Raw genomic sequence first — 144179 nt, forward strand, 5'->3', positions numbered from 1 at the left:
AGCCACATGTCATGTTTGTGTGCTCACATATCCCTAGCCTTGCCTATATAAGTAGGCTCATCTACATTTTTTGTACGGGCAATCAATCAACATCTTGTAATGATCTAGTTGATCATATTTTGCATCTTGATAGAATACAATTTATTCCTATCATCTATTTTGTTCTCTTTTATTTGTGTTTTCCATTGCCTCTAGATCTTGGCAAAATCTCACACATTCTAAAGCATGATTACAAATATATATATATATATATATATATATATATATATATATATATCAATCCAAAGGATCCAATCGGCCCAAAAGGGATCAAAACCCGAAGAACAAGACCTAACGTACAAAATGAACAAGGTCGGCCTTCGCCAAGAGATTCCTCCAAAAAATCCAAAGGATGAAACATAGACCGCGGGAAAAGGTTGGCCACACACCAAGGAACATCGAAATCAATGCTCAAGGCTCCGCAAGCTTCAGAGTGGGTTATGGTAGATCACTAGAATATGTCTCAAGCAACCGGTAACAAAGGAACAACCGGTAACAAGAAACTGTCATGGAAACCGGTAGCGATATCTTTCCGGTAAGTGATCCAAATGCGATGCGGTTTGAAAGCAAGAAAGATGATCAAGTCTTCAAGTAGAATCTAACTCCACAGGATCCGGTGAGCCAAAATCGGGACACACAGAAAGGAAAACTGAAACTGGAAAAAGAAAACAAAATAGAAAGGAAAATGTTTTTGGTTGATGCAAGATTGTTGTGAACCGGGGATGCTCCTGCATCACCTTCCAAACCTTAAATCCAACAACTTTGGTCCATTCAAGGAATGCCACGTTTCTTGAATCTTCCCATGCCCCCTCTTCCCAAGGAATTTTTAATTCCTATCTCCATTTATTCTCCCCACACAACCTATTACCTTGTAATTTTTTATTCCTTTGTCCTCTCCCAAGGAATTTTATATTCCTTTTTCTCTTCCCAATGTACTTGGGGAACTCTTCCCCATGTACTTGAGAAGTGTGGAGACAAGAAATATTTTTATTGAAAATCTCTTGGATCTCCCACTTTGTCCTCTCAATCCTCTCCCACCTTCTTTCAATCCTATCCCATCATTCATCTTCAATCTTGACCCTCCATTTTGGGCCCCTCCAATCTATAAATTGGAGTCTCCCCTCCTCACAAATCATCCATCTTTCAAGTAATTTTATGTTGTCCATTTGAGTCCCAAAATCATTCATAGCACCCTCATAATGCCAAATTAATAGCTCATCCAAGCCATATCTTATCTCATATAATCATCCAATCCTAATCCTTTTGTTGTGTAGTGGAGAGAAATCCGCAATCCACCATCTCAAAGAGAAAATCAAGTGGAGCAATTGGGTGCACATCCACTTCAAGCTCAATCAGAGGAAGAAGAGAAGACAAGGTATAAGGTTATTTGCTTTTCTTTGGATGCTTGTTTGTTTTTCATTGTTTTGGTTTATGCAATTAACCTCTAACCTAGTTTTTCCCCTCTTCAAGATGTACAAATACTAAAATGTTCATTTTGTTCCTCTTGCACCGAAGTATCTTTGTGAGAAGAGGATGGTTCAATGTTACTCATCAACGTTGTATCTCCATTGGAGATATCATTGATAGGAGTATTGATTCTTTTCTCATAAACAAAAGATACCCTAGGAGAGGTATCCACAATCTACCATCTCAAAGAGAAAATCAAGTGGAGCAATTGGGTGCACATCCACTTCAAGCTCAACTGGAGGAACAATAGAAGACAATATATAATGTTATTTGATTTGCTTTGAATGCTTGTTTGTGTTTCATTGTTTTGGTTTATGCAATTAATAGGAGAGTGATCCGCAATCCACCATCTCAAAGAGAAAATCAAGTGGAGCAATTGGGTGCACATCTACTTCAAGCTCAATCGGAGGAAGAAGAGAAGACAAGGTATAAGGTTATTTTCTTTTCTTTGAATGTTTGTTTGTGTTTCATTGTTTTGGTTTATGCAATTGATAGGAGAGCAATATGCAATCCACCATCTCAAAGAGAAAATCAAGTGGAGCAATTGGGTGCACATCCACATCAAACTCAATAAGAGGAAGAAGAGAAGACAAGGTATAAGGTTATTTTCTTTGCTTTGAATGCTTGTTTGTGTTTCATTTTTTTGGTTTATACAATTAACCTCTAACCTGGTTTTTCCCCTCTTCAAGATGTACTAATATTAACATGTTTATTTTGTTCCTCTTGCACCAAAGTATCTTTGTGAGAAGAGGATGCTTCAATGTTACTCATCAATGTTGTATCTCCATTGGAGATATCATTGATAGGAGTATTGATTCTTTTCTCATAAACAAAAGATACCCTAGGAGAGCTATGATTCATTTCAATATCATCTATAAGATTAGCTAGAGTTTCATTTGAAACATCTACCAAATCTTTTATGAAATATAAATATTACATTAATTTCTTTAAATATATCATCATGTAGCAACATGAAATATGAATGAAATATTTGATGGAGTAATTTAAATGAAGGAAAAATATTTGAAACCCTCATAATGCAATACATTAAAGTTGTTTGAAAAAATGCAAGTAACATGAATTGAAAGAAGCTATTATCCAACACATGATTTTGATAAAAAAAAACTAATGAGTAATGTAATCACATGTGAAATAGAAAACCAATAAAATTTTGTGAATTTCATTATGAAAAATTAGATTCGAAAACACCAAAATAGAAATATGAAAACTGCTAAAAACATTAGGTTCACCAAAATGTAAGGCGATGAAATAGGGCTTCACTAGTTTGGCTATGTAAACAAGGAATAAACCTATTTCATGCAATCCTTACATGAAAAGGAGATGAAAGCCAATAGATTCACCTTCAAAGGAGTGGATGTTGTTTGACTTTAGGTGGATCCTTTTGTGGGGTTGAATAAGATACTGAAAATAAGAAAATGAATGCTAGACTTAGGGCTAAAGATTGAAAATTGATATAAATAGGTAACTGCAAATCAGATATGAAGCTGTAATCATAGAGTAGATATGAGGAAGATGGATGGAACTTGTGGTTGGAAAAAGGGCCTAATAATCAGGACAAAGTATCTCTGAGCAAATATGTCCCCCAAATGTAGGATGTTGACACAATAAATTATTTCATAACTAGAATGTTGCTCAAAATCTTCCCCAGAAGTCTCATGAGAAATTCATTGAACACTGTAATGCATGCCAAATATTTCCTCCATTTTTTGTGCCTACAAAAGTTGAATCTGATTGTTTATGTCTATTTTGTTTGATTCCATATTTATAGCTCCTAAACTTGCCACCTACAGACATAAAGAGAAGAAAGACATTGGGAATAGAGTTTTGCCTATGTCAAACCTTGGGCTTGGAATTAACCCTTGAAATGAATTGAAATACTAAAGTAAATATTGAATGTTATACCTCAGATCTTTTGTAGATGATTGTAGGTTGATGATGCAATGCTCATTGAATGTGATCACCAGTGTTGATGCAATAACATGACATAACATGACAACACATGAATGACCTAATCAAACACAAATGCTTGCATGAAGATTGATGTAATTTACTTGCTCCATCAATGTGTAGATCTTGAAGAATGTGGTGGAATGAAATGTCGCCTTGATGCTCAATAAATGCTTGATGATAGTACTTGATAACAATTTTGTGTGATGATAAATTATGGGATATTTATGAAAATGAATTAGAAGAATGCTCTTGCATAAGGTTCTCAAGGTATTTTCACGATTAGGCTGACCTCTAATAGTCAAATTGAGATATTGTGATCTGAAACTGATGGGTAAGAAATGTGCATCAACCTAATCAAAATTGGGCCTATTTTGGGAGGACAAGGGTGGTCCAGGCATCATTGTCCTAGGACAAGGGTGCTCCAACTGCCATTGTCCTAGGAAAATGGTTCCCTAGGCACCATTGCCCACCCAAAACCAATTTTGAACAAGCTAGAGATGGGTTGCACATAGCCCAAGACAGAGGTTTGAATCACCATGTGAATAGATGACATCAGTTTTGAGGTGAAAGACCAAAAATAGGCTTGGATGAGAGATAAAATGGGTCACACTAAGGTAAGGGCACAAAAAGTGGTGTAAATTGTACAAAGTTACAATTTATGATGCTACACTATGTAGCCCCCTCATAATGAATATTATCTTAAAAAAAATAGTAAATGTCTGAAGACATAACATGATCCAATGTCTATAAACAACTTGTCTCCCTTTAGGAAGAAACAAAACCAAGTACAAATGCAAGAACACTTCCCTTTCAAGATAGGAATTGAAAGATGGATGCATGAAGAAGGATGACGGTGTCTCTAAAACTCTCAAGTGTCTCCTTATCTATAAAATATAATAATGTCAAAATCCAATCAAGTACATACCCAATCAAAGAAGAAGGTCACAAGGAAGGACTCTATAGAAACTAATGTTGAACAAGCTTCAAATATTAATATGGTTTGACAACAAGAGTGAAATGGCCACCATTAAAGAGGAGAGTTAACCCCTCAAATGTGTCCTCCAAATTTGAAAGATAATGATGGTCTTGATGAAAAAGAATAATGGAAGTCTTAATCAGTGACTCTACACAAGGAATAACTGAAGGTGAAGGTACATCAACTATCTATGAAGATGGATTAGGAACCTCTAAAGCAACCTTGTCCTCATCTTTTGAAGTTTCAAAGTGCTCCAAATAATCAAACTTGTGAATAGAATTATAATCATAGTGTATCCTTTCAAAAAGTGAAGAGGCACATAACAATCTAAAACAAGATCACTTCGAAATGGTTGGGTATAAAGATCTCTACATAACTCCCAACTTTTAGTCCACATAGCATGATGAAGCTCAAAATCAATAATAGATATGAATACGTCATCAACATGCATTACTATAACTCCGAAGACATGATCTCTTTTACAATTCCAAGAAAATTTCTTACTAGGTGTGTTAGGAAAGGAACAAGATTATACAAATTTAGCAACAAATTAAGCCATCTATGATGTTTTATGATGCCATATCTCCATTGTTTATAGTTTCCCCTTTTTTTTTAAGATGATCAAAGAGGGATGAAATTAAAAACCCTTCACAAACCATGATATTTCTTCAAAATTACAAAGATAGAAACATTCAACATGACATAGAAACTCCCAAGTATGATATATATTACAAATGAAGCCATTCTGAAAAAATAGAAACTCTCTAGGAGTTAGGATGTCCAAGTAATCAATCACAATGTCATGTGGTTAAAAAATTGAATAAATGATACATAGGGATGAATCTGGAAAAATGCAAGGGCACAATGATAGAGCTCCTCAACACCTTTCCAATATCGTAAAAATCATAAAAAATAGAGATTGACAAAAAAATTATGAGCATGAAGGTCCAAAATAAAAAAATCAACTTTAGCGAGCAATAAAAATTTTGAACTACAAAATTTGCAAAAATCACATGCACAACTACAAAGTAAGCAGAGCTTTTCAACAATATCTCATTTGTAAAAAAATTGATTCCATTAGCCCAAGTTTATGCATTATCAAAAAAATTCCTAGTTAGGCCGACTATATGGAAGCCAAGTGTAAGCTCTCTAGGGTTGGAACATAGTAACACGTATGAGTGACCCACAATATATTCAAAAAATTGCACTCCATCGAAGCGTCACCGATAGAGTTGGGGAGATGTAGCAGTGGTGTCATTCACATGTCCTGCCACAAAAAAGAGTCCATAGTCTAAGTGATATGACCTCACATAGAAGAAATAAGCCCCCAAACCTAGAAAATAATAATAAAATATTATTTTTAAAAAAATGTTGATGACATATCAGGTTGATGTAAAAATAATGCAAGCTATACTTCAAACTAGTGTAGAGGGAGTATAAATGCTTGCATAGGCAAGAATATTCGTAGAATTTGCTAAATAAATTTATAATTTGACAAATCTTAGTAGAATTTCCTCGATGCCCCAAGTGTTAGTGGAAAAAATTGTTAATTTGACAAATCTTACTAGTAATGCTATCAAATTTCCACAATCCACATTATAATTCTCTTTAAGCTTCTGGATTAGATTGTGTGCCAATTTTTTTTACCATCAACGTTTCGAATCACACTCTGTGATTCATCATCGGGATGAGAAAGAGTTCAAAGGAGATGATGAATCACTGAGTGTGATTCGAAACATTGATGGTAAAAAAATTTGGCACACAATCTAATCCAAAAACTTAAAGAGAATTAAATCTTACTAGTGCTTTTAGGCCTTTTGAATGTAATGATAGGATTTGTTTTGGCCCAATTTTCTTTGAAAAATTAGCTACCTCCCAGGTCTAATATAACAACTTCCAACTTGAAACCCTTGTAACTTTGGCAAAAAATATTAGATTCAAATGAAATGAAAGTCGATATTAACTTTCTGAGCTATCTTTCACTCAATGGTGAACTCATATATACTCAACATGCACAAAAAATAACTTACATTGAAACCCACAAATGATCTCTCATTTGGCAATAGCTCTACCCTTAGATTTGAGAAGAGTTTTACATGACCATGACTTTAATACTATGTTAGAGTTGTAGACTCCAAGGTCACTTGCAAAAATAATGATGATTGATGAACTTTCTTGAATATTGAGATATGAGGTTACAAATGTACACGAGTCTTACTTATATAAGAAAAGTGAGATGTAGTATGACAAACTAACTCGATACACACATTAGATGCCTAATGCAAATATTAAATTTCTAACTAAAAGTAAATGAGATGAACATGGCCCCATTATAACTAACTTCTAGAATGACACATACAACCTAAGTTAACTTAACATGTGAATATGTCCCCTCAGTAAGTGATTACAAGGTACATGACCTTGAGTAGGTACTATACAATATTCGCTCTAACAGTAATAAAGTCAATTTAATGCCTTAGTAGAATGGTCACTATCATGTCTACAAATTTTCCTAAGATTACTCGAGGAGAGGACCCAGTAGTTGTGCACCCTAACTTCGTGCTTCTCAAAATCCTACATGAAAATTTTAAATCACTACCAATTTTTTACAACAGCTTACTTGGCAAGTCCCTTGCTTATAACTAAGATTTTAGGGTCACATCATCAAGTATGGTGCCACATCGTTTCGCCAAGATGTCCAAAACAACCCCCCAAAAAGTGAGACCAATAGTCATGCAAAAGAGACCCCTATACTTGTGCAGCTGATGTGGCATCACATGATTGGTTGCTTTTCACAACTAATGGTATATTTCATAGCAATAACAACTTTAAAGTCACAACTATTGGTACAATGTATTGTAATTATTAATATATAAACATACAAAAATCGATATTTTATGTTTCAAACAATAGTTTTTATTTGTACTATTATTGAGACAAAAAGTATCAACAACCTTTACAACTATTCATACATGCTCAACTATTGGTGCTCTTCCCCTAAGTGATTTTTGTCCCAAAATATTGCATGCTCCCACAACTAGTCTTGTTAAAGTAATAGACTAATTTTGCATACCTTAGATGTACTACTAGACATAATTTTGTCATTTATGTTTTCCTTGCAAATGAATATTTCTAATGAAAATTTATAGAAATCTAGCTTAGAACTAGATGTTGATTTTGATTAACACTACAACATGCTTTGATCTAGCTATTTTCCACAAAATGTCAAATGAATTTTATAAAAAAAGAAAAGTTTACAAAATTTGAGCATTAAAGGCACTTAAGATCTAGACATTTTAAAATATTCCAAACTTAAATACTCCTATTCCATTTTCTTTCAAATAAACCATCTTATTCCTTTTTCCCTAAAAAGTAATATCATATTCCATTTTTTCTAAAAAATCCCACCTTATTCCATTTTCCCTTAAAAATCTTGTCTTACACCATTTTCTTTCAAAAATCTCATCTTATTCCATTTTCCCCAAAATATCCTATTATATTCATTTTTCCCACAAGATTTCCTTTGTCTTGTTTAAATTCAATGTCAAAATTTGCATAACTTTTTAGAGGTTAAGATGTGGACATTTTAAGTATCCAAAATTTATATCTCGTTATGCTCTATTTTCCTCAAATACCTAGTCCTATTCCATTTTCTCTCAAATATCCCATCTTGTTCCATATCCTAAAATATCCTAGCATATTCCCTTTTCCAACAAGAGTTCCATTGCCTTATTTTGATTCCATGTCAAAGTTTGTGAAACTTTGTCGAAAATTAAGATATAGAAATTTTAAATATCAAAACTCATCCCATCCTAATCCATTTCTCCTAATTTTTTTTTGTCTTGTTCCATTTTTCATCAAATATTCTATCCTTCCATTTTATCTCAAATATCTTGTCTTACTTCATTTTCCCTTAACAATCCTCTCATGCTCCATTTTCCCCAAAATGCCATATCCTATTCCAAAGGTCAAAAAAATCATATCATATTCCATGTCAATTTTTTTTTTCATACCACAAACTATTACATCTAGTTAAATATTTATATTCACATAGTTTATTGTTTTACTTTTGCAAGGTTTGTAAATTTGATTCAAATATGAAATTTTCAATTTTAAGTTTTATTGACAAAAAATCAATCTTAAATGATAATAAATAATAAAAATGCTAATTTCAACACATGAACACATGCATAAAAATGAGTGCAAAAATCAAATATGTACAAACAAAGATGCAGCAGATAGGGAAGGGTAAAATTCCAACAAAATTGGCCCAAAACAAATTAGGAATTGGCAGTAGTAAGCAAATTGCACCATTACAAATATTTACTTGTTTTTACAGGTTTACTATTGTGGAAATTAGATCCAGCATAGGGTTAAACGCATAATACGTAATCAGTGGGGTAATGAATGGACCCATCTTGTCTCTGCTAATCGCAAAACTTCCCCCCCAGCCCCCCTAAAAGCAGGGTGACATTGAAAAAGTTTATTCCCGCGCTGACTGGTGAATGAATCCTAAGAAGGAGAATGATTAACGAAAATTGCGGTGAGTGTAATTATTATGATTTCTCAGTGGGTTGGTCATGTCGAGCTCAATCTTACTACATTGGATTCTTGGAAGGGTTGTCATGGCTTTTTGGGTGCTTTAATCCATTGAATAGCTTATTGCATTCTTCTGTCGGAAGAACTCGTTTCAGCGCAGAGTGGAAGCATCAAAGCAAGCTTAGTAAGCATCAGTATCAAATTCACCCATTCCATTCTATTAAGCATTTGATGGTTGCATTCAATTTAGGCTAATTTAGTGTCAATTACAGTTTTATAGATGAACTCAGTAACTAAGTAGTCGTGTTATTTGCAATTATTGTATTGTAAGCAATGAAACGTTGCTTTCTCTTAACTGCGAGTGAAAGCTCAACTCTATCTGTCTTCATTATTTGTTGAAGTACTGAACCGTAGCGATAATATTATCGACCATCTTCAATACAATTTCTGAAACTGATGCTATTTTAATTTGTCAAATTGCATAGAATACCTGAAGAGCTACTAAATTCTTCTCGCTCCTGCATCCTAGGCCTTACATGAAATGAAATGGTCATGCTATACCAAGTTAGAATTCTTTCACTTTTAATGCTGTGTGGAGCTAGGTGTGAACTGCATTCTTAACATTTGTAAACATGGTTTACAGTAGAATGTATGATATGTTGGAAATGAGCCTCATTGTGGGACCAATAGTCGGTAGAACATTAGACCAGCAAATGGAAGGTCCTAGATTTGAGTCCTAGCTGGTTTATATGAGATGTATCAGAGCCAGGCTAGGAGTCTCAATACATGCAGTGTGGCTTAAGGGGGTGTTGGAAGTAAGCCACACCTAAACCAACTATGGGCTGATCATAGTGTCAGTAGCCAGTAGCTAGCTCAGTTGGTAGAACATTCTAACAGTAAATGAAAATTCTTAGGTTTGAGTCCTAGCGAGTTCATATGAACTGTAGCTCAACATGATATACATTAGACATCACACCACAACCTTGTCAAATTGTCTTCTGGAGTTGTGGGTCACTGTATTGTGGGCGGGGAGATTAAACTTTGGTCACCAGTAGAATTTTGGGACAGCTTATTTGGGTGAGTAGGATTTGAATATGGATCACCCCTCTAATTTTGGGTCACTTAGGGGCACTTGAATTTTGATGGCCCCTGGATTTATGTGACAGCTTACTGCAGCGAGAGGGATTTGAACTTAGATCAGCACAGGGACTATGGCACATCTTATTGAGTTCGGGGATTTGAACTTGGATCGTCATTAGAGTTTAGCATTGTAGGCTATAGTATTTCAGTGAGGGGGATTTAACTGTGGTCGCCGCTGAAACCATGAGCCATCATGGTGCTGGAAGGGGAATTTGAACTTGGGTCAAAGTATTGTGCCTGTGCGCAAATCGCTCCTACACAGCAACCATTTTACACCGGCAATTCAATTCATTGCTTATTTGTTTAAACTAAACCTGTAATGGGCCTTGACCTTTTGCTGAGAGAGGGGCTAGATAGTTATGTCGAGGGAGCAGCCCGATTCTGTCTCCAATGTGGAGGGTTCCCTAGGCTGTTGGGGTTCAATGCAAATGTGACCATTAATTGAGTACAATAAAGGAATGATGGACTATTGTGGCAGCTTATAGTGTGTCCGTAGACGTCAAGGTAGTAACCTATCAAAAAATAAGAAATGTATGTGTTTGAGCCTTCAGTTCCACCAGCTCTAATAAAAAATCAAATTGGAATTACATAGAATTTATGTCAAAGACCAGCCAAAAAAATCCACAGTACTTCAAACTGTGTTTCATCTTCACTTGACTCAACCAGTTGATTTTGGACCTAGAATCGGTATCTACGTGTTTTTTTTCAATATGCATAAATGGCAGGAGAATTGTGTGAGTGGGCCGTCTTTTCAATATAACATTCCTTATTGGATTGTTGATTCATGAGAAGTCAGCTTTTGTGCTTTCTTATGCAAATTGCATTAGCAGGGTGTCATGCTCACTGAGTTTTGAACCGCGGTCGTTCTGGCAATAAGTTTTTTAACATACTGCTCACCGCAAGCCAATTGACTGATAGTTACATTATTGTAGACCTATCATCTTAACTGTAAAACGAGGATAATCTTTTCTTTTTTAATGAAAAGAGTGCCTCCCATGCTTCACTCTCAAATTCCTCTTAGAGACTCCACCAAGCTTAGTTTATGAGAAAGTTTCTTCTTTCACTTCTAGGTTATTCAGTTCTAATTCCTAATATATCTGCTGTCTCATCCTTGATGATGCAAGAAACAATGTTCTTGATAATGATGATAACAAATTAAGTGCAAGAATAAGTAAAACTGTAGGTCTGGCTGTTTTAAATTGTCTTATCTGCAATTGAGAAGGTAAGAATTGGCCTGAGACTAAATCCTTCTGCATCCTCTAACCATAAAGGTGGTTGACTACACATTATGGATTCCATTTAAATTGGATAGTCAAAAACATAAGTTTTCTAGTAAACGTCAGGACTAGATTACTTGTAGAGGCCCAGAGAACTCCCTTGTGAATACATGGGAAAGTTTCTTCAAACATAGAAATCTTCTGAATTGTATGACAAGGCATTGCATAGAGATTTTCTTTCCCCCATCTTTTGATGGACTGGGTGAGTCTCCTTTTTGGAAGATTAAAGGGAAAACCTATACCTTTCTTCTTTCTTTAATATACCTATGATGCTGACCTGTGGTCCATTTATGTTAAGTTTTGATTTCAGGGATCGTTTGGCTTCTTGTCATTTTCTTGTAGCAAGCAAGGCCATTGAATACATGTTCAATGTTCTCAATCAATAGTGATAAAGAAAAGTACAACCCAATCATTTATTTTGTGTTAAGCTGAAGTTTTTTACATGCATTGCTGTATAATTGTGTTATTTTTTCCACATCTAATTCAAGTTGGCTTTTTCCTTTGATGAGAACTTTATTTTTTGATTAAAGTTAAAAGAAGGATTTTGAAAAGGTCCACCCTTAACAAGTCAACAGAGCAAAACAGCAATATAAAAGTTAGAAAACAGCCCAGCTACAGCATAACGGTCCAAAGACAGCCCAAGCATCAGTTATGAGGCCAAATGGAAACAGCATCACAACAACCTGTGATGTCCCCTTCTAGTTGACATCTGTCAGCTGAGTAGATTAGCCTATCATTGACCCTTGTAGATTGATGAGGTTGGTTAGAGGGTCTCCTGGAGATTGATTCTTCATCTTCAGAGTAAGCATTACAGGACTGGATTTCATTTGAGGTCTCCAGGACTCCGTTTGAGACACTTTCTATTTTTAGCCAATGGGTTGGGTAGTGGCAGAGTATGGCTTGGCAGTCTCCAGTTCTGACGGCAGGCAATTCTGATGGATACTTAGAGAGATATTAATGTTTAATTACTTTAATTAAATATTAAATGGCAAACTTTAATGTTTTAATATTTTAAAGTCACTTTAAGTTATAACTTAAGTGAGGGTCTGTTTCTCATCGGATGGGGCCACTTTTATATTAAATTGAAAAGAGATTTATTTTTGAAGCTTCAATAGTCAAAAATAAATATTAAAAGTTAAAAAACATCATTTAATGCCAAATCGTACTTTTCTTGGGAATAGCGCCAAACCCTAAAGGGAAGAGATAAAAGAAGTTTTTAGGTCTTCTTTTCATTATGTGAAGATTTGATATTGAGTTTGCTCTGAGGAGACTTTGGCTTGAGGGTTTCAGCAGGGGTTTCTTCCTGTAGATGATTTGAAGGTAGGTATCGGTACAGGAAAACGGTGGATTTCTGTGCAGCAGCATTAGAGGCTGTGAAATATCAGTTGATTTTGCTTTCAGTTGGTTTTATCTAGAAACCAAGATTGGGCAGATTAGAAAGGGTTTTATTAATTTTTATGCAAAGGATTGATTGCAGCCACAGGGTCAGAACAGAGGCAGAAATAAGTGTGTTTATATTTGGGGTTTTTGTGCATGTACAGCCTGCAGATTTGCCGTACCTTTCTTCCTTGAAAGGGTACAATTTTGTTGAAGGAGGAGTCCAAAAATTCTGAAATAAATCCTAAAGGAGACGCCTAGCTGGTAGCTTCAGTTTGAGCTGCTAAACTCACCATTCCGGGTAGTTTGGATTGATAAATAATTTTGCTGTTATTAATTGCTATTGTACGGCAGCAAGGATAAATCAGGGGTTTCTTAAATCTGAGTTATTTGACAATAAATCTTCCTGGTCTTGTCAATTGGATGTAATAAGGGTTTGATAATCCTAATTTTATGAAGTTCAATTAATTTCCAGCTCTTTCCAATGTTGCTTTTTGCATACTATTTGTTCAAAACTAGCCTTGTTGTTAGAAATTGCAAAATACAAAACATAAAACGCAACAGGTTCAACTAAACCCCCATTGTCTGAGTTGAGAACCCTTGGTAGGTTCTTACAGTGGTATCAGAGCTAAATCCTGCCATCCTAAAACCCTTGGTAGGTTCTTACAGTGGTATCAGAGCTAAATCCTGCCATCCTAAGGGTTTAGAAGTTACATGCAGTCATAGGAAGTGGGTTCACACAAGTATTACACACGCAGAAGAGCCCTCCTTGAAGGAGAACAAAGTCTTAATAGGCAGTCAGACACTATGGGTGATAGGCATACAGGCAGCCCACCCAGAGGCCACAGAGTTGAGAATGAGGAGACAAGAGAATTTTTTAGGACTATGGCTACGGGGCAGCAGTAGGTTGCTCAGGCTTTACAGGCACTCACCACCATGATGGAGCGTATGAATCCTCCAAACCGACACAATCAGGAACCAGAGGATAATAGGAGTGTAGCCAATATTCCTAGACCTCACAGGGCAGCTACACGCACAGTTTACAGGCCTTCAAGGCCTAATTTCTTGGTAGAGGAACTTGAGGATGTTGCTAGAGCTGAGGCAGAGCCTGTCTTTGTTGATAATGTCATGATGGTACATGATGAGTGGAGTCTTCTTCCACCTGATGTTAGGCAGAATCTGAATTTTGATCAGTTCATGAGGCAAAAACGGGAGATAGAGAGAGACAGGCAAGAGAGGAGGCCTCGTTTCCAACATAGAGATCTTGAGTTTGCCATAAGCAAGCTCACTCTACCTTATTATGATGGCAGCGGTGCAATTACAGCTAGGTCCTGGATCCATAAACTGGATACATACTTCACACTGAGACCCATGATTGAAAGGGATGCAATTAAGTTTGCAACCTTACATTTGGATGGTACTGCACATGAGTGGTGGCATAATGGACTCATCACTCTCCAACATGATGAGATTACCACCTATCAGGAGTTTGCTGATTTGTTAGTGGAGAGGTTTGATAAGAAAGATCCAGAGTCTTACTTCCGTGAGTTAGCACAGTTGAAACAAACAGGGAACTTGGAGGTGTATGTTTTAGAGTTTTTGAAATTGTCATGCATGGTAAATAACATGTCAAATCAACGGTTAGTAGTCTTGTTTATAGAAGGACTCATGGAGCCTTTGAGAGGTTAGGTCAAAGCATTTGATCCCCCAACACTTCTACTTGCCATTAAAAAGGCACGAAGTATGGATGTGATAGCCACACAGAATAAATTTGGGTCAAAAGGATCAACGTCTTTCAAAGATAATAAGAATTACAGCAAAGGGAAGGAAAAATCAGACTTTAGAAATGATTACAAAGGGAAGATGGCAGCTCCCCCCTTAGATCGTGAGACACTTAACGATTTGAGGCAGAAAAAACTATGTTTTTATTGCAAAGGTCCTTATGATGCCAACCATGACTGTCCTTTGAGGCCTAAGGGCAAGGCAAACAAAGTAATGTGGGCATATTATGAAGATTCAAAATCTGATCAAGACGGTCAGCCTGCTTGTTATGATGATTTAGAGGCTGAAAATGACACACAGGGTCCTCTGAGGCTTGACAAGATGGATGCAGAAGGTGATGAACACCTTAAGGAGGCACTTCTCACTAGTATTCAGCAGGAAGGGTCATTCAGAATGAGAGGAGTACTTGCTGGTCAGAAAGTTATTACACTACTGGATATCGGAGCCACACATAACTTTATTGATGCCAGGTTAGTTGAGAAGAGAGGAATCCAAACGGAGGAGTTTGAGGGCATCCGTGTGAGGGTGGCAGATGGTTACACTTTAAAGTGTAACAGGATGATTACACAACTCCCATTGCGTGTAAACAATTATGAGTTCAAAACTGATTTCTATGTGGTTCAGATGGGTGATACAGATTTGGTGCTTGGTATGAGGTGGTTGCATGAACTAGGCAAGTTTACACTTGACTTGCAGGAGATGGAGATGTCTTTCACTGTTGATGAAAAGACACATGTGCTGAAAGCTATTAAGGACAACAACTTTAGGATGATTACACTCAGGCGGATGGAGAGGCTTGTATGCCACGATCAGACTGAGTGGGCAGCAGAGTGTATGATTATGCCTATACAGCAGGATGCTCAGAAAGTTGAATATCATCCTGACATTCAGATATTGAGAACCAAACATAACAAGGTTTTCAGTGACATACCATCAGGGAGGCCACCAGATAGGGGTTTTGAGCACATCATTGAGCTAGAGGAGGGTACGAAGCCAGTAATGATTACTCCATATAGACATCCGAAGCGCCTGAAAGATGAAATAGAGAAAACCATACAAGAGCTTCTGGCTATGGGACATATTCGGCCTAGTAAGTCCCCCTTTGCTTCTTCAGTTGTTTTGGTGAAGAAGGAGGATGGCACATTGCGGATGTGTATTGATTACAGGGTCCTTAATAAGCGAACGATCAAAAACAGATATCCCATTCCGCGTATTGATGAGCTCATAGATGAGTTACATGGTGCCTGCTATTTTTCAAAGATTGATCTGAGATCAGGCTATCATCAGATTAGTGTTCGTGAGCAGGATATTGAGAAGACTGCTTTTCATTGTCATTATGGACATTTTGAGTTTGTGGTTATGCCATTTGGGCTAAACAATGCACCTGCTACTTTCCAGTCCACAATGAACAAAGTCTTCAGACATCAGTTGAGGAAATCAGTATTGGTGTTCTTTGATGATATATTGGTTTACAGTCATACTTGGGAGGAGCACCTCAGTCACTTAGATACAGTTTTGAGCATTCTGGGTAGGGAGTCCTTTTATGTCAAGGAATCCAAATGTGACCTTGGAATGACTGAGTTACTGTACTTGGGCCATATTATCAGTGCAGAGGGAGTGTGGATGGATCCAGAGAAGATCTGTGCTATTGTAGATTGGCCTACTCCAGTGAACCTTACTCAGTTGCGTGGGTTCTTGGGCCTATGTGGTTTCTATCGCCGTTTTGTTAACGGTTATTCACGCCATGCAGCACCTTTGACAGACTTGATGAAGAAGGGTGCCTTCTTATGGACTCCTGAGGCCCAGGAGTGTTTTGATAGGTTCAAGGAGCTCATGACTTCATGTCCAATACTTGCTACACCTGACTTCTCGAAGTCATTTGAGTTACAATGTGATGCCTCTGGTGAGGGCATTGGGGCGGTGCTTATGCAGGACAAGCACCCTATTGCATATGAGAGTAGGAAACTCCGTGGACCTGAGAGGATTTACAACATTTATGATAAGGAAATTTTGGCCATAATGCATGCACTGGCCAAGTTTAGACAATACTTAGTGGGCAACAAGTTCTGCATTAAGACTGACCACAATAGTTTGAGACATTTCCTTGGGCAACGTGACAAATGACAGACAACAAAAGTGGGTCAACAAACTTCAGGCTTATAACTTTGATATTTCCTATATCAAAGGCACACATAATGTAGTTGCAGACGCCTTGTCACGTCGTCCCCACCTGAGTTCTATGGTCCAGATAGCAGAGGATTGGCAGCATATTATATTGGCAGAGTATGCCAAAGATAGCTGGGCTGCAGGTGTGATAGAGGGATCAGTAGTGGACAACAGGTATACAGTTGTAAATGACTTGATTATTTACAAGGGGAGAGTGTACTTGATCCTAGGATCAGAGTTGAGGAGTAGGGTACTGCGGTTCTTTCATGATGAACTGATGGTAGGACATCCCGGGTTTTTCAAAACCTATAGACAGGTTCGTGAGCGCTTCACTTGGAAAGGGCTCAAGGCAGATGTTCTACAGTATGTTAGAGAGTGCCCTGTTTGTCAGCAGAATAAACAGGAGCATACATACCCTGCTGGTTTACTTCAGCCACTTCCAATTCCTGACATGAAGTGGGAATGTCTATCTATGGATTTCATCACAGGGTTGCCAAGAGCACAGGGACATGATTGCATATTTGTGGTTGTGGATCGTTTGACGAAGTATGCCCACTTCTATCCGATTACCACCACTTATTCAGCTATTCAGGTAGCAGAGTTGTTCTTCAGAGAGGTATTCAGACTACATGGCTTGCCTCGGACTATTGTCAGTGATAGGGATACTCGGTTTTTGAGCCACTTTTGGCAAGAGCTTTTCAGACTCTGTGGGACCGAGCTTACTCCAAGCACCAGTTACCACCCTCAGACCGATGGTCAGATTGAGATAGTTAATAAATGGGTAGAGGGATACCTCAGGAACTATATTTCAGGGCAGCAAAAGGCGTGGGTGAAGTGGATTTACCTCTATGAGTATTGTTACAATACCACTCACCACATGTCCATTTAGATGACACCATTTACAGCACTGTACGGGTATGAGCCTCCTAGTTTCATGGACTTATTGTTGAGTGACAGTAGGGTGCCTAGTGCGGGAGACATGCTATAGGAGAGCCAGGACATTGTGAAGACTCTTAAGGAGAATATTGCCAAGGCACAGAATCAGCAAAAACAATATGCTGATCAGAAGAGGACAGAGAGGTCATTTGAGGTAGGAGACATGGTGTATTTGATGTTGCAGCCATATCGGCAATCTACTCTCAGGAGGAGTGGAGCAGAGAAGCTCAATCCATGATATTATGGCCCTTTCAGAGTGACCAGGCGTATAGGTGAGGTGGCTTATGAGTTGGATTTACCGACAAATAGCAAAGTACACAATGTGTTTCACATGTCACGTCTCAAAAAGGCGTCGGGACACCGAATTGTTCCGTCTACAGTTTTACCATCCTTGGATGATGAGGGGAAGTTGATACTTGTACCTGAGGCTATCATTGAGTTCAGGGAGAGGAATTTCAGAAGACGTACTATCATAGAGTACTTGGTGAAATGAAAGGATTTGCCGATAGAGGATGCTACTTGGGAGAGCGAGGAGATTTTACAGCATCTGGAGTTGAGATTGCTTGAGGACAAGCAATTTCAGGAGGGGCAAACTGTGATGTCCCCTTCTAGTTGACATCTGTCAGCTGAGTAGATTAGCCTATCACTGACCCTCGTAGGTTGATGAGGTTGGTTAGAGGGTCTCCCAAAGATTGATTCTTCATCTTCAGAGTAAGCATTATAGGACTGGCTTTCATTTGAGTTCTCCAGGACTCCGTTTGAGACACTTTCTATTTTTAGCAGTCCTGCTATTTTTAGCCAGTGGGTTGGGCAGTGGCAGAGTATGGCTTGGCAGTCTCCAGTTCTGACGGCAGACAATTCTGATGGATACTTAGAGAGATATTAATATTTAATTACTTTAATTAAATATTAAATGGCAAACTTTAATGTTTTAATATTTTAAAGTCACTTTAAGTTATAACTTAAGTGAGGGTCTATTTCTCATCGGATGGGGCCACTTTTATATTAAATTGAAAAGAGATTTATTTTTGAAGCTTCAATAGTCAAAAATAAATATTAAAAGTTAAAAAATATCATTTAATGCCAAATCGTACTTTTCTTGGGAATAGTGCCAAACCCTAAAGGGAAGAGATAAAAGAAGTTTTTAGGTCTTCTTTTCATTATGTGAAGATTTGATATTGAGTTTGCTCTGAGGAGACTTTGGCTTGAGGGTTTCAGCAGGGGTTTCTTCCTGCAGATGATCTGAAGGTTGGTATCGGTACAGGAAAACGGTGGATTTCTGTGCAGCAGCATTAGAGGCTGTGAAATATCAGTTTATTTTGCTTTCAGTTGGTTTTATCCAGAAACCAAGATTGGGCAGATTAGAAAGGGTTTTATTAATTTTTATGCAAAGGATTGATTGTAGCCACAGAGTCAGAACAGAGGTAGAAATAAGTGTGTTTACAGCTGGGGTTTTTGTGCATGTACAACCTGCAGATCTGCCGTACCTTTCTTCCTTGAAAGGGTACGATTTTGTTGAAGGAGTCGTCCAAAAATTCTGAAATAAATCCTAAAGGAGACGCCTAGCTGGTAGCTTTAGTTTGAGCTGCTAAACTCACCATTCCGGGTAGTTTGGACTGATAAATAATTTTGCTGTATGGCAGCGTTGACGTGTATTTTATACACAATCATACACAGAATAAAATACCAATAGGCATCTTATCCTCTCTTGAGAAAATAGTCTCTAACTGCTGAAGATCTGCAAAAAGGATCAGTTAGGTAGACTCCAAGGTTCTTTTAGTAGGGTCTCTACGTGTGGACAAGCTTTTTTAGTGGTATGATGTGATTTGCTGTTTCCTCCAAGGGGTCTTACGCATTCTAAAGCTCGAAGATTTTACTAAACTAAAAGGAACTTTCAAAAAATAGCAAAAAGATAGGGTTTAAAGAGGTCTAATCTAGCCTAACCCTATGAATGACTTAGTATGGACGAGATTTGGCAAGACTCAACCAACTTCAATTTTGCCATAAGATAACAACTCAATTGAAATTAGTGCGATCTTCTAAGGTAATATAATGGTATTCAATGCATCAAAGATCAAGGGCACTACCACGAAGGTACATATCCAAGACACAATAATGATTGAAGATTAGGGGATTCAAAGTATTTTCCAGTCGACCACGCAAGGCGTTCCTACAATCAGCAAGAAGCTAGTGGTTTGGATTACGAATCCTACCAAATATCAAATCTCACACTTAGTCTTTCAAATTAACAAACTACTTCGATTGAGCACGATTCAAGTGTATCAAACAACCATGAAGATAACTCAAGAAATTTGCAACAAAACACCATAACTTCAATATTTTATTGATTTCCAAGTCATCATGTACAACAATTGCTTGAATTTCTCTCTTCAAGACTCAATCTTGCTACAAAATAAAATTGCTTCTAACTCTAATCTCTCTTACATCAACTATTGACTATTATCTGACTATTACTCTATTATCTATTACCCATTGAAATGAAAAATGGGGGTATAAATAGCATCCCCAGTTACAATGAAAGGTCCAGATTGAAAGTAAATCAACGGACAAGATCATGACACCTAAACCCTAATTAGGGTTTGTTACAAATGACCTCCTTTTTACTGAACAATATTAAATACATAGCCAAATATTAAATTCGGCACAAAAACCTAGGAGGTATCAACCAATGAGAAATAAGATGTCATGTCATCTGTAACAACCTTTCATCTAGAATCTTATTCCCTTTCCAATTCTCTTTCTTAGCATATGCAATGAATTTTGTCACGATTCCTTCGATTTCTGTGATTGGAATCTCGGGAAGATTCTTGATACTCTCTTCTAAGTGGATGACCTGATCGAATGCATCTAGAAGAGCTGCGTCCCAAGTAGGTTCAAGTTCCTTCGTTCTATCAATCAAGAGCATGGTGGCATACATCTGATCATACTGTTCATCTGTAACATCTGCGTCCTTGCAAAAGATGATCTTGATTCTATCCTCAAATTCCTGCATATCCACATCTGTCTCGACCTCGATCCTTCTGCCAAGAATGGTACGAAGTACCTCAAATACTCTGTCCTGGATCGGATTGATCACCTCCTCAACCTGACCACATCTAACACTGATGTCCTCGAAGAGAACACTCTTTATATGGAGTAAGGTTGACCACTGAAATAAACTGTGAGAATCACCTTCCAAGATCCTCTCCTGCGCTAAAATTCTTCTGGATGTATGTCTTATTACTTTCAAGACAGGGATGATAACGTCCTTGGTATGGGCAAATGCAGCTACTGTTACCATCAATCTGTGGATTATCTCAAGAACTTGGATAGCCTGATGAATAATCTTCGTCATCCTTGTAACAAACTCTATGGCCACTGTATGAGATCTATCCATCCAACTACATGTACGCTGGACCAGGTTCCTGAATCTTTCTGCTTCATTGATCGATTGAAGGGGCAATGCCTGCACTGGTGATCTAACTGGATCCTGACGTCCCAAAGGTTCATTGATGTGACTGAAATATGTCCTCCATGCACCGACCTCTCTCTCAAGCTTTCTATTCTTTTCCACTTCTTCTCTAAGCTTGTCCTTCAATGCCTCAAATGTGTCGGTAGCATCATCCATTGCCTGCTCTGCTGTGGATGGTCCTAACTCAATAGTCTGTATATCATAATCCTCTGCTAGGATCTCACCCTCATATTTGTCTGCTGTCGGTGTAGCTATCTGCAGTTTTCTGGATCCAGTCTCATCTCGAATCATCTTGGACATCTTTGTAGCCTTCTTCTTCTCTGTTATCACATGTGAACGTCCAACAAGGCTCTCTAAATCAATTGCACTGTCCTCGTCCTCTACTACGATCACCTTGGTTAATCTTTCCTTCAACCAATCTGGAATATTCGATCTTGTCTCTTGAACTTGAATCTCTTTATGCACCATTTCTTCTTCTCTGGGAGGAGATGTCATTTCATTATCTTCATCTAACTCATAGTCTTGGAGAGATCCATCTGATGAAACATGCTGTGCCTGTCCTTCCTCCTGCCTGTCATTCTGTACCATAGACTCCATGGACTCTTCCACTCGAATTGTTCTATTCTCTGATCTAGAAGAAGTACCTGGTACTTGATCTTTGTTGGCCCCTTGCTTTCTCTTGGAAGACTCTTTCTTTTCTGACCTTTCTTTTCTCTTCGAACCTCTTGGATGGAGATTGCCCTCACTGGCACATCGAAGGTTACCTTCACCTGAATTCCTAGGATTAGGATTGCCTTCACTCACACTTGCTCCACCTTCGGCTGGTTTCTCTTCCAAAGTAAAAGACATAGCTATGCCTTGTTCTCTCAACTTCTGATGCTGAACGTCTACCCATCTGCGAGTACAAGACAAGACTGGTGCCATCAAAGCATCTAAATCCACGACCTCGGGCTCATTCCAATCCAACCTTATTGTTTTGCTTTCTCTATCATAGGAAGACTGGATATGCCTGCCATTGTCCTGAGCTTGGTCGGCCACTCTGTAAATCCTGCATTTCCTGATGAAATCCAAAGGCAATCTAGAATGTATCTTTCCGTTTCACCTCAAGATCATCTAGGAGGTTCATCATAAAATCTTCAATCTGGTACTCATGTCTAAATCTTCTGCCGACTGTCTCCTCTAAATGTCCATGTGGATCAAAGCTATTTCTCCAAGCAAAAGATGAAAAAGAATACAAGGCTAACTCCTTCTCTGCGTCATCCATGGCTAAAACATTAGGACATACCTCAACTGAATTACCCAAAATAATAGGTACTTGGACTCCATTCTGATGTCTGTGCCTGAATGCCTTTGCATATGCTGCCAACTGTCTTGTTACTTCAAGTAACACAATTCTGTCTGTCGGATACCTCGGCAACATGTATGGAGGTAAAGGACATCCATGCACTCTAATGTAAGTGAATTTGGGAAACTGAATGAACCAAGCACCGTACCTCTTGATGAATTCCTGGGCATCCTGAGATAATCTGTTGTGAATCCCACCTTGCAACGTCCTCGTGATGTTCATCGTGAAGGTGTCATTAACTAACTTGTAGTTTTTCCCTGGCGGATGATGCAAGTAGGTATAGGATTCACAAGCTCTGACCTCGCCGGGTCCTCTTCCAATCACTCCTCTGTGAGGTAGTCCTGCGTACTCAACACTCCTGATCAAAGCATAGATGACGTATGAACTCATGTGGAAGGACTTAGTAGCCCTGAGTCTCCTCAACTGTACGTCTAAGCAATGGCTAATTATCCTAGCCCAATGTATTGTACCCTTTCCTTGAACAATCACCTGGATGAAGTAAAACATCCACTTCTCAAAATAGAAGGCATGAGGTGCTCCTGTAACTCTGTTGAGCATAGTAATCAAATCTCTGTACTCCTCCTGGAAATCAATCCGGTGCGGTGTGTTCGGTACCTTGCTTAGACGGGGACGACTCTTGAGTAGCCAGTTCTTGTTGATTATGCTTAGGCAAGCATCTGGATCATCATCGTACACTGATCTGGCTCCTTCAATGCTCTTATATATCATGTCCCTGTGCTCTGGAAGATGGAAAGCTTCACTTATAGCTTCCTCTGAAAGGTACGCCAAAGTGTTTCCCTCATTGGACACAATTGTCCTGGACTGTGGATTGTAGTGACGGGCACACTCGATCATCAACTCGTGGCACTGAATAGCTGGAGAAAAACCGGCCGCCTTGATGATGCCACTCTCTATTATTCTCCGGGCGACAGGTGATGGCTTGCCAATGTAGGGGACCTCTCGAAACTTCTTCGTGCTAAAGTTCCCCAAGTTTGTATCTCCAATGTTGCTCCACTTCGACACGATCTTGGTCTCCACTTCTTCGGTCTTCTGATCTTCTTTCATGAGAGCTGAGCGACTGGTGGATGCTCCCGCCTTCGGGGTCGCCATACCTACACAACATTTCATTATGAGAACTATATTTTGCAATAAATAACATAGGTTAGAGAGAGAATTTTTTAGGAAACGTCATGATAAGTCTCTAGAGTTATCATTTCCTAAAAAAACAACGATGATTGAGCTAAGAGATTCAAAATTCAAAACTTCAAAATTTAAAATATGACGATGAATAGATAAAGCAATAAAAAATCAAATCGCCATACCTCAATAGAGAGCTAACTCTAGAATGCAAAAAGACAAAAGATCGCCTAGGCAAAATTGATGTATAAATGATCTTCAAAGTTATCTCCTCAAAAGATCAACTTCGCCACCTTTGGATTGAACGTGATCTTCAAATATCGCCTCTGGTGTGGTCTTCAAATTCGCTCAAATGAAGTATCGCACCACCTTTGATGTAATAGCGCCACCTTGGATTTGAATGGAATTCGCACCCCACACTTCGCACTTCCTTCCTTCTCCTTAATTCGCATGTAGAGGGATAAAAATAATGATGTGAAAACAATAGTTTTCACCCTCCATATATAGCGCTTGCACCTCTCCATGCCCTTAGGCCGACTTGGAGATAAAACAATTTTTTAAAATGATTTTTTTAATTAAATAGCAAGGCCGACCTCCATATATGAGCGCTCCAACTCGATTTTTTATTAATTAATTAATGATTAATTAAATGCCTTTCGTTTTAATTTATAAATTTCGATTTTTTAATAAAGGCAAAATAATTAATAAATGATCAACGCCATATTAAATGCTAATTTAAATAGGATTTTCAATTTTATTGAACTTAGCATTTAAGGAAAATTTGAAATGTTTATTTGGCGCCAAAATTATGAAAATGAAAGGGACGTACCTCATCGCCCTGGTCCCTTGGAGAGGGATAGGAGCGATCCCTGATTTTGTCATGTTTTCAACGTTCATCTCCTTCCTTTCCACGTTCAATATCGATCATTTTGATGGGTCCTTCGAATTTGATTGCCTTGCATGTGCGCATAAGTGCCTTTGGGTGTTCATCGCCCTGGTCCTTGCCCAAAGGACAGGAGCGATCTCCATGTTTTCACGTAGACCTCGCATTTTTGATCTTCGATCCTTCTTTGTAGAGCGAATAACATCTTTGTTCGTTCCTTCTATGCTCGTTCCATTTGTTTGCATGTGGTGTTTGGACATTTAGAGGGATCATCGCCCTTGTCCCTTGGAGAGGGATAGGAGCGATCCATGTCTTTCTCCATAATCTTAGCAACTTTAAACTTCAATCTTCGTTGTGATGTCTTCCAAACGCCGTCCTTTACCTTGTTCATCCTCGCCTTGCCTTGACTGTGAAGGATTATGAGTGCTTTTGATGGGATCGCCTTGGTCCTTGTCCAAAGGACAGGAGCGATGTGAGCTTTTTAGCATGTTTGACGATGTTTGGACGTTCAAGACTCTTGCATGTGATCTTCAAACGATGTCTCGAACCTTGTATGATCTTGTGGAGTATTTGACTTGGCATGAACTCGAAACAAAACGAAGAGTCCAAGGCAAATCGCCCTGGTCCCTTGGAGAGGGACAGGAGCGATATGGTCCCTATGTACATCTTGGTGATCATTTTACGTTCAAAATCTTTGTGTATCACCTTCAAAAGGCACCATGGACCCTCTAAGACCTTGCAAACCCTTGTTCTTACGTAAATCTTGCATGAAATGGCCAATATATCCAACATCGCCCTGGTCCCTTCCTGAGGGACAGGAGCGAACTAGGTCTTAGGGTGCAAATTTCTTCATTGTGATGACCTTTAAGTGCTTGTGCTCGATGAAGATGCCTTAAGATGTTCTTGCCACCCTTCGTCTTGACTTAGATCGATTTCAAACTTAAGTAAAAGGCAATATAACCATTGTATCACCCTGGTCCCTTGGAGAGGGACAGGAGCGAACTATCTCTTGTGGCCTTCATTTCATTTTGTCAGGTTCCAAATTTATATTCAACGGATTCGTCATGCTCTACTCCATTCATCCATGCCTTGATATCGTCCGCAACTTGGCAAGAAAATTAATTATAACAAAAATCGCTCTGGTCCCTTCCTGAGGGACAGGAGCGAACTGGGCATTTTGGGACCCTTGTGGACGTTTAAAAATCTTCAATTTGTATTCAATGAGTTCATCTCACGCTCTTCCTTGCCTTTGGACGTAAACTTGTCTTGATTTTTGCCTGGATTTTGCCCAATGAAGGACATCGCTCTGGTCCCTGGGAGAGGGACGGGGGCTATAAGGTACTTCGCCCTGGTCCCTTGGAGAGCGACAGGAGCGAACTTTGCATTCTGGACCATTCTCCTTTGTGTTAGCACTTCAAATTATATTCATTTGGTAAAGCATCTTCCTTTGGACCTCTTCAAATCATCAAGTCAACGAAATCTCGCAAGGACAAGGCAAAATTTGATTTGTAGCTCCGGTCCTTCACTGAGGGACAGGAGCGATTTTCCTCCTGGAGGCGTTTCGGTGCTCATGAAAATCTTCAATTTATATTCAATGGAAAGATCTCGCCGTTCTCCATCACTTCCAATTTGAAATTCGTCTTGACTCTGCAGGAATAGTGAGATATTTGAAAATGAGCTCCCGTCCTTCACTGAGGGACAGGAGCGATTTTGCTCCTACAGGCCAAAATAACATGATTTTTCACATTTTAACACTTCACAAGGCAAAAACAAATCATTTCCAATGCCCAGGATCAAAAATAAAAAAAGTCGAAATTTAGTCAAAATATTCAATCGGACAAAAATTCACACTTCACTCTCAACACTTAGACAAATTTAAGCTCTGCATCAACATTCCAATTGAACATTAGACCATTCTGGCGAATTCATTGCATTCAAAATTTGCATCCTAGAAAAGGAAGCTCAAAAGCTCTCAAAAACGACTGGATTTTGGCCTGAAAAGACAAAAATAAAAACCCTAAGGCTTGACCCTAAATCCAGACAACTAACTGACTAACAAAATCCTAAAAACGAAAGCGAAAACGAACGAAAAACAAGCAAAAGAGAGGGGGTCCCCATTTGCGATGGGGCGATGTGTGAAATGGTCACAACAGGCAGCAAGGATAAATAAGGGGTTTCTTAAATCTGAGGTATTTGACAATAAATCTTCCTGGTCTTGTCTGATTTCTTATTTGAAGGTGTTTATGCAAATTGGATGTAATAAGGGTTTGATAATCCTAATTTTATGAAGTTCATTAATTTCCAGCTCTTTCCAATGTTGCTTTTTGCATACTATTTGTTCAAAACTAGCCTTGTTGTTAGAAATTGCAAAATACAAAACATTAAATGCAACAGGTTCAACTAAACCCCCGTTGTCTGAGTTGAGAACCCTTGGTAGGTTCTTACACAACCACCGAGCACCAACAAGACACAACAGAGACTAAATCTGATTAAGTGTCACTTCAGCTTCCCATTCCTCCTGAAGTCCAGGTTATTCCAAACAAATGTATCCTCCCCTGCCTTTGTCATTGAGTCTTTCATCTTTTTTGCCTCTGGTTTTGGAACTAGGGCCTTCATTAGCCCTATGGATAGTAGGATCTCAATCTTCCCTATAATAATTTGATGCTGCTAGCACTGTTCTTCATAGTTATTCTGCTTATGTCAACCACTTCTCTCAAGCTGGCCTTGATATCCTGGAGGTCTTTGTCCATTGATTCCAACTTTTCTCCTTGCTTTGTGTTTTCACCTTTCAATGTATCGATTTCTTCCATGGCTCCCAATGCTTAAGGTTTAGCAATTCTTCGTCACTTGGAATGAGCACCTCACCACCAAATTTCTTGATCATCAAGAAAGATTTTATATTCATTCTGTTAATTTCTAAGAATAATGTAATAACCCTTGCTAAAATATTGAATCAGATTTGAAGACTTTCTTTGGCTTCTATTACAAATTTGCAAAGAATGGGAAAACAGTGAAATCAGGTATACCGAAATGTTCATCAAAAAGACATCAAACTGGAACAGAACTTTATGCAACTGATGTAGAATGTCTATAACTGATTTTGACATGTTTTTTTACCACATATTTGCTGTTAAATACATTTGGTAACAGCAATGTTCATCTGCTGCAAACTAGCTCAAATAGAACCCTCATAGTGGAGGTCAAACACCCAAATAAACTATTTAAACTTCTCACAATTGTTCTTGTAAGAAAAATACATGAAATTACAGTCCAACAATGGCAAAACCATGGCCTCAAGGCTGCCAGTGGTTTACTTTATCTCATAAATATAAATAGCATCAAACTACTAACAAACCCACATCAAAATGCATAGAGAAAAACTGTGAAATCTGAACCTTCAGCACAATGGTAATCTCTGAGTGAGATTACACCATGATGGGCCTTTGGCTCCCATCCTTAATCCAACTGGAAACCCTCAAACATCCCGTTCTTGAGCCTCCTTCTCCACAGGTTTGACAACCTTTGAAGAACAACAAAACAATTAGCAAAATATCAAGTGAATAAATGAGAAAATGGTACCAAAACCCTCTAAATAACAACCTTTTTAAAGCCCACAACCAAAATGGAAGATTCCTTGCATTTCCAAGAATGTAACTCCACCTCCACTTGTCTTGCACCTCCTAACTCTCCCGGTTGTAACTTGCCACTTGCTTATGTTGTCAAAAGTTTCCAATTGCCACTTAACATTCCAAAATGTACTTTCCAATTTCCCACACCATCTTTTACCTCCAAAACATTTCAAATGTCATTTGTTAATTTAAAAATAAATCTGATTTAATCATTTAACCACAAAGGGCAACATTTCTGGTTTATTCATAAGGTCTTGATTTTCTATCTCTGGATAACTGGACTTACTATAAATAGTAAGTACTATTTTTGGAAAGGGGACATGACAAAGAACCGCTTCAGGATTTTATAATGGATTGTAACTGCCTTGTCCAAGCCAACAAAGAAGTATAGTATTAAGAGTATATAGTGATTCAAAGGGATAAGCAGAAGAAGGCAGGGACATCCTCATTTACAATTGGTAACGGGCTGGAAACATGTCCATCATCACAGGCTGCAGCTACCGCTGAGAAAGAACTGACTTGGTATCCCTTCTACCAATACAAGGCAAGAAAAGATTTTGATCCATTCCATAGGATAAAGAAGATCGAAGGGACAATGTTTGAGCATAGACTGGATCTGGAAGACTACTGGGCTAATGCAGTCGATAGTTTCGAGATCCGGAAGAGGTTCTGGTCAAGAATTCCTTTAAGTATGGTTAGAGCAATGGAAGTATTCAAAGTTGCCGATCAAGTAGAAGAAAGCCTAGAACTTCAGCAACCGGGTTTTGAGAAGATGAAGAATGAACCTTTAGTCTTGATAGATTGGACAGAGGGAGAAAAATCAGATCTAGCAGAACTCATGAGGTCGGTGGTTGAGTACTCAAGGTGGTGGGCGTCTGAAAAGACAAAACAGTTGAAGGCCAAAGGTGTGGTTCTAACTTATGAATTAATGGGAGTAGATGATACTCTGTCTGTCCATCCTTGTACCTCCGCCGGTGATGCTCGGAATCCAGAAAGTGTTGGATCTCGAAAGAGAAAGGAGTTGGGTGGAAGCTCCACAAAGTGCACAGGGAAAAGGGCTGTAGTTGAGAGAAGAGAATCCAGCGAAAGTCACTCCATCCTAAGTGCTGCTTCCATTGCACCTGATCAAAGTACAATTGGGGAACAAGAGATGAACATCTATGTGAGTGATAAGAGTGCTTTCCCAGCCAGTTGAGGAAGTGGTGGAGAAGGTCTTCCGAACTCCAGACAGGGGGCAGGATGAAGCCCCTACAATCTTCTTGGATGGCATACCAGCGAACCCAGGAGAAGCAGACAATGAGTTTGATCGGAACACTATAGAACAATCAACCATTCCTGATTGGCTGAGAGCAAGGATAAAGGCCAAGGTTCCCAAGGATGTCCACTCAACTGAGGAGGTTACCGCAACATTCCTGGAGAAGGTGAATGAACCCACCATAGCTAAACAGCCCAAACCAGCCAGGAAGTTCTCCCTGTTTCAGAGAGACAATGTCGGATTCAGGACAGTCCAGATAGCAATGCCCAAAGAAGGGAAGACTAGGGACAATGTCACCGCAGATGACTACAAGATTACCACCATAGAGATGGGTAAGCCTACCCAGGACCAGGAGATCCAATATTTTGATGACTCCTGTAATGTTCTAAAGACAAGGCTGGCTCATGAGAAAGAAAAGAGGAAGAAAGTGGAAGAAGAGAACCAGCAGTGGAGGAAGTATGTTCTCCATCTTACCAGCCCGCTCAACCATGAAGTCCCAGCTACTCCACCACAACCTCTTCAGTAGGGATCAATGAAGGACTATGATGAGATGAAGGGATCATACACTCAAGAAAAGGAGTGGATTTCAGACGCTGTGATATGTGCTGACACCCTAGTTGAAAACTTAGTATTAGCACATGAGGCAACTTCTTTGTTGATTGATCGTATCCAGGATCTGTCATCCAATTGGGAAGAAGTGGATGAAATTTAGAATGAAATACTCCCTCACCTGAAGGTTATCCAAGGCATGTCAAAGAAGAGCTTAGTGGATGCAGGCATCATACAGACAGGAGACAAGTACGACTTCGACACGTGGTACTATGCTCTGGTCACTCGGATTGAGGTTCTGAAGAAATCCGAGAACAAGTGTTTTGAGACAGAGGCAAGGGTTAGAGAGATCCTGGGCAAGGTATTCCGTGTGGCGTCAGAAATCTGGCAGAAGGAAAGCCTAAGGGAGAAGCATCTACAAGTAGAGAACCTGAGAGCCAGGATTCAGACAAGCTTCTTCCGAGATTCAGGGATGATTAACAAAGGCGATCTTTCGAAGATTGCAAACTTCCTCTCCATCGATGACAAATTCCTCACCCAAGCAGTGGAGTGGGAAGGCATCCTTGCCACATGCACCGACGATGTGGATCTCATCGACTTCCAGATTGGCGGTTTGCCAAGTGTCACCATGGAGGAGGTCAAGCTCGTGGTGTCCAGATACGTTGAATCTCTGAAAGAGGAAAGTGGCCACTCACCTCAGTAAAATTAGCAGCTGCGCCACTTGTCACTCTTTCATTTGCTTGAACGGATAGTATTTCGGGAAACCCTAATTAGGGTTTAGGACTTTCAATCTTGGCCCTTGATCACTGTTTGATCTCGGCCATTCATTTATTTTTGAGAAACTATATAAGGTTGCCTCCTCTCATTTGAAAAGGGTGAGGTTTTTGATGTATTGTTGCTTAAGGTCATTTCCAGATAATATATTGCATGTGCGCTGCTTTGTAATCTCTATTATTTGAATGATTTGCATGGTTTCAATTGCCTCAACACTTAGTTAAAATTAACTTAGATTTGCTTTCATTGTTGTTAATTCGAATGAAGGATTTGATAAGTGTCAATTGATGGTGTATCTCCGCTCATACTTTTGGTGTATGGATGATTTCCATCTCACTGTGCAAAGTTAGTCTGAGTCCATCCCCTATGCATCCCAACATCTCGATCATAAGCACAACCCATTGAAGATTGCACCGGCCTTGTGTAGTTGTCCCTAGTGTGGCGAAGCAAGGTTTGGTTTCTCGAGAGCACCCAGTTGATACTGTCTCCAGAATTCGTAGGATTAGATTAGCATTCCTGAACCCTATCTCTTTTTCCCTTTCTTTTGAAAGTCTAAATCCCAGAAAATCCCCCCATAAAAAAGAAAGAGGAGCCTAAATTGCTATATCCATCTAAGTCCAGCAGTTCAAGAATACTTGTCAAACGTAAGTCCCCCTTGAAAATTTCAGCATACACTACCCAAGAAACTATTCCACTAAAGTCGCTTGTTCGCACATATAGACCTTGGAATCAGTAGTGATTTTTTAGGAGAGGATAGAATACCTTCGGGTATCCTATCCTAATGTTTGGTAGATGATAAAACAGACACCAACACCTACGTAACTCTTCACCACAGCACATTAACTACTATCAATTTACCCAATCGGAAGGAGAGCAATTGTTATAGAATCGCTAATCAACCCGATAGCAAGAATGGTATTACCGTTGGTTAAATGTAACACTTTAATCTTGTTTTATTTATTACTCATTAACGTATATACTACGGTTTAATCTATTAGTGTATATGTTAATATGCAAACAGATTAATGCATCGGAATGAAATGGCACGACCGATGTTACAAAAATTAACACTTCCATGAGAAAACATATGGTGAAATATCACCCAGGCTGAATAGTTGTAAATTGGCATTGCCCCAAGAGACTAACAATAAAAGTCTTGCTAGAGACAGTGATTTCACACTTCTGTGATCTTGCATGAGATTATCATTCCTATTCAAATAAGATCCTATTGGAGAACAATTATTTTCATACATTAACATCTTCCATGACACCTAATTTAATTGCAAATAAGCTAGATAAAAATTATCTAATCCTAAATTTAAGTAAAGTAATTTCCTTTTAGTGAGAGCATGTTATTCCATTAGGAGTCACTGTAAGCACCCAAAATTGTTTCAATGCAATGCTTAATCCAGTGATGATTGCTAGATTCAGAAACATAATAGAGGTGTTTTGTTTTCACTCTCCACACCATCCATAACTCTGTTTAGCTGCTTTGATGTGACCTATTCTGCATGTCAAACCTTCTGAGCTCATAAATAAATGTTTCCATGAGTTCATAGTTCTTGGCCTTCTTTTCTAGTGACTAATATGATGAAATATTACTCTGGTTGTGTAGTCTTAGATTTGAATCCTCAGAAGAGATTGAGAATTTTTAAAGTCTTGGTAGAGACAGTTATTCCATGCTTCTATGCTATTGCATGAAATTTTCAATCTTATTAAAATAAGATCCTATTTAAAACAGTTTTTTTCATTCCATATCATCTTTTGTGATAAAAAAATTAAATGCAAATAGGCTAAATGACAATTATCTAATCCTAATTGTAAGTGAGACAATTTCATGTTGCTGAGAACATATTACCTCATTAGCAGTGACTGTAAGTACTAGGAATTGTTGTGGTACAGCACTTATTTCCAATGATGTTTGATAGTCCTCCAAACATTAAAAGTCTGTTCCATTCAGAAACTTGTTCGTTGCTTTGATATGCTGCATTCCGCACTTATCTAGCCCTCTGCGCTCATGTTTGCTTTCTCTTAGCTACTTGACAATGTTGAGGTCCTGTTGGGATCCTTTCCTTTTGTCTACTTGCATTAGTGGTGAAACCACTGCCTTACACTGGGTGTGGTTGTGTATCCACTCCATACTTAAAGAGGTGCTAATACAAGCACAGCAATGGTTACCAAACTTTTAGTCTGCTTAAACTGGAAGTTGTGCAATGGTCATTCACACAGGCAAATGAAATCTCAGGAGTCAAAGAGGTAACATTTCACCTGCCCCCACCTCATTGATTTCACTCTTCCATTCATCTCTTGTTCCTGTCATCTAGATTAGAATTTGCGATGCTTAGAATAATCCCCATCCCGTTGCGAGCTCCTCCAAGGTAGGTATGTGATAACGTCAAAGGACTTAATTGACATTATAACTCCATGTTTTGTCTTCTTGTGCTTTTTAGGTCAGGTATTTAGTTTGTTTATCTCAGTTTAATGGATATCATTATAGGTTGCGTATAGATTATATCAATTAGTTGAGTTACTTTCATTGTTTTCTTTCAAATACTTGCACAATTCTCTAGTCTATCTGTTTCTTTGGTTTAATCAAAGAAATTTGGGAGGTTCACATAAGACTCTCTCATCGTCTTCATCTCAAACTCTGTCATAATCCTCTAATTTTAGGTTATGTTGGTCCTTAATATTTACAATGTTAATTCAGGTTTGTGTTTGCTTGATTATACATTCTTCTTTACATTTCATTGAAGTTTCAGGCATCACTTTCATATGGCAATTGCCTCACACTCTTGAAATACCTTATAAACATCTTTAATTCTGTTTCCCAAGTTTGTTGGTCTTCATTTATCATTTATTTAAGTTGCATGCAACAATAGTGAAAAAATTCCATCACCTATCTTCTTGTCTCTTTGTTGTTCTGTCATTGCAGGTTTGCTAGGTCAGCTATCTACTTACATTTCACTCAATATAGTTGTTGTTCTTGCCATACAATCTTGTTGTCTCAATCCCAGTTTTTGTTCTTTCTTATACATTATGTTTTTGAATGTTTTCTTGCACATTTAAGCCTCGTCTTTACTATACTCAAATTGTTGGTTTCTTGATGATTTCAGTCATTTGCTTGCATATGTTACTTTGTCTTTGACATATTCAATCATGTTTCTTTGCTTTTATTTCTGTTCCAATATTGATATAAGAGATTTTTTTTTTCAAGTTTCCATATTTTCTGAATAGTCCCAACCTCTTGTTTTCTTTCATTGACTGATTTTTCATTCTTAAGAGTATGCAAATATTGCTCTTGCATTGTATGCATTTGTTAGCTTGCATTTAAATTAGTTCTTTATTTGATTGACATGAATTTAGAATAAACATTATCTTGTGGTTTACAAATTTGGTTTAAATCTATGTCAGCAAGCATGTTTGTTCTCTATGCATTTTTAGTTGAAGTAGTAGAAAAATATCTTTTGGTTAATTAGTTGTTTGTTAGCATTGAACTTTTCCTGAAATTTACTTTTACTGCAAACAGAGTAGAATTGGGAGGCATTGAGCTACTCTGATCACTTGCTACTCTGCCCACATCTCTTATTTAGCTCTGCCTACTCTTGCTTAGCTCGATCTTTGAGCAGGTTTAGGCTTTCACTTGCCTCCTGCCAAATTATCTTTAAATGACAAACCCAGGTCAAGATTAGCTCCATGGGGATGGAAAGAATTTTTGAGTTGAGCAATCAGGGATCCCAAACACTCATCAAAATGACGTTAGTTAACCTTTAGCTCAGTCAACTTGTTCCTGGATCCAACCTTTTTTTGCTCATTTTCGAATTTTAATCTTTAAACATTAGCTTTCAAGTTACCGAGAACGAGAGGATATACAAAGGCAATTAAAACAACCATCCAATTACCCCCATTAGATATCTCAGCATGCCCCTAGGATTTCAAGTGTGCTAGGTGAGCATGTGATTTCCCTTACATGTTGTAACCAAGTTCAACATTTAATGCAAGCAGTTTCTCCAAGGCACATTTATGCCAAGCAGCTAGTTGCCTCCACAGAATGAAGAATGATTCGCTAAAATTAAAAAGAATTAACTATTATTTAGCCCTAACTATTAGAATAAATACTCCAATATTGTGTACATTTTCAATGCAGCAGTGATTTCGATCCTCAAATTCCAAGGTTGGGTGCCTTTCCAATGCAGTGTCTCTAAATTCTTTTGGAAAGTGTCCCTGATTCTCCACTCCTAGTAAGTGTGCCATGATAGTGTTATTTCCTAATTGCTTCTCTAAAATATCATGAATAGCATCAAGTTCCACTTGCAAATTTTCTTTGAATGGAAACAACTTTGTGTCAATATTTGCTTCTTTCCCAAATGTTCTTTTGAGACTGGAAATGTTTGGCAATCCCAAAGTGTAGGTACAGTGATTCACCTTATCATGGAACTTATAGACACCATACTAATAGAGAATGTTTTTCCTTTACTTAATGCAATTATTTTAGGGTTCAAACTTGATCCATCACTTAAACACACTCACTTTGTCTTTCATTGGTTTGGGCATTTATTCAAACTTTCATCATGTCTAGGTTCTCATTTTTTAGGCCATGCACCCAATTATGTTCGTTCACAAGATTCTTGGCAGCGGCATTTACTCAAACAACAATTAACATATGTTTGAAAAGATATGTAGCATGCCCACATAGAGAATTGAAGGAATTCACACAAAAGAGTTATAATTGAGTAGATTCATATCTCTTTTAAACCAACCTTAGGCACCTTTTCCAAGTAATTTAATTTTTGCTAGCTAATTTGCAAGCATCTATTGTAGTTTTGATTGGACCATTCATAAGGAGAAGATAGCATGTTGTAAGGCAATGTAAGCATATAGTCTTTAAGGGTTCTGTCCATAATGTTGTAGTAAATATTTTGCCCCAATCACATATTAGCTTCTTTGTACACCATACAATCAAGTGTCATTGTGTTGGAAATGTATTTCACCTCGCTAGCCTCATAGTTTGGCTCAATAGCGAAACCATAAGTACATTGTGAGCCTATTTCTGCTTTCAAACTTAGTCAAAATTTTTGACAAAGTTCTTTGAGATGATTTCCCCATTTTCTAGATTGGAACTAGAAGTAGACAATTATTTGAATAAACCAGCTGTTGAATTACCCAAGTCCAATAAAAGATCAACAATTGTGGGGAGCACTAAATATGGAAGCAATCGCTGTTGCTTTTGCCAACTAGCAATATGTCATAAGAAAACTGACTGAGACATCACCTTGAAAATCTCATGCCCATATTATAACGTGAACATATAACACACACACACAACCAATCTTTTTTGTTTAGTTTATTTATGTTAGACTTCCTTAAACTTTTGATATAACTTTAATGATTACATTTAACAAAAACCTCCAACATAAATAAATTATTGTTTTGTTACTAAACAAAATTAAATATTGAAACATTAATTATTTCAATGATATATATTATCCCATTAAAATTTTAATACAGAATAACTCCATTTTTCTTAAAATTTAAAATATTTGATTTAAAAGACTTATGGAGATAATAACACCATGTTTTTACCCCTCTTAAAATAATGAACAGAATTAATAATAATAAAATTTTACCACATCCCACCTTGAAAATATGTTTCTCTGGCATAACAACAAGTGGATCAAACTAAACTACAAATCGTATATCCATAGAAATGATTTAGAAGTAGCATGGATATTATATTGTACAGATCAACAACATGAGTCTTAACAACTTGCTACCATAAGTTTCTTAAGAAATCAAATTTTATTGTCCTAAATTGAGTAGTAAAAGTGCTAAAACATTTGAGGGAAACAGTGAACATGAACAAGACTGAAACACATCACAAAGACAGCATAACAAAGAATTTGGTCTAGAGAAAACACATTGTGGGTGAAAAACTCTATGTAGAGTGAGGTATAGACCTTCTCATACCACTATTATCTCGATTTCTTTACAATTAACTTGGCACAAGGACTCTATGAACGCTTGGCAACAACAAGAGTAATCCAACACCTACAAGCAAGTTCTACAACTTGCTCAATCACACACTCCTACATGTGCCTAACTCCTTAAGAACTAGCTTAACAAAGGAAACAAGCTACACAAGTTCTTAAGGTCTGTAGATGTAATTTCCCTTTTTTGAAATGGGTTTTTTTAATAATTTATAAATAATATTAAATCTAAATATAATAAAGTTAAATGAATGGTCAAAAAGCATGAAATGAAGAGTTGTGACTCCATCAAACTTAAGATGTAAAATGGAGATCATTTCTTTGGGAGGAGATCATCAAGCAAGGGAGGAAGAAACAATGGAGCATATGAATCAAAGAAGGATTAATAAAAGGGAATGGGAAGAAAATAAGAAAGTGTTTATTTCAAAGGGCAAAGGGTGGTGATTGTGAAAGGTTGTGACTCTTGCAAAGGGCAAAAATGATGAAGAGGTGTGACTTCTCCCTCACATTGGAAGCTATAAAGGGAGGAACATTTCATTTGAGGACATGCAAAAGAGATCAATTAGGAAAATAATCTATTATTCTCCAAAGGTAGCAATGGAGGGTGGTGACCCTTTCACCAATGAAGTATAAAGGAGAAATCATTCCAAGCATTCAAGGATCACTTATCAATCATCTCTTACCAATACATCAAATCAGCACTCACTCAATCATCTCTCACCAATACATTAAATCAGCAATCACTCAATCATCACTCATGAATCCATCAAAAGTAATAATCAAGTATCAAATCAAGCAAACAATCAATCAGAAAATCATCAATTCATTCAATCAATCAAACATACAAATGTCTATCATTCCAACATCAACTATTCAAGCATCAATCATTCTAGCATCAAATCATTCAAGCATCATTTAAGAATTCACTTATCAATCCTTCAAGGAATGGCAATTAACAGAAATCAAGCAATCAGCAATACTCTAAACTCCTTGAGCTATCAGATTTGAATTTAAGGAAGTGACGAAGGATGGCCCCCCTTCCAAGTCCATGAGAAGTGAGAGGATGGCCTCCCTCTCATGCTCTTATCAAGTATGCCACCTCGAGATGGAATGGATGGCCAGCCTTCCATGTTCGTGGGCCAAGAGGTGGAATGGATGGCCCACCTTCCGTGCCCTTGGGCTTGATCAAGGAGGATGGCCCCCCTCTCATGCTCTTATCAAGTATGCCACCTTGAGATGGAATGGATGGCCAGCTTCCATGTTTGTGGGCCAAGAGGTGGAATGGATGGCCCACCTTCCGTTCTCTTGGGCTTGATCAAGGAGGATGGCCCCCTGCCAAGGTGGACTGGGAGTTGTAAGGATGGCCCCCCTTACTCTCGACAATATTGAGGATGATCCACCTTAATATGGCTATTTGCAAGTGTTTCTAAGAAATTTACAATATGATTTGCTACGAGGAATATGCTATGATGTATTGATTCTAATATTAGTGATGCTCTGATTTAGCAATCCGAGTACATTGATCTTCGACAAGACAGTCTGAAGGAAAGTTATTGCAGAAAATCAAGATAAGTTATATCCTCTGAATTATTCTTAGAATTTTAAGTTGAATATTATAATTTAATGTGTTCAGTTTTGACAAAATTATATTTACGAATATATTGCAATTCTCATCTTAAGTTGGGATTGTTGTTTTAGAGCAAAAAGTCAGGAATATACCAAGAAGGGACATTACAGTAAAAGCTTGCAAGGGGCTTTATTTATCAACAAAAGTGCAAGGATGTTTTGAAAAGAAGCCTGAGTAATAGGAACTCAAAACACTTGAATTTTAACTGCTTCAGCTCATCTTGATCCGATGGGCTCTGCTTTTTTTTTGTGATATGGAACACTTCCTGGCATATATGAGATTCATATTGACTATTTCAGCCCCAACCAAAATAGTAAGAATCTTTTTGGCCCCAGTTGAAACGATCATTGTTGATTGTTTTCCATGATGAAATCAGCCTCCTGCATGTCTAGATCTCTCAAATGATCTCTACTTCCTTTCTGCTCTATCATTTCACCCTGTAACTCTGTCTCAGATTTTATTTTGGCAAAATTGGATCTTAGAAGTATCTTTGAGCTTGTGAACCTTCAACTCAAGAGAACCAATCAATGACTGTATTAGTTGAATTAGATAACTAAAGATGTAGATAAACATTATCACAATATTTAAGGGATCTTACACAATTTAGACCTGGAATAAATGGACAAGAAAAAGTCATGTAATTGTTTGCTACTTGTATATTAAAATTAACTTCAACTTACAGACAACCAATACCAGTTGAAAAAAAATTGTCTCAAGTTTTAACAGCTAAACTACACTGGATATGAGAAGGCTCAAATTTTCTCTGAGAATCTAAGGAACATTTATCACTACAGAAAAGAAAGAGGAAATATATACACCCAAGAAAGTTTCACAGTTCACTCCTCAAAAAGGGAACTAAAGTCATTACTGTGGATTGAGATGTATGCAATGCAGATGTTGATCCAATATGTCATAGATAAACCTTTTGTGTAATGAGGAGCACATTTTTTTAAGAGGTTCTTATTTAGTTTTTAGCTTAGCTAAAAAATTATTTACGTGATTACTTTTGACTGAAAAAAATTGGAATGTGATGTAGTAGATGAATTTTTCATTTTTTCTAGATTGATTCTATTTAAATAGTAAGAAAGTGTCATTTTGAACTGATATAAACAGCAGAACTATAAATGGTTGTTTAAGAAAAATATACATTAATCAGGGCTTTGTTATTTGTCTCAGATGATTGAAAAGGAAATCTAACAAGCATCAGAACAATAAGGATCTCCATACATGGGATAGAGTGAGAGGTTGAGGAGAAGGTGCAGCTTACTTTACTCTTAACTGTGCTAGAAAACTAACTACTGCAGGCAAAGGATAGTGCATATATACATGATAGAGGCAAACTAGAGAAAATTGTTTCTTTTGAAGAAGAGTTGGCTAAAACTAAAATTGAGATTGGAGATACAATGAAAGCACAAGAAAGACCGAAGATCATGGAGATAGAAACAATACAGTTGAAAAGTGGACTGGATGACTCTCGATCCAAAATTATACAACCTGAACAGAATCTAACATTGTCAGGTAAGAAAGTAGATGATCTGACAACAAATGTTCCAGCCTGGAGAGAAAAGGAAGAAGCATTGCAGGAACAACTTGCAGCTGCTGAGTTCAGGGTAAAAATAGCAGAAGAGAAATTTAACATGCAAACTGAGCTTCTACAAAAGGAAATAAGAATGAGGGCAATGAAGGACGATGAGTTAAATGATGGAAGAGCTACATTTGATAAACAAGAAATAGATGTCACCCATTTGTCAAAGAAGTTGCAAGATCTAGAGCGTCAGTCCAAATCATCTCACGGTAAATTTGAGGATCAAGAAAAACTGGTTAAGCTAAAACCTGAAATATTTCTCAATGAAATCAAAGGAACTTCAAAATTTGATGAGAAGTTATCTGGAATAGCTGAACCAAGGACAAATCAAGTTGTACATATCATAACTACTCTCCAAGAAGATCCCTCAGGGTTTCCAGGAAGTTCTTTTCCAGGTGAGCAAACACATGATGTTGTGAAACAAGTGAAAACAAATGTGTACATGCCACAAAAAGAACTGAATCAGTCTCAAGAACAAATATCTGAGTTGGAATCGTGTTTGAACTCAGTTGAAGTTTGTATGGATTCCAAAGATAAATTGGCTGCTGTTGAATTAGAATTGAAAAGTGCTCTACTAAGAGAAATTGATCATCAGAATAAGCTGAGGGTTTATGAAGAACAATTGATGGTGAAAGAAAGTATTATAAACCAAACAACAATTAGATGCATGGAACTCGAAGAGCTACTTGAATCACAAGCCAAAGAAACAGAAATGAAGTTCCAAGAGGCAAAAGAAGCCTTTATGTCTGCAGTTACAGCAGCTAAGAGACTTCATGAGAAGTTAAGGCCACTCGAAATGCAAGGGAATCAATCTGAGAACGAAGCAGAACAAACAACTTCATCAGCTGCTGGCAATCAGGTTGGGCTGGACTTTTTGACTACTGTTTCTCAGTTTCTTCCTAGTATCTATCTGATACTTAATCTTATAATATATGCATGTGTTTTCTGATGTAATACTTGCAGACAGTTTTTATTATATGCGGTTCTTGTGCTTTCAGGGTTGTTTCCATGCTGCCAAAACCTAGATTATGAAGCTTGATCTACATCCTTTTCTCAGAACTCCCAAAATTTATTATCTAGAAAGTATTATTGATTGATAGGATCATTAACTTATAGTAAGACATCATTTTCAGAACTTGAAGCTATTGTCCTTGGAAGAAAACTGCAATCTTTGTAACCCATCCTATTAAGTAGCAGAAAACATTATTTTGTAATGCAGCAAGTAGAGATCTAGTAGTAGATAGTATTTAAACTTTTCCACAATTCCTAAAAAATAATTTCATCGTAGTTACAGGGACATTTGTACCTTGACCCTTGGCACTTGTCTCACATACTGGAAATGAATTCCAGTCTGAAATACCCTTATGGAGAAATATGGAGAAATCTCCAGACATTAGGAAACTTCAGATGAAGTTTCTTTGCCTCTCCTATATGTCTCCTATAAGAATTCCTTGAAAATCAGAAATCTTCCAAGAGAGATTTCTTAGATATTTCACATAACTTATGCTGGATTTTCTCAAGTGCTGATATGTGGTTGAAAAAAGTTAAAAGAGCTAAACAAATACACTAATAGACTAGTGATGAGTTTTTTTGGTGGTAGAAAATCTCCTTATTAAATCACAAAGAGGTGAGAAAATGAAGTGAAACAATAATAACTATAAGGCTTACAATGTGTACATGCATTGAAATTTAGTCATCTCCAAGGTCTCATGTACCATGTTTATTTAAAATAGTAACATTCCTCTCCTAGTTTGTCTATCATCTCTAGGTGATTATGATTTTTTTGTTAAATTCCATCATGGTGATGATTATCAAATATCAATATGATTATTCTATTTCAATACTTTAAAATGTTAGTTTTGTTTTAAATTATAAGCATTTTGGTATTTGACATTCTTTAAAGCATAGAAACGAGACTCGAACTTGGCGCAGACACAACAAGGCTGACCTGAATTGGGACTCAGCAAAAAACTCGACAGGACTCGGCAAAAAACCAGTTTCTAGTGAGTCTTGCCTAGAGCGAGTTCTTGGAGAGTCCCGAATTCCTAAGACTCGCGGGCTAGGGTCACTCGGCTCGAGACTTACCAGGACTTAGAGAGTCATTGAACTATGCTTTAAAGATATCCATCATGTGTGTGCATATGAATGTAGATGCACATGCATGCATGTGCATCTTTTGGTAGCTATGAATTTTATTGATTGATCTAGCCCTGGTTGCAAAAATAGGCTTGCTACTAGCCATTGGCCAATGTTGGTAGAAACATTTTGAAAGGAAATCCAAACCATCTTGATAATTGATCTCCTTTTGTGTGACCTACCCAAAGAAACGGGACTCGGACTCGGCGAGGCCGACTCGACTCGGGACTCAGACTCGGGAGTCAAAACTCGGCTCAGACTCGGCTGGACTTGGCAAAGTGAAAAACTCAAGAAATTTAGTGATTTTTAAATATTTAAAACTTGTTTCACACACCCTTTATTAAATACACCTTAAAGACACAATAACATCATCAAATAGAAGCTAATTTGATTACATTCACAAGTATACATCAATCACATAAGCATAAACGCAAATTGTAGCTAAAGGAAATAACAAACATAGATATATAAATATTGTCAAATGCATACAATATTACAAAACTCATAGAATAAAAAATCCATGTCATCATATGATCAAATGAGATGCAAACTCTTCCTTTCCAACTCTTGATGCACCAAATGAAAGTATATGTTGTTATATGGAATTGGAGCCTAATCAGACTCGAAGGTTAAAATTTCCCTACTTTTATCAGCACAATTTCCCCCCTTATTTTACGACAGGGGTTTGGGGGCACGCCCCCAAGTTGGGGCAAAAGACTTATTATTTTATACAAGCGTCGGTTGTTATTTTTCTATTGTTTCTCCTCACAACTCACCTTTCTCCTCCTATTTTGCCAAATGAATGAAATGAAGTTCACTTTTAGGCTCAAAGCATAATATAAACAAAAAAAAATCAATTCAAAACATATTAGAAGTTGTGTTTTTTTCTAATTTAAAGTTACATGTCGTCGGTTGAGTTTGGCATTCGAGACTCACCAAAGTCGGTGATTTTGGGTGAGTGCTATTTTGGGCGATTTTTTGACCCAAACTCGTCCAAGTCCGAGTCCGAGCCCACTAGAATCGGCGAGCATGACTAGACTCAAAATTGCCCAAACTCGGCGATTTTGGGCGATTCTCGTTTCTCTGGACCTACCCAACACTTAATCCCCTTGGCCAAGTTGTATTGGAAAGCATCTACACCATACCTGTCTATTTTTGGCTCTTATAAATTCTGCATCACCTTGAACCAACTATTCATCCTTGGATATAATGTAAGCCTTAAGGCTAGAAGACATCAATAATCAAGACGCTTTACTGCCATAAATCTTATGCGTCAAATGTATCACAACCTTTTGTGATGTCCCCTACCTGATTAACATAATTAATCTATTTCAAGATACGAAAATTGATTGAGAGACTAACCATGAAGCCAGTCATTGATATTCTTCAATTTATTCGTCATTAACAAGTGCTTATTTATTTTCCTCATTAGATGATTTATTTCATTATTCATAGTTCTTAATATAGATATCAGACTCTACTACTACTTCAATTTTAAGGGAGAAGGGTCTATTTATGTTACCAAAGCGCTTAGAGACCAAATACAATAGGTTCCCTCAAAGTTTACAGGACCAAGCCCTTACCTATCTTGGGTCTATACCCTCAAGGCTTATGGGTCCCTGATACCCACCCTATCTTGGGACTTAAACTATTGCTTGGATTTAGATTGCCCCTTTGGAACATCTCATTCCCATCTTCTTAAATACTGATAGTAATAACATGATTTAGACTATAAGTATACTAATTTCTTATGTATTATGAATATATATGAAATTAAGTATGGCTGTCATACATATTGCAATCCATATTAGGGTGCCTGCAAGAAGTTGAGTCCACTTTTTGGCAAAGAAGAGAAAGTGTTTTCTTTGTTTTTTAGATTTCCTCTTGTTTGACCTAAAATTTGAAGCACTTAAAGAATAAATCTTGAAAAAAGCCAGTAATAGAAAATATAGTGCTCGAAGTCTACTAAAACCTATAGTTTAAAAGTCACTTTTTAGAACCATACCATGCTTGTGTACGCCAAGCATAATTTGACCTAAATGAAAGTATTTTTCTGAATCCTTTTGGGAAAAAATCTCCAACTCACTCACATTTGATGGGGATATATTTTTTTGTAATTTATTTTTGCATCTTTTTTTTTTGTTAATTTTTTATCAGGCATAATCATTGTTTTGAAAAATCCTCGTGTACGACAAGCATAATTTGACTTAAACTTAATATTTAAAAAAAATAAAAATGTATAGAATTGTCTCTAGTTTGATGCCATATAATTTTTTTTTCAAAAAACTTAAAGACAAAACAGTTATTAAAAAACTAAAAAATTAAAAACCCCCATTATTTCAAGTTTATGGATCTCTTTCATTAGAAATTATTTTATAAATAAAAATATTTTTTTGTAATTTCTTTTTGCATCTTTTTTTTTGTTTATTTTTTATTAGGCATAATCATTGTTTTGAAAAATCCTCGTGTACGGTAAGCATAATTTGACCTAAACTTAATATTTAAAAAAAAAAACTGTATAGAATTGTCTCTATTTTGATGCCATATAATTTATTTTTTCAAAAAACTTAAAGACAAAAAAGTTATTAAAAAACTAAAAAACCCTATTATTTCAAGTTTATGGACCTCTTTCATTAGAATTTTTTTTTTATATAAAAATATTGATCCATTTTTATAAAAAAATTACATATTTGGAATCTATACAGTCTCTTCTGTAATAGGTTTTCATTGTTTAAAAAAATTCTGAAAATTTGGTGTTCAGATATATTTTTTAAGTCATTATTTTATATGAAGATTGATTTGGCCTTCAATTTGCAAGTCAAACTAGGTCCAAGCCAAAGGGTCGACACTCAAGCCATTTCCCAAGCCAAAATCCAAAGGAACAATTGGGCCAAAATTTGAAATTTTTAGAAAGGGGATCTCGTTTAGGATATGCGATCCCTTTTTGTCCTTTTACATAATTAAAAATAAAAAAAGCAAACGGGATCCCGTTTTAAAATAGAATGGAATCTCGTTTTGATTTGAAAACGGGATCCCTTTTTTTTGTTATCGTTTTATTTATTTATTAAAAGTAAGCTATATATACATGAAATATAACATTTAAGTTTAAGTCTGGGGGCCTGGCTGCTGGTGGAGGGGTTATTAGATCCCACTGGGGGCCCCTTGTTGTTGCTTATGCGGGTAACCTGAATGGGCATTCCTCTAATCTGGCTGAAGCGATGGCCTTAGCCATGGGAATCAGGATTGCCCTCTCCATGGGAATCAGGATCATGGACATTGAGGGGGACTCCAAGCTTATCATTGATGTTGTCAAAGGGCGGAATAAGCTTAATTGGACAATTGAGGGAACCATTAGGGACACCCTGAGGCTCATCTCCGGGCTTGACTCGTTCAAAATTATGCATATCTTCAGGGAAGGCAACAGTGTGGCGGACACCATGGCAACCATTGGTCTAAATCTCTCAGGTCTGAGATGTTGGAGGAGTCACAATTCCCTCCCGGACCACGTTAACTTCCTTCTCCAGGAAGAGAAATCCAAAATCTTTACTAATGATTGAGCGGCTGCCAAGTGCTTCCCTTACCCTCCTCTCTTCCCTCGGGGTTGTCTGGAGGTGGTCGTTTCATAATTCAAATATTGGAAATATCCCTCTGATCCTTTTTGATGTGGTGGTGACTCGTTCGGCCAAGTTGGCGACGACACACGTGTTGGTGTGTTGGCAATTCCCTTGGGTTTGCAGAGTCATGATGAGGTACAATTGGATTGGAAACGTGTTGGTTGCCGTCCGTATTTGCTGGCTCTTAAGAAATGCCTCGTAACCAGGAAATCATTTCTAAAAGTGACTTCATTTTTTCCTATGCGCCCAACTTCATTTTTCATTTATTGCCGTCGGGCTCGCTCACTTCCCATTATCTCTTCTTGGCTTGCTTCTCGAAGGGTCTCTGCAACTTACTCTGTGCTAATTTTTTCATGACTAAAGAAGCTCTGTTGGCGGAGGACATGGGGGGCGACATAGTTAGATATGAACTAGATAATCCAGATGATTTTAAAAGCGACCCCCTAGTCTGGAACTTTTGTGTGGAAGGTGGGGTTGCCGATTTTCTGGATTGCTTGAAGGGCCATGATGAGCAACTCTCAGCTGCTTTTGTCTCCTCCTGGTCTGGGAGGTGAGTCTTGGTTGGTGACATTGCCTTTGATGTCTCTGAGGGGACTATTGTCCAAGCCACGAAGCTGACCCTTGATGGCCGTCGCTGGAAGCGTACCAGCCATGTTGCAAACAACGAAGGTTTGAAACGGTTCTTCCGTAACCGCGAAGAACCTGTCAAGCTGCAAGGTGGGTTTGCTCAGGAGGAGCTCAAGCACCTATGGAACATGATCTAACTCATGATCATGAAGTACTTCACTCTCGAATGTAGGCATAAGGTATTCTACTACTATCATTTGCCCCTCCTCAATCACTTCCACAACAATGATTTGTTTTGTTTGTCGTTTTATTTACTGCACTCTATAGAGAGTTCTGTTAAAGACACCACAGACCCCAAGCATGGGGATAAGCCCCCCTACCTCCTCCACCAAGGCCTCATTTACAGGTTGTATAAATTCCATGAGGCTCTCTGCCGCGCCCCCCGCCCCTCCCCCCCTCCCTCCCCCCCCTGAAATATTTCGCTCTCTCAGCCTCCCATGCCGACTCCCCAGTAGCTTGCGGCCCTGTCTATAGCTTTCCCTAGATTCTTCCAATATCCCCATGAGGGCTTTGCTACGACCACCATGTCCTTGCCTGCGTATGTCTCGGTTGTTTCCTTATCGGCGGTCTCCCCTAGTTTAACTCTATCTGCCTCTCCCAGTGCTTCCCGCTCCCTGTCCAAGGGCAAAGGCAAAACCCCCGCTAAACGCAAACGCATTGTCTTTGATGACAATTCTTCCTCCGAGGATGCTGAAAACGACAATCCTTCCCCTGATTATGAGGTTAAAAGGAGATCCTCCAGACTTGCTTCCAAAAGCTGCAAAAAGAAGACCCCAGTGATCGAGAATCTGGACTCTGAGGAGGACCCCATTGGGAACAAGGAGGAAGAGGGCCCTAATACCACTATGGGGGGCCTTGATGGGGATGTTGTGGATGTGAATGCGACTGGGGACCCCATGGTTCTGACCACTGTTGGTGTCGTTGACATGAGTATCTCCGAAATACAAACCCAGGACCCCATTGATGTTAAGGATACGACCCCTATGAACACGGGCACTGAGGGTCTTATGGGCGTGGAAATCTCTGATAGCAAAGCCCTAGAATCTGGTAATTTGGACCCGGGATTAAAAATGATTGATCAGGTGATGCATTCTATCCCTTTGATGGGCCTGGTTAATGATAGTGATAACTCCCTTGCTGGTGGTGTGCCCAAAGAGACCGAAGAAACTATGGATGTCATGGCCGCTGAGAACCCCCAGGAGGTCCCTACTCTCCAACAAATGAAAAAGCTGAGCACGGATGTGCTGGACATCATGCAGAGAATTGAAAACCTCGGCCCTGTGCTTGATCTTTAGACTATCAAGGAGGATGTCAATCGGCTCAAGAACAAGATGGAGGCTTGGGAAGCCCAAATGGTGGGCCTTAACAAATTCCATGTGCAGGTTTTACATAGCTCCGCGATCACCCTCTCTCTATTGAGGGAACATTTTGCGGACACCGAGGAGGACAAGCAGGAGGCTAGGGACCTCTACAAGTTCCTGTCCAATGAATGGAACCGTGCTATGGATGCCACTGGGGTGTGCAAGGCACCCCTGTAGTTTGTTTTTTATTTTCTGCTGTTGTTTCTGATTTCTTAAGACTTGGTTCCTTTTTGCTGATAGTTGTTGTTAATTGTTGTTATAGTGATGTTTCTGCACTATGATTTTTAATAGTTTTGCTATGTAAAGGGTCAGTGTCCTTGTTCTCACTGCTTTATTAATAAAAAACATTTAAGTATAAGTCACATTTCCCTTTGTCTTTTTCCTTTCTTATACTTAAATGTTATATTTCATGTATATATAACTTATTGGCAGGATGTTTGAGAGTGGTTTCAAATCTCTAGGAGTTATAATGCAAATTCTAAATTTTAGAAGATCTTATAAATTTTCAGACTTAGTCAAATTTCAGCAATCAACAGGCTCCTATTAGCATTTTCTCGCTCTCTCTATATCACTTTTTTTTTTATCTCCCTCAAGCTCTAGACCTATCTCTCTCCATATTACTCTTCCTCTATCCCTCTTTACCTCTCTCTATCTCAATCCTCTCTCTCCCAAAATCTAGATCTATCTCTCCACCTCTCTCTCACATCCTTAACTCTCTCTCTCTCTCTCTCTCTCTCTGCACCTCCCCTCACTCCCTCCTCTACCTCTATTTCTCTCTATATACCTCTCTATCTCTCTCCCTACCTACTTAGTTAGATGTTTAAATATTTAAATTTCTTTCTGATATGTTTAAATGTTATGTATACATTCTAGATGTTTTCAATGTTATGTATAAATGCTATACATGTATAGCTAGATGTTGAAATGTTATCCTAGGACCCCTTAGTGCATCTTAGGACCTCTTAAGACACCCATGGCCCCTTAAGACACGTAGGACCTATTAAGACATTATAGGACCCCTTAGTACATGCTAGGACATATTTTGACCCCTTAAGACACCTAAGATCCCTTAGTACATCCTAGGACCTCTTAAGACATCATACGACCCCTTGGTACATCCTAGGAGCTATTAAGACTCATGCGACCCCTTAGTACATCCTAGGACATCTATTAACCTCTTAAGACACCTAGGACCCCTTAGTACATCTTGGACCTATTAAGACAAATCATATGACCCCTTAGTACATCCTGGGCCCCTTAAGACATCCTATTACATAAGACGGACCCTTAGTAGGACCTATTATGACATTATACCCCTTGGTAGGACCTGTTAAGGGGTATTATGTCATAATAGGTCCGCTTAGGGGCATTATGACCTAATGAGACCTATTATCACATAGATCACACAATAGAACCTATAATGACATAAGACGAGCCTTAAAATAACCTATTATAACATACGACCCCTTAGTACTTGACTACTATGACATAAGACCCCTTAAGAGGACCTATTATATTATAATAGGTCCTATTTTGTCATAAGACCCCTTAAGAGGACCTATTATGACATTATACCCCTTAGTAGGACTTGTTAAGGGGTATTATATGGTATAATGTCATAATAGGACCGCTTATGATATAATAGGTCTTATTATGTCATAGAAGACCTAGGTTAAGAGGACCTATCATGTCATAATAGGTCCTATTATGTCATAAGACCCCTTAAGAGGACTTATTATGACATTATACCCCTTAGTAGGACCTGTTAAGGGGTATTATGTCATAATAGGACCTATGATGACATAAGAGAACCTATTATGACATAATAGGTCATAATATGTCCATAATAGGACCTATTATGCCATAATAGGTCCTATTATATCATAAGACCCCTTAAGAATTATGACATTATAACCCTTAGTAGGACTCGTTAAGGGGTATTATGTCATAATAGGATCAATTATCACATAACAGGACCCATGATGACATAATATATCCTATTATGTCATAATGGACCTATTATGTCATAAGATCCCTTAAGAGGACGTATTATGACATTATACCCCTTAGTAGGACCCGTTAAGGGGCATTATGTCATGATAGGACCTATTATGACATAATAGGTCTGATTATCACATAATAGGATCTATGATGACATAATAGGACCTATTATGTCATAATAGTTCCTATCATGTCATAAGACCCCTTAAGAGGACCTTTTATGATTTTATATACCTTACTAGGACCTATTATGACATATGTAGAGAAAGATAAGTTGGTAGGGAGATAGAGAAGGCACAATTAGAGAGAGATAGAGAGGTATATATAGAGAAATATAGGTAGGTAGGGGGTGATGGGAGGTGTGTAGAGAGGAGATAAATAGTAGAGAGTTAAGGATGTGAGAGAGAGGTAGAGACATAGTTCTAGATTTCAAGAGATAGGGGATAGAGAGAGATAAAAGTAGAGAGAGAGAGAGAGAGAGAGAGAGAGAGAGAGAGAGAGAGAGAGAGAGAGAGAGAGAGAGAGAGAGAGAGAGAGAGAGAGAGAGAGAGAGAGGGCTCAAGAAAGGTATGGAGGGAGAGATAGGTATATGTAGAGAAATAGAGGTAGGTAGGGGGTGAGGGGATGTGTAAAGAGAGATGAGATAGAGAGTAAAGAGTTAAGGATGTGTGTGTGTGTGTGAGAGAGAGAGAGAGAGAGAGAGAGAGAGAGAGAGAGAGAGAGAGAGAGAGAGAGAGAGAGAGAGAGAGTATAGAGGGATGGAGGGAGGGGTGGAGAGGTAGAGATGGAGAGAGAGAGATCTTGAGTGGGTAGGTAGGGGGTGATGGGAGGTGTGTAGAGAGGAGATAAATAGTAGAGAGTTAAGGATGTGAGAGAGAGGTAGAGACATAGTTCTAGATTTCAAGAGATAGGGGATAGAGAGAGAGAGAGAGAGAGAGAGAGAGAGAGAGAGAGAGAGAGAGAGAGAGAGAGAGAGAGAGAGAGAGAGAGGGGGCTCAAGAAAGGTATGGAGGGAGAGATAGGTATATGTAGAGAAATAGAGGTAGGTAGGGAGTGAGGGGATGTGTAAAGAGAGATGAGATAGAGAGTAAAGAGTTAAGGATGTGTGTGTGTGTGTGTGTGTGTGTGAGAGAGACAGAGAGAGAGAGAGAGAGAGAGAGAGAGAGAGAGAGAGAGAGAGAGAGAGAGAGAGAGAGGCAGGGAGGGCTCAAGAAAGGTATGGAGGGAGAGATAGGTATATGTAGAGAAATAGAGGTAGGTAGGGAGTGAGGGGATGTGTAAAGAGAGATGAGATAGAGAGTAAAGAGTTAAGGATGTGTGTGTGTGTGTGTGTGTGTGTGAGAGAGAGAGAGAGAGAGAGAGAGAGAGAGAGAGAGAGAGAGAGAGTAAAGAGTTAAGGATGTGTGTGTGTGTGTGAGAGAGAGAGAGAGAGAGAGAGAGAGAGAGAGAGAGAGAGAGAGAGAGAGAGAGAGATAAAAGTATAGAGGGAAGGAGGGAGGGGTGGAGAGGTAGAGATGGAGAGAGAGAGAGATCTTGAGTGGGAGAGAGATGTATGTAGAGAGAGAGAGAGAGAGAGAGAGAGAGAGAGAGAGAGAGAGAGAGAGTTATATATGTATAGAAATAGAGGTAGGTAGGGAGTGAGGGGAGGTGTGTAGAGAGAGAGGAGACATAGAGTAGAGAGTTAGAGAGATAGGTCTAGATTTCGGGATAGAGAGAGAAAAGAGTGAGATATGGAGGTAGAGAGGGGATAGAGGAAGAGTGCTATGGAGAGAGATGAGTCTAGAGCTTAAAAGGAAGATAAAGAGAGCTAGAAATTGTTGATAGGAGCTTGTTGATTACTAAAATTTGACTATCTGAAAAATTTATAAGATCTTCTAAAATCTAGAATTTGCATTATAACTCCTAGAGATTTGAAACCACTTTCAAACATTTTGCCAATATAGATATGGAGAGAGATGAGTCTAGAGATCAAGGAAGATAAAAAGATTGAGATAAAGAGAGCTAGAAAATGTTGAATTACTGATTACTTAAATTTGACTAAGTCTGAAAATTTATCAGATCTTCTAAAATCTAGAATTTCCATTATAACTCATAGAGATCTGAAACCACTCTCAAACATCCTACCAATATATACATGAAATATAACTTAAATTATAAGAAAGGAAAAAGACAAAGGGAAATGTGACTTATACTTTTAATATAGGAAATGTTATATTTCATGTATATACAGGTTATTTTTATTAAATTAAAAAAATAAAAAGAAAGAAAGAAATGAGATCATGTTCTGTTTCCCATGCGCTTCGCGCAATTTGTCATTTTTTTTTAAGTGTAAGACTTAGACACTAAGTGGACTCAACTTCTTGCACTTACTCATTAATATTACTATTAATTTTGCATATTGCCTGCAACTTAATAACAGTTCGGATCTCATATATTAAGCACATCCCCATGCATACCACCAAGAAGAAGGATGCTATTGCCTGCAACTTAATAACAGTTCGGATCTCATCTAATCCATGGTGATGCCACTAGATGATTTTGATTCCTTCCCTTTATATCTCTCATTGTGAGGGAGAGGTCACGCCTCTTCATCATGTATGTCATTTGGCAAGAGACACACCCTTTCACCATTAGCACCCTTTGAAATAGTGCAAGTCTTCATTCTTTCTGCCATTTGAAAGGGACACAACCTTCCACAATCGGATCTGCACTTCTAATTTTCTAAATTCCCCCCCCTCCAAATGAGGTTCTCTTCTCCCTTTTATATCCAACGTTTGAGAAAGTCACAACTTACCATTTCATGCCTTTTAACCATCATTAACTTTAATCAAATTTTAATTATATTTAATTATATTCTTTTATATTTTAATTTAATATATATATATATATTTATTCTTTTGTATTTTAATTTTATTATTATTATTATTTATAATTAAATTATATTTCAAAGTAGGGAAATTACATCTTCTAGTACGATGAATGTTAATGGAATGACAAAGCTTAGTTTTTGCACGTTGATCATGAGGGCTTAATTGCAACCTTAAAAATCACCTTAACATTTTATATTGAGAATGATATAAACCTAACATGGCCTACTTCATTATGGTTGGGAACAATTGTTATATGATTTTTAAAATCAGTAAAATGGTTGTAAATTTAGGGCCTAGAAGAAGTTAACAATGATAACTTCTGAATGTGAATCATTGCATAACCTATAAAATCAAGGCACGGTGCCAAAATGTTGTAGAAGTTAAACAAAATATAAACACAACACTTCCATTGATATTGAAGCATGGAACTTTTAGAGTAAAAAAACTAATATGATATTCTTGTTTTCCATAAGCAACATTTCTCTCCAAAACCCAACTCAAGTTGCTATCACTATCATAAACAAAATTTGGTCCATGTTAGCCATAGTTAGGGTAAGGTCCCAGGATTATTTGGAATCTTCTCTAGAAAAATAGAAGCCCCTACATTTTAGATCTGCATATTTAAGCAAGTGCAAATGGGGTGGGGCTAGAAATTGCCCCACCAGCTTAGGAATTTAATTTGCCACTTGTCAAACATCTAAAAGTTTATATTTTTGCCAAAACAAAATTTTAGAGGGAAAATGCAAAAATTAGAGGGAAAATGAAGTCTTTTTTACCTATGTATGGCCACGAGACCACCGACTTCCTGAAATTTCGAAGCTTAACCTTCTAAGTTGATCTGCATACTAAATTCATGGGGTCATCGAGTTTAAAATATTCCTAAAAAGTCTCATCAACACCATTGAATTTATTTAGGAAGCCCCCCTCCATGGGACCTTACCCTTAGCTCTTGTTGAGTTGAGTTGTAGGTTTAGGTGGTAACCCCTAAAGAATCCATACTCCATCTAGTTGGTTGAGTGGGGCTTCTAGAATTGATATTTGTTTGTGTTTGTTATAGTAGGCTTCATCGTAAATATAGGATTAAATAGTTTAAGTCCATTTTGTTAAACCTTAATATAACAAAATCAAATAGTTTAACTAGATACTTTACTCACAAAAAAAAATCTTACCAATTAATAATTTGTGGGAGATTTTAAGCATTTTTAAAATATACTTTTGAGAATCTATATATGTAGCAGCCCCTCCCAGACAATTGAACAAAAACTACATAATCAAGAAGTACAATATAGAAAAGCTAACAGTCACATGCCTACATAGTATTACAAATGCGCAACTATATCACCTTAAGCTATTGATATAAATAAATTATAACATAAGCTAAATATCTTGACGTAAGAGTATACAATTAGGGATACAATACCTTAAAAGATATGAGTAAAGAAGAGTAAGAGAACCAATATAAACATCTACAACACCATATAGCAACATAAATGAACATAAACACTACAAATGCTCATGAGCATTACTACTCCCAAGACTTTGAAACACACTTAAATGAACCCCATTCCTACAAATCAGTAGGACTTCAAACATGGGCAAAAACACCCTAGTAGCTGACAACACACCTATAATAGTCTCTATATGCTTGGCAATCTAGTGTAGTCACAATTAGGAGGGACCTCAAGGAGATCAGTCAGGACCGTGTAGTAGGAGTAAAACACAATGGAAACAAGACAAGATGATGGAGGCAATGCAGAACTGAATGAATTATATCATGAAAATTGATTACAACATGCGAGCTGCAAGATTCGGCTCACTGGCCTGATACATACATGCTCTATTATAGTATCAGTCAACTTCAGACCTCTTAATCTCTAGATAGATCTTCTATGTTCCCCCTACCACCTACTACATGCTAGATTACATTGATTTATATGCTCCAGGATGATCCGTGTTGGCCCAAGATGGACAAACACCGATGAATCAAAATGAAACATGTAAAACCACCAGGTTGGCCTTCGCCAAAGAAAATCCTTCGAAAAATCCAAAGGATGAAGTGCTGACCAAAGGGAAGGTCGGTCACATGCCAAGGAACGTTGGAAACATCGAATTGAAGCCCTGCAAGCTATGGAAACGATCTGCAAGATTTGCCAAAGGCAAAATAGGTCCAAGCAGTTCCGGTGTTCTAAGCCAGAAAACTGTCCCAGATACCAGAATCGATAACTTGCCGGAAAAAGATCCAAACGTCTCGTGGACTTAGGATAAGGAAAATAATCACGTCCACAAGCAAAATTTAGCTCTGCAAGATCCGATGAGCAAATGCAAGAAAATGCAGAAAGAAATGCTAAATTGCAAAATAGGGAACAAACTGAAAAGGAAATGTTTTTGGTTGATGCAAGATTGCCAAGAACCAGGGATGCTCCTGCATCAAAATCCTAGTTAACGACCATTCTACAATAATGGCATTATGCAACCATTGATCAACTCCAAAGTGACATTATGAGAAGACACCACCATATGCTTCATTGTCATTCTTGGGTCCTAATAGGACTCTGAAATCTTGTTATATACTCTCAATTCATGCGCATCCCCTTACAATTGTATTAATGAAGCTTCCAACACCGAAATAGGGGGATGCCATCTTCACTTGCTTGACACATACATAGGCTAAAAAAAATATTGATCCTTTACTTCCTCACTACCCTTAACCTACACCAGTACCTCCATTATGCACTCCTTGATATCTACATTCTCTACTACCTATTATAATTTCCACTTAAATCTACTAGAATCATATCCATGTACTAAAATGACCATTATGAACCAAACCCTCCTCACCTAAAATAGCCTTAACAAGTTATAGATGAACTACATTATTACAATTAAAAATCCCTTTGAGTTGGTGGTCTAAGATTTGGTCCTTGCCTTAAGGAGTCTTTTGATGATTGACCCTTCATGGATAAATATAAATCATAATAAAATAGTAGCTAGAGCCTTGCACCTACCACCCAAGCCAATTTATAATATCCAACTGCACTTACGAGAATAACTTGCAACAAGCACTTATACATATCATGACACCACCAGATATTATTGGCTATCCCTGTTGAATATACCTATGCACAAGACAACTGAGAAGGGGGGATGGGGAGTGAATCAGTTGTATAAAATCTTAAATCAATATCCCAAATCAAATCTGCAACAATTTGACTTTAACACATTATCTACATAAAGATATGAACATCAAACATCAAACACACCATACACAATGAGACACCAAATTTTACGTAGAAAACCTTGTTGGGGGAAAAACCACATAGAAGCTATTCTCAAGATATGAACACCTATTAGGGTGACAAAGGTTGAGATGATTTTTACAAAGAAAGATTCATTGTCAGAGGGCTCACTGCCCGAGAAAAAAAAAGAAGACTCACTATCAAAGGGCTCACTACCTAAATGAAGAAGAATAAAAGAGAAAGAATCCAACACAGATGTACTTCTGTAATTGCAAGATCTGTAGATACCTCCGGCTCATTGCTTCTAGTAGCTAACACATGAATTTTCACACAACTCAACACTTTTCACCAACTCAACATCAACTATCAAACTGTCAAGAAGATAGATCCTTTTTCATACACCTTCATCACATTTCACTTTCTTTCTCCCATCTATATTCACACATCCACAATATCCAAGCATCACTATATATATCATCCTCACATATGCAAATTCTTCCAAGGTTGGCTAAGCAACTAATTGAACAGAATTCAAATTAGGTCGGCACTAAACATTTCCGTGGTGGAAAAGAATGTAAAGTGGACCACAACATATCTTAATTAGGACCAAAATAATCATCAAACACGTTATACAATGATCCATAATCTTCAGAGCAATAATATGAAGTGCAAACACCCGAGGTTGGCCAAACTTAGAGTAAAACACCGTCGAACCTGAAAATCATGATTCTAAAGCCCAAGAACATGTGCCAATTGAATAGAATGAAGCTAAGGACATTATCAACTTAACTCCAAAATTGCAACACCTGAAACCATAACGTGGAGAAATGCAGAGCATGCATTTCATACAAAAACATTGTCAAACATACTGGTAAACACAACTTCCTTATCATAGCAATCAGGAGCACCAAATATAGAATATAATATCTCCAAACATAGCTTAACAACATATCCAAACCACAAGAATAGGTATACAATATAGAAGATCTGCAAAGCAAATCACTCAGCACAACTACGTAGAGAAATCAACTTCACTTATACCAATCAATCACTAATGACAACCAAAGTATGTTGACGACAATGGCAACACATAAATAGCTCACTCTGATCAACCTTGCAACAATCTCCCCATTTGTCATTGATGGCAACACATCAACAACAACAACAACAACAACTCTCATACCAGAATCAAGAAACCAGTCCATTTCGCATTCTCTCCCACTTTAATATCAAGAACAAAGGCTCAGATACAAAAACTATTAGCTCAGCTGTTCAACTCTTCAAAAACTTACAACTGCACCAAGCTCCCCCTAAGAGGTAGCATTAAATCATTAGTCCATAATAGTAGTATTCATAAAATTCACTGGACTAATGCATCTCTATATGCATTTAATTCAAAAAAGGAGGGATAATAACCCCCAATTTATCCCGAAGATATTCAAAAGTATCTTTAGCAAGAGCTTTAGTAAATATATCAACAATTTGTTCCTTTGTAGGCACATAATCAAGTTTCACTTCATTCTCCAAAACTTTCTCCCTCAAGAAGTGGTACCGAATTGAAATGTGTTTCGTTCTTGAATGTAGTATCGGATTCTTATAAATATTTATTGCACTAGTATTGTCACAAAAGATAGAAATAGGTTCATCAAACAATATTACATACCCTTCAAAGTTTGTTTCATCCATAATACCTGAGTATAGCAAGTAGCAACAACAATATACTTAGCGTCAACAATTGATAGAGATACTGAATCCTATTTCTTGCTTGACCAATCAACCAACCAAGGTCCAAGGAAAAATGTACCTCCACTAGTACTTTTCTTGTCACACACACAACCAACCCAATCTGCATCTATATAGGCAATTAGAGTGAAATTAGACCTTTTAAGCTACAATAAACCATAGTCTTTTGTTCCTTTCAAGTATCTGAAAATTCTTTTCGCAACAACATGTGTCTCTCTGGGGTCTGTTAGAAATACTTGTCTTAGTTGTCATTGATGCCAAACCTGGTGATCTAGATTAGTCTGGATGTGATGCAGAACAATGGAAGATAGATATGTATATGATATGATGCAGAACAGTGGAAGATAGGTATGTATGATAGCAAATCCTAGTTGTTTATTGCTCAAGAAATATGTATTGTCAATATGAGGATACATTTATCTTGATATGAGAGATTTGGTGTTTGTTATGGCAATTGGTTTCATGGTTCAGTCGTTCATGCAGTCTAATAGTAATCAATTGGCTTATTTTAGAAGTGTAGTCCTCCACATTTGTGTCTTGATGCAGATATGGTAGTGCAATTCCGATATGATTGTTGTCATTGTTTGAGATTGTTGTATTCGTGGTTTTGGAGCTCCAGAAGTCATGCTCCAGATGTTGTCCTCCATAAGTGAATTTGGTTATGCAGTGTTGAGTAGTTCTACGTGCTCCGATTTCTTAATTTCTGATGATAATCCTTTGATGATTTGTCATTCATGTCTTTAACCTCGTAATGTTGAGTTGGATCGTGTTCTTTGTGCTCTGGTAGCGTGTTATTGTGGAAATTTGAGGATATGATTATTCCGGGTTAGGCCAACCTTGAAGGGTTATGTTGTTGTTTTGCGCCGGAGATTGTAGCGTGTGATTTGACCATTGAAATACATTTGGGAAAATGTTATTGAAGCCGACTTGATATATATATATATATATATATATATATATATATATATATATATATATATATATATATATATATATGATCGCATTATGCTTGAGAGATATGAGAAAAGGAAGAGAGATGAATTGCGATGAAGTGAAGAGTGAGGTAGTAAGTAATAAAGCGAGGAAGTTGATGCTGAGAAAAGAAGAAAGACAGATTTAGTGTCAGTATTTTGGAGCAGGCGGATAACGAAGTGATTTGCAGAGTTTCTTAATTGAATCTATTGCAAACAATTGATGTGTTGTTTGAGCTTAACAAGAATTGATCCCATGCATATTTAGATGCAATTTTCTCAGTTCATTTCTTTATTTTTTGGCAATGAGCCTTTCCGGTAGTGAGTCGTAATCTGGGCAATAAGCCCTCTGATAGCGAACCTGTTTTGTAATCCCATATAACTAGTTATATTATCTTGAGAGCTAACCCTCTTTGTGATTTTTCCCATTTGGGTTTTCCACGTATAAAAATCTAGTGTCTCTATTATGGTTGTGTATGTTGTGCATTTCATTTTCATTGCATACTCCATTTCTTGCTAAGGATATCTAAGATCAAATCATGTTTTAGATTATCAATGCTTTATTTTTGGAAATATTGATTCACCACCCCCCCCCTCTCTCAATATTTCAGTATGTTCAACAATTGGTATCAGAGCTTGGTCCCTTATTGCTAGCTTAACCGCTCGAGGGAGATCTTGATTTGAAAAGATGGCTCCTATGGATATGGATGGAGAATATTATTTGGATGAAGAATTGAAGACAACCCTTGAAAATCTTGAGAGTGTGGGATATGAGAATGAAGACTTAAAAGAGAATGTTAAGGTAGCAAATTAATGTGTGAAAACGCTGAGAGATCAAATCTGGAAGTTCAAAGCAAGGCATCGAGAAGTTAACAAGGAGTTGAAGCAAGTGAATGAGACTATTGTGAACTTGAAGTTGCAGATTGAAGAAAGCTTGAAGGATACAATCAATCTAAAGTCTAAAGAAAATGGGAAGCTGAAACAAGAATTATTGAAGCTGAAGTCAAGAGCAAAGTCAGTGAAAGGAGTGCATTATTGGACAAACTTTTATCCATACAAAAATTTCACAAGGATAAGGAAGGATTAGGCTTTTTCAGTGAATGTTCAAAACAAAATGACAAAAGTAAAAGGAAAGAAAAAATGGAAGTTGAGAAGAAACCTGGAGATTCAAACAAAGTTTGGAATCCTAGACTTGTTTTAAACAGACCTTTGGTTCGGTAACCTAATGCTCAAAGGCACTCATCATTTAATGGCTATTGTTTTTAGTGCAATTATTTTGAACATAAAGTTGTAGATTGCAAGCACAATGTAAATCAAAATATTCAATGCTTTACATGTAGAAGTTTTGGACACAAGGCTAATAATTGCAATAATCAAGTCATGAATAGAAGCTATAGTCAGTTTGTGAAAGCAGTAAATGGATTACTTATAAATAAGCCCTTTCAAGGTTATTGTCACATATGCTATAAATTTGGTCATAAAGCTAATCAGTGCAAATTTATAACAAATTCAGTGATTTCAGGACAAAGAAATATAAAATGTTACAATTGCAACAAGTATGGACATTTTGCTAACAAATGTATGAATGTGGATGCTCTAGTGAAATCTAATGATCTTAAAAAGAAGAATTCTATGGTATGAAGAAAGAAATAATCAGCTAAGTTGCACATGAGTTCGGTGTTGGTGCTTCTTCCTTCGGAAATTGATCTGGTAGCTTTGGCTTAGGGGGAGTTTCAAAGAAAGATCTATTTGTACCCCCTTGCATGAGAGAGATGCATGTAGTGGCTTGTGTTGGTATTTTCTTCGATGGATTGTGTATGCTAAAGTACAAACTTCGATTGACGTCACTATGATAAGACAATTTTTTTTGTGGCGAAACCCTAGGTACGTCAAACAAGTTAAATATCTGATGCTTCGATCATTTTTGTATTGTGTATTGAAGAATTTCAAGAGCAGAGCAGTTGGAGAGCAGAAGGAGATTCAAAGTGAAGTTTGCATAAAAGGTATTTTTTCGCATCTTTTATGTATGGATTCTAAGAAGTCAGTTACAAGAGAATCTAGCAATAAGATCTTTCAAAAAATTGAAAATGTGCAATTTGAGGAATATAATCATGAGAAAATAAAAAATTTGTGAAGTTCTTTGTCATATGATGATTTACAAAATATCAAAGATTTAGGGCATAAAGGTTTCGATGTTTGGAGCGAATTTTTGTGGTTCGTAGATGAGGACATGATTAAATTTCTTTTGAACTGTATTGTTGATGACCATATGATGTTGGATAAGCCTTATCAAATTTCAAAGAAAACAATTCTTGCAGTTTCTGGTTTGTGTGATAATGGACCCATTCCGATGAAGAAATCAATCGAGAACAAAGAAGTCGAAACCCTAACTGGCGTCACAAGTGATCAACGGGCATTAATAATTGATACTATCATCGACCCTGTTGTAAGGTATGTTGCATATGGAATTTTTTACAAAATCTATTTCAAAAACAAAGAAGGTTCTACTTCAACAATTCCAATATACATTACTCATCAAATGGTAAAAGAAGGCAAAACTTTGATTTTTGCGACTTGTTGCGGACACAATTAGCAGAAAATATTAAGATGACAAAAGATCAAGGATATTCATTTCAGTTTGGTTCTTTGATTGTATGCTTAACACTTTATTTCATAAGGTCTTTACCCTTGAAGGAGAATATAGTTTGGAAATCAAATATTTTTGTTGGAAAGCAAATTTACAGATATCTAGCTTGTTTGGCTGATAAAGATTAGGCATGTAAGGATCACTTCATAAACCTTCAGAAGAAGTTGTTCTCTGGTTCGGTTCCTAGCATTATCAGTGCTCCTAAGGAGAGTCCCTCCTCTGACAATAGAAGTTCGAAAAGAAGAATTGTTGTGTCTTCTCCGAAATCGATGAAGAAGATGAAAGGTGAAGAAGAAAAATAGATTATTTCCCTAGATGATCCAGAACCACCTACGGTGGCTAAGGGAAAATTGGCTCTAGTTGAAGGCAGTAAAGAGGAAGATGACCCCAGAAGTGTTGAGAGCATTTTGAGTATGCTTAAGGAAAATGATGAAATGAAGAAGATTGGAGATTTGTGGCTTGAGTGACCCTCTTATTGTCAGGATCAGATTGAAGAAGTTCTAGTTGACTACTTGGTCCAGAATAATATTTCTCTTATTTACCTTGCAGACATCTTGTTGGATGTTCTATGTGAAGTGCTTAAAGATTGCTTGAAGCAACCTCTTGAGGAATCTATTGCAAAAGATGAAGTTCGAGATGATATGGAAAAGAAGTGTTATGGTCAAAAGAGATTATCAGAAGACATTAAGGATATGAGAGACTGTGTTGCAGAAGCGGGCAAAGTATACAAATATTGTCTCCAATGGCTTGCGACTATTGAAAATTTTTAAGTTAAGATTAATTCTATTGAATTCGGATTGAATTCCATGGACAAATCATTTGACATTTTCAGTGAACAGATGGTTCCCAGAGAAAAAAAAAACTCTTTGTAGACAAATCTTATGTTCTATCAAAGACATAAAGAAGATGTGGTGAATGTTTTCTTAAAGGTAAAAGAGGTTGTTGAGGCTAGGTTAGAACATCTTTCCGGTCTCCTTATTGAAGCTGAGAAGTGTGAATGCAACCCTATTGTTCCCAGTTCTTTATCTGAAGCAGTTGATGTGATAGTTAAGAGTGACGGTTTGAGTTTGAGTCTCTATTTGACAATGAACTCTTGGAAGACTTTTTTTCCAGAATTGAAGGAGAAGCATAAGAGAATTTTTCAGAAGCGTAAGTGAATCATTCTTTCTTTTGCAGTGCAATTTTTTTTGGTAACCTTTTTGTTGTTACCCTTTGTCCTTGATGTCAAAGGGGGAGAAATATTTAAGAGAAATATTGAGTATTGGGGAGAAATCCTGAGAAATAAGGAAGCATTATCTAAGGGGGAGTTATGACAAGTTTTTGTTTTTCCATCAATGACAAAGGGAGAGACTATTAGAAATACTTACCTTAGTTGTCATTGATGTCAAACCTGGTGATCCAGATTGGTCCAGATGTGATGCAGAACAGTGGAAGATATGGATGATGATGTGATGCAAAACAATGGAAGATAGGTATGTATGATGGTAGATCCTAGTTGTTTATTGCTCCGAAAATATGTATTGTTAGTATGAGGATATGTTTATCTTGATATGAGAGATTTTGTGTTGGTTGTGGCAATTGGTTTCGTGCTCCAATCGTTCATGCAATCTAACAGTATTCAGTTGACTTATTTCAAAAGTGCAGTCCTCTGCATTTGTGTCTTGATGCAGATATGGTAGTGCAATTTTGATATGATTGTTGACATTGTTTGAGATTGTTGTATTTGTGGTTTTGGTGCTATGGAAGTTGTGCTCCGGATGTTGTGCTCCAGAAGTGAATTCGGTTATGCAGTGTTGAGCAGTTCTATGTGCTCTAATTTCCTTCGGTTTATTGATTTTTGATGATAATCCTTTGATGATTCGTCATTCATGTCTTTAACCTTGTAATGTTGAGTTGGATCGTGTTCTTTGTGCTCTGATAGCGTGTTATTGTGGAAATTCAAGGATATGCTTATTCTGGGTCAAGCCAACCTTGAAGGATTATGTTGTTGTTTTGCTTCGGAGATTGTAGCGTGTGATTTGATCGTTGAAATATCATTTGAGAAAATGTTATTGAAGTCGACTTGATGTATATTCCTATATATATATATGATCACATTATGCTCAAGAGGGATATGACAGAAGGAAGAGATAGAGGAATTGCGATGAAGTGAAGAGTGAGGTAGTAAGTGATAAAGCGAGGAAGTTGATGCTAAATGAGAAAAGAAGAAAGACATATCTAGTGTGTCAATATTTTGGAGCAGGCAGATAGCAAAATGATTTGCAGAGTTTCTTAACCATATATATTGCAAACAATTGGTGTGTTGTCCGAGCTTAACATGAACTGATCCCATGCATATGTAGATGCAATTTTCTCAGTTCATTTCTTTATTTTCTGGCAGTGAGCCTCTATTGTAATCCCATTTAACTAGTTTTATTATCTTGAAACCTGTTGACATGACTAAAATCGTATTGCTACAACTATATCTGGCCAACGCGGAATAAAATTATTTTACTGAGTATTCTATCCTCTCTTGAAATAAGGGATCCCTAATGCTGTTTTTAATTGATCAACGAGGATGACCTCAAGGTTCCAACTGTCAGTTCATGACTGCGGGATAACTCAGTTGTTTGATGTGTTTTACTGGAAACACAAAGGGGACTTACGTGGTTAGATCAAATCAGTTTTGGTTGTACGGGTTCCCTAAGACTCTACAGCCTTGACTTCATCGAATTTCTCTTTAATATGATGTTGTTTTGGACTTCAACTTTCTGATAAAAAAGGGAAAAAAGAGGGATAAAACAGTTAATTAATCTATCTAAGACGACTTATTTAGGAAAATAGACTGAAACCTTCAAAAAACCATATTTAACTTTATCAGCTAATAAGGCACAATTATGTAAAATCTGATGCAATCTTCAAGGAGAGTTAGATTTTCATGCTATTAAACATAAAATGTAGAACTTTTACATCCATCCATCTGATATTTAACAATTGAACTAAGCATATAAGTGGGTTCATATTAACCATGCAGGAGGAATGGCAATCAGTCAATCCTTAATTGTATGAACTCCAAGGATTCTATCAAATACTTAACCTGAAAATATTATCTAAAAACAAAATACTTGACATGAAAATTAAATAGTGAACAAGGAGACCATGCACTCACATGAAAATAATACAATTTTAATTTCCATTAAATCTGCATAAAATTTGCCAGAGTTTCAACAACAATCTTAGAACTTCTTACAAAAAGAGGGAAAAACAGTCCCTTATATAGATTTCCAAAACTAGATGAATGACCCAGATTTAAACTTTACAAGTGGCCCGGATTCATCCTACAAAGTATGCCTGCCCATACCCATTAATAAGGAACAAATATCCCCCACTAACTAATAACTACCTAACATAAAGTTGCTCCCCAAAAAGTGCACTTGCACGGAGCTCAAAATCTGCAATGAACGTGGGTAGTTGAAAAGACATAACTAACTCTAGAAAACTGCATTTGGAATTTAAAAGAAACAATTATTCTATGAAAGCACTTTTTACTTTCCTGAGGCAGATTCTTTCACCAAAAATTCAACTTCCCCTCGCAAGAAATCTTCCCAGATATCTCGACCTGCTTCACGTTCTACCCGAACATACTCTTGGAACCTTATGCATAACGGGAATAATTTCTTGTTGGGAGGAATAGGAGGATTATGCATTTTGTATTGAATACCCTCCCTATGGACGTCCACTACTGTCAGTGTTCGCGTCAGTACGATTGACGAGCTTCAAAACTCAGTATGTCTAAGTGCAGACTACTGGCGAACTCTATGTTCTCCATGCTCCATGGAGTATGATATTTTATCGGTCCTGTTGGTTCCCAAAACTACAGATTGGAAATCAAAAGGACTTGTCAAATCCCTAATTGATCCACCCAGCCTTGGCCAACGAACAGGAATCGTCAAAGACCAAATTCCTTTGCACTTTAGGCTCCACTAGACCTAGGTGGGTATACCCCAATCTCCAAAGTATAAAGAGATTTCTTTATAGTGAATTTAAATTATTTAATCTAGTTGTTTACAGGAATGACAAACAATTTCCTGCAACTATGCTTTTAACTTGTTTGAATCTGAAATTTGAGTATAATTGGATGTGAATAAAACTTATAATAGAATGATGTTGGAACTAAGAGTAATTATGAAAGAACAAGGCAAGTAAAAACTAGTCATGTATTTCTCTAGTGAGGACCTTATGCACACTTAATCTTCACATGAAACCAATAACAGACAAGTGCCTTATCTGACAGTCTACATGCTACTTAATGGACGAATACTTGTGATCCTTGCAGACAGTATGAAGAAACAAACTATCACTGCAATGCCATCAATGTATGCTATGAGAACAACAAAAACAATTATGCTATCTCTATACCAACAAATGATAAAACATTGCAACAAACCTTATTCAGATTTATCCAAAAGATCTTAAATCATTAACATCTTATGACATGAAACGATCTGAAGATGGAAACAACGAACCTTGTATATTAATGTCTCGGAACAATTTGTGTACAAAAACTGCAGACTCACAGATACTTCATGATTCACTTGTTTGCACAAAATGGATTTTCATTTCTACAGACCCGTCTTACACAACACTACAAGTTCCAACAAACAATCTAAAAGGGTAATAGTTTTTCTACCCCCGTTGGGATACAAAATGACTCATCATATATACATGACTTAAGAGATATAAATGAAAGGACACACCCTTTCATTAGCACAAACTAAAACTAATAGAAAACTAATTGACTACCAAATTGCTAAAAACAGAACAAATTACAAATAACATAGACTAATTATTTCCATCCAGTCGCTAACCACATTTCTGGATATGTCGAAGATATCCTTCGTCCTTGTATGTGCAGGCATTGAAGATAATATCTCTAACCGCGATCTCTGTCGTAACAAAATTTTCCACCTGTTCCCCTGTTTCATTCATGTCCAATGTATCCACACAGGCAACGCTAAGGGCTCAACTGAGTAGAGCTCTGCACTCGGTAATCCACTGGCGTGTGTCCTTCATGACCCCTGTATCATCTACTACACTTGGAAATCCATGATTGACGATCCCTTTAGACTCCTCATACTCTGTATTTAATTATGTTGTGAACCCCTGATGAGTGTCAATTAGTTTATTGACCTTATTGATCCTTTTGCTACCTAGTGTCTGATCTTGCAGGAGCATGTTTAACCTATCAAGGATCCTCTGGTGGGACACAGTGTTATCCATATTTTTCTGGTAGACGGTCCAGAATTTATCCAATATCTTTTGCAGATTTTCAAATCGTTTAGTCAATAAGACACATGCTCTGTCTGTCCTTATACTCTGCATCCTTTCCTTCAATTTTTTGTTTTCCATGTGTAGTTCTTCACACTTCTTTTTTAATTTGGACTCATCCGCTATCTGAGGTACAGGTTGTCCCCTACTTCTCAAGAGTTCCTCATATAATGCTTTATACTTTCCTGCCTCTTTCGCCAACATCTTCATTTGCGCTTTGTTTAGTTTCGAAATGTCAACTCCCATATCTGCTTTGACCATGGAATCAACCTCACCGACCTTTAACTTCATCATGTGTCCAAAAGTTTTGTCCACATCTATTATTTTCAGCCTTTTATTTGGGGGATACGGAGCCCATAGACGCATGGCCTCATCATCTGGGTCATACCTTGATCCAATAAAAACATCATCCACGCCTTGGATATCCAATTTGAAATCCTTTTTATCTTAATGCAATAAACTGTCAAAGATGAAGGATGCACTAAGGTCCCAGCTTGGAAAAAGGATTATCGTTGCTTCTATTAGGAGTTGCCTTCCCCTTTGAGGAGTCATGCCTTACTGCTCTGTATTTATGTCTGCCTTCAATTTTTGAAGCATTTCTGCCCCATTCTCTAGTGTTACATCCGGCATGGCCTCTCTTAGCCTCTTTCCTTTGAAGTGATATAGGGAGGACTTAAATTCCTTCGATTTGATGAACTTGTCATCAGATACAAAAGAGGTATGCTCCTCTATCCTGACATCTGCGTCCGCGTTTAGTCTTGCAATAGTTTGGTCGTGTGCTTTAGGCTCTTCTTCCCTTTCAGGCCTCCTAAATCTTGAAATAGCCTCATTTTCTCCTGACTCACTCTCTGCTTCTTCTTCCTCTCCCATCTCCTGCAGTCATTGTTTCTTCTCATCTAGTTTCCTGTTTAAATCTTGGATTATCTATATAGCCTCCTCAGACTCCTTGTTCTTGAAGATATCACAGGCTTCAACATACTCGTGAAAGTAATCACCCAGATTTTGCTTTTTCCTGCCCTGGCGGATATAGCCCTCAGGGTCATAGTTCTTCCGACCCGTGTGCTCATACAGGTTGTAATCTTCTATCAACCTCTTGTCGATGATCTCATATGCCTTTGTGGAAACAATTGTGAAATCACCGAAATGTAAGGTCCCATGCAAGAAAACTTGTTTGTGAGCACCTCTTAAATGTTGTGCATTTGAGACACTCATCTGCCTAACAATCTCGAGGTAGGCGATTATGTCAAGTGCAGGCTTCGGCAACACATAAAGAGCTCCTTCAAATCCAAAAACTCTTACATAGGTGAAGTCCTGACACACATACCAGTCACCCCAATTGTGGTTTACTCTAGCATTTCCATTTTCATGGGGTCTAAGGAATCTTTTGATTTCCTCTGAAAATGACCCATCAAAAGAGACTCCAAAAGCTCTGAATAAAGGTTGCACAAAAAAATCCTCAAACTTGATATAGTGGGATCTCATGAAACGTGAATCCACAGTGATCACCATAACTGTATAGACTGCTCCTCTCCATCTTTACCACAAATATTCAGCTTTAACTCCTCAGGCCACATTCCTTTGAATCGTCCATAAAACAAGACAACATGCATTAACAAAGAATAAAACTTAAACGATTTGTCAGGGTTATTATGAAGGCTTAAGAAACCCTCATGTATCTTCTCAACAATATAAGTAGCATAGTCGAATTGTCGCAGCTCATGCATCTGTGTGTCGGCAACAAGGACCAGAGGTCCTATCCGAGCTATGTATGGGACTTCAACTCCTCCTACTTGACCACACGCCATATAGGTATACTGTAGATACTGCCTGAAGATATTGATATCAAATGGGGACCCATCTTCTTCTATCAATTTTCCCTTTTCAGCCTTGTGAATGGCCAAATTCCACCTATTGTACACGGTGTCCATCTTTGTATACTCTTCTTCTAGTTTCTCAAAAGACAAGGGAACATCAGATTCAATACCTAGACCAAAAACCTCCTGGATGGTGGCCACTGAGATATGGATGAACGCATCGCCATTCGGTAATCGAATACATATCTTTGTAGCATTGTAAGCCCTAGCCAACGTTTTCATCAATTGCACATTCGCAAAGACGTTAGGGACTACAAGCTTACCCAATCCAATCGTCCATGGGTTTGAAATTGGGGTCGGCTTATTCCTCCTTGAATAATGATACAAGAACAATTCGTGACCTCTAATCCTGGTCCAGACATCACCAATTTCCTTGAAATCATCCTCTAACTGGTCACGGATAGGTAGGTTAACCTTTGATCTCTGGGATTTGGCTCCTGGTGAGCTCATTTGATAAATCATATCCTGGTTTAATTTTCGCTTCTGTGCACCCTCTCCACCTTTAGACTTCTTTGAAACACTTTCAGGAACCTCGACAACCTTTCTCTTGCCTTTTGAACTAGAGCCCTCCATAGCTGACTACCTCAAGCTTTGCTGGAATTTAAATTTATGTGGCTCAATTTCACTTCCAATTTCCCTGTTTTGTTTTGGTTCACTTGTGCCAACTCCTTATACCAGATTCTATATATAGACCTTTTACTTGATTGAAACGGTGTTGCGGCTCGTCTCGTGTGAGCATAGAGCTATTCGTTGCCTGTATTAATAATGGCGGGTGGATTCGTCAAGATCAGATCTTGCAACGGCTAGTTGTCATAACTCCTCTTGATAATTTAATTGCTTGGCACCACCCGTCCTTTTCATCGACATAAGACTCACCGATCACTTCATCAGGTATCGGCATAGTTCACTTTATGTTTCGCCGATGGTTATACTTTCCCCGATGACCCCGTCTTCTATCTAGGCTTTATCTTTATCTTTACATCTCATTGACATATGTTATTCCGATATACCCTCCTTTTCCTCTGTGGCATACTGCCCATCGGGTATCGGCATAACTCTAAATACACTTCTCCTATGTTTTAAGTTATCTCGATGAGTCCTCGTATTTGGTCCGCACCTTGCTTGTTACATCGGATCACTTTATCGAGCATCGACACTACTCACTTTATGTTTCACTGATGATCCGATATCATCACCTTCACACTTATGTGTCTTTCATTTCTCCGGTCTATCGACATACATTTCCCTGATAAGATCTCCTTGACCCCACTTCTCTTTGTTCTTTCATCGGGTGTCGGTGTAACAAAAAGTGTCTTCTCCCGATGAGGCGATGATATCCCGATGACTTGGTCTTTGATCGGTGTAACTTATCCCAATTTGGTCTCCTTCTCAGCGCCTGACTTGTCTTTCTCATCGGGTATCGGCGTAACTAAAAATACCTTTCACCGATGGTTCAAGTTATCCCGATGACTTAGTATTTTTCGCTTTTTGGTATTGCCTCATCGGAGTGAGTCATGCCGATGACACCGCCCTTGCCACTTAGCCCATCGGGTATTGGAGTAGCGTGGGATGACATTCTCTGATGACATTGCTGACCTCTACGTTTCACTCTCCTCCATCGGTATAAGATATGTCGAAAATCAAATCGGTTATCGGCATAACAATTTTCGCCTGCCCTTGATATGTGAATGTTATGCCGATAGGTTCTTTCATGGTCTATTTTAGTTGGTTTAGTCGGGGTAACTTACATCGATAGCTTAAATTTGAATATTTTAATAATCAATCTCTTCTTCTTATATCATTTGCACTTGCAACCCTCCAAGGAAACTTCATACATGCTAATAAATGACAAAGGCTATCACATAGGCCTAGAGAATGCCTTACAAGGATCTCAATATTGTTACAATGCAATTTTCTCATGTAGTCCCTATTCAGTGCCAACCCTTAGCATGCCTTAGTGTTACTTGTCCAATTCTAAAAAACAGGTCACAATAGGGTTTTCCTGGTATTTGCAGCATACTTTCTGCACATAAAATCCAGCAATAAATGCTCTTATGATGAAAATGCACATATAAAACATCAAAGAACTAGCACATAATATTTTGTAAAAATATGTGCTAACAGTGGCTCTTTCTGGGGATGTATTTTCTTTTTAGGGACATAGCAAGATCTTAGCTATCTCTGGAAAGCAGACCAAAAAATAAACATAAATAAACCATAAAGGAAAACTAAACTACTATAGTACAAGAAATACTCCTTGCTCCTTAAGAGAAAAAATGTTTGAGGTACTGAGCATGTACTGGAAATTCCCGAAATTCACCATCAACGTTTTCCAAGAAGTATGAATTTTCGCCTCTTTTTTCCATGATGACATACGGCCCTAGCCAAAGTGCTTCAAACTTTCCGTGCTTGCCCTTGTTTTGATCCTTTGCATTGCATTTGAGCACCCATTCTCCTTCCTCAAAGGTCCTAATAGAAGCTTTCTTATCATGTAATGCTTTTACCATCTTCTGCTTCTGTATATTTTGTTCCTGAGCCTCTCTTCTGTACTCATCTAATTCAACCAACTGTATCAACCTTTCTTCCATGAAATCAACATCCTCTAAATAGTTTTCTGAGACAAATTTATATACTAGGAGCAAGTTGTTCAGGGGTAATTGTGCCTCGTTACCATAAACAAGCTGATAGGGGGCAAACCCTGTGGATTTCTTGATTGTTACCCTTTATGCCCATACTGCCAAATTAACTTTGAATCCCATGCCCTTTTGTTGTCACCTGACATCCTTTTAATGTTTTTAATAAGTTTTTGTTGCTAGATTTTGCATTTCCATTCCCTTGGGGGTGATAGGGTGATGAATATGACAATGTAATTCCATAACTTTCACAAAAGTCAGCAAATTCTTTGGATCTGAAACACATCGCGTTATCTACCACAATTTTATGGGGTACCCCAAATCTTGTCAATACATTTTCCAAAAGAAACTTTGTTACCACCTTGCTTGTTGCTTGCCTTGTAGGGATTGCCTCTACCCATTTGGTAAAGTAGTCGGTAGCCACCAAAATCCATTTGTGTCCACTGGATTTGTTTGCAATTTCTCCTATGAAATCAACACCCCACATTTGAAAAGGCTTCTTAGTCTGCATGGGTCTAAGTGGAAGGGCTCCATCGTATTTAAGTTTCCTTGAAATTTTTTGGCAAGCTTCACATTTTCTAATATAGGCATGACAATCCCTAAAGACCTGCGGCCAATAATAACCAACATTGAGTATTTTATGGGCAGTAGTTTTTGCTAAAAAATGTCCCCCACATACACCTTCATGCAATTCTTTTAAAATGAATTGTGCTTGACAAACATCCAAACAAAATAAGAGTATACCATCTTTGTTTTTCCAGCATAAGTCTCCTTTAAGAAATACATACCTTGATTCCTAAAGCTTAAGGGTCCTTTTCTGACTATCATTTAGATTTTACAGACATTTCATGTGTTTTAAATAATAAACAATATTCTTGTACCAAGGACACATCTTAGTACTCATTTGAGCCTTTTCTACTCTACTTGATTTATCTGTGTCGCCTCCAAATTTGAATCTGTCATTAATTTAGCCAATCCTTGACCTCTTACCAGTTTAGTAATATGAATATCAATGTTGAACTCTTTAATTTGATTTATCCATCTGCACCTTCTCCTAGTAGTTTCAGTTTGTCTGAAAATATCTGACTGCTGCATTAGGAACATAGGCAATGACATTAGCTCCCACTAAATATGGTCTAAAAGATTTTACAGCTTTTACCAGGGCATATGCTTGTTTTTCATTTATATCATAGTTCAACTTAGAAGCTTGTAGTGTCTTGCTAAAAAATGCAACTGGTTGTTCATGGCCTTCATCATTCTTTTGTAACATTACTGCAGCAATAGTATGAAATGAAGCAAAAGAAAACACTTGAAAAGGTTTGGAAAAATCAGAAGACTTGAGTACAGGTGCTTCCTTGATGGCCCTTTTAATGTTCACAAAGGCCTCAATTGCTTCATTAGTCTATTTAATCTCTGCCCCCTTTTTTAACATCTTTGCAATAGGTTTGACAATCTCAAAAAAAATTGACACAAATCTCCTAACAAAATTAATTTGTCCAAAGAACGATTGGATAACTTTGACTGTTTTAGGGATCTCAGTTTTATCAATAGCTACAATTCTTTCAGGGTCAATCCTTACTCTGTCTTTAGATACGATGTGACCAAGCAACTTGCCCTCGATGACTCCAAAGTGACACTTTTTTGGATTTAAAGAAATACCATACTCCAATGCTCTGATGAAGATTTTCTCTGGGTCTTTACAATGGTTCTCTTCCTTTTCGGAGTATGTTGTCAAATCGTCCTGGTATACAACCAAAATGTGATCAATGAGGCCTTGAAAGGCTACATCCATGGCCCTCTGAAAAGTAGCTCCAACATTTGTAAGTCTGAATGGCATCCGGACATACACATATGTGCCCCATGGTGTAGTGAAGGTTGTTTTGTATTTGTCTGATTCTTTAACCTTCACCTAGTTGTAACCAGAGAACCCATCCATCATGGAAAGTAATTCATTCCCTGTCACCTTTTGCAAAAAAGCTTCCATGTTAGTTAAAGCATAATTATCTTTTAAAGATGATATATTTAAATTCTTGAAGCCAACACATAATCTAATATCACCATTTTTTCTTTCTAACAGGCACCAAATTTGACACCCATTTAGAATGCCTTATAGGCTCTATAATTCCTGCATTCCTCATCTTCATCAATTCTTCCTTCATTTTGGGAGCCAATGTGGGATTTATAGGCCTCTGTTTTTGCCTAAATGGTTTTGTATATGATTTTAGTGGGATTTCATGTTGGAACAAATCTTCTTTGTATGCCTTGAGATGATCATATGACCAAGCAAAAACGTGTATGTATTTTCTCAACAGATTTATCAATGCAGTCCTAATTTTTGGTGTAAGCTTCCTCCCAATGTAAACCTCTCTAGGATTGTTCTCACTTCCCAAGTTTATTTTTTCTACTTCCTCACAACCTCCAGTGTTGGGCTTGAAATTTGTCATGTCCTTATTGTCAAACATCCTTTCTAATTCCACCAACCCTTTTGGAATCTTATTTGTTTTAGCTGTAAGATATTTTTTTCCAAACAGAGATTCCTTACCATTCTCCTCTTCCACATATGCATTCTAATCCATATGTTGGCCTTCATATTGATCCTCACAAAACAAGAATTTCAGAAGATCCTTGTAATCATCAAATATCTACCAATTTTTTTATGTTATTTGGTACTGCAGGTCTATTTTTTATTTCAACTTGGATGATATTATCAAAAGGGATATCATTATGTTTAATTGCTAAGTTAGCCATAAAATCAGCCAAAATATTGTTAGATCTTTCAATCCATGTTATAGAAAATGCATCAAAAAATTCAATTGAATCCCACACCTCATTTCTGTAATTTTGAAGCCTTACATTTTTAGTGGCGAATTTTTCCCTTATTTGAGATTTAAATTAACTCTGAATCACCATAAACTGTTACTAATTTAATGTCATACTTACTTGCCATCCTAAGGCCTAACAAGAGTGCTTCATATTCAACAACATTGTTTGTACATTCAAAAGCTAACAAGAAAGAATATTTGAATGATCTTCCATTAGGAGAAATAAAAACTACACCAGCTCCATTTCCTTCTTTACTGCAAGCACCATCAAAATACATTTTCCAAATCTTATCGTCATGCAATTCAATAGTATTTTCAAACTTGTCAGTTTTGTATTGAATGGGTTTAGATATACTTACCTGAAAGTTATCTATATCTGTTTGGAGAAAACATGTTGTCTCGTTCGGATCAACTTCTTTTATTAGGTAGAATGATCTCGGTTCTCTGTCAATCCTTACATTGGCCCCTTTTACTGGGATATTCACATATGAAATATCTAGCTGGACATGCCCTCAAACCAAATTTGACCATTGCCTTGATAACAACATCCCATAATTTGGCGGAACTTGCACAACAGTGATGTCTGTTTTATATGACGTATCAAGGCATGTTGGAAATCAAAACTCCACATCCTTCATGATTCCAACGACTAGGACCGATCTGTTATCCATAGCATAGCATTTCCCATAAGGAGTATCCACATGCATCCCAAGCTCTTTCATGACATCCTCCAGCATTATGTTTACAGCTGCACCAGAATCTATCATACAATTCTTGACCATTTTATTGTTAATCATCAAGTCAAATAAAAAGGATCAACCTAGGTAAGATTCTTAGTGATAGAAGTTCCCAAATAGACAACGGGTGGATCTTCAGCTTTTGGCTTATGATCCTCTTTGTTAACTTCACCAACATTAGACAAAATCTTGATTGTTTCATGTTTGTAGTCAGGAAATTTCATTACTTCAAGCAAGGGCACAAATATTTTCACTTGTGACAAAGCTTGAGACATAAATGATCCACAATTCGAGAGTGGCTTACTTATCTGTTTCTTTTCGATTGGCTTTGTCAATTTAGGAGGTTCTGTTTGCTTGATCCTTTCAATTGCGCCCTCCTTGTCCTTGTTAGCGACGGTGTCTTCATTTTCACTATTTTTAGGAACCTTTGCAAATATCCAAGATGGCTTACCCTACTCTGGGTTCACTACTCTGTTTCTTAATTGATAATTACTTTTCGCCTGGGCTACTGCTGCCACAGTAGAAGCTCTCTTTTCTTCATCCGTTAAGTTTCTCAAGGAATGTGTTGGCTCTCCATTACGGAACAATTTCCTTAGGGATGGGATATCCACATCATCATCGGTAAAAACTTGTTGTACAATGTGTTGTTGGCTTTCTCTCCTCCATTGTGCATCTGATGATTGGTCATCCTCAGATGAATCCTCATCCCTACCCCAGAATGGATCTGACGACAGTACATTTACTGTGGGCTCATACTCACTCTCATGGTCCTTATCTTCTGCAAAACCCTAAGCAATCATACATTGTTTTGAAACATGGAGTAAACTGCAGACTTCACATCATGGATATTCTTCCACAAATTTATTTGACTTCTTCAACGGATCAGGAGTTTCTTTGCTTGGATTCACATTTACCGGCTTACCATCTTTCCAATTTGTATTGTTTGGTATGTCATGCAATCTTGGTCTATTATAACTTATAGGCTTGTTACTCATATATGGGGTGGCTTCTCATTTTGGCTTTTCTTACCCTTCATGTCTTTCAACATGTCCATGATTTGGCCAAGCTCATCCTTTTTTGTTACTTTGGGATGATATAATTTTGGATCGTCTCTCTTACAAATTCTTCCAACAACCTTTCTGTTATTTTCAATGGTAGCAATTGTTTTAAAAGCTTGTTGTAAAGTAGTGGGTTTGTGAGATAAGATCTCATAATGAGTTACTATCAAAAGCACTCAAATAGAAATCGATTAAAAATGAGTCAACAAGTCTGATGTCTATTGGTATTCTATTAAGTACTTTATTAAACCTTTTATTAAATTCAGAAATTGTTTCATTCTGATTCTTTTTTATGCTGGTCAATTCATGAGATGCAAATGAAGTATCATTATGTTCTCCAAACTCTTCCAAAAATATTGTCACAAATTCTTGCCAACTACCAATGCATATATCAGGAAGATTTCTATACCATTCTCCTGCATCCTCTGTTAGAGATTGAACAAACAATTTCATGAAGACATCTTCATGAAGGATTTCAGACTCATCAATGGTGTTTTTTACATTTATTACGTGTTGCTCTGCTGAGTCGATTCCATTTCCTGTGAATTTAAGGATAACTGACCTCAAATTATTTGCAATCTGATTAGGATATCCGACTATCCCACTGAAATCCAACTGTTTGTACGTTTCGATGGTCATAGGTGGTTTGCAACCATAGTTGTTAGCTTGGTAAATCTTGTTTCCTCCATTATTACCATTGTTTCCATTGTTACCTCCACCATTATTGTTATTTCCATTTCGACCATTCTCATTACCATTGTTGCCATGGTTTCCATTGTTACCATAATTCCCCCTATTATTGCTACCGACATTTTCCCCAATGTTAGTCCTTCTTTCATCATTATGATTATTGCATTGTCCATAATTATAGTGATTTCTATTTTCATTGTAGGGTATATTTTTCCATTTATCCTTCTTTTCATAATTATTTTCCACAACATCAAATAATGGATTATTATAAACCCTGAATGGCTCTTAAGTTTCTTAGGTGAGGAGGACTATACCTAGGAGTTGTTAATCTACTTGCCTCCCCCTTTCCCCTCTCTTCCTCCACCATGTTTAATTTAGGGCTTTGCATAGTATTTCTCTCCAATCCAAGTTTTTGCAACACCCAATTTGGTTATCTCTTAAGTGCCTTCGCCATTTTGGATTCATCTCCATTTAAATCAGCCATTCTAAGAATAATTGCATCCCACTGCCTTTCCTCATGTTCCTCAACAGTCAGGGCTTCATCATGGCCACCTCTATTATCTTTTGTATTTAAATTGTAGAAAGGATTTTCTTCTTTATTTTCAGATTTGTCACCAGATGAAGAACCGTCCTCTCTGCTAGGAAACTTCTTATAACTCTCAAATGCCATGTTTGATTTCTTTTCATTGTTTCTTTTGTTTGGACTTAACTGAACAAAGTCTTCATATCCTTTGTGCAAAGATCTTCTCCCCTGCATTAATCTTAATGACAAGTTTCTAGGGGTTTCTCATTTTTTCTCAAAGTACCAATTATTACTCATAGATTAAATGTAGAGTCGCCACCTCCTAAGAGGAATAATATTCTTATTAATTCTCCGGGATACTTCCTCCAGCAAAGTCTGAAAAACAACCACCAGAAATTCTGAACACTTCTTGTGACAACTCCCCAGCAGAGTTGCCAATTTGTTGTGTGACTTGAATGGGGAAAACAAAACTTATCAAATTTTCAATTAAAAAATACCAGAGCTTCTAGGTGAATGTCAAAGTATGTATGACAACTCCCCAGTAGAGTCACCAATATGTTGGTTCCCAAAACCACAGATTGGAAATCAAAAGGACTTGCCAAATCCCTAATTGATCCAACTAGCCTTGGCCAACGAAAAGGAATGGTCAAAGACCAAATTCCTCTGCACTTTAGGCTCCACTAGACTTAGGTGGGTATACCCCAATCTCCAAAGTATAAAGAGATTTCTTTATAGTGAATTTAAATTATTTAATGTAGTTGTGTACAGGAATGGCAAACAATTTCCTACAACTATGCTTTTAACTTGTTTGAATCTGAAATTTGAGTATAATTGGATGTGAATAAAAGCTATAACAAAATGTTGTTGGAACTAAGAGTAATTATGAAAGAACAAGGCAAGTAAAAACTAGTCATGTATTTCTCTAGTGAGGACCTTATGCACACTTAATCTTCACAGGAAAACAAAATGTTGTTGGAACTAAGAGTAATTATGAAAGAACAAGGCAAGTAAAAACTAGTCATGTATTTCTCTAGTGAGGACCTTATGCACACTTAATCTTCACATGAAACCAATAACAAACCAGTGCCTTATCTGACAGTTTACATGCCACTTAATGGACGAATACTTGTGATCCTTGGAGACAGTATGAAGAAACAAACTATCACTGCAATGTCTTCAATGTATGTTATGAGAACAACAAAAACAATTCTACTATCTCTATACCAACAAATGATAAAACATTGCAACAAACCTTATTCAGATTTATCCAAAAGATCTTAAATCATTAACATCTTATGACATGAAACGATCTGAAGATGGAAACAACGAACCTTGTCTATTAATTTCTCGGAACAATTTGTGTACAAAAACTGCAGACTCACAGATACTTCATGATTCACTTGTTTGCACAAAATTGATTTTCATTTCTATAGACCCGTCTTACACAACACTACAGGTTCCAACAGACAATCTAAAAGGGCAATAGTTTTTTTACTCCCGTTGGGATACAAAATGACTCATCATATATACATGACTTAAGAGATATAAATGAAAGGACACACCCTTTCATTAGCACAAACTAAAACTAACAGAAAACTAATTGACTAACTAATTGCTAAAAACATAACAAATTACAAATAACACAGACTAATTATTTATGTCCAGCCGCTGACCACATTTTTGGATATGTTGAAGATATCCTTCGTCCTTGTATGTGGAGGCGTTGAAGATAATATCTCTGACCGTGATCTCTGCTGTAACAAAATTTTCCACCTGTTCCTCTGTTTCATTCATGTCTAATGTATCAACACGGGCAACGCTAAGGGATGAACTGAGTAGAGCTCTGCACTCGGTAATCCACTGGTGTTTGTCCTTCATGACCCCTGTATCATCTACTACACTTGGAAATCCATGATTGATGATCCCTTTACACTCATCATACTCTGTATTTAATTCTGTTATGAACCACTGATGAGTGTCAATTAGTTTGTTGACCTTATTGATCTTTTTGCTACTTAGTGTCTGATCTTGCTGGAGCATGTTTAACCTATCAAGGATCCTCTAGTACGACATAGTGTTATCCATATTTTTCTGGTAGACGGTCCAGAATTCCTCCAATGTCTTTTGCAAACTCAAATCGTTTAGTCAATAAGACACATGTTGTGTCTGTCCTTGTACTCTGCACCCTTTCCTTCAATTTTTTGTTTTCCCTGTGCAGTTCTTCACACTTCCTTTTTAATTTGGACTCATCCACTATCTAAGGTATAGGTTGTCCCCTACTTCTCAAGAGTTCCTCATATAATGCTTTATACTTTCTTGCCTCTTTCGCCAACATCTTCATTTGCGCTTTGTTTAGTTTCGAAATGTCAACTACCATATTTGCTATGACCATGGGATCAACCTCACCGACCTTTAACTTCATCATGTGTCCAAACGCTTTGTCCACATCTATTATTTTCGGCCTTTTATTTGGGGGATACGGAGCCCATAGACGCATGGCCTCATCATATGGGTCATACCTTGATCCAAGAAAAATATCATCCATGCCTTGGATATCCAATTTGAAATCCTTTTTATCTTAATGCAATAAACTGTCAAAGATGAAGGACGCACTAAGGTCCCAGCGTGTAAAAAGGATTATCCCTGCTTCTATCAGGAGTTGCCTTTCCCTTTGAGGGTCATGCCTTCCAGCTCTGTATTTATGTTTGCGTTCAATTTTTGAAGCATTTCTGCCTCATTCTCTGGTGTTATATCCGACGTGGCCTCTCGTAGCCTCTTTCCTTTGAAGTAATATAGGAAGGACTTAAATTTCTTCGACTTGATGAACTCGTCATCAGATACAAAAGAGGTATGCTCCTCTGGCCTGACATCTACGTCCACGTTTAGTCTTGCAATAGTTTGGTCTTGTGCGTCAGGCTCTTCTTCCCTTTCAGGCCTCCTAAATCTTGAAATAGCCTCATTTTCTCCTGACTCGCTCTCTGCTTCTTCTTCCTCTCCCATCTCCTGTAGTCGTTGTTTCTTCTCATCCAATTTCCTGTTTAAATCTTGGATTATCTGCATAGCCTCCTGAGACTCCTTGTTCTTGAAGATATCCCAGGCTTTAACATACTCATGAAAGTAATCACCCAGATTTTGCTTTTTCCTGCCCTCGTGGATATAGCCCTTGGGGTCATAGTTCTTCCGACCTGTGTCCACATAGAGGTTGTAATCTTCTATCAACCTCTTGTCAATGATCTGATATGGCTTTGTGGAAACAATTGTGAAATCACCGAAATGTAAGGTCCCAGGCAAGAAAACTTGTTTGTGAGCACCTCTGAGATGTTGTGCTTTTGAGATACTCATCTGCCTTGCAATCTCCAGGTAGGTGATTCTGTCAGGTGTAGGCTTCGGCAGCACATAAGGAGCTCCTTCAAATCCAAAAACTCTTACATAGGTGAAGTCCTGGCACACATACCAGTCACCCCAATTGTGGTTTACTCTGGCATCTCCATGTTCATGGGGTCTAAGGAATCTTTTGATTTCCTCCGAAAATGACCCATCAAAACATACTCCAAAAACTCTGAATAAGGCATGCACAAAAAATTCCTCAAACTTGATGTAGTGGGATCTCATGAAAGGTGAATCCCACAGTGACCACCATAGCTGTACAGGCTACTCCTCTCCATCTTTACCACGAATATTCAACTTTAACTCCTCAGGCGACATTCCCCTGAATCGTCCATAAAACAAGACAAAATGCATTAACAAAGAATAAAACTTAAACGATTTGTCAGGGTTATTATGAAGGCTTAAGAAACCCTCATGTATCTTTTCAACAATATAAGTAGCATAGTCGAATTGTCTCGGCTCATGCATCTGTGTGTCGGCAGCAAGGACCAAAGGTCCTATCCGAGCTATGTCTGGGACTTCAACTCCTCCCACTTGACCACATGCCATATAGGTATACTGCAGATACTGCCTGAAGATATTGATATCAAATGGGGACCCATCTTCTTCTGTCAATTTTCCCTTTTCAGCCTTATGAATGGCCAAATTCCACCTATTGTACACGGTGTCCATCTTTGTATACTCTTCTTCTAGTTTCTCAAAAGACAAGGGAACATCAGATTCAATACCTAGACCAAAAACCTCCTGGATGGTGGCCACTGAGATATGGATGAACGCATCGCCATTCGGTAATCGAATACATATCTTTGTAGCATTGTAAGCCCTAGCCAACGTTTTCATCAATTGCACATTCGCAAAGACGTTAGGGACTACAAGCTTACCCAATCCAATCGTCCATGGGTTTGAAATTGGGGTCGGCTTATTCCTCCTTGAATAATGATACAAGAACAATTCGTGACCTCTAATCCTGGTCCAGACATCACCAATTTCCTTGAAATCATCCTCTAACTAGTCACAGATAGGTAGGTTAACCTTTGATGTCCGGGATTTGGCTCCTGGTGAGCTCATTTGATCAATCATATATTGGTTTAATTTTCGCTTCTATGCACCCTCTCCACCTTTAGACTTCTTTGAAACACTTTCAGGAACCTCGACAACCTTTCTCTTGCCTTTTGAACTAGAGCCCTCCATATCTGACTACCTCAAGCTTTGCTGGAATTCAAATTTATGTGGCTCAATTTGACTTCCAATCTCCCTATTTTGCTTTGGTTCACTTGTGCCAACTCCTTATACCAGATTCTATATATAGACCTTTTACTTGATTGAAATGGTGTTGAGGCTCGTCTCGTGTGAGCACAGAGCTGTCTGTTGCATGTATTAATAATGGTGGGTGGATTCGTCAAGATTAGATCCTACAACGGCTAGTCGTCATAACTCCTCTCGATAATTTAATTGCTTGGTGCCTCCCGTCCTTTTCATCGGCATAAGACTCACTGATCATTTGATTGGGTATCGACATAGTTCACTTTATGTTTCATCGATGGTTATACTTTCTCCGATGCCTCCGCCTTCTATGTAGGCTTTTTCTTTATCTTTACATCTCATCGGCGTATGTTATTCCGATATATACCCTTCTTCTTTTCCTCTGTGGTGTCTCGCGCATCAGGTATCGGCATAACTCTAAATACACTTCTTCGATGTTTTAAGTTATCCCGATGAGTCCTCGTATTTGGTCCGCACCTTTCTTGTTAGATCAGATCACTTTATCGGGCATCGACACAACTCACTTTATTTTTCACCGATGATCCGATAACATCACCTTCACACTTATGTGTCTTTTATTTCTTCGGTCTATCATCATACATTTCCCTGATAAGATCTCCTTGACCCCACCTATCTTTGTTCTTTCATCGGGTGTCGGTGTAACAAAAAGTGTCTTCTCCCGATGAGGCGATGATATCCCGATGACTTGGTCTTTGATCGATGTAACTTATCCCGATCAGGTCTCCTTCTCAGCGCCTGACTTGTCTTTCTCATCGGGTATCGGCGTAACTAAAAATACCTTTCATCGATGGTTCAAGTTATCCCGATGACTTAGTATTTTCCGCTTTTTGGTATTGCCTCATCCAAGTGAGTCATGCCGATGATACCGCCCTTGCCACTTAGCCCATCGGGTATCGAAGTAGCGTGGGATGACATTCTCCGATGACCCGATGACATCGCTGACCTCTACTTTTCGCTCTCCTTCATCGGTATAAGATATGCCGAAAATCTCATCGGTTATCGGCATAACAATTTTCACCTGCCCCCGATATGTGAATGTTATGCCAATAGGTTCTTTCATGGTCTATGCCAGTTGGTTTAGTCGGGGTAACTTACACTGATAGCTTAAATTTGAATATTTTAATAATCAAGCTCCTCTTCTTATATCATTTGCACTTGAAACCCTCCAAGGAAACTTCATACGTGCTAATAAATAACAAAAGCCATCACATAGGCCCAGAGAATGCCTTACAAGGATCTCAATATTGTTATGATGCAATTTCCTCATGTAGTCCCGATTCAGTGCCAACCCTTAGCATGCCCTAGCGGTACTTGTCCAATTCTAAAAAACAGGTCACAGTAGGGTTTTCCTGTTATTTGCAGCATACTTCCTGCACATAAAATCCAACAATAAATGCTCTTATGATGAAAATGCACATATAAAACATCAAAGAACTAGCATAGAATATTTTGTAAAAATATGTGCTAACAGGTCCTCAACTTATCATTCCATTGTGACACCACATCATCACCTCCCATGCCATCTTTCCAGCTAGTGACCAACACCCTGAGGAAATTTTCGCTGACATTCTCAATGCCAAACAAGACTCCATCGCACTCCTCCTGAGTTTTTTTTATGGTGTTTGCCATGTCATTCTTCATGTGTACAATCCAATACCATTCCTTGAAGGTGTTGATATTGTGAGGATTTAGGATTGTCTGTAGCGCCAAAATGTGAGCGCGATTCTAGAAGAGAGCTCTCATGAAGGGTAGAGCTATATCAATCATCTCCTGGATTTTGAAGTAGTCCTTCTTTACCTTCACCATCTTTGCGCGAGTTGACTGTATATTGAGTGCCACGTTGTGCACATCTTTGATGATTCTCTCTCCTCTTGTCCTAATGCTCTGGATCCACTCTCTAACTACTCTGGCGGTGTTACGCACTCCTTCGAACTCCGTTGTAGTTTTTTGTGCCAACGCCATAGGGGGAATGTTGGACTCAACAACATGATGTAATGGCCTTAGCAAGTGATCTACGTATCCCTCGACCTACTGGGCACGAACCCGATACGCATCTCGCTAAGCAGTCATCTCATCCAGCTGCCTTAGCATGTTCTGAATAGAGTCCTTGAACTCTTCTCTCTCCTGTTCCTTGGTCGCCTTCCCTAGTGGGATAGATGTGATGCTATAATCAGCCAATGCGACATGTTCTGTTGGTTTGTCCTTGGGCAGAGCAACAATATGAATCGTTTGATTCCTTTGTTCATCCTTGGTGATCCTAGAGTAAGTTCTTAGCTTCTTTTTTCCTTTGGCCTGTGATTCTCCTATCCGAGAGAATATGTCCTCCAAGTTAACGGGCGCCTTGACAGTTGCTTTTCGTTGTGCCTGGGCTCTCAACTAGTCGTGAGGGATGGTTTGTCCTGATGTAACCACCAGCTCCCCACCTTGTCCTCTAGATGTCTCAGCAGACTCACTGCTTATCTGTGGCTGATCGGACATAGAAGGTGGATTAGGCGTTGTATCTAGTCCCTTACAGTTGAGTTTTCTCCCACTTCACTGAGCAACTGATGTATAGCTTCTAATAGTGGCTCCTCCTCAGTTCTACTGGGTTCTTTGGTTCTATCTGTTGGCAATTGACACTCATTTGATTGGTTTCAATATGTTGTCATTGATGGCAACATGTTCTGGCTTTCATATTTTGGTTTGGTTGTTTACCGACATTGACACCGGCATGTATCTTCACCGATAGGAGGAATTCTATGGGTACCGGCATTGCAGGCCGACATGACTTCATCAGGATAACGGTATTGGAGGCCGACATCATTTGGGAGATCCGACAATGGGCAATTAATTTTGATATTTATGTATATATGTAATTGAGTCGACATGTATATTCATTTTTGCAATTATCTATGTAAGTCGACATAAGGCATGAAGGATTGTAAGGGTATATAGGTCAGTTGATTAGATCATTTTGTGATATGAGAGATATGTGAGGTTATGAGATATATGAGAGTGATATTTATAATGTGAGGAATGTTGATTATGGAAGAGGTTATTCTGGTAAGGGTTTAGGGTAGTAGAACCGGAACAGACAGAGCTTGAACCGAAACTCTATCAGGCATAGCAGATGCAGTTTGTGAGTTCAGTTTTATGTTTTCTTATTCAGAGTGACTGTAGTCAGTGAGACTCTTTTGTGATGAGCAATGTGCTCTAGGCTGTAAGCCTTCCTGCATGTGCAGGCCCCCATATTTTGTAATATCTTTTCATATGGTCAATGGATTGATATTGTGGGTCACAAATCCCACTGTGGTTTTTCCTCTTTGAGGTTTTCCACGCATAATTCTTTGTGTTATGGTATTCATTTGTGTGATTGGCTTATTGATTGTTTTACTTCTTTCATTTATATATGTATCGGTTTACCGATTGGTGAATGCATGTTTTAATAAGGGTAAAATTGATCATTCCGGTAGAACACTGATTCACCACCCCCTCCTCTCAGTGTTCTTGGATTCCAACAATTGGTATCAGAGCCTTGTGCCTCAGAGGAAGTTTAACAGCTTGAGGAAGATCTTGAATCCGGAATCCATGGATATGAGTTTGGAGAAGCAACTTGAGGTAGCACTTGAAGATTAGGATGATGAAAGGATGAAGAACTCGAAGTTACAAGATTAATTGAATTTTGCTCAGGAATTCATTCTTATTCTACAGGAGAGGTTGTCATCTCTTCAAGCTAGGAGGAAGGAACTTCTGCAAAATTTGGACAATGATGAGAAAGATGCCCTAAATGAAAGATGTCAGAAGCTAAGTCAACAGAACATGGTTATGAGGAATGAAATGCAAGCCCTAACTATGAGGATGTCAAAGGAGATTGAAGATCGGAAGATGAATGAAGAAAATCTTGGGAGATCTCTGAAAGATAGATCTGAAGAATGCATCCGGTTGGTTCATGAAAATGATATATTGAGAACTGATATAGTGCAATCATAGAGTAATGAACAAGAATTTGAAAGACAAATGATAATTCTGAGAGATGATCTGATTGTTGCAAGTGAGTACAAGGACCAATTCAAGGTTAGTTCAGCACAGTTTTAGGAATTATTGAAAAGTCAAAGACAGAATAAAGATTCCAGTGGACTTGGACTTGAACAAGGTTAGAGCTCTAGTATTGCTAATGAATATCAAAACCAAAAGGCACCGGTAAGGTAGCTTAATGCTTACAAATTTAATGGTAGATGCTTTGTTTGTAATAAATTTGGTCACATGGCTAGGCAATGTAGAAATAGAGCAAATCAGAACTATAACTCTGCTCTCGGACAATGTTCTAAATGCAATAAGTATGGTCATAAGACAAAAGATTGTAGAATGCATGTTAAATATTATGCATGTGGAAAATTTGGACATATGGCTAATCAGTGCAAGTCAAGCAATTATACCGGTTTTAGCCAAGCAATTCAAAATAACAATGTTACATGTTGTGCATGCAATAAGGTTGGACACATAGCTAAGTTATGTAGAAGCAGAAATCCACCGGTTAACAATGATGGATCAAATGATAAAGGAAAAGAGAAGGTCGATGAAATCATGCAAGATCATATCAAGAAATGGGTCAGGAAGTCAGATGATCAATCAGCAGATGGAAATGCATCGGTTACTCAATCGACATACGAGGTTGCTCCTGCACTGGCAGGAAGCTCATCCGGTAACTGAGGCTTATGCCTTAGGGGTAGGCAAATTTCATGAACATACTGCTTAAGCCCCGGGAAGAGGTTCTGGAAGATGTTCCAGACATTGGAAATGTTTATCCAGCATGGAGATGTTTGACCCGAGATCTGGTATCTTTCACCGGAAGTCATTCATATCAATGACGGATTAGGGTTTCTTGGAGGTTAAAAGGTTGAATCCACTTCATTTCTGATCACCTTGCATACAGAGCGATTCAAAGCGAGTCTAAGGCAATTCAGTGCGATCCGATATCTTCTTCAACGATTTCACCAGCGATTGGAAGAGTTCTTTAGTGTTTCACCTGCAACTATTTCTCAGGTACTTATCGAAATTATCTTTCATCATGGAAGTAGGATCATCCTCTGCACCTACTTTTATTGCAAATCCTACTGTTGTTGAGGTAAAGGATTGTCCTAGGCCAATTTTCAAACGATGTCTGCATATTGCCACCTTGGATGATTCGGCTGGTGCTTTTTCCCGTGTCTCGGATGGAGTTGTATATGTGGAGTTGTCAGAGCATACATTCACTGCCACGTTGAGGATTTGGGCACCAGTGATATTAAAAGTATGTATATGAACGAGTTAATGGGAGACTCTGGAAAGATCAAGCTCGAGTACAAACACATTGAGGATCTAGGGTTTACCGACATTATGGATATTCCTGAATTTGAGGATGAGATTGTCAGATATGTTTTGAGCAGAGTGCATGGAGAATTCATCTGGTTGGACAAATCTTATAAGATCTTGAAGGAGGCCATTAGGGCCATCACTGGTTTGTCGCAGATTGGTCAGCGTCCGAAGATGAAAATTCCTAATGATCGGGTTAACACACTCACCGGCGCAACTTCGGACCGACGATCGATGAGGGTTAGCACCATCACAGACAAAGATATTAGATTAGGTAGCATGATTATTGGATACAAGGTAACTCAATCCAATCGTCTTAACTCTGTTTCTATCTCTTGCATTTATGTCACACATAAGATCATGAGGGAAAATGAGAAGTTAAGTCTTTGTGGGTGGATGTTAGATGAATTGTTAATTAGCCTAGGGAAGATCAAAGGAGAGAAGAAGGGAACATTCCTGTATGGAAACCTTATTGTCTTTGATGCTATTTTTCATTAATGAAACTCCTGGTTTTGGGAAGAGACAGTGGGCATTTGATATCCCGATAGGAAGACAACTGAAACAATCTATTGCTACATTGGGTAGTCAACGAGATGACAAAGTTTGGGGTTACTTCAAGGCATTCCAGAAGTCTATGAAAACTAGAGAGAGGGTTCCAAAGCAAATTGTTGAGAAATACTCAACCGAGATATGCTTCATGTTTAAGAAGGATGAAACCTTAATGGAAGTAGTCAAACCCTGGAAGATATGGATTGAAGAGATGGGTTATGAAGTTGATGCATTGATTTTGGATGCTTATGCAAAGATGTTAATTGATGCACCTATTGATGAAGCTGATAAATCCTTTGGTACTGCAGAACAAAAGAAGCAAGAGGTTCAAACTAAGTTTAACCGGAAGAAGAGGGAGAAACAATAGGGCAAGGCAAGCAAATTTGTTGAACAGGTATCTCAAGATATCAAGGCATTAATGGATGTTGTTCTGGAAAAAGGAAGGAAGAGGAAAGAGCCTAAAGTTTTTATTGAGCCTATTCCATCAGACACCGGAACTGAGGATGACACACCCTTAGCATTCAAGAGGGTATTGAGGAAGAAAGGTGAAGAATCTAAGGAGGAAGCAAGGAAGCAATCGGTTAGAAAGGTTACAATCAAGGTACCGGCACAGAAAAGAGCTCCAAAGGATGGTGCAGAATTGGTAGATGAAATTACTAAGGATGGTATGTTGAAAAATGTACAATTTTATTATGAGCATTTAGATGATGATGAACAAAGAGAAGTTGAGGAAGCAATTTTATTATATCTGGATATATATAAGAAAGCTTTGTTAGAAATTGAGAAGCAGATACCGAAACAACCATATGACAATTTAGATGCTAGAAGATTATCAACTATGGAGGAGGATAAGCGGATAAAGATTCATGAGTTGTTAACTACCTGTGGATCCATTACTCCAAAGGAGTTGGATAGGACTTGAGGTTGTAGACAGAAAAATCTTTCACAACAAGCATAGGATAGTTAATCTTGTGTTAGGAAACGTTAATGAGATAATCACTGAGACCCAGAAGGCATGGGTTCAATTCTTTGCTAAAAACCCTAGTTTCCACACTTCACCGAAGGCTAAAACTGACACTATAGACATCTCGGTTGAAGGGAAAGGTAAAGGTATAGTGGGTACCTCATCTTCAATTTTGAAAGATATTAAGATATTGGATATAGAGCCCCCGATATAATCTAATGTACAGGACACAAAGGTGATACCGGGAAATGTTGAGATACCGACAGATTCAGAGATTCTATAGGTTACAAATGTTGAGGACAATAGTCCTCCGGATCAGAATGTACAGGTTGAGGTCACAGTTCATAAGGAGGAGCCGACAGTAACTGATATTGCACCAAGTGGTGAAGCCACCAGTGCAAAAGAGAAAGCTATAAAAGTTAATCAACCATCAAAGGAGAAGAAAGAGGAATCCGACAGGGAACCGGTAGTGAGTGCATCATTGTTGTCAATTGACACCTCATAGGTAGAGCAGAAAAGCTTAATTGAGATGAGTTATATTGAGCTCATGATGATGGTTGTACAGAAGATGAAGGAAGGATTTGTGGACAAAGGAGTTATTGATCAGTATATCCCAATTTTGCATAGACTTGTCCTGGAGTGCAAATCTGACAAACGAGAAAGCCCATCCGACAAGCTTAAAACAATCACATAGCACATTTCTAAGGACTTTCAAACTTCACAGCATATATCAAACTTGCAGGCGTTGGAGAGATTTACATAAGCCAAGAGAGCAACATTTGACCAGATGATTGAGTCGGAGAAGGAGATTAATGATAAGTTGAAGTTGATTGATAACGCCTTAAGGCAATATACTAATATTTACAGAGTATGTTGTAACATAGGTTTACTTACAACAGATTCAGATAAAAGTATTAAGGATGCTCAGGAGAAGATTGTAGGTATAGTCAATTCTTTTGATGGTTCAAATTCTTTGACTACGTCTATTGATGGTCAGATTTTGGTATTGGAAGCTCAAGTTTCAGCTCTTGAGAGGGATAAAGATAAAATTATAAGAAGAGCTAGAGGTCTCAGAGGATTGATGAGTCTTTGGTTGGACTTAATAAGTGTACATAAGAAGGAGTGTATTAATATGGTTGGTAAGCCCACATCAGCAGAACTTAAGGATAAAGAGTCATATGCTCACATGCTTAATGGACTTGTATCTGTTTCCGGCACACTCAAATCAGGTTGGGATACTTATCTAGAGCTTTTGGAGAAAGCCTATCTGGAAATTTTCAAATATATTGAGCTACGGTAAGGTGTTTTGGGACATTATTGTATAGTCTTTCATTCTTCGTCCCGGTTTTTGGTATTTTTTTGGCATTGATGTCAAAGGGGGAGGTATAGGTGAAAAATATATTCTTAACATTAGGTGATATGGAGGTATGGAGTATTTTGTTCAGATCATGATCATAGATGGATATTCAGCTCAGGGAGAGCAGTCTCAGAGTGAAACCGGTAGATGGAAACCATTATCATTTTTCACATGAGTGTTGCCATCAATGCCAAAGGGGGAGATTGTTGGCAATTGACACTCATTTGATTGGTTTCAATATGTTGTAATTGATGGCAACATGTTCCGGCTTTCATATTTTGGTTTGGTTGTTTACTGGCAGACACTGCACCGGCACCAACAGGTATCTTCACCAGTAGGAGGAATTCTATGGGTACCAACATTGCAGGCCGACATGACTTCATCAGGTTAACGGTATTGGAGGCCGACATCATTTGGGAGATCCGGAAATCGGCAATTGATTTTGATATTTATGTATATATGTAATTGAGTCGACATGTATATTCATTTTTGTAATTATCTATGTAAGCCGACATAAGGCATGAAGGATTGTAAGGGTATATAGGTCAGTTGATTAGATCATTTTGTGATATGAGAGATATGTGAGGTTATGAGATATATGAGAGTGATATTTGTAATGCGAGGAATGTTGATTATGTAAGAGGTTATTCTGGTAAGGGTTTAGGGTAGCAGAACTGGAACAGACAGAGCTTGAACCAGAACTCTATCAAGCATAGCAGATGCAATTTGTGAGTTCAATTTTTTTTTTAATTCAAAGTAACTGTAGTCAATGAGACTCTTTTGTGATGAACAGTGTGCTTTAGGCTGTAAGCCTTCCTGCATGTGCAGGCCCCCATATTTTGTAATATCTTTTCATATGGTCAGTGGATTGATATTGTGGGTCACAAATCCCACCGTGGTTTTTCCTCTTTGAGGTTTTCCACGTATAATTCTTTGTGTTATGGTATTCATTTGTGTGATTGGCTTATTGATTGCTTTACTTCTTTCATTTATATATGTACCGGTTTACCGGTTGGTGAATGCATGTTTTAATAAGGTTAAAATTGATCATTCTAATAGAACATTGATTCACATCCCCCTCTCATTGTTCTTGGATTCCAACACTATCTTCCTCCTTTTCTCCCTCAACTATGGTGTTATCTATGTTGTCACCTTCCTCCTGCTGCAACTCATGTCTGTCAATCCCCCGGTAGGCCAAAAGGGATCAAAGACCATCAAACATGTAAAACCAACAGGTCGGCCTCCGCCAAAGAGATTCCTCCAGAAAATCCAAAGGATGAAGTGCGGATCAAAGGGAAGGTCGGCCATACGCCAAGGAACATCGGAATCAACGAATTGTGCTCTGCAAGCTACGGAAATGATCCGGTAGATTCACCAATGCAATAGGTCCAAGCGGTTCTGGTGCCAGAAATTTTTCTCGGAATCTGGAATCAATAACTTGTCAGAAAATGATCCAAAGGCTCCGCAATTTAGGAATAAGGAAGATGATAGTGTCTTCAAGCAAAATCCAGATCCACAAAATCTGGTGAGCCAATGCAAGAAAAAATACATAAAGAAATGTTGAAATTGCAAAACAAAAAACAAACGCTAAATAAAATGTTTTTGGTTGATGTAGGATTGCCAAGAACTGGGGATGCTCCTGCATCAATCAACTACTTGATCCGAGACCTGGCGGTACTCGTAATCTCTCATTTGCTGAACATCTAACCTTGAGTATTCTCGTCGGCGGACCTCATAGTCATCTAGGCAGTTAGCCCAGTAGTCCTTTATGGATGCCTTAGCTCTATAATTCCTACCATAGGCCTTCTTTCCTAACCCAGCGGGGTCGAAGTATCTCCTATGGAGATGATCCTACAAGCAATATGTTGCCAATTCATCAAAGGATTCCTCGGCCTGTACAAAGTTTTTGAAATATACATCATTCTCCCCTATGGACATTGGGAATGTGAACCTTGATTGCTTTTTCTCTCTGACTATGTTGCCTGTTGGGTGCGCCTGTCTTGCAACTTCCATGAGGACCATTTTGTTTGATGGATAACGGGGAAGCCAGTACGGTGCGCCCTCAAAGCCTGAGATTCTGATGTAGGAGAAGCGAGCGAACTGAATGAACCATGCCTCGTGCTTCCATATCAAAGCAGTAGCCTGTTTTGATAGCCTTATGTGTAATCCCCCTTGCATCATCCTAACCATGTGCATTGTGAATGCATCATTCACGCGCTCATATTGACTAACTGCATAGGCAATGTTGTTCTTCTCCCTTTGATCTATGTCATAATAGTGCAGTTTGGGGTAGCAGTCATATACCTTCACTTGATTGGGCCCATTCCCAATCTCACCCCTGGCAGTTGTTGATGCCTAGCAAACATATAGACTAAGTAGGAGGTCATGGTGAAATATTTCTTCTCCTCGAGTTCAACTAGCTGCGTGTGAACGTTGTCGTTGATGATATGAGCCCAGTTAAACTTAGCCTTTCCATTAACGACCTGCTCAGTGAAATAGAACATCCAATCCTCATATAGGTTGGACTGGGGGAGCCCCATAACTCGGCTAAGCAACATGACCATTTCCCTGTAGTCATCATTAAACTCACTTTTGTAGGTCTTTTCGACATTCCTAGTGCTTGGGGGTCCTCTTACTTTAAACCATTCTTTGTTTATTAATATCTTGCACTTATTGGGATCCTTGTCAACGACGAGTTGGGCCTCATCAATGGTCACCAAGGTGGCACGTTCAGACAACGGGATGTCAAATGCTTCCCCAATGGCCTCAGGTGTGAAGTCGGCCATTACCATTCTCTTTGCCACCGCCATTCTTGTTTCTGGCTGATAGTGCCTTGCGGCCTCGACCACAATCTCATAATTTTGTATTGTCGGTGGAAAACCAGTAGCCTGCGCGATGCCACTTTCTAGCATCCGCCTGGGTTTGCCATATGCATTTGGAGCATACACTCTATCTCTGAAGTCTTGATTGTTTATATGCCCAAGGTCTATATCCCCAACATTATCCCACTCACTCTAGACCTTTGACTCTTTGATCACCCCCTGATACTGATATTTCATTTTTTCCAGCTTGCAGGGAATGTCGGCTTTGGAGGTTTGTGATGTTCCTGGTGCACTAGGTGCCTTTGAAGACTTTGTCGTCTGATGAGGCATTTATCATGCACACCCAGACACAGATTACGAGACAAGTTTTGATGCAAAAACACGGGTTAGCAGTTTCAGAAAACGGCGTTAGCATAAAAATTGTTAAACAACCAGATAATTTAGAACTTGAAAGCATGTTAAAACGGGTTATTTAAACAATTTAAATTTTGTGTTTTAAATACGATTGAGATACTAAAGATTGGTTGGTTTTTTGGTAGCTGATTCAAGCAGAATTTCAAAAAGAGTTGCTCTTGATTGTTGATGGTTTGGGAAAGATGCTACGACTATCAGTTTACGCGAATGAGCATTTTGAATTTTCAATTTTGTTTCGTGCTTAATGTTTTAAAAATGATTATGCTTGCAATTGTCTAGAAAGATGATCCTACTTATTTTGTAATTTCGGGCTAGGATTCCTAAATTTTATCCAAGTTTGAAATTTCGGCTAGGAGGCCGAATTTTGATAGCTGAGTGTTGTTGTGGGATGTTTACTTGGGCATTTAAGTTTTCAAAATTAATTTGAAACCTCACTTCGTATATTAAACCCTAGGTTAAACAACATGATCATTTTGCACAAATTTAATCATTTGAAGGAGAAATTCGAATGAACTTGGCGATTTTGTTTTCATACGACTTCGGCTAAAGAGAGACCCCTTCTGCAAACTTGGAGATTTTAACTTGTTGGCACGATTTTGAACCTATTGTTTGATTTTCGGCTTGAAAGAGGTTTAGGCGATCTGATTCTTCATTTTATTCTTATTCTCCTTATCGGCCAAATGATGTTCTTTGCACGATTTTAAGATTTTGAATGAATTTTGGCTTAAGAACACCCAATGCGTGATTTGAACCCTATGAAGATTGTCGGCTCAAAGGATTATTTTGCGTGACTTGGCTCTCTTGAAGATTTTCGGCTAAATAGAAGATAGATTGCGCGAACTAAAGTTGTATACTGTGATTTGGACTTCTCCCATTGTTGGCCTAGGAGATGATGTGTGTGACTTAGGGGTTTTAAGACTTTGTTTCAATGCCTTTATAAATCTCGGGTTTCTAGGCCGAAATGCGGGATTTTGAGCCCTCTTGTTTACCCTAAACCCTCAAATTTCGGGCTAAAAGTCTGAATGCATGATCTTGAAATGCCTTAATACGCCCTTTATTTGAAATTTGAGGTAAAAGACTGACTTGCGCGATTCTCTTTTTATGTGATATCGCACTTCGTCTCCAACTTCAGGCAAATTAGAGATTTTGCGCGATCTGGACTTTCTCGGCTTCTTAGGTGGGAATGGGCGATTGTGAATGCCCTTGCTTATTTCAAATAATGAACTATCTTGTGCGAATTAGACTTCCTTCTAGCCAATTTCGGTTTGGAAGCTGACTTTCTGAGTCTTGGCCTTTTCAACTTTTGGCTTCTCGCTTTCCTTTGCGCGACTTAGACTATTTTCTCAATTTCGGCTAAGAGACCGATTTCGCAAACTTAAGTGCCTTTAACCTTTTTCGGCTAGGTGAAGTGTTTTGTGAGATGATGGCGCGATGTGGTAGCTTTTGGCATTTTCGGCCTAAAGTGGTTATTTGCGCGTTTTAACTTCCTTCTCACTTTTTGGGCCTCTTAGACTATTTTGCGCGATTTGTAGCTTTGCCAATTTCGGCTTGGAAACCAATTTTGTGAGCTTACTCGAACTTTGTATTGGCTTTTTTCAGCTCAGGAGTCAATTTTGAAACTTTATCTTGTATTTCGGCCGTAGAGGCCGATTTTGTGCCTTTTAAGTTGAATGTCTGGCTAAGAGGCCGATTTGAAAGTCTCTTTTTTTTTAGTTGTACTTCGGCCTTAGAGACCATTTTGTGAGTTTTAGCGATTTTGAACTTTGAGTTTTAATTGCTCAACAAATGCGTTCAGCTAAATTGGCAGTTTTGCGAGAAATGTCTTGTTTACTTATTCAACTTCGCATCCTTAGTCACTTTGCAAGATTTTGCCATATACATTGCAAACTCAAAATTTAGGCCAATTCAGTCAAAAGGTGCAACTTTTGATTTGCCTTAGGCATCCTAGCTTCAAGCTTCAAACTTGCTCATGAGATTTTGATTTGACAATATTTGTGATTTCACCTCAGGTTCTTCATTCAACTTCCCTTTGCGAACAAAATCGCGATCAACTTTCAAGGTGTGAATTCTCTAGGACTTAGGACTACCACATCTTCCCTCTGCGAATTTACCAAAACTTCCTACTCGGGACCTCAACGAGGATAAGACGAGAAAGGGGGGCCCTATCGACGACGGGGAGTGTGTGCAAGCCACAACAAGACTTAACCCTCCCCGTGGTTTTTCCCATTTGGGTTTTCCACATAAAAATTTGGTGTCTCTATTATGGTTGTGTATGTCGTGCATTTCATTTCTATCGCATACTCCATTTCTTGCTAAGGATATCTAAGATCAAATCAAGTTTCAAATTATCAGTGTTTTATTAGTGTACGATAAAGGGGGTGATAAGGGAGGGGGATGGAGTGTGGTGAATTAATTAATGCTTTGACAAGTCATTTTGCTCTTCAAAGAATGCGACAAAGGAGGATATGATCAATGTCCATTATTTTGTTGAAAAGGTGTTGAAAAGGAGGACTCATTCATTCCTAAAGAGATGACCAAAATTAACAAAATAATTATTTGTATAAGTTTCAATAAACATAATATTTCTTCTATTCGTCAAAATCTATTCCTTCTACTTGTGAATGCCCTTTACATACACGTCTTACTTTATTTCTCACTACGTGACCATCCTCATCCAGTTTGTTTCAAAATACCCATTTAGTTCCTATCACATTCTTGTCAATCGGTCTTGGGACAAGTTCCCAAGTTTGATTCTTCTCAATGTGTTCTAATTCTTTTTGGATAGCTTTCATCCAATGTTGGTCACTGCAAGTGTCCTTCACTGTTTTCGGTTCTATTTCTGAAATTAAACATAAGTTTACCTATTCTTCAACAACTTTACTTCTAGTGATTACAACTTTGTTCTTGTTTCCAATAATTTGTTTCTTTGAATTATTCTTCTTCACATATCTTGGAGTCTTAGGAGCAATTTCCAGAGCATCTTCCTTATCTTCCCGTATCTATGTTTTTTCAGCCTTTTCTTCTTCTAGTTTTTTGGTAGACTCATCAGATTCATATCCTATTTTTGTAATTCTATTATTTGAAGTGCCTTCATCAACTTTCACATTTGTGCTTTCAACAATTTATAACATTTGTAAGCTTTTCTTTTAGTAGAGTACCCAAGAAAAATACCTTCATCAGCTCTCATGTCAAACTTTCCTAAATTTTCTTCATCTCTCTTGATATAACATTTGCTTCCAAATACTTTGAAATATTTCACAGATGGAGTCCTTCCATACCAAAGTTCATATAATGTCTTTTTATGATTCCTTCTAATTTGTACTCTGTTAAGAGTGTATACTGCAGTGTGTATTGCTTCGTTCCAGTAGATTTCAAGTAGACTTGATTCATTTATCATTGTTGTAGCAGCCTCTTGAATTGTTTTGTTCATCCTTTCAACTACACCATTCTGTTGAGGTGTCCTAGGAGCAAATGAGTGTCTTTTTATCCCATGGTTCTCACAAAAGTTATTGGATTCATCAGAAGTAAACTCTCCACCTCTGTCAGATCTCAAGCATTTAATTCTTCTATCTATCTTATTTTCAACTATGACCTTGAATTTCTTAAACTTTTCTAGAGCTTCAGATTTTTCTCTTAAGAAAGTAACCCAAGTCATTCTAGAATAATCATTAATTAAGAGCATGAAATTCCTGTCACCTTGTTGACTTCTAGTACTAGTCAGTCCACAAATATTAGTGTGCACTAACTCCAATAGTCCAATAGAAAATTGTTCCTTAACATTGAAAGTTCTCCTTGTTTGTTTTCCAACTTGACATTCTTTGCAAATAATATTAGCAAGTTTTGTGATCTTCGACAAATCTCTCACGGCTTGAATTGAACTAATCCTCGCTAGATTATCAAAATTAATGTGATACATCATTCGATGCCATAGCCAACTCTCGATAATCTGCACCATCAAACAATATCCACCAGTAGTCTTCAACTAATATACATTTCCATCTATCCTCTTTCTAGCTGCAATCAGGGTTTCAGACCTCTTTTTGATCTCACATCCATCATCGTGAAAAACAAGATTATATCCATTTCCACACATCTATCCAACATTCAAAAGGTTATGATTCAGGACTTTAACATATAAAACATTGTCAGTATTACTTATGCCATCAAAGCTGATTGAACTGCTTCCAACTATCCTAGTTGTTTGATCATCTTCAAATCTAACAACTCCATCAAATTTCTCAAGCTTTACAAACTTACTCTTGTCACCAGTCATATGATTTGAACATCCACTATCAATAATCCATTCATCCTTCTCTCTTCTAGCATGAAAAGCAAATACGATGGTACCTTCTCTTTTAGCAGCATCTTCTGGGGCTTTTTCTATCACAACTTTAGTAGGGTTAGCAGAACAAGAATCTTCCTTTACAACCAAGAATAAACATTCACGGTCTTCCTCATAATCAGATTCATCATTAGAAATATTTGCATCTTCTTTAACATAATAAGCCTTCTTATTGAATTTTCCTTTAAATTCCTTATTCTTTTGATTTGCAATTCTATTAGGACATTTAGAAGCATCATGGCCAATCTTTCCGCAGCTGAAACATTTAAAGCACAAATTACCTTTGTACTTTTTGGTTCCTTTCTTCATCATTCTCACAAAGTTCGCCTCAATCTCATCAAAATTCTCTTCATCAGATTCCTCATCTTTCTCTAATCTAGTAGCCTTGAATGTCATCTCTGCTCTTGCACTAGTAGTACCAAATTCTATCATCTGAAAAGTAATTAAAGAGCCATACAAGTATTCTCTTGTGTACTTATTCTGATTTTGTTATTCTTCTATTGCTGAAAATTTAGAGCTATAGGGTTTAGTAAGAGTTTTGAGTACCTTTTTCACAACTTCATCTTTCGTTAAGTTACCTCCAAGATCTCTTATCTCATTTACAACATCATCTATCTTCTGCAAGTAGTTGGTTATATTGTCTTCTTCTTCCATCCTCATGCACTCATTTAGTTTTAGCTTTCTGCAACTTAGCTTCTTTAACAGTATCATCTGCTTCATAAGCAGATCCCAAAGATACGACCTTTGTTAATTCATTCTTAAAAAGAGCACTAAAGATAGTATACCTTGCCTTTTCATTGTCTTCAAAGTTCTTGATCTCATTAGGAGTGTTCACCATAGTCTGCGGTTTAACATACTTCTTTGTAACAAACTTCCATACTCAACACTTTTCACCTACCCAACATCAACTATCAAATCGTCAGGAAGATAGATACTCTTGCATACACCTTCATCGCATTTCACTTTCTTTCACCCATCTATATTCACACATCCACAATATCTAAGCATCACTATATATATCATCTTCACATATGCAAAGTCTTCCAAGGTCAGCTAAGTAACTAACTGAACAAGTCGGCACTAAACATTCCCGTGGTGGAATGTAAAGTGGACCACAACACATCTTAACCAAGACCAAAATAATCATCAAACATGTTATACAACGATCCATAATCATTAGAGCAACAATAGGAAGTGTAAACACCTGGGGTCAAACAAACCTAGAGTAAAACACCATCGAACTTGAAAATTATGCTTGTGAAACCCAAGAACATGTGCCAACTGGATAAAATGAATCTAAGGACATTATCAACTTAACTCCAAAACCGCAACGCCAAAAACCATAACGCAGAGAAACGCAGAACATACATTTCATACAGAAACATTGTCAAACATGCTAGTAAACACAACTTCCTTATCATAGCAATCCGGAGCACTAAATCCAGAATATAACATCTCCAAGCATAGCTTAAATATCCAAACCACAAGAATAGGTATACAATATAGAAGATATGCAAAACAAATCACTCAGCGCTACTACACAGAGAAATCAGCATCTCTTATACCAATTAGTCACTAATGACAACCAGAGTATGTTGACATCAATGACAACACATAAATAGCTCATTTTGATCAACCTTGCAACAAGCCCTTGTATCTCCAATCATCTTTTGCAACATTTGAACTACCTTCACCCTTGTTATTGAGTTCCATAATTTCATAAAAAAAAACCATCCTTTCACAATGACATTGAATCAATTAACCTCCTCGTTTGGCCTCATCCTTGTATAATGATATTAAATCACATTAAATAAACTCCTCGTTTGGCTAGACCAACTCTATGATTGTGGATAAATTATCCCAATCTTTAATCTCTTTAGTTTCTAGCGAGGTAAAATCCTCTTGTTAGCACCTTGATTAGCCATTAAATATGCCACTTTGTTTTGTGATATGTACTAATGAGATACCTAAAAAGAATTGTATTTTGATTGCCACAATACCACTTATATGATTCCTCTCAATTTCCAATTTGGACATTTACCTTTTTAATTACATTAATCCCCTTCCACTTCAACCTTCCTATAACTTGTGCCAATAGTTGTTTCTAGACTAGCATGTAACGCTTTTCCATTTTACATAATTATTTGTTTGCACCCCTAGAAAGATCCTCCAAGTACAAAATCACCTTTGTTGTTACATAGCCTATGAACCAACTCTTTCTTGATCAAGGTACCTTTGTTGTTACATAGCCTATGAACCAACTCTTTCTTGATCAAGGTTAACTTTTGATTCTCTGTGAAGATTAAATTTTACATCCTCACATAAGATCTACCATTTCAATGCATCCCTATAGTTGTTTTTTACTATTCACCTAGGCTTTAAGAATTGATGTGAAATAAGTTTTTATTTTCATTGGTTTTCCCTTTTAACAATTTGTTATCTTATTCTAAATTTAAAGGACATTTGGAGAAGACATTCAATTGCTTAGTTTTCTCAATATTTGCAATTTATTTATTAGTTTGAATGAATTACCCATCTAGTTTATAAGAAAGAAAATGTTTTTTCCTCATATTAACCTTCATGTGGACTTTTTTACAACTAATTTATGTCTAATGTATCCAAGCGGATTTGATTGCTAATTTGCAGGTAAATGGATTGGTTGGAAAAATGCATGATACTGCAAGAAGCTTTCTTTATTTTAGAAATAAGACGAATAGAATGCTGGAAGATCAAAATGTCTTTGCCCATGATGCAAGGACTAGTCAAAGACAAAGTTATTTCCAACCTTTGGGTTTTAGTTTAAATTTTGTATTAGGAGTTGCTCTACTCTCTATAGTTATAGGCTTTGTTATTGGAAAGCATTAGAATCTTTATCTTCGAATAGAAGGATGGTGTGAAACAAAAATTGCTTCTTTTCAACATAGGTTATTAAGTTTTATCAGTTTGATCATAGAAAAATCTTATGTTCTTATGTTAGAAATCGGCCTTTCTTGATAGTTGACTTTCTAGTTCTATTCGTTGTGAGTGGGATGCATTATTGGGCATCTTCATGAAAATTGTGTTGCTCTTAGCTAGTTTGTGTGGTTATATTCTTTTGGATTTTTGGTGTGCTTGATTTATTTGAGTTGTATGCCTTATACTATATAGTATGACACATGCATGTTCTTGTTCATGAATGTGTTATCCAAACAACCAAATGGACATCACCTACAAGGTAAAAACTATAGGTAGGTTATTTCTTGAACATCAAGAAAATGTTTACCAAGAAGACAAGTTGAGGTGACAAAGTAAAATCTATGCTATTGTTAGTCGACATTTGTATCTGTAACTTTACATGTATTAAATTTTCTTGTGATATCAATTTATTCATTACATCTTTCTTCATATTTGTAGTATCTACTATGTTTTTAAGAAGTTTTTTGCCATGCTATAGTACATAGGATGAGTTGTTATTTGTCATTAATAGCATAATACAAGGTGAAGCACCCCCTTGTTTGATAAAGTAATTATTCAAAAACAAATTCATATTATGGTAAAACAACCAGCCATACATTACAAGTGGCAGGTGCCTACTCTTCATATACACACTGTGTGTGTGTGTGTGTGTGACCTATCTATTCTACTTGTCTAAGTTGCATTGCTCGATAAAGTAATTATTCAAAAACAAATTCATATTGTCGTAAAACAACCAGCCATACATTACAAGTGGCAGGTGCCTACTCTTCGTATACACACTGTGTGTGTGTGTGTGTGTGTGTGACCTATCTATTTTACTTGTCTAAGTTGCATTGCTAGCAATAGTTTTGTGTAGTTTCTTGATTGTCTTAAAAGAAGCTAATTTGGCATGTAGTTGCATTCATGTAGAGTCATCATCTAACTTCTCATGTAAAAACAACACTTTCTAGTATCCATTAGTTCTAGTTTCAATTATCACTCTGTGGCATGATGCTAAAATCTAATAATATCATAATTAGGCAATTTACTAGCTATGAATTCTTTGTTTTCCTTATATACATGTGATTCTAGATTACTAATGACCAATTTCTAAAGAAAAGCCAAGTAGCATGAAAAAGGGCTCTACTTGTCTTAGAACCCATAGAAAAAAATAATTATTAGTAGCTCAACTTTTAACATAAATGTGTTTTAACATTACTATTCAAGTCAAGGAAATTACTAAGTAAACTATCAAAAAAGTTTTTTGTGAAATAAAGGTCAATGGAGGCGTACCCCTTGGAAATTATTTACAAACCAAAACAAAAATCATAAAATTACATGGTAGCCCAATTTAGTGGTTGAAGATCGAAATCCCTTATTTGTACTAAAGGTTTTTCCCTCACATCTATTGATGTAATCATGGTTAAGGATATAATTGTATACTATCTTACTATACATAAAAGATAAACTTAACAATTTTGCACAACAATTAACAAAAAATCACACAATAAAATAAATTTTATCAATTTTTAAACATAAATATATTAGTCTCAAGATCTTCAATAAAACTTAGACTTCATCCTTTCAATACAAAATATATTTTATGAGATACGTTACAATTCTACTACTTTTATCCTTCATTAGTTGCATTGTTTGCTCCTCTCTTCCCATTCCCCTCAAAGTGATGTATGACCTTTTTCTTGTAGAAAGATGGTGCCAACTAAAAATGTAGTACATCACCCTAGGTACATGTAATAAGGATCAACAATCCTAAACTATATGATTTTCACCTTTAACTCACCTTGGAATTAGATGCATCACCTTGAAAACATGCAAACTCGGATCATCTTAATGTATATCAATCTATTAGTCTCAAAACTTAATATGGTTTCTATTATGAACCCTCTTATGACCAATACTTCTATAAATAGCCTTATAAGTTACATTAGACTTTATATTTTGATGTGTAGTAATACAAATTGAATCACACAAGCACATTCAAGATGCCTAGTAGACATTATGTTCAAACTATGTCAACAATTCAATAGATATGTACCATTACAAAAGTCATGGATTGTCAACTAGGACTAGAATATAGATATACATTATTACATAGGTTTTGGTGCCAACTAGGTTTGGAATGACTATTCTAAAACTATGACATGGAATATGCAAATGTGATGCAACAAAATTTCAAAATGCATGGAAAAATACTTGCAAAACACAACAAACATGAAAACAAATATTTTTTATTGATACACGATTGCTTATAGGCCTAATATATGTTCTTGAATCATACATCTTCGGTATAGAAAAGTAAGCTTCTCACTTACGCAAGGCTTTCAGCTAAAAGAATACCTCCTGATAATGAACGCATCTCTATGCATACGTGTAAAATATTTGATTGGTTTATCTTTTTCTCTTAACCAAATATTCATCATAACTTTTGTTTCATGTTCTCTACATAATCTTTTTGTCCAAGATTTCCTATATTTCCTCAACCTATTTTATCATATTTGACATTCAATATCCTCTTACAACTTACAAATTTGAAATATTGAATATGAGCAAAGCTCTAAACTCTTCGTGTAATTCAATCTCACATGCATTACTATAAAATTTCTTAACTAGATTTGCACAGTTGAATTTTATCTCTTCAACTTGTTCTATGTTTCTTGTAAAAATCTATCTTTCCTCAAATAAACTATGACTAAATTTTCGACTTCATACTCATTGTGTCTTCTCCTTTAACATACATTTTCTTTGTACTTCTATTTATGTTGTTTAATTGTATCCTTGCCTCTTAACACAATTCCTTCATGTATTACATACTTTTCAACCATAGCTCTTCTTTATGAATCACAATAACGTTTTCCAACTTTGAAATATTTCTTGGACTTTGCTTATACTCGATTTGAGATGGTGTGTTTTCAATAATCATGTTTACTAACTTGTTATATGAAAATTTTCTTTGACATGAAGACCTAACTACCTATTCTTTCACTTGGTAAACATCTCAATAAGCTTCTCATACTTCTTTTTACATTTTTTTATCTATCCATCAATTTGTAGATGATATGTCAAACCAAATTTCAAATAGTAGTATCATTTTCACAATGTGAGCTAAAATTGACAAACAAATTTTAACAACATTATCTAAGTAAAAATTATCAAGTAGTTCATGCAATCTCACAAATTCTTTGAAAAATAAATCAACTATATGCATACCATCATTAAAAAATTTACAAGCAATAAAATGTTGAATCTTCAAAAATATATCAACTTCTACAAAAGTTAAATCAACTCCTCTTTAAGTTCTTGGTAAAACTAATATAAAATTCATACCAACATCATCCTATGGTAAGCTTTGAACAATATGGCTCTCAATGACTCTCCCACTCCCACTGGTTTGAACTCTTCCCTCCCCACCTTGTCTGGTTTCCCACTTCTTGCCTCGGCTACCACTTTGGGGTCTTCCCACCCGCTTGGGTACCCCTCTCTGGTGGCCTCTCCTAGTGCTATTGCAACACCTATGAACCCCATGGGCTCGATGGCTTCGTCTCTGGCTCGTGATGCGGCAGCTACTCCTGGTAAACACACTTTTGGCATTGTTCCTCCTGCAAGGAAGCGTACCTTTTCTTGTGTGGCTCGTTCTGCGGCTCCCTCCCCCTCTAGTGTTTGTCCTATCCCCTGTGCCAAGACATTCCCCATGATTGTCTATGGGCAGGATGTGGTGGACAACATCAGATTTTATCAGTGTTGCACCCTGATGTGCAATTTTTTTGGGTTTTGGCCATCCCTTCTGGATCTTCACTAATGGGTAAGTGATTCTTGAAAACCCTTGACTACTTACAACAATGAACTATTTCCTTGTGTGAAGGGTTTCTTCATTGCCTCCACTTCTTCTGAGGATAGGGATTTGGTTTCGAGTAAGGTGTGGGCCTGGGACGCTCACCCTCTCTCGATTAAACCCTAGACTACGACTTTCAACCCTCACTGAACCCCTAAATGTATGTCCAGTTTGGGTTTACCTTCTGAACCTCCCGCTTCATTTTTGGGAGCATTCTTGCTACGAGGCTATTGGTAACTCCATTGGTCACTTCCTAATGGTGGACGAGGACACCTCCTCTATGGGCCACTCCACCTTTGCATGAATTCTAGTTGACATTGATGTTGCTTCACCACTCCTTGGTGATGTGGTTCTGATGGTGGGGGACCGGCCATGGACTTAACCACTTTATTTCGTGGGCATCCCCTTTCCCTGTCGAAAATTATTTGCTATTGGCCACCTGGCCTCAGACTGCCCATTTTCTCATCGACAAGGGACTCCCACCTGGTGGAAGGATGCTACTCTGGACCATATAACAGTCTATGCTTTGAAGGGACATCTAGACGATCTTGGTGATGCTCAGCTTGATTTGCAGTCTGACTCCTCGGATGATGTCACTATTGTTCCGATCCAAGCTCTTGCGACCCCCCTGTAGTCTACCGAGACCCCTTTTGATTCGTCTTATGTTGACTCCCTACCGAATAATCTACATTGTGTGGACCCATCTGATTCCATCGCTTGGACAATGGTTCGTCATCAACGAAAGGGGAAATCCTCTCTCCCACCCACCTCCTCCATCGCTCTGGGGCCGGATGTCTATGTTCCCCCTTGATTGGGGTTGTCTTTGTCATGTCTCTGCAGGCTTTCTCCGCCTGCCTGATTTGTTTGTAATTTTTTTTTTGATAGTCCATGACTATGTAAGGGTCGACGCCCTAGATACCACTGCTTTTTTAATCAAAAACATCATCCTATGGTCTTACTAATTAATGAAAGTTCAGTTATGCCCTCATTTTATCAAGACAATGACCAACACAAATAATATTTTTTTTTTAACTTGAAATGCCTAAAACTAGAATACATTTTAAATTTTAAAATATATAAACTAATTGAATGTAATATTCTTAGTCTAATTTACATTTATATTATTATAAAAAATAATTTAAAAAGTGAGGTCAATAGAATGTAGCAAAAAATATTACTATTTTACTTCTTTTTTGTCCCAATTAGATAACTTGAATGTCAGATGCATGAAAAGAAATAATGAACATTTATTTTTAGTATTTTGAAGTCAAGTTCAAAACATCATAGTTTTGATTGGATGTAATAAAAAGTATACCCTTTTAGAGCAGATTTGATGCAAGAGGTACTCACTTTGCTCTGCAACCTTAATACTCAAATACAAAAACAAAAATAAATACTTTGTTTTCAATTTAGACATAGATTGCAACAAAGAAACATAACTATTATTTTTAATTGGGGCCTTCTACTGGCCTCTCTCTCTCTTCACAATATCCTTCTATACGGATATCAAACTATGCAACTCTCATTTGCACCCATCCTCACATAAACATTAATTGCAATTTGCAATACTCTATACTTTGGTTGGCTTAAGAACTTTTCCTCCCAACTGCAACCACATTCCCTCTTCTCCTCTTCTACTCAACCACACATGATTTCCTCTTCTTAGGCGCTTTTTTTTTTTTAATGCGGTCATAATATCTTATTACTCTTCCTAGGTCGGTTCCCAATTCTCCTCTTAACTATGCCCCTTCTCTTCCTCATCACACCTTTCCATCGATTCATTTCCACTTTATCTTACACATTCCAACCTTTTGTTGGGATTAAGGTGTCTCAACCCTAGAGTCCAAACATATTAATTTAATTATTTGTTTTATTTTTCACCCACTTTGGAAGTCCTAAAGTTTAGTAGACTAGTGTCATAGGTTGCTATGTTGAGATTATGACAAATTTCTATTATGACTATGATGGTTTTAGTTTGGTGGAAGAGTCATGGAGATTTATATTTTGGCAGTCTACATTTATGGTTTGAGTTCACTTTTGACAAGCGGTTTGGGGTAAGGAAGGAACTTATTTGGTCATGGTAGCTTCTATGTTGTACTTACATTACATTTGGCAAGATGATTGTTGTGGAAGAGATAGGTGTTGTTGCTTTGGAAGTTGCTATGTGCAACGTGTCATTGGATTAGCAAGGTGTTGCTTGTGACACAACTTACCTCTTGGGCTTTGAAGATGGTTTTGGAAACCATGGGCACCTACCTCTTTGTGTTGAGCTCTATTAATATGTTGTTGTCTTAGTTGTTTTTGAGAGAGATGGGTTGATTATTTCTAAGGTGTTGTTAAACTACCGGAATTGTTCTTGAAATCTATGTTGTAGCTACTCCTCAAGAGAATTGGCTCTATACATTGTATTGTAAATGTTGTTGTTGTTAATAATACAATTGAGTCTGGCTTTTGGAGTGTGGGTTTTTTTCCCAAAAGGGTTTTCCCACGTATATCTAATGTTGTGCTTTTATTTGTTAAATCTGATTTTATATGTGTTTATCTAATTTGCAATAGTTTAAAAGTCATTTAGAAATTTTTGCATCATATCTCGTGTTAGATTTAACATTTGAAAGTGTTATTTTGCACTTAAGTTTCCTTTCACCTTTCCTCTCTTATTCTCTACGCAAGTTTCTTTCTTATGCACTGACTTTTATCTAATTAACATGAGTTTTATTTTCTTTGTTATGGTTGTAGAGTTGCTTCCCTTGATTCATAGCCCCAATCTTCCCATCACAGCCTTGCGCAACAATATTTGGAGGTTAAACAAATTACATCACTCTTTCTTCATCGTTTCTATCTTGCTCTCTTGCACCCACAACAAATTCTCTTATTAACTTATTTATCCCATGACATAATCAGCATTTGGTTTTTTAGACAACAATCCAAAGGATCAATGCCTCTTCATATCATTTATGGCTCGATCTGCAACTTAAATGGATGTGGTGTTTTTTTGCCTTTCTACCTTGAAATCTCCTTCGCTCCTTTTATTCACCGCTTCTTTTCTTTAGATGAAAATTGAACGGGTTCAATCCCTATAGAATTACATTTGTTTGAAGTTTATATAATCTTATGATGTGCTCCAAAACTCCCTTTACAATCCAAGAGGAAGCTGGCAAAGGTTGTGGAATTTGGCTTTCTACATGCCAATGTCTTTTGCTTGAAAGTGCCTTAAGCCTTTTCAACAAATATATATTGTGTGTATCCTATATTCATTGCATTCGACGAGTTTGAGGCATTTTTTCAAACAAATCATGTGTCTTGTCTATGCATCCACATTTTGGAAGCATTTCTATTAGGGTAGTCACAACTACAACATCTAACAAATTCTTTATGAATTGATGGATGTCTATGCCATATTCCAAAGCTCCCATATTTTGCATATGTATCTGCCAAGTCAAATGAAACTCTAACATCTAATAGTGAAATCATAGAAATTTAAGAGGTTTAAGAACTGGAGCTATGATGAGACCTTTGCAAATATGAGAGAGATACCTAAATGAACCAAAACAAACCAAAATTGAAGAAGACAAACAATATACGTTTCTGGTTGGTGTTGATGTCCACTTGGGGGCTCATGCACTAGACACGCCAAGTAGAAGTGGTGTTGTAACGGGGATTTGCGTCCGATGCAAATGTGAAGTATCTGCAATTTTGTGAAACATGGGACTACTCTCAGGTTGTGGGTATCTCACAAGCTGACTTCCTTTTTTATCACCTAAAACTAACTAAAATTGGTGACTAGAAAAGGGGTAGAAGGATATGTAGAAAATGAAAACTACTTCTAGGTGATACACCAATGGATAAATGATTTGCTTTGATATTGAACTCACAAACATTCAACAATGAAACTGAAAAAAATTCACAACTCCATAATGCATGCTTTGCATAAATGTCTCAAATGGATGGTTTAAGTCTTTTTGATATTTGTGAAAAGGAAAACAATATAGTTTTCACAATTTCATTTATCAGATAGCATAACACAATCATTGATCTGCACTATAGCTTGCTATACCATGAACTTAACATTGAAGGAATTAGATAAAATGAAGGACTATTGAATAAAAATCACAACAATTTCATCAAAAGCATTCACAGACAATACTTAGAACATAGGTATGAGAGAAGGAAACAACTTTTTGCTGAAATGAAGAAGTCTTTTTTATTACAGAATTTGAATACTACTCATAAAAATTTGAAAATACTCATAAGAAATGAGTTACAAAAGTGTGAAAATCTGTTGCCACCACAGGTCCAAACTCAGAACTTCTAAAAAATATGAGTAGTGAAGAAAGGCTTATACAAAAGGCCTCCAAAATGATGTGTTGTCACCTCTCCTCAAAATTAGGTACCTAATTGAAAGAGAACTTCTCCAAACAAGTACAAGGAGTCCTGATTTTGAAAACCACTCAAAGAGGTCGGATGTAACTAAAAATACCCCCCAAAATAGGGATGTAACTGAAAGAATCAAATAGTTAAGTGCTTGAAAGTCCTCCTTGACTCAACCTCAACCCACTTGAACTCTTTAACTAAAAGTAGACTACCCATTAGGTGGCCAAATCACCTATTTTACCTCCACATGTTTTCCAATTACTTCAACTACCTCCTAGACTCATGCTAGAACTCAAAAAGCAACTAATTCATTACTTTGACTTATGCTCCAAAGACTCAACGTACCCCCTTTTGCATTAAAAAATAACATTTATTAAAATGATTTATATGGTCATTTATAATAAATTTTTACAAGTTGTATTCATAAAATGAGGAGTTTTTTAAAAAATAAGGAGGTTATTTGATTAAATCTCTTATAAGTGTTTAAAACACTTAAAAGAAACACATTGCATGAAAAGCAAACAAGGCTTTTTTTTTTAGTAAAGGCAAAAATGCCTTTCACTTCCACCAGGTTTCATAACCCTAAAACAAAAGTGTAAGAGATGGAAACATTCCATTCTTTATTTCATTTGCCTTTATGTTGTTTGTCTAAAGAGAGTTGCCACCATGGAAAACCCTAGGCCATCATTGAAGAGAATCAATGCCATTTCTTTGCAGAACTTTGGAGGTTGCAGCCAAGGTAAGTTGATTTTATTGTAGATCTAGGAATATTTCTCCATTCTTAAAGCTTATGGAAGCTTTTTAAAACTTATAAGATGTGACCTCTATTATTTTTGATATCATACTCTTTTGTTGGTGGTTATACTATGGCTGTCATGAAAAACCCTGTGGTTTCAACCGGAACACAATTTTCAACCTGAAACCTGATGCTTTACAGAAGATCCCGCAAAGAACAGCAAGGTAAGTTTACTATTCCAGATTTCCGCTCTATGATTTGAGTTTGATTTCTCCCCTATTAAGACTGCAACTTTACCTTGATGGTTTTTTAATTTCTGGGCTACTTTTCTATGGTGACTACAATCTGAAACTTTGTGAGCTATCATAGCTTCTACAAGACATTCTAACCTCTCATGCTCCTGAGGACTCAAGGTTGCTTTGGCTTTGTGATGTGTTTATTCTTGATTCACTGCTCTCAAACAAATAATATAATATGATTGTCTTTGGACTGCTACATGCATGAATAACCTTCTAAGTCGCTATAAGCTTTGAGGGTAGTGTAATTGCCTAATGACTGTGTTTTTAAGGAATACTCATTGTCACTTTGATTGTTATCTCACTGTGTGCTCAAACTTATTTCCTTTCTATTGGCCACTGCTATAAGGCTCTTGACAGGCAAATATTCTAAGGTATGAGGCTTCTCTTGTGTTTGATAGATTGTGCTTTGGAGGCATCTAACTATCACAAACCCCATTAGGACTAATTTTTTGACAGTCTTTTATACCCTTCAATCTTCCATACCCTTCAATTGTATCTTGTGAGTATTTTTACCACTTTCAATTCAAAAGGATTGCTTCTGAGGTATTAGGACCTTGTTCATGATGTTTAGACTGCTCATGACAATCATTAATTCTCTTTGCCTCATATTAAGCTCATTCTCTTGTACCGACATAACCGATATATTGTCAATAAAATGTTGCTCATCTTTTTCATTGATTTTTAGCTGATCTTACAAGCTTTAGAAGACCCTTTACTATGGTGATGATTCAATGATGACTGAGACCATCCATAAAGTAGTTTAATGACTGTCTTTTTTACAGTGAGTTTTTCTTGCACTGCTATGTGTCACCAACAACCTTTGAGTGGAGGATGTTGTGGTATATCTTATCTTTGTCCCTACATTGTTACTATTCTCAACTCACTTAATCAATGTGATTGGTGAGCTACACTGCTACTCCTCATAGTACCATAACTCGTGATCAACACTTTACTTCTGAGTCTGCATGTGCAATTTGCAACCTGTAACTGTTCATAATGTCTTCCTTAACTATATATTTTCACTGATACTCTTTGAAACTCTGTCATTGCATTGTATTTTTTGGCTTTGACTATGACTACAACTTGATCACTATGATCTATCATTGATGTTGATGGCTTCCATAATCTTTGAGGTTACTGTCTTAGAGTCATCTCCCCTCACATTGTGCTTCCCTTAACAGTGTACCTTGGTTGCTCACTTTACTTTCACTAATCTCACTTTGTGCTCAAACTGCTGCAATATAAGTGTGTTGAGAAGTAGTCTTTTTTATTGAAGTGTCAAGGTTCTTCCTTGGAACGCGATGGTTATCAGAGCATTATGATTTCTCTAGATAACTATCTCTCCCAAGACAAAATCTCGACACCTCTTTGGGACGCTACTGATCTGAAACATTTAATGAGCTGGGCTCAACCCTTGTGGGGTCCACATTTTAGACCACTCATGTAAAACTAATAAACAAGGAATGTGTATATTCCCTATCACACACACAAAACACCTCTTCCAATAGATATAACAAATTGCAACAATGTTTCAAAGAGGTGTTATGTTGTTCCCTGGTTCTAATATGTCAATTTCACATGCATGATACATGACAACACTGCAAAAACTCTTTTTTCTCTTACAACCTATCCTAACCTATTGATTTTAGATGTGTGGTTTGTGACAGTAAGCTCTAATAGTGTTTTCATGTATCATGCATGTGAAATTGACATATTAGAACTAGGGAACAACAGAACACCTCTTTGAAACACTATTGTAATATGTTATATCAATATGGAAGAGTTGTTTTGTGTGTGTGATAGGGAATATACACATTCCTTGTTTCATATAATGAATACCTCTCTCTTATAACTACAATACACTACAACAACAATATTCTTAAGCAAAAACATCCTCATAATGCCAACAGAATTGTGCACAAAGAACTTAGGGAAAACAAAACTGCAACTAACTACTGTGCAGAAGCACTTATTATCATTTGAAATCTACTGAAATATGTACAAATTTTAGGCATACCCCAAAATCAATGCTTGATGTAAATCCCATTGATTGGGATTGGTTCAACATCACCATCCAACTTAGACATTTGGAAGGCATTGTGCTGCTTGCACTCAGAAATCATGTAAGGCCCGCTCCAAAAAGCATCAAAATTTGTATGCTTGCCTAGTCTGCTCTTAAATTCATCCCATTTTAGGACAATGTCTCCTTCTTTTAATACTCTAGGAGTTGCTCTCTTATCAAATGATCTTTTCATTTAAGCTTGGTGATGCTCAATCTTCTTCATTGCATCATTTCTAACTTCTTCTAGCTCAATTAGTTGAGCCAACCTTGTTGTCATGGGCTCTTCTTCAATCATATCAAGCTGATTGACTAGATCAAGAGTTGGAAGCTCAAGAGAAATTGGCAGCCTTGCTTCTTTTCCATACACAAGCATGTATGGTGACATTCCAGTGGATCTTTTTGGTGTAATTCTATCAGCCGATAAGGCTAATTTCAGCTTGGTATGCCAAGCTCTTTGATTTCCTTCCATGGTCCTCTTAATAATCCTGAGTAGGTTCTTGTTGGTGGACTCATCTTTTCCATTGCCCTGAGGGTAATAGTTAGATGAAGTGTTGAGATAAACACCATTCCTTACTGTCCAATCAGATATTCTACTTCCTACAAAAGCAAGAGCATTATCTGAAACTATTGATTCTAGAACACCAAACCTAGTTATCAACTCCTCATAGAAGTTTAACACAGTTGTCTCATTTACCTCTTTGAGTGCCATAGCCTCAGTCCACTTGGTAAAATAATCAGTGGCTATGAGCACCCACTTATGGCCAGCACTTTAAAGTGGGTTTATGACTCTAATGAACTCCAAACCCCACTTTATAAAGGGTTGTTCTACTTGAATAGGTTGTAGGGGCAAAGTTGCTAACTTCTCTTTTCCTGCAAACAGCACATTCCTTGCATTTCCTCACCCATGAATGTGTATCTCTGAATAAATTAGGCCAATAGTAGCCTCCTTTCATAATCTTAAGAGTTGTAGCTCTTGGAGAGAAATGTCCTCCTATTGATCCTTCATGAAACTCATGTAATACCTTATCAACTTGATCAGCTTCTATGCATCTCAGTAAAACACCATGAAAATCTTTCCTAAACATAATACCATTCAAGAGTACATAGGGAATGGATTAAAGCCTATAATACCTTCTTTTTGCCTTCTTCAATCCATGAGGACACTCACCAGTTAGTAAGAAATGAGTCATTTCTTGTATCCAACTTGTAGGAGGAATAGGTATAGTTGTTGGTTCTTGATCCTGAAGAGCTAGAACAACCTGCTCTTCATTCTTTTCACTATTGTTTGTATCACCAGCAAGCTACTCACACAAACCCTTACCTCTAACCAACTCAGTGACCTTTATATCCACATCATATTCCATTACTTTAGTCACCCAACCAACTCTCTTATCATTCAAATATTTACTCGTCAGGAACTCCTTGACTGATGGGTGAGCAACCAACAACTTAACTTTATTTTTAGACAGCATATGTTTAAACTTTTTTAAACTTATAACAACAACAAGAAAATGTTTTTCAATAAAATAATACTTCTCTTCATAATCCTTAAGGCCTTGACTGAAAAGGCCAAGGGTTGTTCTAAATTTCATTCTTCTGAACCAGCATAGCTGATATGTTGTCAATGTTGCCATATGTATACACAATGAATTCCTTTGAAAAATCAAGGTTCAACAAAGTAGGAGCAGATGCAAGTGCATCTTTAATAAGCTCAAAAATTATTTTTCCATCCTTAAACCAACTAAAAGGAACATTCTTTTTCAGCATAGAGGTTAGAGGCTTTAATAACTCAGCTAAATCTGGAATAAACCTTCTAACGAAATTAATCCTACCCAAGAAACTTTGCAAGCCTTTATTGTGTGCTGGTAGGTGAAGAGAAACAATAGCACTTACTCTTTTCAGATTAATTGTAATACCTTCTTTTGAAGCCACATATCCCAACAACTTACCCTCATGGACAACAAATACACATTTCTTTGGATTGAAGGATATGCCAAACTCCCTGCACCTCTCAAAGATCTTCCTCAAGTGAACTAAGTGTTCATTTGAATTTTTTGAATAAACAGTTATGTCATCCAAATAAACAAGTACAAACTTATACATCAAACCTTGAAACGTCGTATCCATAGCACATTGAAAAGTAGCACCAACATTAGACAAACCAAATGGCATTTTCTTGTAAGTCATAGTTCCCCATTTGGTTGTAATTTTTTTTTGAACCGATCCTCCTCCTTCACTAAAACTTGATTGTAACCTGAGAAGCCATCTAGCAAAGAAAACCTCTCAGAACCTACAACAACTTGAAGAATCTACTCCATGGAGGGCAGCGAGTATCTATCCTTAAGGGAATCCCTATTGAGGTCTCTAAAATCAATACAAAGTCTGATTTCGCCATTCTTTTTTCTCACTGGGGCAAGGTTTGACACCCAAGAGGTGTACTTAATAGGAAAAATTATGTTTCTCTCAATGTTGGCATTCTACACTCTAGTGAGAAATGATGGTGTTGTCATTGATGGCAACTTACCGGTAACCTTGTGGATATCTTCAAGCACCGACACCGACAGGCATCGACACCGGCAGCGACAACAATGTATACTGGCACCCTAGCCGACAGGAATAAAGTTTTGTTTATTATATTTAATTGTAAATATCTTTTTGTAAAGCCGACATGGCATATTGTAATAAGACTCATATATGTATGAGATCTTGAAAATCATTTTTATATAGAAGAAAGGATGAAAAATATGGTAGAAGTGATGAGCAAATATTAAGGTAGATTTTGTATAAGGTTTATCGTTATTGTATGAGCTTAAACCGGTACTGAACCTGGCATAGCAGATGCTGAATTATAGCAGTACATTCTATTGGATTTTTCATAATCCATTTTGTAAGTCAGTGAGACTTCCTTTTTTTGATTGAGCGGTGAGCTCTAGGCAGTTGGCCTTCCTGCATGTGCAGGCCCCTCTTGTAAGTAATATCCATTCGTTGGCCAGTGAGTGAATATTGTGGGTCACAAATCCCACCGAGGTTTTTCCCACACCGGGTTTCCTTGTTAAACATCTTGTGTTATGGTGTGTTTTCTATGTTGTCTTTACTGTTCTTATTTATTGCATTAATTCTTGTTTACCGATACACTGTTTTGGAATGCAAAATACTTAATAAGGTTAAAGAATCTGTAAACCGATTAGATACTGATTTACCCCCCCCCCCTCTCAGTATCTTTGGGACTATCATCAATCCTAACAATTGGTATCAGAGCCTGGTCCTCTATTTTCAAAAGTATAACAACTTGAGGAAGATTCTGACACTGGTACAGATGGAGAACTTAAGAAAGCAATTAGAAGGAGCTCTTGTGGACTATGATGCAGAGAAGTTGAAAAATATCAAACTTGAAGATGATCTAAAGATTGCGTAGGAATTCATTCAAGGACTTCAAGAGAATCTCACTATTGCTAGAAATAAGAGAAAACAACTTCATGAGAAGATGCAGAGTGATGATGATGAAAAGGAAACTCTTAATGAGCTTTTAAGCAAGATGAGGCAAGAAAACATGACTATGAGGAATGAAATGCAAGACATGACTATGAGATTTTGTAAAGACATTGAAGACAAAAAGAAGAATGAAGATGACTTGACTATAAGGCTCAATGATGCTGGAAATGAAAATCTAAGACTCAATCATGAAAATGATATGTTGAAGACATATTTAATTCACATGGAACATGATAAAACTGAACTTATGAGACAAAAGGAATTTTTGGAAAATGAGTTGGCTACTGCAAATCAACATAAAGAGAAATTCAACAAAAGTTTAGAAGAACTTGATGGTATGCTGAAAAGTCACAAACCTAATGGAGACACTAATGGACTTGGATTTGAAGTTGGAGAAAGTTCTGGTACTACAAACAATCATGATCACAGTAAACCGGTAAGACAACCTAATGCTTACAAATTTAATGGGAAATGCTTTAACTGTAACAAGTATGGTCATAGAGAAAATCAATGTAGATCTAGAAACAATCAGAACACTAATGCAACCACCGGTCAATGTTCCAAATGCAACAAAATTGGTCACAATTCAAAAAACTATAGAATGAATGTAAGATGTTATGTTTGTGGAAGATTTGGGCACTTATCTAATCAATGCAGAACACAAACCGGCATAGGATATGGAAAGGCTATTCAGAAAAACAATGTGACTTGTTATGCTTGTAACAAGATTGGACATATTGCAAAATTTTGTAGAAGCAAGACTTCACCGGCAAACAATAAAGGACCCAGTTTGAAAGGCAAAGAGAAGGTTGATGAGGTAAAGCAAGAATTTTCAAGACAATGGATTAGAAAAATAGATCAGAATGTTGATGAGACTATTCCTTCACTAGTAGAACAAAGTATTACTCCACCGGCAGGAGATTCTTCATCCAACTGAGAAGTAACCCTTGGAATTTTACCCTCGGTTGATGGTGAGAAGATGGATTTCTTCTCTACCTGTAGATGTGTTAAGTTTCACTTAACCGGCGAGCATTTATTGCGGTTGTTGAAGGAAAAGACATCATAAATCAGTGATTTTCCCTCTTTTTCAATTCACCGAGCATTCAAACTTTGTGAGAGCACGAAATCGGAGTGAAGGCATCCAAAACAAAGAAGTGAAGCAATCTCTTTCAAGAACTCAACCATTATCAAGCAAATTAAGGTATTTATCAATGGCTTCCTCCTTTTCTCTGGAATTTATTGCAAACCCTACTATTGTAGAAGTTGTGAAGCGCCCTAGACCCATTTTTAAGATCATTCCCAAGATAGCAAAAAAAGATAATTCCTAGGTGCTTTTTCAAAAATTCCAAAAGGTGTTGCATATGCTGAAGACCCTAGAATCTATATTCATTGCCATATTGAGGAATTAGGTTCTGAGGAAATATTGAAGATGTTTAAAACTGTTATCTGTGATGAAAATGGAAATGTAAACCTGAACACAAGGTTATTAAAACTTTAGGTTTTGTGGAAATCTTGGACATCCCTGATTTTCCTAAGGAGGTAGTAAGGATTGTCCTTAGCAGAGTTCATGGAGAATTATTTTGGCTAGATTTTGTTTGTAAAATCACCAAAGAAGCAGTTAGGGCAGTGGTTGGTTTACCCTCCACCGGTAGCAGGCCAAATAAGACCAAGGAGGTTCCTAATAACATAGTGATGACATTAACAAGAGCAACATATGACAGCAGATCCCTGAGAGTGAATGATGTTAAGGATGAAAATATCAAATTTATAAGCATGATCCTAGGTTACAAAACCACACATGCAAACCGACTCAACTCTATTTCCAGTCTTTGTATTAAAAGTGCATATGATATGGTCAACAATGATGCAAAAATAGTTGTATGTGAGTGGTTAAAGGATGAGTTGATAGACAACCTGAAAAAGATAAAAGGTGATAAGAAAGGTACTTTTCATTTTGGCAATCTTCTTGTATGTCTAATGTTGTATCTCACAAAAGAGGTTCCCGGTATTGGTAAGAAAGACTTTGGTTATGATATATCGGTAGGCAAACAACTGCTAGAAATCTTCATCGGTATGGGCACTGATAAGGATAACAACATAATAGAGTACTTCAAAACATTCAAAGCAAACATGAAAACAAGAGAGAGATTACCACAAAGTATTGTAGACAAGTATGAAAAGGAAATATGTTTTGTAATTAAAAAGGATGAGATCTGAAAGGAGGCAGTTCTTCCTAGAACTGTATGGGTAAAAGAAATGGGGTATGAAGAAGACGTAAATATCATTGAAAATTATGTTAAAGCCCTATTAGAAGCCCCTAGAGAACTGGAAGAAAAAGTTTTTGGTAGTGCAGAAACTTTAGAAAGTGGTGTACAAACATTAAAACAAAGAAAGAGAAGAGAAAAATACATAAGGAGTGCATCTAAACAAGTTAAGAAAATTAAAAAAAACATCTTGAACATAACTAGAATAAAGGAAAGTGATCTGGAAGGATTACAACCGGAGGCACATCTCTCACCGGTTGGTACATCCTCTGATGGTGAAATTCCTGTTGAGTTTAAAAGAGTTGATAGGAAGAGAAAACCCTCATCAGTACCCTCTCCTCCTCCCAAGAAAATAAGAATAACAAGGCAGAAGCAACAGGAAGTGAGACCACCGACAAAGAAGTTGACACCAAAGAAGAAAAAGCAACAACAGGTTATACCACCATTGGATAACTTACTGAGTGAAATAACTGATGACGGTAACTTAGCTAATGTTAGAAAACTGTACAATACATTCACTAATGAAGAAAAGGAAAGTATTGAGAATAGAATCATCCTACATCTTGACATATATAAGAAAGTGTTAATAGAAGTTGTAGATGATTTGCCTAGTGAATTATATAGAAGGTTAGATGCAAAAAGGATTGCAGTTATGGAGCTTGATAAGAAGCTAAAGATTGAAAAACTACTAGCTATACATCCGGTCAACTCTGTAGAAGAAATTGATGAACTAATTAGTGAAGCTAATAGATTAGTTTTTGCAAGTGGACACCGACATGTGAGCCTAATGGCTGGCAGGGTAAATGAAATTGCAGAAGAAACAACAGACAAATGGGACATTTTCTTTGTAGAGAAAGAAAAATAGGAAGAGTTGAACAGACATAAGAAAACTTTCAAGGTTTATCAGAAGGACAAAGACAGGGGGAAAGGTAAAGTAGGTGGATTACCCAACATTAAAGTAACTGACAACCTACCACCACCTTTGGTTACTCCATCGGTACAGACTGATAGCACACCGGCTACTGAGAATGTGAATACACCACATGAGGATACCAACCCTGAGTCAGAAATTTTGTTCACCATGAACATTGATACTCAGGAAGTGAACATAGTAGTGGACAAGGATAGCACTGAAGCAAAAAATAATGTTGCTAACATTGAAAACATTGAGCAACCGATAGATAATATTGAGGTTGGAACACCAGCAGATAATATTGGGGTTGGAATACAAGTAGAGCAAGCTGAGCATTCAGTGGAAACACTAGATAGTGGAATGGTTACTGGTAGTGTAGATGCTAGCACAATAAAACCGACAGAGATACCAATAGTGGATAACACAGAGATACTGACAGCAGATAGTACAGAGAAACCAATTGAGAAATCGGCTAATTCACAGGTACACATTGAGGTAGTGAAACTGGAAATCACAGAGAAACCAAAACCATTGCTAGTGGAAATGAAAACACAGACTGACCCACCAAAGGTTGATTCAGGCAAATTGGTTACTCCCACTGGAAGCACAGAAGTTGTAAAGGTAGTTGGACAGACATCTGGTACTTCACTAACAGAATTCAGACCTACTAATGTGACTGAAGTACTTTTGGATTCAATAAAGAAAATAACAGATTGTAATGAATTGGCCTATAAGGAAATTGATGACACAATTCCTATTCTTAAGTTGATTGCACCCAAATGCAATTTAGAGCATGTAATGGATTCTTTAGGTCAGTTAGACACATTGTCTAAATATATTACTGGTAATATACTGACAGTTGATCAAATAAATGAGGAAACATTCAAGGAGAAAATGGAAAAGGAAAAAGAAAAATTCTTTGAGGAAACAATAAACAAGTGCACAAAACACATTAATACACTTTTACCGGCACTGAATAAGACAACTTTGGAGTACAAGGAACTGTACATAGATACTTGCAAGACAAATTTGTTGACAGCTGACATTGATAAGAAAATAAGCATAGTACAAAAGGAGATAGATGATATAGCTGATAATATCATTGGTTCATCTGAACCTATATCAGTTATTGAGCAAGAAATTGTTGGATTTGAAGAGAAATTGGAGAAGTTAGAAAGAGAGAAGGAAAGGATAAAGGGAAAAGCCAGAGAGCTTAAGTGCAAACTCAGTCCTAAGTTAGATTACCTTATCTCTCTAAGGAAAGAAATCTTTGAGGCATTAGTTCAAGGAAAAAAGACACCGGAGGAACATATGCATCATCTCACCGGTACAATTTAGATAACTGAGGCAGCTATGAAGGACAGTAATAGGTTTATACAGAGCTTAAACTTGGCATTAGCAGACCTATTTCAGATTGTGACCAACTAGTTACAAAGTTCAAGTTGAAATTTGCACTCATTTGACAATTTTTGACAACCTTTGTCATTGGTGTCAAAGGGGGAGTAGTAGACACAGAGAAAAATGGTCATCAGAGGAGATCATCAGCTCAGGGGGAGCATACATTTTTGGTAAAATTTTGGACTTCATTTTTGGAACAGATTTTTGGATTTTTCTCATGAGTGTTGCCATCAATGTCAAAGGGGGAGATTGTTGGCATTCTACACTCTAGTGAGAAATGATGGTGTTGTCATTGATGGCAACTTACCAGCAACCTTGTGGATATCTTCAGGCACCGGCACCGACAGCGACAACAATGTATACCGGCACCCTAGCCGATAGGAATAAAGTTTTGTTTATTGTATTTAATTGTAAATATCTTTTTGTAAAGCCGACATGGCATATTGTAATAAGACTCATATATGTATGGGATAACTCAATGATGAACGGATAGTACCCAACCAGTACTGAGAGGGGGGGTGAATCAGTACAGACAAAAACACATTTCTAAAACCAGTTTGTCAGTAGACACTATGCTTTGGCAGACAAACAGTAACACCGGTCTTAAACAGAGTACAACCGGCAAAACCCAGAATAACTGAGACAAGCATAAACCGGTTGACACTTATCTTTTCATACAATCTAATACTTCATTTCTATTTCACCCTAGTGCATGAACAGGTAATCTATCATCAAAAATATATAAACAGCTAGATCAACATGATTTACCTTCAGACACAAATCACTTAAACCATCACATGAATAGCACCACACATGACACGCATATTTTTTCACATGGAAACCCAACTAGGAAAAACCACGGTGGGGATGAATACCCACAAGTTGTTTTTGAACTCTTTAGAAGTCCGCTCTGTCAGGAGCCTTGTCTGGTTAAAGATTGATACAATAGGTTATCTTAGGAACCGATCCTGTTAGGGATCACCCAGTTAAGGGATGGCTAGAATACCTAGTTAAGGGTTAAACCCTGTTAAAGGTTACCTTGTTAGAGGATTTCAAGAACACAATGGTTTTGAGTCACCCTGTCAAAGGATTTATAGTAAGCCGGTTAAAGCTACCCTGTTAAGGGATTTCCCAACTATTGAAGTGGTTAGAGATCAATAGGTATTACAATGATCTGGTAAGAGCACTCAATGCCAATACAGATCCGCTTTAGCTCCTCTTCACCTTCTGCACTTACACTCTGCAGGTATCACTTCTCTCCTCTGGTCTGGCAATAATCACGTATCTCTTCACTTGGATACACACACACAACTTTTGCCAACAACCTCAGAAAGAAACACAACAATGACCTTATAGGAAATAGATAGGTCGGTAGCATAAACCTAAACCCTAAACCTGTTAGGTTAAGTAATTCAAAGGGTTCAATCTTGACCGTTGAGCACATTGCATTAAATGCAACAGTCTTGAACTGATCTCAAGATGTTCTCCATCATTTGTTTTCCACCGCTTTCATGGCCGCTGATAACCCATCACGCGTTTTCACCATTTACAAACTTCGCACATTCCTGAGGTAGAAAGGAACAATCTCCTTCATGCAAGATCCTTCATGCGCACAAGGATGATGTGGCAACATGATCTGTTCTTCGTTACAATTCTAACTCATCACACAAATTCACTGGTTGAGTCACACAGGCTTGAAGCACTTCAATCGGAAACCCTGAAGTTGAGACTACCAACCGGTAGTCATACAAAGCTTCCATGTACCGGTTCCCATATCCACATGTCGGTTCACCTTCAACAAACATCACTTCACAATGTTATACCGGTTCTCACATATACTGGTTCTTGGTAACATATCGATTATCTCTTCTTCAACATATTGACATCAATGGCAACATACAATGTCATCATGTCGTCATACCGGTTCACATAATGCCAGCAATCTCCCCCTTTGACATTGATGGCAATATACAAAGATATCTCTCTGCTTCACATCTTCTCCCCCAATTTCTGTAGATATCTTCTCCGCTTCACTTCTTCTCCCCCTTTGACAACAATGCCAAAGTGGAGGCACAAGCTTCCCTGTTCCATTATGTTGCTCCCCCTAAGGAGTAGCATCCTTCAACACATCAATCAAAAAAAATTTGACTATGCAATACTTGACGGATGTGGAGTATATACCTTTAGTTCACCTCCTGAAGGGGCAGCACCCCTAATTTACCTCTTAAGTACATAAATGTAGCCTTTGGGAGAGGCTTGGTGAATATGTCTACTAACTGCTCCTTACTGGAAACATGTTCCAGTGCAATCTCTTTGTTCTGAACCTTTTCCCTCAAGAAATGATACTTAAGCTCAAAGTGCTTGGTTCTAGAATGTAAAATTGGATTCTTGGAGATATTAATTGCACTAGTATTGTCACAAAATATACTTACCGGTTCAGATACAGGAACTTTGAAGCCATTTAATACATGCTTCATCCAAATTGTCTGAGTGCAATTCATGAAAGCTGCAACATACTCTGCTTCCGTTGTAGACTGAGAGATACAACTCTGCTTCTTACTCATCCATGAGACTAGTCTACCACCGAGAAAGAATACACCACCGGTTATGCTCTTCCAGTCATCCACATTACCTACCCAATCAACATCTGTGAATACTTTCAATTTGAAATCCTTGCTATATGGATACCACAATCCATAATCAATAGTTCCCTTCAAATACCTAAGAATCCGCTTGACTGCAACCAAGTGGGATTCTCTTGGACTTTTCTGGAACCTTGCAGTAATACCAACTACATGTGCAATATCTGGTCTGCTATGCACTACATAATGCAACTTACCAATCATTGATCGGTATTCCTTCTCATTAACCAATGTTGAATCATCCTCTTTGGATAGTTTACAACCAGTCACCATCGGTGTACCAACCGGTTTGCTATATTCCATGCCAAAGGTCTTCAAAACCTCTTTGACATACTTGGACTGAGTGATAAAGATTCCATCTTTCATCTGGTGAATCTACAGTCCAATGAAGAACTTAATCTCCCCTATGAGTGACATCTCAAACTCTTTCTTTATCTCATCTGCAAACTCATGACTCATCTTGTCATCTCCACCAAAGATAATGTCATCAACAAATACCTCACAAATCAGGATCTGATCTCCTTTAGATTTCAAGTAGATATTGCTATCTTCGCTTGTTCTCTCAAATCCAATCTTCACAATATGGGAGTGCAGACGTTCATACCATGCTCTAGGTGCCTGCTTTAGACCATATAAGGCTTTATGTAGCCTACACACCATGTCACTGTCTTCAGATAGGGAAAACCCATCTGATTGCTCTATATACACCTCCTCTTCAAGTACACCATTTAGGAATGCAGATTTTACATCCATTTGATATACTTTGAATCCTTTAAAAGCTGCATATGCAAGAAGCATACGAACTCCTTCCAATCTGGCTACAGGAGAAAAGGTTTCTCCATAGTCTTCTCCTTCTTCTTGGGCATATCCTTTACACACCAGTCTGGCTTTATTTCTAATCACTATGCCATCCTCATTCAGCTTATTTCTGAAAACCCATTTGGTACCGATGACATTTTTATGCTCCAGTCTAGGTACCAAAGACCATGTACCATTTCTCTCTATCCGGTCAAGTTCCTCTTCCATTGCCTTGATCCAGTCTTCATCTTTATGTGCCTCTTTGAATGATTTAGGCTCAAATTCAGAGATCATACATGAGTTTTCTCTGACCTTTCTTCTTGTAAGGATTCTTGCATCCTTATCTCCTATGATCTACTTAGGATCATGATTCAGCTTGACATACCGAGGAATGGTCTTAACAGATTCCTCTTTCTTTTCTTCTTCATCCTTATCTCCATCAGTATCAGCATCTACATCTACTAATGTAGGAACATTGTTACTGGTACTTGGTTGACTGGCAACTGGTTCCCAGAAGGTTACAACCGGTTCATTTACCGCTTTCTCACTACCGGTTTCCTCAGTTTTCTCAGAGGTTTCATCAACTCTCACATTGATGCTTTCCATAATTCTCTGAGTCCTATTATTGAAACACTTGAGAGCTTTGCTCTTGGTGGAATACCCTAGGAATATTCCCTCATCACATTTCGTATCAAATTTGCTCTGGTGTTCGCTCCTCTTGATGTAACAATGTCTTACTGGTCCAATACTCATAAGGAGTTTTATCCTTACCTTTCTTGATGAGTACGCGGTTCATTGTGTAGACTGCAGTGCTCACCGCTTCTCTCCAAAAGGTGTGAGCAACCTTTCCTTGAATCAACATTATTCTTGCTGCTTCAACCACAGTCTGATTATTCCTCTCTGCTAAGCCATTCTGCTATGGAGTCCGGGGGGCAGACAGTTGCCTCTTGATGCCATGTTCTTCACAGTACTTGTTGAATTCACCAGAAGTGAATTCCCCTCCTTGATCAGTTCTAAGGCACTTGATCCTTTTACTGCTTTCCTTCTCCACTAATGCTCTGAAAGCTTTGAACTTTCCAAAAGCTTCAGACTTATCTTTCAAGAAAGTGACTCACATCATTCTTGAGCAATCATCAGCGAGAATCATGAAGTACCTATCACCTTGCACACTCCTAGTTTTCATAGGACAACACAAATCAGTATGCACAAGATCAAGTAAATTGTCAGCAGTGAAAGGTTTACCTATAAAGGTTGAGGAAGACATTTTCCCCAGTTGACACTCTCTGCACAAGTTGTTTTTCGGTTTGCTCAGTACTGACAACCCTCTAACTACCTTGATTTTACTGGCCTTCACAATGTTATCAAAGTTTACATGGCAGAGTCTCCTATGCCATATCCAGCTGTCATCGAACTTGGCCATAAGACATGTACTGATATTTGCATTCAGCTGAAATAGGTTACCTTTGGTCTGCATGCCGGTGACCACCAATTCACCATTCTTTCCTTTGATTCTGCACACTCCATTCTTGAATTCTAGAGTGAGACCACTATCATTCAGCTGGGCAATACTCAGAAGGTTGTGTCTGAGACCATCAACCCAATACACATTGTCAGTACTACTCTTTCCATTCAGAGAGATGGACCCTCTACCTTTGACCATACATGGTGCATCATTACCAAAGCGAACCACACCACCATCATACTCTTCCAAGGATAGAAACTTGCTCCGGTCACTAGTCATATGGTGAGAATAGGCACTGTCAATAATCCACTCATTGGAATTATCAAAGCAGGAGACAAGAGCCTTCTTGTCTCACAAATCTTCCTTGACAGCATCAAACACAATATCTTCATTTTCTTCATCTTCTGATTCCTCATCTATGACTCCTTCATCAACTGCCACAAAACAGTTTCTCCAGTTTCCTCCTTTGAATTTCTTGAACCTTTCTGGTTTGTCCTTGTTGTCACCATTAGGACAGTTTATAGCAATATGTCCTATCCAGTTACAAGAAAAGCATTTCAAAGGGAGCTTACCTCTGTATTTACCGGTTCCTTTAGGAAGTTTCCTGGCAAGAAGAGCTTCAAATTCCATCAGAATCTCCTCATCATCCATTTCTCTGCTTTGTCTTGGTTCACCACTGGTGCTTGCTTCTTTTCCTTTTCTGGATGGTACAACAGAAGCTTTAAAAGTTGATTTAGTCTTTTGAACACTGCCATCAAAACTATTTAGCTCATAGGCTGTCAACTTTGCAATAATGGAGTCTAGGGATACCTTAGTCTTGTCTATTGATCTCAACTCCTGAATAGCAGCAACCCTTATTGCATAGACCAGTAATAAGGATCTCCGAACTTTGCTTACCACAGTGGAATCCTCCATTTTACCACCTGTACTCTTGATATCTCCGACAAAAGTTTTGATTCTTATTCCATACTGTTGAATGGTCTCACCTTCAACCATCCGCATGTCTTCAAACTTCCCTCTAAGGCTTTCTTCCTTAGCTTGTTTTACATGCTCATCACTGCCATAGATATTTTCAAGAGTATCCCATACTTCTTTGGGATTTACTTTATCTTGGACATCAATAAACTCAATGTCAGATAAACTACTAATTAGGGCTTCCATGACTTGTCCATTCTCCTGCATCTCTCTCTTTTGGTCATCGGTGAGAGTATCGTTAGGGACAACATAAACATTCTCAACATAGCTCCAGTATTGAGCACCCATGCTTCTGATGTATATCTTCATTCTATATTTCCATATATTGAAATTATCTCTGTTGAACTTTGGACCTTCCCTCTTCATCATTAGACGGATCTTTTCCTCAAGCAGTTAAGCTTATAACACAGAGGACCTGGAGGACGCTCTGATACCAATTGATAACTCAATGATGAACGACTAGTACCAAACTGGTACTAAGAGAGGGGGGTGAATTAGTACAGACAAAAACACATTCCTAAAACCGGTTTATCAGCAAACATTGTGCTTTAGCAGACAAACAGTAACACCGGTCTTAAATAGAGTACAACCGGCAAAACCCAGAATAACTGAGACAAGCATAAACTGGTTGACACTTATCTTTTCATACAATCTAATACTTCATTTCCATTTCACCCTAGTGCATGAATAGGTAATCTATCATCACAAATATATAAACAACTAGATCAACATGATTTACCTTCAGACACAAATCACTTAAACCATCACATGAATAACACCACACATGACATACAAAATTTTTCATGTGGAAACCCAACTGGGAAAAACCACGGTGGGGATGAATACCCACAAGTTGTTTTTGAACTCTTTAGAAGTCCGCTCTGTTAGGAGCCTTGTCTGGTTAAAGACTGATACAATAGGTTATGTTAGGAACCGATCTTGTTAGGGATCACATAGTTAAGGGATGGCTAGAATACCCGGTTAAGGGTTAAACCCTGTTAAAGGTTACCTTGTTAGAGGATTTCAAGAACTCAATGGTTTTGAGTCACCTTGTTAAAGGATTTACAGTAAGCCGGTTAAAGCTACCCTGTTAAGGGATTTCCCAACTATTGAAGTGGTTAGAGATCAACAGGTATTACAATGATCTGGTAACAACACGCAATGCCAATGCAGATCCGCTTTAGCTCCTCTTCACCTTCTGCACTTACACTCTGCAGGTATCACTTCTCTCCTCTGGTCTGGCAATAATCACGTATCTCTTCACTTGGATATACACACACAACTTTTGCCAACAACCTCAGAAAGAAACACAACAACGACCTTATAGGAAACAAATAGGTCGGTAGCATAAACCCTAAATGTTAAACCTGTTAGGTTAAGCAATTCAAACAGTTCAATCCTGACCATTGAGCACATTGCATTAAATGCAACAGTCTTGAACCGATCTCAAGACATTCTCCATCATTCATTTTCCACCGCTTTCATGGCAGTTGATAACCCATCACGCGTTTTCACCGTTTACAGACTTCGCACATTCCCGAGGTAGAGAGGAACAATCTCCTTCATGCAAGATCCTTCACGTGCACAAGGCTGACGTGGCAACACGGTCTGTTCTTCATTACAATGCTAACTCATCACACAAAGTCACTGGTTGAGTCACACAGGCTTGAAGCACTTCAACCGAAAACCCTGAAGTTGAGACTACCAACGAGTAGTCATACAAAGCTTCCATGTACCGGTTCCCATATCCACATGTCGGTTCACCTTGAACAAACACACCGCTTCACAATGTTATACCGATTCTCACATATACCGATTCTTGGTAACATATCGGTTCTCTCTTCTTCAGCATATTGACATTAATGACAACATACAATGTCATCATGTCCTCATACCGGTTCACATAAAGCCAACAGTATGAGATCTTGAAAATCATTTTGATATAGAAGAAAGGATGAAAAATATGGTAGAAGTGATGAGTGAATATTAAGGCAGATTTTGTATAAGGTTTATGGTTATTGTATGAGCTTAAACTGGTATTGAACCTGGCATAGAAAATGCTGAATTATAGTAGTACATTCTATTGGATTTTCATAATCCAATTTTAAGTCAGTGAGACTTCCTTTTTGTGATTGAGCAGTGAGCTCTAGGCAGTTGGCATTCTTGCATGTGTAGGCCCCTCTTGCAAGTAATATCCATTCATTGGCCAGTGAGTGAATATTGTGGGTCACAAATCCCACCGAGGTTTTTCCCATACCAGGTTTCCTCGGTAAACATCTTGTGTTATGGTATGTTTTCTATGTTGTCTTTACTGTTCTTATTTACTGCATTAATTCTTGTTTACCAGTACACTGTTTTGGAATGCAAAATACTTAATAAGGTTAAAGAATTTGTAAACCAATTAGATACTGATTCACCTCCCCACCCCCCCGCCTCCCCCCTCTCAGTATCTTTGGTAGTATCATCAATCCTAACACTCAATGAGTTTATTAAGTTCTTTGACCATGAGGGGCTGAAGCTTGGGGTTAAGAGGCCTTTGTTTTTGCCTCATAGGTTTGGCATTTGGCTCAAGCTCTATGGTATGTTGGGCAATACTAGGATCGAAACCTTTTAAATCAGAGTATTGCCAAGAAAAAATATCAATAAACTCTTGGCAAAGTAAGATGAAAGCATTTCTTTCTTCTAATGTACATACCTTGCCAACCTTTAATAGCTTGTCTTTGAAGATTTGAACATTCTCATATTGTTCTTCTTTGATCTGCAAACTGGATTTTTCTTTTCTCAGTTGATCATCATCATTGAATATTGACTCCAAGGTGACCAATCCCTTGGGTAACTTATTTTATTTCAGATGTATGATCTGATCTTCATACTATTGTTTGAACTTTTCTTGATTACTATTAGAGAACTCTGCCTCTTCCCTCATAAAGTTAATGACTTGTTGATCACTATCAAAAACTTGCCAATGGTCAACATTATTAGGAATAGAGCACCTTACAACTATTTTAACATATTGTTGTTCTTTAACATTGTTGATATCACTAGGAATATCATACTGAGCTCCTATTGTAGCCAGTCTATCAGCATGTTTATTAAGATTTCTAGGAATAGACAACAAATTGAAAGCCTGAAAATCTTCTATAAGATCCCATACCCTATGTTTATAAGACTTCAAAAGCTCATTTTTAGTGGCATGAAGACCTCTTACCTGGTCGAAAATCAATTCATTGTCACCAAACACCTGCAAACAGTTGATTCCTCTCTTTTTTCCCATTGAAGGCCATGAACCAAGGCCTCATACTCTGTTGTATTATTAGTGCAGCTAAAAGAAAACCTGAAAGCTACACAATATTTGACTTCATTAGGAGAAACCAGTGTACAAACACCACCAATACCATTCTTACTTCTTGATCCATCAAAATAGAGCTTCCAAAGCTCATTAGAGTGTTGGTCATCATGTTGTCCTTCATCGTTAACCAAGTTTGGGACAACAAGACCTTATTTATGAAACATATAGACCCCAAGACTTACCTCATTCATGTGCTTGAAGGGATCCTCAAGATTCTTAGATACCCATTCATCCAAAATTATATTAGGGATGTCCTCAACTAGGGTGTCTGGGTCTCTTGGTATAGGCTAATCTTCTTGCTCATGGATGGCCAAATTGGCATTAACAACACTAGGGACATATGGCTCTATGTGATCATTAGCCAAGATTTTTGATTTGATGGTGACCTTAGTCCCATATCTTGTCCTAAAGAACATGTGTGACCAATCAGATGACAAATAACCCCCCAACTTGGCTATAAAGTCTCTTGACAAGCAGATAGCAAAGTAAGGTGGTAAATATATAACAAATATGTCTGGTGGAATTGAAAAATTGGGACAATCATGGAGGGTAAGACTCAAATTTCTGATAGCTTCAACTTTTCACTTATTCAATGACTCATAAGTCACTCATAATATATCTACTAGTTGCTTTGGCATGACTAAGTACTTGCACCTGAATCTATCATACAGTTATGCACTAGGTGTTGTCCAATGATTAAAGTAACATAGAAGAGGGTGACTGTATTACCTTGGACTGTTGTTCTCTCTATTTTTTAGGCTTATTAGAGAGTACAAACTTAGAAGATTATTGATTAGAAGGATGATTAGGAGGTTGAGCAGACAAGGAAAGGTTAGACAGGACATCATGCAATAAATCCTTTTGCTCGGGTAGAGAGAGGGAGTCCTACATTGACACACTAACATGAGTCTTCTTTATCTGGTCCCAAATATTGAAATCACTCACACTAACCTTCCGTTGTTCTTTAAATGACAATAGTATGTCTTTGTATCGGTGTTGGCTATGGTTGGATTTTAGGCTAATCCTTGGCCACCACAGGTTGTGTTCTTTGAAAAATTTGCACCATTAATGCTTGATTCAATATGCCATTGGAGCATGTGGATTGATTATGTGGTTGGTTACAAGGGAAACACCACTCATAATCAGCTACCAAATTGTTTTGGACTGGAATAATATCCCTTGAAGAGCTAGGTGTATTGGGATTATATTGTTGAAAAGGCCTCTGGTTTAAATTCCTCATGTTGGTTCCCCAAAGGTGTTACACTGCAAAAGATAGAAACCAATTTGATTCTTCAAATATCTGTGGAGAAGCCAACTTCAACTATCAATATCCTCTAGAACTTGGACCGATTGACAAGGATTCAATAGATCCTTCTACACTTTGGGCTCTGCAAGACACGGGAGGGCGATCCCTTGGTTAATTTATAATCTATGCGCCATACTCAAAAATTGTAGTAAAACAAAGTAGAAAATCTCACATACAGGCTCAAAAAGAGGGAGAATGCTCAAGAATGGCAAATTCTTCAGTGATCCTCAACCTATTGGAGCATGAGATGGAGAAAACATATAATAATAGACATTAAATAAAATATATTCTGATAATCATCAATTTATAGAAAACATAGATGAACGGAGCACAAAACTAACTGTAAAGACTAAGACAAGCTATAACCAGTGCCTTATTCCACTGGGGAGACAAATTCATGAAATTTAAGAAGAATTACAATAGAATTTATCTGATAGCATGTTGACTTAGGAATATTGCCTTACAATATATCTCAACTATGACCCAAACCCGAACTACTTATCAAAATCCCCACACAAGCCCTACCACTCTACAATCTTGTTCAAGCATTTAATTGATCCCTTAGATCACAGCATAAACACAAATCACATGCATCACAAAAATGAAATGAATGAAAGAAACCCTTGATTATATTTCATTCAAAAGATTGTAGAATCATACAATGGAGAGAAATAGGTTTGGATTCTATTTCATTGACTCAAATGTTATATCTATCATAAGACAATATACAATTCAGTCCTTCAAAACCTGCTTGAAATATGACATAAGACTCATTCTATTTGTGCTTTGCAAAAAAGACTTTACACTTTTCTCATTTTCACCTAAAACTTGCTACTGGAACCTATGATTCTGAATTAGAAAACTTGGTACAGAGTTGGAACAGGAACCCTGTCTCTTGGCCTTGAATTCCCTTTTATATAAAATAAGGGAGCAAACAAGCTTCAGGCGAGAGGAGACACTTGTCATCAAAATGATTGGACATGCATGATTCTTGTTACAAAATATTCCTTTGAGGAATGTCACAACCAAGACCAAATATCTTTAACTTATTCACCATATCACTCCATGCACTTTGTCATCCTTGTTATTACCGAAATGATCCTGATACGAGCCCACCTTGTTGCTCGTGTTCAAAAAGGTAACCACTACAAGAAGACAAAACTGTTTACCAAACTATCACATCAATAAGTTGGCTAGCTAACTGTTTGGGGTCTTTCTTTATTCCTCGTTCAAATATGTCTTGCTCCATTTGTTGTATTCTTCATCAGATGGCCACCTAAAACTCATGATCTCATCCGATTTTTCCCTATATGGAGTATAGTTTACAACAACTTGATTTTCTTCCCTTTCAAAGGACTCATAGAATGCCTATGTGCATACAATTTTAATTAATATTGTTCTCCAGCAAATCAGTTCCACTTGAGTGTTGATGATTCTCTCTGCCTCTTCCTTTCATAGCTGCAAAGCCTTGACAGCTCCATTCTCATCCAAAATCCCTGGCAAAAGTGTATCATTTAACTCATTGAAACTCGTCATCAACACTCTTATTTTTCTCTCTAATCTTTCTGGTTGGGTTTGATCTTTTTGCATTGACTTCACCAATAAATAGGTTGGCTAAAGTGTAGGTGGCCTCTCAACATGATATCTAGAAGCCATTGACATAAGTCTAAGCTCATTTTCCCTTTGTAACCATTTGATAAACAGAGGTATTGCCACCTCTTTATCTTGATCAAAAACTTGAATATTAAACAAAAAAGTTTACAAAGAATGAATACTATTCAACTTGTTGTCAACTTTTTCATTTAAATGAGTTAACACATAGCTAACTATTTCTCTTTGCTCGAAGGCAGACTGATCCTTTGATTCCTTCAGTTTATTCTGCAATTCTATGATCTTCTCCAATAGTTGAGCCCTTGTTGGATCAGTTGACCTGTTTGGTTCTTTAATAAATGTCTCTAATGAAGAACACTGAATTGTTGCATCAACAAGGGTAATAGGAGGAGACCTTGATGTTGAAGGTGTTGAAGTAGTTATAGGGGCAGCAGGGGATGCTTCCAATTGTTTCTGCTCCAGAAGTTGAACCTTAGACTGCAACTCAATACATCTTTGTTGCACCTTGTTATATTCACCAAAAAGGTATTCAAACTTCTTCATAAGTTCCTGCTTCTCTATCTCTTCTCTCTTAGCGGTCTCATGGGCCAATTTGGCCGCATCCATAGTTAATTTTGAAGCTTCCACATTTGATGTATCTGTAGCTCTCTTATTTATTAGGCTTCCCCTCAAATTAGGGTTGATATCACCAATATCAGGTCTTCTAGGCCCTTGTTCCAATGACCAAATGGCTAGTGTGGCATAATCTTGCACAAATTTAGATCTTTTTAATGCCAACCTAGCTTCTTCTTCAAAATTGAAAGGTTGTTGTTTTGATTTTCTAATGGCATCAAAGGCCACTGCATCAACAATATCCCACTCAGGCAAAATTAGGATCCTTGCTTGGCTGATGATTGTCATGCCTTCTTCAGTAATGATTCTTTTAAATTCTTCCATCATCTCACCCTTTACTTCATCCTGATTCTCTTGATCAGTTTTATCTAGCTTTTGTGTTTTCCTTTCTTCACATCTCCTTTTGTATTCATCAATCTTCATCTTCCATACTAGTTGCAAGAAAGCTTGGCTTTATACAAAAGCCTCATCTTTAATAAATTTATCACATGCCTCTTTTCTTGCATCTCTGAAAGCTCTGCTTTGGATATCCAAAGGAGTCAAATCTAATTGCAAAGGCCTTGGCATAGGAGGGATACCAACTTGCAAATCTACATCTATTACAACAATGGTATCCTCCTCTTGTTGGTCTTCTGTATGTGATTCCTCTATTTTTTCAACAAATTGTTCTTCTACCTGTCTTGGAGGTGAAAGGGGTACATGTGGTGGTGAAGGGCTCATATTTGGTTCCTCAAGATCAATGATCTTAATCCCCTTAAGTGGCTTTGCTTGCATTTTAGGGGGTGGTTCCTTCATTATTTTCTTCCCTTTTCTCTTCAACATTTCATCACTCTCACTGTTGCTTTCTTCCTCACTGTATGTTTCCTTCCTTTCCCTCTTGAAAAAGGGCCTAGTAGTTGAAGGTGAGTCGAAGGGTCTATCCTCTTCTAATCCATCAGTTCTATGTGGTAGCGGAGGTGGTGGGCCTGGTGGTATTCTTCTCATTTGTTGTAGCAGGGTTGCTTCTTGTGGTGTTGGAGCCTATTGAACTCTCTCTCAACTTGCTTGCCATGAATTTATTCTAGCCTAGCTCTTTTATCTTTTAGGGCAAGCATTACCTCCTCAAAGTTATTAATCAAAAAATCAAATTTAGCAAAGAATGGGCTAAAACCTTTTAATGGATCATAACTTGGATCCATCCTTTGAACAATATTCTATAGTTTCCTATAAGCAACCCACTTTTCCTTCCTTTCATCCTAAACCATAAAATCAAATTCATTCATGATTATATCCTTAGGGAAATTTTTCTCATGGGGAAGTGGACCTCCTTTGATTTTGGTCTTAAACAAAATGTAGAAACCTTCAGGGTCACTGTGTCTTGTTGAGCTGACCCCCATATGATATGGTGCAAACAATTTGTCAAAATGAATCCACCCTCCCTTAGTGATCACAAAATATGGGATGATTGTGAAATCAAGGAAAATGGTTCCCTTGCCTCTCCCTTTCAATTCTTTGTCATGAATGCATCTGATTTGCCAAATTACCTTTGCAAATTGTAGTTTAAGAGGTACATGAAAAGGCAACACATGAGGCCCACCAAGCAAACCATACACTCTAATCATTGTGCTGACAGGGTAAGGGATAATATCCCCCAAATTATGCTCAATTCTCAAAAGTGGTAACCTTTCCTTGGGTCTTAAAAAATCAGGCAACTGTGTTGGAATCCTAGGTGGATTCACTGTCAGTCTTTCCCTTAATCTAGATGCAAAATAGTTGTCAAATCTGACAAATCTAGCTTCCAGCCTATCCCAAGACATGTCCATACTCCAAAGTTTCACTAGCATTTCTTCACCACCAACTGTCCTTCTTAAATTCATGGTGCCTTCAAAATAATCTGCATTCCTATATAAGAACATGTGCATCAACAATGAATACCAGAAGAAATGGCTGCCCAACACAGTCCAACACAGTACTTTTAATGTCCTGCAACCCCTCATAAATCTTGTCTTCAAGTTATTGGGCATAGTAAAAAACAACTATGAAATCAGGATGTTGAATCTGGATTGCCATGTGCATTAATGTCATAGGCATAACTATAATAGAATGGAATCTTAAGACTTGACACAGTGAATAAAATATTGCTTTGAAATGTGGGGCAAAGGCATCAATTGCAAATGGCTCGATTGAACAAGGGCCAATATAAAATCTCATTTTACCTGTCTTTGCCAAATGGGCTGGAAGAAGGTTAGGTCTGATAAAAAAATTCATTCTTTGGTATTCTGCCTTCAACTCCTCCAAATTTATAGGTATCAAGAGAGCAGAGAGCTCATATAAATCAAATACCTCCTAAAATTCCTCTCTTGTGATAGGCAGCATAATTTCTCCCTCATTGCCTCTTATGACCCTTAGAATTGGGTCATATCTATCTGCAACTACTCTGAGTAGTTCATTATCCATGAACACATTAGGCATCGCCAATTTACCTAAGTCATACTCCCATGCACTAGAAAATGGAGAAGCTAGATTCCTCTGCCCAAACCACAATTTGAACATGTCAACTCTAAACATAGGCACCTAAGCATTCACAATTTTAAAAACCTTATCTACCAAACCCTCCCCTAGGGTTTTACCATTCACCAACCTCTGTCCTTGATATCTGTCATTGGTCAAAGGTACCAATTGATCCAATAAATCATCATAAAGATTTATTTTCAAGTATTTTGTTTGTCCCTAATGATTTCTTTGAGGTGTCATCTCTTAGACTAGGGTTTCTACTATAATTCTTTGAATCCGAAAGGAAAAGACTAGGGATAGCATGAAAACTTAATTACAACAACAATTCAGGAAAATTCTCACTTCTTTCTATCTAATCTCTAGCCCTAGAATAATTTATAACTCTTTCCCTATGATTTGCATGCAATTCATAGCTTTAATTTCTTTAAAACAAATGAGGAAATCTCAAATGAACTTACTGCTTTAAACGCACCAGAAAACCCTAATTTTGCACAACAAGAAATCGTTCAAATCTCCTTTGGCTCTGGAATCACTTTTTGGTCTCCTTTGAATGCTTTGATGACTCAAAATAGCTCAAAAAATGCCTTTACTTGCTTTCTGGAAGGAAGAGTCATTGTCCTATCCGCCATTACTGCTCGCATGAGTGTAGAAAACAGCTCAATTTGCATTTGAATCAAATTTGAATCTCAACCATTGATCATTCCCATGTTGGCAAATCGCATGAACCATACTGGTCAATCTAACATTGACTATCATATGTGGCAAGCGGGCTTTTCAAAATTATTACGTAGCACATCCAATTCACCACGGTCAATGGTTCCACCATCGGCTTACCTCGGCCTGCCTTGGACACGTAGCATCATCTCACGATGTCACGATGATTAACCTCCTCGCATCTTCGACCGCGGGGTCACAAGGACCATCTGATCCGCTCGAACGTTATCTTCCTACCACGGTGATTGCCAAATTTATCCACTTAACCATCGAGCACCTTTTTGATTGCGGTTAAAACATCACCGTTCATTTAATGCATGTGCAATTAGAAGAGTCTTTAGTAGCTCAATCTTTAGCATAAAGACACCGACAAAAATAATATAAGGTTCGGACTTAGGAAAAAATTAAAATGCTCCCTAATAAAATTCAAAGGGGACCCCACCTAGGATGATAGAGACAGACATGACGTTAAAAAATCAAAGGGGACCCGACCACGAGGCTAATAAAATAAAATGCGCTAGACTTAGGAAAAATAACTAGGGGCCGACCAAATAAGTTAATGCCTAGGAAAATGACATGGCCCTTTCAATGACAAGATGACCCTCAGACTTAAGTTAATAAAGTAATGAAGAATTATAACAAGTTTAAGGGATTTAACAATAGGACTTAATCAAAAAAGCATAAACCCTAAGCTTGAGGGAAATAACGGAGAGAATAATTTATTCAAAATGACCAAAGTTTTCACAAGAACATCAATTTTTTGCTAGGTCATTTTTCAGGACTATCGCCTCCTTTGAACCTGAGGATTGGAGTGGTATGGGGCTTGAGAAGGAGCTTGGTAAGAAGCTTGGTAAGGTGGTTGATTTTGGGCTTTCTTAATATTAACCAGCTCATTACCAAATTTATACAAGGTCTTTTGCATATTGGCATTTTGTTCCTTAATGGTTATCAATTCTTAGAAATGGCTAGGAACAACAAGTTATTGATTTGCAACTTGAGCATTATATGTTGGAAATGAAGGGATGCCAGCTACAATAGGTGGGATTACTGGGGTAATTGGTTGTATATCAGCAAAATATGGCATAGGAGGCTTGGGTGTTATTTTCCCTGCTTGAATTAAACTATTCTTAGCCCTAACAGCAACATCAAATGTTGTTGTGTTTAACAATTTTAAGTGTAATAGGGCAAATGGAGTGAGAGCGAGGGCTTCAGGGTGGTCTTGCAAGGGTTGAAGTGGTTGTCATTGGATCTTCGCTGGGGTGTCCGGGAGCTAGTGTTCCATCCTCTTTACCAGTTGGTGGTTCAGTTAATCAGGATGATGTTGAATTTAAAGATGGTAGGGACCTGAATGTCGGGTTTCAGGTGGACCCAGGTGATGAGGCCACTAGGAAGGTACCTTCTGAGGAGGGACATCATGATAGGGTAGCCTCACATGATGCTCAGTTGAATCAATCTGTCAAGGGGGCTATTGAGCGTGCTTTTCTTGCTGGTGCTATGGAGAATCACTGAGTGTATTTGTTTGGAGTCAAACCCACTGGGAAGTCTTCCTTCCCCCCTGTTTCTGTCATTTGTGATAAGGATAGCGGTAAGGTGGCTCTTTCGATTCCGAATCAAGTGACAGAACATAATATTGCTATTATGGGTCTTACCCTTGTTGGAAAATTTTCTGGGCCCAGATCCAACATTGATGTGGTTAGGGTATTTGCAAGTCGTAGATGGAAGCTCAAAGGACAGGTTGATATCTCTACTCTTTCGTGGGGTTTTTTTTCCTTTGCATTCTCCTATGTTGAAGATATCACGGTGATCCTTTGTGGAGGACCATGGGATATGGGAAGATCTTCGCTTATCCTAAAAAAATGGGCCCCTAATCTAGATATGTCAGATGCCTTCTTTGAAATTGTTCTTGTATGGGTGAAACTTCTGGGGCTCTAGTTAGAATATTGGCATGAAGATATCTTTAAGGGTATTGCTGGAGTGTTTGGGGAGCTGCTTTCAATTGATCCTATGATGGCTGCTAGGAAAAGAATGGTTTACGCTAGGATTTGCATGGGGGTTAGCAAATCCAAGGATCTTCCTTCTTCAGTTGATCTCATTTCGAAGCTGGGATTGTTGTGCCAGGTCATTGAATATGAATCGCTGCCTTTTGTTTGTTTCTTATGCAAGAAGGTTGGACATTGGGTAAAGAGATGCCCTCAGAACAATAAGAAAGAGGAAAACATTATTAAAGTCCCTGGGGTTTGGAAGCCTAAGCAAGTGTTGAATGGGGATCAGGGTAGTAAGGACAATAACAAGCCTGAAAGGCCTAATGAGGTCCATGTGGATAGCAATGCTAGAGAAGATAACAAGTTGCCTAACAATCCTATTGAGGCCCAAAGGGATAGCAATGTTGAAGGGGATGCTCATCACTCTAGGCATACTAAGGGCACTAAGGAGAAAGTTCAAGATGAAAATGATACTGAAAATATACAAGAAGTGCAGAATAGGGATACAAAGGAGAAGGACCAGGAAGATGATCCATGTTTTTCCCCGGTACAGGGGGAAGAAGAAAATATTTTCAGAATTGTTGAGGCAAATGATACTGAGGAGGAAGATATGGAAGATGATCTGGAGGAGGGAGAAATGAACTTCAACGACACTGGTTCCAGGTGCATTTCTCCTAGTATTAGAAGAAGTGAGGCTGAAGGAGAAGGGGTGAACATTACCTATGCTTTTAAGGACCATCAATCTTCACAGGTTTTGGGCTCTTCTTTTGGAAATATTCTTTCAGGATTGATTAAGACCACCATTTTGGGTGATTCTTCATCTCAAAATTCTAATGGAGGTCATTCTGACTTGGACCATAATATGGTCATTCTGGATTCAATGCAATCCCCTAAGGAAAAAGAGAATATAAGTCTGGAGCAGATTGAGTTTGATGATGAGATGAACTACACTAAAGTGGAAAAGAAGAAGAAGAAAACGGAGCACAAACCTGATGCTGGTGTCACTACTCAGAACAGAGTTAGAGCGGATTGTGGGCCTTATCGGAGCATGGATAGGAAATCTAATAGGTGGCAAAGAGAGCGGGAATGCATGCTATTGGAATCCAAGAACACTTAGAGGGGGGGATCAGTGTTCTACCAGAATGTTTAGTTGTAACCTTATTATAACATGCATTCACCAACCGGTAAACCGGTATACATATAATTGAAGGAAGTAAAGCGATCAGTAGACCAATCACATAAATGAACACCATAACATAGAGAATTTATATGTGGAAAACCTCAAAGAGGAAAAACCATGGTGGGATTTATGACCCACAATATCAATCCACTGGCCATATGAAAATATATTACATAATATGGGGGCCTGCACATGCAGGAAGGCTTACCGCCTAGACCACGTTTCTCAACACAATGGAGTCTCACTGACTACAATCACTTTGAATAATGAAACACAAAATTAAACTCATTTAATGCATCTGCTATGCCTGATTGAGTTTTGGTTCAAGCTCTGACTATTCTGGTTCAGAAAACCCTAAACCCTTACCGAAATAACCTCTTACATAAATGACCTTATATACATGATCTTTGCATTACTGATATATTCTCACAACTTCATTATTACAATCATATCACAAAATGATCTAACAACTGACATATATACCCTTACAGTCCTTCATGACTCATGTCGGCTTACATAGATAATACAAAAATGATTATACATGTCGGCTCATTACATATATACATAAATAACAAAATGAATTGTTGATTGTCGGATCTCCCAATGATGTCAGCCTCCTATACCGGTACCCTATTTGTCGGTTATTATCCTTGCCTAATCTACAAATCATGTCGGCCTTAAATGCCGGTACCCATAGAATCCTTCCTACCGGTGAAGATACTTGTCGGTGTCAGTGAAGTGTCTATCGGTGAAGTACCAAACCAAATAATGAAGTTGGAACATGTTGCCATTAATGACAACATATGAAACCAATCAAATGAGGTTCAAGTGCCAACAATATCCCCCTTTGGCATTGATGGCAACACTCATGTGAAAAATGATAATGGTTTCCATCTGTTGGATTCACCCTGAGACTGCTCCCCCTGAGCTGAATATTCATCTGTAATCATGATCTGTACAAATACTCCATATTTGTTGATGTCAAGGATTTATTTTTCACCTATACCTCCCCCTTTGACATCAATGCCAAAAAACACACCAAAAACCGAGACAAAGAATGAAATTTTGTACAAAGAATGTGTCCCAAAACACCTTACCGAAGCTGAATATACTTGAACATTTTTGGATAGGCTTTCTCCAAAAGCTCTAGATAAGTGTCCCAGTCAGATTTGAATATGTCAGATACTAATACAAGTCCATTAATCATATGAGCATGGGACTCTTTCTCCTTAAGCTTTGTTGGTGTGGGCTTGCCAACTATATCTATGCATTCCTTTTTATGTACACTCAAGGAGTCCAACCGGGGACTCACCAATCCTCTGAGCCCTTTATCTCTCCTTATGATTTTGTCTCTTTCCCTTACAAGAGCTGAAATTTGAGCTTCTAACAACAAAATCTGCCCATCAATAAATGTAGTCAAAGAATTGGATCCATCAAAAGAATTGACTATACATATAATTTTATCCTGAGAATCTTTAATCCCTTTATCTATTTCTACAGTTAGTAATCCAGTGTTATATCATACTCTGTATATATTTGTACATTGCCTTAAAGAATTATCAATTAACTTCTGTTTTTCAGTTATCTCTTTCTTCTCTAATTTAATCAACTGATCAAAAGTGGCTCTCTTAGCTTGAGTAAATCTTTCCAATGCCTGTCAGTTAGATATTTGTTTCAATGATTGGAAATCCTTAGAAATGTGCTCAGTAATTATTTTAAGCTTACCAGATGGGCTTTCTCCTTTGTCAAAATGGCACTCCTGGACAAGTCTATGCAAAATTGGAATTGACTGATCAATTATTCCTTTGTCCACTGATCCTTCTGTCATCAGCTTTTGAGCAGCCATCATCATGAGCTCAGTAGAACTCATCTCAATTATGTTCTTTTGCTCTACCTGGGAGGTGTCAATTGACAATAAAGATGTGCTGGCTACCGGTTCCCTGTCGGATTCCTCTACCTTCTCCTCTGATGGTTTAATACCTTTAATAACATCCTCTATTGCATCGGTGGCTTCACCACTTGGTGCAGTATCTGTTACTGTCGGTTCCTTGTGAACTGTATCCTTAACCTATACATTTTGTGTATCTGTCGGTATATGTACATTATCTACTTTTGTTGGTATCTCCTTTGTGTCCTATACATTTGATTCTATTGGGGGTTCTACATCCAATTCCTTAGTATCTTTCAAAATTGTGGGTGAGGCACCCACTACACCTTTGCCTTTCCCTTCAACTGGGATGTCAGTAGTTTCAGTCTTAGCTTTTGGTGAAGAGAGAAAACTAGGGTTGTCAACAAAGAATTTAATCCATGCCTTTTGAGTTTCATTGATTATTTCATTAACACTGCCTTCCATAAGGCTATTTATCATGTGCTTGCTACCGAAAATTGTTCTATTTGCAACTTCAAGGGTCATATCCAACTCATTTGGAGTAATTGAACCACAAGTAGTTAATAACTCTTGAAATTTTATGTGGTTGTCCTCCTCCATAGCGGATAATCTCCTAGCATCTAGATTATTATACAGTTGTGTCGATATTTTCTTCTCAATTTCTAACAAAGCCTTCTTAAATATATCTAGGTATAACAAGATTGTTTCCTCAATTTCTTTCTACTCGTCATCATCTAAGTGCTCATAATAGAATTGTACATTTTTCAAAATTCCATCCTTGGTGATTTCATCTATCAATTCTGCACAAGTCTTAGGTGGGACTATAGATACATTACCAGATAAAATAGCAAGGCGTATGTCTTCCATCTTCTTTCTTCTGTCGGTACCGGATGGTGTAGAAGGTGTAAGAGATGTTTCCTTTGGAGCTCTTTTCTTTGTAGGTTGGTTGGTCGGTACCATGATTGTGACATTTCTTACCAGTTGCTTCCTTGCTTCCTCCTTAGACTCCTCACCTTTCTTCCTCAACACCCTCTTAAATGCTAGAGGAGTGTCATCTTCAGTTCTAGAGTTTGATGGAATAGTCTCAATGAAGATTTCAGACTCTTTCCTCTTCCTTCATTTTGCCAAAACAACATCCATTAAGGCCTTGATGTCTTGGGATACTTTTTCAACAAATTTGTTGGCCTTACCTTGTTGTTTCTCCCTCTTCCTTCGGTTGAATTCAGTTTGAACCTCTTGCTTCTTTTTCTTTGCAGTACCAAAAGACTTTTCAGCCTCATCAATTGGAGCATCAATCAAGATTTTGGCATAAGCATCCAAAATCTCACCACCAACCTCATACCTTATCTCCTCTATCCATATCTTCCGGGGTTTAACTACTTTCGTTAAGGTTTCATCCTTTTTTACCATAAAGCAAATCTCAGTTGAGTATTTTTCAACAATGTGTTTAGGAACCCTCTCTTTGGATTTAATTGCTTTTTGAAATGCCTTGAAATAACCCCAAACCTTATCATCTCACTGGTGTAATGCCCCTACCCTAGTCAGACTAGTAAAACCCGTTTGACCTTGGTTGACTTCCTATGTGGCATTCTTGAATGGTAGGTTAACCGTGGTGCAATGTGTAGTTTAGATAATATAAATAATCGTGCATACCTATTATTGTGCTTTTGCATCGATTCTTGTGTAAATGTAATTGTTCCTAACCCTTGTGATAAATCTTGAGCTAACGCCCTCATTGAATAAGTATATGTATATGTATGCTTGCGTGATTCATGGGTACAGGAGATTGCAGGTACGACACCGCCTAACGCGAGGTTCATCTCCTTCGGGGTTCGCAGGTTTGAGTAAACCTCCTCCATCCTTAGAATTCGGATTTGGGGGTCATTAAACTTTCATCTTGCCTTAGCCATGGTTAGGTGAGCATCGTGTGCGGATTCGTGGGGCTTTCCTTGCATTGGGTTGCGTGTCATGTGATTTGGAGGACTTCCTCGATTTGCGTGCCTTGCGCAGGGTAAGTGGAGTTTGTTATCCTAAGTATTAAATTCAATTTAATGAGTAGACGTACACATTAGTGATATAGAAATTTAAATAGGTAGCTTCTTTTATATGATTGATCGTTAATTTAAAGAGATCGTTTTAATTATAATTGTAGCAAGCTTAAAGTAGTTAACTTGAATTAATGTGTTCATTTACGCATATGTGGTTGAGAAAATTGGAATAAATAGATCTCCTTCATGAGATTAGTCATTTATTTAAAAAGGTCGCTTTATTATGTTATAGCGAGTTAGTTTAATAGTTGATTTTAATAATAACGAAATTCAATTAGTTATGCGTTTCTAGAAAGGAAAGATTTAAAATCAATTGGGAAATAGAACTAAATTTATCATTTTCGCATTTTAGAATAGAAAGGGTAGATTTTATTATTTAAAAGGAGATTATTCTTTTTACTTGCAAAATTGATATAGTATAAAGGATTGATTTTTGAAATTTAAATTAATTTAAATACCTCACCCTTGTTAATAGTTCAAAATATAAATGAAGGCCTAAATTGATATTGAGAGATTAAAATTAGAATTAAATAAGAAATAGAAGCATGTTAATTTTAATTAGAATAAAACGAGTTAGATTTATTGAGTAGTGGAAAATAATGATTCCACTTTCATGTTCCTTTTATTTTCAAAAAAAAAATAAATGCTTAAATTTGAAATTGAAAATTAGGGCAAAATTAGGGTTTCTCATTTAACCTAGTTTTTGAATATTTTTGGGGGGTTCTTTGGGGAGAGCTGTTTTTAGAAAAAAAATGGAGATGGGGAAATTTTTGGAAAGATGGGAGATTTGCTTGAGTTGCAGGTGGAGCTCTTCATCAAAACTCTTCCCGGAATGCGTTTGGAGGTAGGATTTCAATCTTCCCTTTTTGTTATTGTTGAAATAAAAAAAAAATGGTGTTTGAATGTTCTCCATGAAATGCTGGAAAAGAAAAAGAAATAGAAATACCGATGAATGTTTATAAGATTTAGTTTCAGTTTTGATTTTTGGGTTGTTCTTGGAACCAAGATTTGTTATGGATTTCTTGAACATCTTGAAGAAGAAAACCTTCCCATTAAATGCTTAAACGTTCTAAAAAAAAAAAAGAGAAAAGAAAGAGAAATGTTGATTGTTTTCAAAAATGAGGGTTTGCTGGGAAATGTTTTCAGACTGTGTGTTTTGGTGAGCTATTCATTTCTTTGTTATACTCACATACACTATTTTTTTTTAGAAAAAAAAAAAATATATATATATATATATATTCAGTAAATTAGATTTTGATTGCACATTTTGGCAGCTTTGTCTGGGTCTGTCATTGCTATTTTAACAGAAAAATTTAAAAAAAATAATAATAAAAAAAATAAATTTATTACCACTACCCCAACCATGGCTGGGAGGTAACGGGCTGCCATGGTAGCAACTGCTACCAGTTGGTAGCAGCGCTACCACTGGTAGTGAACTGCTACCAATGGTAGCGTGGGCTACCAAGGGGGCCCACGTGGGTAACCCCAATAAATATTATGCTTTTTTTTTTAAAAAAAAAATTATTATTATTATTGTTTTTTTTAAAACAAAAAACAAAACAAAAGAAAAACAAAAAAAAAGGGGGCAAA

At 37.6% G+C, this 144179-nt stretch overlaps 2 protein-coding genes across 3 annotated transcripts; one reads left to right on the forward strand and one right to left on the reverse strand.

Moving 5' to 3' along the window:
* The first annotated feature begins 8867 nt into the window (after window positions 1-8867).
* On the forward strand, window positions 8868-100206 carry LOC131063634 (uncharacterized). Of its 2 annotated transcripts, none has more exons than XM_057997531.2 (3): window positions 8868-9186; window positions 39502-40769; window positions 99857-100206. In XM_057997531.2, exons 2-3 carry the CDS (start codon window positions 39729-39731, stop codon window positions 100073-100075), a joined length of 1260 nt encoding a protein of 419 aa, XP_057853514.2. In that variant the 5' UTR covers window positions 8868-9186; window positions 39502-39728; the 3' UTR covers window positions 100076-100206. The 2 variants fall into 2 exon arrangements, with proteins under 2 accessions (XP_057853514.2, XP_057853507.2); XM_057997524.2 differs by having other exon boundaries at window positions 8868-9176.
* An 11449-nt stretch (window positions 100207-111655) lies between these two features.
* LOC131063789 (uncharacterized) lies at window positions 111656-112171 on the reverse strand. Its single transcript, XM_057997724.2, has one exon. It carries the CDS (start codon window positions 112169-112171, stop codon window positions 111656-111658), a length of 516 nt encoding a protein of 171 aa, XP_057853707.2.
* Window positions 112172-144179: the final 32008 nt, after the last annotated feature.

The sequence above is a fragment of the Cryptomeria japonica genome, chromosome 5 (genome assembly GCF_030272615.1).
Source record: "Cryptomeria japonica chromosome 5, Sugi_1.0, whole genome shotgun sequence".
NCBI lineage: Eukaryota > Viridiplantae > Streptophyta > Pinopsida > Cupressales > Cupressaceae > Cryptomeria > Cryptomeria japonica.

Coding starts and splice junctions, on each gene's coding strand:
- LOC131063634 (XM_057997531.2), top strand. CDS start 39,729: ATGAAAGCACAAGAAAGACCGAAGATCATGGAGATAGAAACAATACAG. Junction 40,770..99,856: donor CATCAGCTGCTGGCAATCAG/GTTGGGCTGGAC, acceptor GCTAATTTGCAG/GTAAATGGATTGGTTGGAAA.
- LOC131063789 (XM_057997724.2), bottom strand. CDS start 112,171: ATGGCACTCAAAGAGGTAAATGAGACAACTGTGTTAAACTTCTATGAG.